General features: G+C 44.6%; 2 protein-coding genes across 3 annotated transcripts; both read left to right on the top strand.

Annotated features, from left to right (window-relative positions):
* The first annotated feature begins 474 nt into the window (after positions 1-474).
* On the top strand, positions 475-70565 carry F13A1 (coagulation factor XIII A chain). Of its 2 annotated transcripts, none has more exons than XM_035125298.2 (15): positions 475-562; positions 1141-1323; positions 11510-11698; positions 25339-25590; positions 31730-31848; positions 38817-38924; positions 45341-45515; positions 49049-49187; positions 54473-54576; positions 57227-57315; positions 58688-58841; positions 60125-60406; positions 65113-65273; positions 67884-68020; positions 70292-70565. In XM_035125298.2, exons 2-15 carry the CDS (start codon positions 1164-1166, stop codon positions 70437-70439), a joined length of 2217 nt encoding a protein of 738 aa, XP_034981189.1. In that variant the 5' UTR covers positions 475-562; positions 1141-1163; the 3' UTR covers positions 70440-70565. The 2 variants fall into 2 exon arrangements, with proteins under 2 accessions (XP_034981189.1, XP_034981190.1); XM_035125299.2 differs by lacking the exon at positions 475-562 and adding an exon at positions 620-748.
* Positions 70566-119009: 48444 nt separating this feature from the next.
* NRN1 (neuritin 1) lies at positions 119010-133583 on the top strand. The gene is made up of 3 exons (XM_035125738.2): positions 119010-119229; positions 124142-124286; positions 132598-133583. The coding sequence occupies exons 1-3, from the start codon at positions 119175-119177 to the stop codon at positions 132827-132829; spliced, it is 432 nt and encodes a 143-aa protein (XP_034981629.1). The 5' UTR covers positions 119010-119174; the 3' UTR covers positions 132830-133583.
* The last annotated feature ends 10596 nt before the right edge of the window (positions 133584-144179 follow it).

Genomic DNA, 144179 nt, shown 5'->3' on the forward strand with positions numbered 1-144179 from the left:
TGGGTAGCTGCTATTAAAGTACACGAAACTATCCTTGAAGGCGCAGGGCATTCATGCCAGATTCATGAGCAGACACTTCCAGCTCTGACTTAACTGGAAAATGTTTTGGTACTTGCATATCCAAGATTTGGGACGGTCCCATCCCAAATACTGTGCATCATCCGACAGGGACATGCAGATTGTTTTAATGGTTCAGGACAGCGGCTAACTCCCATTGTTCTTTGTATTTTAGCACGGCCACACTCCTTATTTCCCAGGCACACCCCTGAGGTTTGGGACTAATTTTCCCACTTGGGAGAAGTACCAAGGGATTTCCCAGCAATTAATCTGAACATTCCTTTTCTGTGAAGGCAGGACAGACTAGCAAGGAGCGAGAGCAAAGCAAGTCTCAGCTGCAGTGGCTGGTATCAGATGGGAGCTGTCCTGTTGCAGGCGTGAAGGGGAGGGAGTGGAGGGGGTGGGTGGGGGAGGGTTGAGGCCATATATAGCAATTGCTCAAGGATATCTTACGTCAGAGTTTGCTGTACTTGTGAAACAGAGGAGAAACTACACCGAACACAAGGTATCTCTCTTCTAGCTGACTGTATGCCTCCCGTTATTTAATTAATACTTGGTTAAAAATCGCTTGACTTGGGGCTTGAAAGTAGTTAAGCTGCTCTAACCCAAAGCATTTTGTGAGCAAGATTTTCCAGGTTCTTTCTAGGAAGTGTGCTCTACACATGCTGTTCCATTAAGAGGGTCATTTCTAGTGAGTTGTACTATATGGTGTGTGTGTGTTTCTTTTGGTTGTTGGGGAGGATTATATGTCTAGGTAGACGAATTTCTCATTTCACCTTCCAAATGTGTATGTGTGTGTGTGTAATCTGTTGCATGGGATTTTTTCCAAAAGTTTGGAATTTTGATTTCCTCCATTTGCTCCTTGAGTTTTAAAAATGTAGATACCCTTTCCAACTTTGCACCTATCGCCAGAGGAACTTGGGGGGGGGGGAGTAATATTATGATATTGCTCTGAAGCTGCTCTGTTTTTTGATATATGTTTGACATCCACAAAAAAAACCTATCTTGGTGGCATCGCACAGTCGGTACACTGCTGATTCGCTCACATTTCCCCTTTTATCTCCCCGCTTCCTCCCTTTCAAGAGGATATCAGAGACCAAGTTGCAATGATGGAGCCAACGGCCGCAGAGAGGCAAAAGAAGAAAGGGCTTCCCACAGGTCCGAGTGGGCGAAGAGCTCTCCCACCCAATGTCTCCAACGCAGAAGAAGATGAAGTTCCTGAAATGGAGACGATTGGCTTGGTGCCGAGAGGATATAAGCCACAAGGTATGCCAAGGAGCCTCACAGTTTAGAAAGAGCAAAACGTGCTTCAGGGTTTCCCTGGGACCTGCATCAGGGGTTGGGCATGTTGTCAAATGTTGAGGTTCAGAGGTAATCCATTATTTTCCCAGAATGCATCTGAAAGAGGCTGTGGCTCGGTGGTAGAGCAACTGTTTTGCATGCAGAAGGTCCCAGTTTCATCCCTGGCATCTCAAGGGCTGGGAGAGACCCTGTCTAGATCAACCTGGAGAGCCATTGCTGATCAACGTAGACAATACTGAGCTATGGCCTGGCTCAGTATATGGCCTCTTCTTAAATTCCTAAAATGTGATCTTGTGGGTTTTTGGTTTATTTTGAATGAGTCATGGCTTAATGCAGATGGGAAGATAAAGGATCCTACACCCCAGGGCTTCTCCATCATTATATACCTTTAGGCACCAGGAAAAAAAATGTTCCTTTTTAACCAGGCGTTTGGTAGATTTGATTGACATCATGTGCAATTTTAAAATGTGGGGTGTTTTTTTTGGGGGGGGAGAGATTGTTGGGTTGTTGTTTTTATTTTGATTGTGTAATTTGTGGTTTTATATTTTGATTTTTTTTGAGACCTCTGGGTATAGGGTATGTAAATTAAATAGAAAGAAAGAAAGAAAGAAAGAAAGAAAGAAAGAAAGAAAGAAAGAAAGAAAGAAAGAAAGAAAGTGTGTGCCCCTTGGAGGAGCAGAACTAAAGGGATGGAGGATATTGATTTATTTTCATAATATTTCTTATATACACAGATTGGGCCCTGTGGCTTGGCACAAGGGACAAAGCTTATAAGCAAGTGGCAAAAATTAACATTTCTTCCACTGATGTGAGATGGAGGGTACAGGTTGCCCACCTGATTTTAATGAACGGGTGGGAATTTGCCAACCTCTTGTAATCTTATTACCAGATGAATTTAGTGAAGGATGGCTGTGCTATACCTCTGCTGTTGGCGGCAATGCCAGTTCCTAGGAATCACAAGAGGGGAAAGGATTGTTATGCTCATGTCCTGCATGCAGGCTTCCTCGAGGCAGAGGGATGGGTTGATGACCCTTGGGCTCTCTTCCAGCTCTACAATTCTATGATGCCGTGTGTTTGGCCACTGTGAGATCAAGCTGCTGGACTAGATGGGCCTTAGGCCTGGTCTAACAGGACTCTTCTGGTGGTCTTACAATTCGGGCAGATTTGAATGGGTTCAGAGAAATATAATCCATAAACCTTCTTAAAGACACATTTATTCTGCTAGCACATCACATGAAACCAAACCATGGTTTAGTCTTCTTCTTCTTTGGCGATCACTCGTAGACGAGTAAGATAAACACGGTTTTAACAATAAGTCCGTAGGCGACTGTGGAGGCCAATTCTGGATCCACACGTCCTTCCACAGTGGGGACATTGGTTTCCAGGCGGGAGTTGATCACGGTGTGGATTTGCCAAGCGTGCCTTCCTCTTAGCACGTTTCTCCCTTGCGTCCTGAGTTTGAGTGTCTTCAAAGCCCATGACACCTTTGGTAAAGGCTGTTCTCCAATTGGAGCACTCGCAGTCAAGTGTTTCCCAATTGTTGGGTGTTTATACTACATTTTTAAAGATTTGCTTTGAGAGAGTCTTTAAACCTCTAATGTGGAGGTTGCTTTGCCTTCGGTTCAGGGCAGGTTTGGCTTAGTGTGTTGTCTGAACGTGATCCACCTTAACCATGATCTGTAGCCAATGTTTGTTATATGGTTACAGTGAAGGAGGAGACACTTGATCCGCAACCCCAGGTTCGGATGATCTGGACGTGCCAGGGAATTGGACCTGAGGCCACTCCACTGGGACAGCAATGGTGTTTTAGTGGACTGTAGACTATGAAAGTCTATAGGCACCCACAAGAAAATAAAAGGGTTGGGGTGAGGTGGAGTTTCAGTATGGTGAAACTTGAGATCTCACCTCATATGAAACAGCCAGGCTGGATAGCTCAGTTGGCTAGAGCACGGTGCTGATAATGCCAAGTTTGCAGGTTTGATCCCCATATGAGACAACTGCATTACTCTGTATTGCATGGGGTTGGACTAGATGATTTTCAGTGTCCCTTCCAACTCTACAATTTTATGATTCTATGATTTTGCAGAAACCTGAAGTCCAGGGTTAGGTACTAAAGGACAACACATAACCCTCTGCTCGTACCACAGTGGGAGGAGGGGATTAGGGGTCCTCACCTCTTGCTGCAGGCCTTTCATGCTCCTGCAAAGGTATTATTGAAGGTCAGGGGACTCTTCCAAGTGGCATCCAAAACAGAGGAAGGTCCAAACTACCTGCTTTCAAACAAGTGTCACAGTCTCTCCTTTTTAATGAAGAAAAAGGCTGATCTGCTGAGGGTCAGGGTCCATGGCTGTTTTTTCTTCACAATAAAAGTCTTTAATTAAAAAGTGTGAGTCGTGTTTCGCGTGGCCTTGGCCCGGAGAGACTGCAGCAGGGGAAGGCAATGGGCAGAGCCTTCAAGTGTGCAAACAAACTCTTAAGTGCTCCACAAGCTGATCCAAGTTTCTCCTTCATTGCTAGTCCATTAAAAATTGCAGGGTGTTGTAATAGTCTTATGAAGTCAGAAGCCTGTCCCCATGGTGTACTGTATCTAAACTACGCCAGAACAGCTGCACATTGTGTCCCTGTATCTCCTTGCTTCCACTTCCTTCCTCTCCTTCTGCTTCACCCTTTTCCAATTTTAGGGACTGTTCGTCTGCTATACTGCAATGCATACTGCTCATGGGCTGCAAATATCTATCTATCTATCTATCTATCTATCTATCTATCTATCTATCTATCTATATCTATCTATCATCTATCTATCATCTATCTATCATCTATCTATCATCTATCTATCATCTATAATAAACAACAAATAATATGCATATCATGATGATGACCTTCTTCCTCTTTTACTTCTTCATTTCATCACCACCACATTAATAACCAGTGTTTAAAAAATTAATTTTATTGATATTTTTTTTTTAAAAAAACATTCCAAAGCATAAGCAGTACAAAGAGAGAGAAAAAGAGAGACACTTAATCCCACCCCCCTGTCCTGCAACTTTGGTTCACACACATAGTAGAAAAAGCCACCACAATTTTACATATCTGTGTACAGTGGAACCTCGGTTTATGAACACCTCGGTTTACGAATTTTCGGTTGACGAACGCCGCGGACCCATCTGGAATGGATTAATTCACTTTCCATTACTTTCAATGGGAAAGTTCACTTCAGTTTATGAACACTTCAGTTTATGAACAGACTTCCGGAACCAATTACACCCATGCTTCAGGTTAAGTACGCTTCAGGTTGAGTACTCCGCGGACCCGTCTGGAATGGATTAATCCACTTTCCATTACTTTCAATGGGAAAGTTCGCTTCAGTTTATGAACGCTTCAGTTTAAGTACTCTGCGGACTGTCTGGAACAGATTAATCCACTTTCCATTACTTTCAATGGGAAAGTTCGCTTCAGTTTATGAAAGCTTCAGTTTATGAACAGACTCCCGGAACCAATTGTGTTCATAAACCGAGGTACCACTGTATATCAGCATACGGAGAATTAAGGTAAGTTGTCGCTAAATGAAAAGCAGGTGCCCAGAGAAGTGAAAATACATTGATAATCATTAGAAGGGTGCGACCTGCGTTTGAAAACTATTCTCAGTTTTGCTTATGGGACTGAAGTATTGACGCCCCCACCCCACCCCCACAAATACACGTCACCCTGATCAGCTCTGTGTAAGCGTACTCCATTCAAATAAGATCTTCTGCTTTGGGGTTTCTGCATTTGCCCTTGGCATTTTGCCTGAGCTGGCATCGAGGATGCAGGAGGGAATTACGCCAGGCACTGCCATCATCCTGGTAGAAATCCCCCATGGGGGTTTCCTCCTCGCATAAATTATCAACACTCTTGATGTGGCGCGCGCGGGGGGGGGGGGCGTTGTTGTAAATAGGCTGCTGGCATGCGTACAAGGGAGCAAGGGGAGCAGATGGTCCTGGCGTGAAGAATCGGTGGGGGTGTGATTGCGAGGAGAATCAGCTACCATGGAGATGGGGAATATCACGGAGGGCTGAGCCACTGGGGACTCGGAGCTGAACACATCCCTGACTTGCTCTGTGACCTCCTGGCTTCCCTCCCTGGCCCCCTCCCGTCAGGAGGGAGGTAACATTTCAAGGTGAGGTGGCTCATGGACTCCCAAGGTCACATACTTGGAGCTGTTATGAATTTATTAGACAGCGTTGCGGATTGATTCCATGCCTTGCAAGAACTTTGGCTGGTGTTTCTCTTTGAGGCAGGTTGAGGTGTTAACATGAGACATGGGGCTGCTGCCAGAGCTGGAGCCCGCCCCCCCCACTCCGTAGCACACAGTACTTAGGAAGTTTCTAAATAATAATAATAATAATAATAATAATAATAATAATAATAATAATAAATTTATTATTTATACCCCGCCCATCTGGCTGGGTTTACCCAGCCACTCTGGGTGGTCCCAACAGATTAAAAAAACAGAATAAAACTTCAAACCTTAAAAACTTCCCTAAACAGCAGAGGCGTCTTTCCCATAGGGTCTAGTGGTGCGTTGCGCCAGGGCGCCGGCCTCTCAGGGGTGCTGGCGGGGCGCAACCAGCCACTAAGCCCTATGACGCCCGCGGCTGCCTCCTCCTCTGCTCATGGCACGGCACTGCTCCGAGAAGTCCGCCGGAGGGAAGAAGCCGCCCACCACAGAGGGAGAGAGAGGAAGAGAGAGCGCTCTTCTCCGGGCGGCGGGACTGGCATCTGCAGTGAGACCCTCCAGCTAGGGCAATTCACAAGCGCCGAGACCACGTGGGAGAGCGGGGGGGAGCACACCGACCCAGTCCACCACCCAGTGTGGCTTTCTGCTTAAAGCGTGATGCCCCCAGAAAAGGGGAGTGGCTGCCCATTGGGAGCTTCTGCAAGGAGAGGGGGCGCCTCCTGAGCCACTCTGACCCTGGGAGTGGGCTTTGTTTCCCCCCTGGTTAGCTTCTTAGCCACGATCGGGGGCATTTCTCTGACGGAGTGCCCTGGGCTGCGGGCCGCCTCTGCCCACACCTCCCTCCTCCCACCCAGGTTGGGACGCACAAAGGAAGAAAAGATGGGAACCGAGCTGAGCGCTGGTTTCAAAGAGCCTTCCTTCTGCTGGAGTGGGAGGGCCAGAGGAGCATGGGACAGAGCAGGAGAACGAGGCTGGCTACCAACGTGCATGCACAGCACCCAAGCGACTCTTGCTGGTCCCTCCGTGGCGACTCCTCCTTTTCCCCATGCCATGTGCATGCTGGTGGTGAAGCTCTAAATTTTGGGAAAGGGAGGGGGCGCTGGAGGGATCTTTGCGCTACGGCGCTGGCTGTGCTTAAGACGGCCCTGCTAAACAGGGCTGCCTTCAGATGTCTTCTAAAAGTCACTCACTGTGAGAAGTGAGGTTACAGGGAACCAGGCAGAGGGCCTTCTCGGTAGTGGGACCCGCCCTGTGGAAAGCCCTCCCATCAGATGTCAAGGAAATAAACAACTATCTGATTTTTAGAAGACATCTGAAGGCAGCCCTGGTTTGAGAAGCTTTTGATGTTTTATCGTGTTTTAAATATTCTGTTGGGGGCCGCCCAGAGTAGCTGTGGAAACCCAGCCAGATGGGTGGGGTATAAATAATAATTTTTTATTATATCCTTCTAGGCTCACTTTGAGTCTTTCGTTGCAGACTTGATCCTTAACCCCCCCCCCCCCCAGCACAGTGGCATGGTGGAGAAGAGCAGGATAAGTGTGTGTTCAAGGTCTATATATATAGCTACACCAGGACACAAATGGGAGTGATCTCACAGAGTCCTCTCTAGCAAGTTCACAGGAAAGCTCTTGTGAGCCCCTCAGCCCCTTCTGGCAAAACATGAATTGTTGATTTGACTGCATTTGACATCCTACAGATACTTGGCTCGCCAAACAAATAGTGTGACCTGGCATGAGAAACTGCAGTTTCTGTGACCCCACTGAAATCATTGGGACTTTCCCTCAAGTACTTGTGCATAGTCGTGCAGCCCTAGTATAATAAACTGAGGTGTGTTTTTTTAAGCCCAGAGAGCTTAAAATTCAATTCATACCCTGATCTAGGCAGCAGAATGAAGTTCAAATCATACTTTTAATGGCATGGAAATAGTCAGCCGGGAATAGGTGTTATGAAGCTGGAACCAGCTTTCAAACGTGGTTTTATGATGATGATACCGTGTGATTAATCCTCCGGGAACCTATCGGCGTGGCTTTCTCTAGTCTGCCCAAGGACAAGCCTTATTAGAGTGTTCCTGTAATGAGAAGCAGCATACAGGGCAGTATATTTTCTCAGGGCAGCCACAGGGCTCTTTTGTTTGACATTACAATAAGGGCGCTCAGCTGTTGCATTAAAATTTGATTCGAAGGTAGTGGGGATTGCCTCCAGTATGCATTACGGGCCTTCAAAGAGGCTGCATCATTCATGAGGCCTCATTCACGTCCCGTAAGGTCAGGAGTCAGATGTTCAGAAGTCGAGAATGGGAAATTCAAATGACTTGACTGGAGAGGGACTGCCGTTAATAAGGGCCGTATAATTGCCGGCACGGTGAGGATGTTTACTGGTATTCCCCTTCGCTATTAAGTACCTCCCCTCCCCACCAACGTACTCAGATAATAGCTAGCTGTTCATGCGGAGAACGGTCCCTGCCTACCATAAATACTGACAGGAAACTTGCTTCTCCAAGAACCAAGATGGCACCAGCCACACAGAAGAGGGAGTGAGCAGTAGGCTCAAAGTTTTGCAAATTGTTAGAAAAATCCCTTAGGCTGCATGTGTGTGTGTGTGTGTGTGTGTGTGTGTGTGAAATCCAGGGCAACTCAAAGAGAAATGAGTCTCTTCAGTGGGCGCAAACTGCTGACGGAGGGCTTGTCCGCACTTTTGCTTGTGTTTGCTACTTTACCCGGGGGGGGGGGAACCTGCAATTTACCGCTGACTCAGAACAAACGCCAGTGGGTTTTTCCTGCAGATTTAAGTTTCTTCTGGTTCAATGGTAAACAGTGGATTTTCCCGGGTAATAATAATTTTGTAATAATAATTTTATCATTTATACCCCACCCATCTGGCTTGGTTGCCCGAGCCACTCTGGGCAGCTAGGACCAAAAAGCAAAAACATATTAGACCCATGCCAGAAAGAATGGGACAAGCAGAAAAGCTCTTGGACCCATGCTTGGGAAAATAGAACCCCGTGGGGAGGGGGGATGGAGCAAGGTATCTTGAGGAAGGCAGGACTGGCTAGAACTCTGAAGCGGAGCGCTCTGTTCACAGCTGAAGCTTCTAAATCCAATTCATCGTCCTGAGATCCATCCAGCTTTGGGAATCTAGACCAGCAATAGGGCTGGGTTCGTAAGCAAAACTGAGCTCATTGATGTGAAATAGTGGCTTTTACGCTTATAGCGTTGACGCTAATGTTGAGCAGGCTTCATGTCTCTCAAGAGCCTTTTTCCAGTTTTCTAACAGAAATCTCTTAACTGAAGATAATAATAAAAAGCAAACCTGCCCTGAGTTGAACAGACAGTGGTGATAGCTAGAAAAAATCACACAATCAAAGCAAGGAGCATTGAAAGAATAATGCAGTCAGGCTTCTAAAACCAAGTCAGTCTGTAAACAGCGGAAGTTTCGAAATTTGGTAATCTGAAAACTCTTTCATTAAGGAATCTCTCCCCCCCCCCCCGTCACCATTTCACAGACCCCAAAATCACCAAAATAAAAACTTAGTTGGTCTTTAAGGTGCTACTGAAGGAATTTTTTTATTTCCCAAAATCACCCTTAGTTTATGTGGCAACTCTCTTGCTTCCTACCCAATCATAAAGCAAAATGTAAAAAATACATTTTTGGGGGGGCTCAATCCTAACAGAAAGGAGCCTGGTTCTCTGCTGACAAGTCTCGACTGCCCTTTAATGAAACCTCACCCAAACACTTGTATTCCATGGGAATTTCAAATACTGTTTATATGGCTTTAGTACCCACCCCCCCCAATCATGAGGTCTAGAAACATGCTGGATGGCTCAGCATCCCTTAGCAGCTACTAGATTTTGCCTCAAAAACCACAGGACAATCCTTTGGGCGAACATTTCTGGACTCCTTATCTAAATAAAAGTTGCTAAAATAGATTGTTCAAGACTGAACTGGTTACATTATAGGAGGACGTTAATCCTAAATTAAAAGCCATCTCTTAGCATCCATTAAGCAAAAGGGTCACTTTAACCAGCATTGTGTCTAGAGCCAATATCATAAAAACAGCAATGTGTTGTTGATTTCATCTTCATTCCAGTGCCAGATTTGTTGTGAAATTAAAAACAGATACCAAAAAAAGCAGCCAATTTGCATCATGTGCTAAACTTGAAGCACCCTTTGAGTGGACTCCAAAATGAAAAGCAACCCCTATTCTGCCACACAACAGATATTGATGCAATATCCTTTTGAGCAGGGATTTGGGAGGTAATGACAAATATGATAATACAATCTATTGAGTCCTGTTTCTGAATGCTAATCGCTGTAGAGCAGCTGGGGGGGGGGGAGAGACACCTCCTTCCCCAGTACATAGAATCTCTACATTACACAGCCTGTAGGGAATTGAGCTTGTCTGGAGTTTCCAAGTCGTACTGGTAATCCCAATTCATTATCTGATGAAGCACAGCTCTGCCCAATGCATAATGAATGGCAGGCAGTAGAGAACTGGTGAGAAAGCTCCAGCCCATAGGCAAAAATAGACCTGGTAGGGGCTTAAACAAAAAACCAAAAAAAGCTGTGTGCCTAATAATTGAATAGCTCCTGCACCATGAGCTGGCATTCAATAGCACTTGCAAACATCACAAGGACCTGGAAGACCTGAATTGGTCGTCAGAGGCCTGAATTCAAGCTGCCACTTTGCTTGTGCATGAGCCATGCCCCCCCCCCCATTCTCATCTGACTTCTGATCTTTGGAAATGAATGAGGGAAACTTTGAACCTATATAGCTCAGGACTGCTGCCATTTCATATCAACATGCAGAATTATGAACTCTACCTTTTGAACTCCTTCTCAGGAGCCACATCCATGTTGGTGTAAGACGGGGCCTTTTTGGTTGTGGCACTCCATCCCTGGAGCATTTCCCCAGGCAAGTGTGCCTGAGGCCAATACTGAAGAACATAAGAAATGTCTTGTTGGATCAAGCCAAATGTCTTATCTAGTCCAACATTCTGTTTGCTCATCAGCTAACCAGATGCCTCAGAGAAGCCCATGTGTAGAACATGAGAACCCCCAACAGCTGGTTTTCAGAGGCACACTGCCTCTGATACCAGAGATACTAGACAGCTGATAGCCATTGATATGATAGCCAGATCTTATATGAAAAAAGCCTTATCCTCCTTGTGCCTTTGAGGGACCAGGTGAATATTTACCCAGGCTCTTTAGATCATTTGCATGCTAACGCTGAATGCCTGCTGCTCAATGAGCTTAATCTTTATGTTGCTGTTGTTATTGTTGTTGTTGTTGTTAGAATTTATTTACCACCCTTTGCCTGTGGGTTTCAGGGTGGTTCACAGAATAAAATCAAGATAGAAAACCACAAAATACATAATAATAATAATAATAATAATAATAATAATAATAATAATAACAACAACAACAACCCAATAGCCTCCGCCCTCCCAAAAAAAACCCACACATTTTAAAAGGGCGTAGGATGTAAATCAGATCAACCCAAGGCCTGGTTAAAAAGGAATGTTTTTGCCTGGCGCTTAAACGTGTACAATGAAGGCGTGCCAGGCGAACTTCCCTGGGGAGAGCATTCCACAGAAAGGGAGCCACTGCAGAGAAGGCCTTTTCTCGTGTTGCCACCCTCTGGAATTCTCAAGGAGGAGGCATATAAAGGAGGGCCTCAGAAGATGATCTCAGGGTCCAGGTAGGTTCATATGGAAAGAGCTGGTCCTTGAGGTATTGCGGTCCTTGAGTTTGATTTAATTTATGGTTGATTGTCCTGCAAGTGGGTTTCTTTAAAAAAATAAAAAATTAAGAATTAAAGGGCAGGGTCTGAAATTTGTGAGATAAAATGGTAAAGGGAAAGGAATTAATTCTGGGATCCAAGTGACAAGAAGGAGCTAAAGATGCCGTGTTGGTCATCCCTTTGTGCACCTGCAGATGTTCTGGAAGTGCAGGGCGTCCATTTGTTCAACCGTGAAGATGACATTAATAAGAGAGAACACCACACGGAGCGATACTACAACCTCAAGCTGATTGTGCGCCGAGGGCAGCCCTTCCACATCCAACTCTCATTCAACCGTCCGTACAATCCAGAAAAGGACCAATTCTGGATTGAGTACATTATAGGTAAGTGTCAAACGGTGATGTTCACCAAACCACCCTTGTCTTCACGAGATTCTTATACTAGACGGGGTGGGGGGGTGGGGTGGATAAGGTGGGAGTGGAGGAGGGTGTCCTTACAGATGGCAAAGACTGCTGGGTATGCAGAACATATTGGTCTTTGCTTTGAAAAGCAAAAAATAAAGCAAAAACAAATTATTTCTCAGTGCTTCAAACTGGGGTGGGTGGAACCGGAAATGGCAGGCTGTGCATCTACATTTGAAATGAGCCAGGGCAGGAGACAGAGAAGGTTGAGCAATTTGCTTATTTATTAAATTTGTATACCGCCCTTCGTCCGTAGATCTCAGGGTAGTTCACAGCATAATAATACGAGATAAAAAACACAAAATACATAAAGGTTTGTCCAGGCAGAAAGTGAGTGGAGTTATTTCCAACACAAATGAACTTCATCCCCCGTGAATCAGTTGTTAATGCCTCACCTTTCCTAAACACTGGGGAGGAAGGGGACAAAATGGCTTGGTTTTAGACATAGCCATAGTTTAGCGTTACAAGAACCAACACCCTACATTTCATGTGAGGAGGATACCAGAAGCTTCCACTTTCTGTTTAGAGCTAACCACAGTTCCTTGTGCCATCCAGGAAGAGGAAAGTTCACATGAAGAACCCTTTCGATAGCCAGAGAGGAGTCAGATTGGGATAATAAGGAAGGTTAAAAGAAGGTCAGGGGATTCAGACATGGAAATGACTTGGGAGGAACAGAAAGAAAATGCTAGATCATCTCTTGAATTTTCACAATTAGTTGAGGGCCACAGCTAGCCTTGGATGTTCCAAAAAGGCTTTTGCCGTTTCAGATCATCCTTCCACCTATCAAAGTAGTGGTCCCATCCTAAGCAGGCAGCTGGCGGCGGAGAGCAGGGGGTGATGCTTGGGCTAATCATATTGATTCTAGGGTCAGATTTCAAACCTTCCTGATCCTGTTATAAGATAGAAAAACCTTCTCTTTGGAAAGTGCCTCCCCACGGGGGGAGCCCTGCTGACTAATCTCAAAGAAAATAGCAAATCGCATTCCCTGCCCATCAAATCTCATTTTAATAAGGTGCCCTGAAAGAGGATGAGCTTGGACCTCTTCAGAAAATGCAAATGGACAAGATATGCAAGATATGCTTGCCAGCTGGCACCTGTTTGCTCACAGGGAATGATGAATGGCCAAATCCTAGGTGATACTTGCACTAGATCTGGCACTGGGTTCAGGGGATTCAATTATGCATATGCAGCCAGTTTCTGGCTGGCTGGCATGTATTTGGATCAGCTCTGGCCTCAACAAAGGGTCTCTCTCTCTCTCTCTCTCTCACCACAATTGTTGTTTAGTCGTTTAGTCGTGTCCGACTCTTCGTGACCCCATGGACCATAGCATGCCAGGCACTCCTGTCTTCCACTGCCTCCTGCAGTTTGGTCAAACTCATGTTCGTAGCTTCGAGAACACTGTCCAACCATCTCATCCTCTGTCGTCCCCTTCTCCTTGTGCCCTCAATCTTTCCCAACATCAGGGTCTTTTCCAGGGAGTCTTCTCTTCTCATGAGGTGGCCAAAGTATTGGAGCCTCAGCTTCACGATCTGTCCTTCCAGTGAGCGCTCAGGGCTGATTTCCTTCAGAATGGATAGGTTTGATCTTCTTGCAGTCCATGGGACTCTCAAGAGTCTCCTCCAGCACCATAATTCAAAAGCATCAATTCTTCGGTGATCAGCCTTCTTTATGGTCCAGCTCTCACTTCCATACATCGCTACTGGGAAAACCACAATGGCACACAGCAAAGCTAAGTCACACAGAGCCTTGGGGCATGTACAGAGTTCCAGCCAGACCGCGAGCATCTCAGTAACATGAGCACCTGGTAATCATTAGCATACTGATCTAAAGACTGAAGTTCCATTCAACTGCTATGGATTATTGCCATTTTTTAAAAAAATCTATCCTCCATGAACTGTCACAATTTTTAAAGCCATCCAAGCTAGTGGCTATTGCTACATCTTTTTGGTAACGAGTTATGTGAGTTTTTATTGTACAAAAGAAATAGTCCTTTTCTTCTTTGGTCGGCTCAGAACATGCTGCATGTTGCATCGATTACTTGCTGATTACTCAATGCTTGATTCGTAATGGAAGAACAGTCTGCTTATGAAAAACATTTGTGCTGTGTTAAAGTTGTTGTTGACTAATCAGTTAATTCTGTGTGCTGCAGTTATATATGTAGGGCAGTATTCAACCACATCTTACCTAGAGTAAACCCACTGAAATTAACGTTACATTTGCGTTCTCTTCCTGCATCTGAATGCCTGCAAACTACTGAGTCCATGACATTTGTGGCAAATTTACTATTCAGTCTACATGACTTACTGATGCAAATCTTTCTCCACAGCCATCTCCCCTACTGTTATAAACTCTTTGAGAATTATTTTTGATTTGGCATTTAATTTGTCTTCCTAGGAACTAGCTGTATTTTTGCATTTGTATTATTGTCTGCCCAACCCCAACCCCCTTTCTGTTGCTGCACAATAATCGTGTAGCCATTTATTAAATCTGATAGTTAGGAAATAGCATGCATTTAGCTTTTTCATTTCTATATGGCGAAAAGGTGTGCCTTTTCAGGTTTTCCTTACAGGTTCTTTTACAGTTGGAGGGAAGGATAGTCCATGTATGTTTGGATGAAATTGTTTGCAATGTCAATTAAATAATACAGGCGGAGTCCAGAGAGAAAAGAAACTCCGATAAGACTTTACTGAGGAAGGCTGAATAAAAACAGCGTATAACTTGAGGAGAACGAAACAGAGAGGTTTTGTCTTTCTTACTTGTACATACCAGGGAGACATTCAACTAAACATACAGAGGGAAACTCCCTCAGAAGTATCTAGCCAATCAGAGCACATGCCACACGAAAGATCATGCTATGGCCCAGGTGCTAAGCAACACCTCCATCCCGCCTCCTGGCTAGCTGACTTTCTGATAACAGAAGTAACCGTTAAACTAGAAACTGGAATGATCCCCGCTGTTGCACTTTCAACAAAAGGAGGTTGAATCTTGGGTAGTGTTAGAGACTGATGTCTCCATCTATCCCTGTGTTCACAATACATAACTGGGTTTTCACCGTGAATTCCTTGGTGAACTACCCACCACATTCCATTCCATTGTTCCCTATTCCTGTTCAGGGCTCAGATCTGGTAACTTGGTGGTGACCAAACAGCTGCTAAATACAGGTGGGAGGCATGATGTGCACCCCCCACTCTGCTGCTTTGCAGGAATGGAGAGAAGTTGGAGGCATGGAGATGCTGGGCCCACCTGCCATGTTCTCCCTGCAATCTGCAGGACTCACAGCAGAGATGGGGAAAACTATGGCCCTCGAGATGTAGTTGAACCACAACTCCCCTCATCCCTGACCATTGGCTGTGCTGGGTGAGGCTGAAGGGAGTGGAAGACCAACAACATCTGGAGGACCGGAATTCCCCCATCTCTGACCTGCAATTTAGCCTCATCCCTTGGACACTCAGCCTCCAGTGCATACCTTACCCTCCCACTCTTGGGCACAGAGCATACAAAACCCTGTCTGTTGAGTATATCCATAGTAGGCGATGTTGTGTCAGTTCCATGTTGAAAATATGAGTCCTCCTAATAATGGCTTGTTCAAAAGGCATCTAAAAGATCACATCTGCTAATGAGGCCTTCAATCTCCCCTTTTATTGCGTCTTCCTGGGTCCGACATTAAAATCTGTTGATAAATTTATATGCCACCTCCTTGCATTAATGATCTCTTTCTGTGCACGGCTGTAAATCTTAGGATCCATTTGACCTCTGCCAAACTGGCTTCGTAAAATCCATACATATTGGTCTAAACGCCCTAAACACTTTTGTTATTAGCCAATTGACTGATATACATAACAGCATCCATAAAAGAGCTCTTAGGTTAAAGTTGGCGTTTTCTTGGCTCCTGTATTCCTGTAAATCCATGGATTCTTGGACAAAGATAACTTTTTCTTTCTCTTCTTCACTGTGGTACTCGGTCTTGTTGCTCTTGATAACTGTGTAGCCAGAGCTGTAAAGAAAAGGTGAGGACAGACCTATATGGGCTGGCTGGAATAAGAATTCTCTACCACTGCGGTGGGCTGAAGGTAGGGATGTTGGAGGGCAGCATTTTTATTTCCTCATTAATATTTGTCATAGAACTGAAGAGTTGGAAGGTACCCTAAGGATCATCTAGTCCAACCCCCTGCAATTCAGGAATATGCAGCTCTCCCATATGGGGATTGAACCTGCAAACTTGGTGTTATCAACAACTGACTGATCTACCCATGACTCACATGAATCACTGTTTCAGTTCCACCCACTCATCTTTTGACCAGTGTGTCAAAATTGCATGACTTACGTAATTTACATTGTAATTATGATACTCCACCCCCTGCAAAAGGCCATCCGTTTCACTGCAAAGGAATTCCCGTGCAAGTGGAGAGGAATAGCAATCCATTGCATATTGTTTGTGGACTGAAAGTGACAAAATCCAATAGGATTTTCTGAATTGATATCTGCTCAGGACATGGGATGAATAAGAGAACATGGGCAATTTCCACTTCTGTTTCTGTTGGCAATTTCCAGCATCCCTAGCTGAAGGTAAATTAAAATCTACTGGGAGAGCTCTGGGCCTTTTGTAGTCTATCAGCAAGGGCGTTTGACTCCCAGGCGTTGCAATAGCAAAACTACCTTCCCCCCCTAAATGAGGCTGTAGAAACGAAGAAAAATAACCAGGGCTGAGTGGACTTTTGTGTGAAAGGACTATGAGCTCAGGTCAGTTCTGGTACCGAAAACAAATCCCTAGGTTTAGAATGTGCTCAGGGGCATCCCGCTCCTTAATTCTGAATTTGGGTGCTTCCAGGCAGTGACTGCTTTGGGGTTGGGAGTCAGTCAAATACCGACAAATTCGGATTGTGTTCTTATAGTCAATTGGGAGGTTTTGCACAACAAATCCACTTCCCCCAACGACTGGACTTCCTGTGATATGGAAAGTGATGGGAAAATGCACTGGAAAGTGTGGGTTAATTACACTTGCTGGATCAGGATGAGTATCAGAATTGCACACAGTGGTCACATATTTGTCTCTCCTAGCTTAGCAGCTGGCGGGTGGTACTGTGGTCTAAACCACAGAGCCTAGGGCTTGCCAATCAGAAGGTCGGCAGTTTGAATCCCCTCGACGGGGTGAGCTCCCGTTGCTCAGTCTCTGCTCTTGCCAACCTAGCAGTTTGAAAGCACGCCAAAAGTGCAAGTAGATAAATAGGTACCACTTTGGCGGGAAGGTAAACATCATTTCTGTGCGCTGCTCTGGTTCGCCAGAAGCAGCTTAGTCATGCTGGCCACATGACCCGGAAGCTGTATGCCGGCTCCCTTGGCCAATAAAGCGAGATGAGCACTGCAACCCCAGAGTCGTCCGCAACTGGACCTAATGGTCAGGGGTCCCTTTAGCAGCTGGCATGCAACATTTTTCCTCTTTTTTTTGAGTGAGAGTGTGTGGCTCACAATTTTTAAGAAACAATGATTCAACAGTAATAAATGACATCTTCTTCAAAGGGTGGAGTCTTTTGCAGAGTATGAGAACAATATGGTGCATGGTCAAGTCACGAAGACCATTATTGAACTAATGAGTCTCTTCTTCTTCTTCTATTCATTTAACAGAAACTTGGCATTTGATTAATTAGCCATGCAACAGGGACTTAGCTGCAAATGGCAAGATGTGAAAAGCACATTTTTTCTTTTTTTTTAAAAAAATGTCATAATGAGTAAGATGTGTGCTGGCTGGGGCTGAAGGGACTTCTGGTTCAAAACATCTGGAGAGCACCACTGGTGGAGGAAGGGGGTGCAGTGGGGGCGGCCCACCTCCGGTGTCATCCTTGGGGGTGGGGGTGACATCACCGCCCCACCCCCCTGGGACGCTCGCCCCGCCGCCGGCTGCACAGCATGTGCGCTCCTCCGGGTGCCGGAGCAGCTAGCTCCACCTCTGGAGACCCCTAGAATGGCAAATACTAATAGCTGTTTGACACCATGATTCAGAGCAATTATGACAGTGATTTCTGTACACTTTGACAAAATAGAGAGAGCTGTGATTGTGGTAGGGGAGGATCAGTCTCAGGTCTTCAACACAGCTGAGACTTATAGGTATAGCTGCTACAGCATTGTTTATACTGTACTTTGGTTTACTGTCTGGTTTTATTTGTGGAATTAACTGGGTCCTTTCTCTTAAGAGAAGGGTAGGAAACTGCAGACACCCCCAAGTGTTCCTGTTTTCCAGGGACAATCCCAGATTTACAGAAGCCGTCCCAGTTTCTGATTTGATCCCTGAATGTCCCGGTTTTCCTTAGGATGTCCCAATTTTCTTCAGAGAAATGTTGAAGGGTATGGAGTTATGTGACCCCATAAGCCAAGGAGATAAGTAGCTATACAACCTTCAGAAGACATAAGAAGGCACATGGAAGTTTTTAAATGTTTAATATTTTATTATGTTTTTATATATGTTGGAAGCTGCCCAGGGTGGCTAGGGCAACCCAGTCAGATTGGTGGGGTATAAATAAAATAAAAGGATAGTGGATGGAGATGGTGATGGAATAGGACGTCTTTATTTTCATCAGAGAAATGTTGGAGGATATGGAACTGGACCTGACTGGTGGGCCAGATCCTTCTCTCCCTTACCCACCCTCTGCCCCCGTGGGCCACATTTCACAAGTGAGTGGGTGGCCCAAGTGTCACACACACCTGACATCATAAGGACATCAGATGACATGGCACTTTTGCCAGGACTTCAAAGCAGGACTTCAAAGCAACAATCAGCTGGTTGCCTCGACTTCAGAGCATCATGAAGGGTTCTTTGAAAGGAATCATAGAATCCTAGAGTTGGTACTACCGGTATGAGGATCATCTAGTCCAAACCGCTGCAGTGCAGGAATCTTTTGCCCAACATGGGGCTCAAACTCAAAACCCTGAGATTAAGAAGGTTGCAAAAAGCATTGTGCTGTGCTTTGAAGGCCTGCTGGCCAGCTGATACATATAGTGCTTCAGAGAACCCTTTTGATCCAGCCCAGAATATTTCATGTTAGGTGCTTGGCAAGTGGGTGTGGCTTGGCAGAAATGGCCTATTAGGTTCAATAGGGAGGCCCAGCATGCCCCATGGGTCAGAGGTTCTCCACCCCTGTATTCCTAGTACCACCAGAGGGTGGCAACGTGAGAACTGGCCTTCTCTGCAGTGGCTCCCCGTCTATGGAATGCTCTCCCCGGGGAAGTTCACCGGGCACTTTCATTATATACCTTTAGGCGCCAGGCAAAAACGTTCCTTTTTAAACCAGGCCTTTGGTTGATCTTATTGACATCCAACACCCTTTTAGAATGTGGCTCGGGAGGGGGGTGTTACTGGGTTGCTGCTTTTGGTTTGATTTTGTATGTTGTGGTCTTGTTGTGAACCGCCGAGAGACCTCCGGGTATAGGGCAGTGTATAAGTTGAATAAATAAATAATAATAAATAATATTCAAAATGAATTTTGGTGATACTCCCTACTCTTGTCCTCCTCGTAACATACCCTCCAACATTTTTCCTGATGAAAACATGGATGTGCTATTCAACAACAACAACATCAACAACTATTTTACAACTTATACCCTACTAATTAGACTGGGTTGCCCCAGCCTCTCTGGGGAGCTTCTAACATATATATAAAAACATAATAAAACATTTTAAAAAACACCCTTCTTTATACGGGGCTGCCTTCAGATGGCTCGGGGGTCAGATAACTCCATACCTTCCAACATTGATGGAAATAGGGACGTCCTCCCCCTGCCTCCCATCTAAGAAAGCTTTCTTGGCTATTTATAAACCTGTCACAATTATTATATTTCCTGGACGTGCCTGGAAGCCAGTGATATGGATGAAGGGCCAAATAAATAGTTAAATAAAGAGAGGGAGAGAGTCCTGTCCTATCTATCTATCTATCTATCTATCTATCTATCTATCTATCTATCTATCTATCTATCTATCTATCTATCTATCTATCTCAGTGTTTCCCAAAACAGTGCCTCCAGCTGTTTTCGGACTACAATTCCCATAATTCCTGACCACTGGTCTTGCTAGCTAGGGATGATGGGAATTGTAGTCTCAAAAGATCTATCTGATCTGTGGTGGTGGCTGGGGCGGGCGGGGTGAGCACCTTCTGCATTCAAAAATACTGCTTGAAGGGATGGAGAGGAATAGCTGAAAAGGGAAGCAGCAACCAGGAAGCCCGTTTACAGCTGTTGTTTTGAGGCTTGCTGCTCCCTCTGCTGGTTGCATGGAGCCAGGCACCCTGGTTGCTGAGCTGGCTGTGGACAAAGGCTGGATTTGAGATGGATGAGATTGAGGATGATGTAATCGAAACCTTGTTGCCTGCAGATGGTAGCAGCACCACTATCCCTTTCCTTCATACGGTAGGTTCTGAAGGATTTTTTGTTTCGTTTTTTGTACTGCTTCATAAGCCCGCAAGCTTCACCAGCAGGGATGTAAGAAATATGTGTGTATCTGCCCTGTTCAGGAAGTGATTACTCTGCTGTACCAATGCTCAGCCAAGTATTTGTTATTTTTTTTATTTCTTTATTTCTTTATCCTTCATCCGTAGATCTCATGGCAGTTTGCAATACAAAAATACAAGATAAAAACGCAAAATGCATAATAAAAACAATGGCAACAACAAAAGCCACAAGCCAAAAACGCCCCTCCTCCTCCCACCCCCACAAACACATTTAAAGGGATATAAAATGTTAACCAGCCAAAGGCCTGGTTGAAGAGGAACGGTTTTGCCTGGCACCTAAAGGTGTATAATGAAGGTGCCATGCAAGCCTGCCTGGGGAGAGCATTCAACAAATGGGGAGCCACTGCAGAAAAGGCCCATTCTCGTGTTGCCACCCTCCGGACCTCTCACGGAGGAGTAACATGAAGAAGGGCCTCAGAAGATGATCTCAGGGTCCAGGCAGGTTCATATGGGAAGAGGCAGTCCTTGAGGTATTGCGGTCCTAAGCTGTTTAAAGCTTTATAGGTCAAAACCAGCACTCTGAATTGGACTCAGAAGCTAATCAGCAGTCAGTGCAGTTGGGTCAGGATCCGTGTAAAGAAGAAGAAGAAGAAGAGTTTGGATTTGATATCCCGCTTTATCACTACCCTAAGGAGTCTCAAAGCGGCTAACAATCTCCTTTCCCTTCCTCCCCCCACAACAAACACTCTGTGAGGTGAGTGAGGCTGAGAGACTTCAGAGAGAAGTGTGACCAGCCCAAGGTCACCCAGCAGCTGCATGTGGCGGAGCGGAGACACGAACCCGGTTCCCCAGATTACGAGTCTACCGCTCCTAACCACTACACCACACTGGCTCTCAAGCCATCTTCTTTTGGTGATCAATCTGACTCCTGAATTCTGCACCAGCTGAAGTTTCTGAACCACCTTCAGAGACAGCCCTACATAGAACACATTGCATTAATCTAGCCTACCTAACTAGATGGCAAAAGTTAGGCTATCCCTGTTTAGATAGGGGTGCAGCTGGGCCACCAGCCAAAGGTGATGGAAGGCACTCTGAGCCACTGAGGCCACTTGAGCCTCAAGCGACAGCAAAGGATCCAGAAGTACCCCCAAGACATGTACTCTCTCCTTCAGAAGGAGTGTAACCCCTTCAAGAGCAGGCAATCTCCCAGCCATCTGGGCTCAGGAACTGCCCACTAACAATGCCTCAGTCTTATCTGAATTGAGCTTCAATTTGTTGGCTCTCAAGCAGCCCACGACATAGCTGCCAAGTTATCCCTTTTTTAAAGGGATTTTCCATTATGCTGAATAGGCTTCCTCGCGAGAAAAGGGAAAACTTGGCAGCTATGGCCCACGATCAAGGATAAAGACTCGTCTCTGCTGCCCCCAGAGGGCAGGAGGACTAGATCTAATGGTCTTCACTTGCAGGCAAGTAGATTCTGGTTAAACATGAGGAGAAACGTGTTGATGATAAGAGTGGAGGCAATTACCTAGGAATTGTGGGGGTCTTTGTTGGAGATCTCTGAGCAGCCATCTCTGTGGGATGGGACGGCTCTGGATTTTCTGCCTCAAGCAGGGGAGGTGGCCTGGAATACTTCCAAGGTTCTTTCCAACTCTAGGATTCATTAGTAGTTGCAGTAGAAGGATCGTTCTGTTGCACGATGTGATCATGCTTTGTGTTGAACAGGTTCCAAAGTAGCACCAGAATTGTATTTATGCAAGGTGCCTTGGAGATCCATCTGGTTCAAAAGTTAAGATAGATATAAAATTCTTGATGGAAACTAGGGATGGAAGAGAATTTTGTCCAGTCTGTGTTGTAAAGCAAACCGACCCAATTCACACCTTCCAGGCTACTACATCAATACGAAAACAATTCTCCTTTTGATTTTGCACTTCTCCAAATTTGGTGAAATATTTCTCAGCTCAGTGCACCAAAATGCATTCCTCTTTTAGAAGAAAACGTCTTTAGGAATGTGTATATTAAGATACTCTATGTGTTTAGATGGCCATCAATGCTGGGAGGATGGAGTCAATCTATGGTTTTAAAGATCGTTGCTTGTTTAATGGGGTTTTATCTGTGACAGTACATTGAGTACATTGAGATACAGAAATTACGGTTTTAAATCGAGTACTTTCTTATGCTGTATCCAACAAGGTATTTGTTTTTTGAGGAAGGCTGTGTTAGAAATGTTTTAAGTGAATAAATATGCACAAAACTGTTATCTTGATCTACATATGTAGTTTGAGTTCAGAATTCACTGGATGCAAACAGTAGCCTAAAGATCAATGAACAAATGATGATGAAAAGCTTGAATCAAGAAGCCCTAATTATGCAAGGCTCTCTTTTTTTACGTTCAGCTTGATTCGCCTTCAAATTACCCCGTTTCTAAATATAAATGTCAAAGATTAAAGCAACCAAAAGGTGCTGTGATAACAAGCTGCATAAACAAACTTTTCAGATGTGCTTCTGCTTTAAATCTGTATCATTTTTGTGGCACTGAATACTGAGCAGGCACTTTGCAGTTTTAAATTGTTCCCACAACCCTCAACTACAAGATATTTATCTGTCTATTTGCTCAACGCCATCAAGGCGCATGGCGTCTTACAGAGTGGATGAGGAGAGTTGTCTACCCCAAGGAGCTTCCAGTAATCTCAAATTTGACCGGTGGAAATAGTGGAAGGGGAGCGGAAGGAGACAGGAGTAAGCACAGGAAAAAAAAGGTGTGATCCAATTACAAGTGTTTGGGCCTTGTTACAGTCTTTGCTGCAGCAAGAAGGTGGGAGTTAGGAGGTTGAGCAAAAGTCTTCATGAGACAGGTGGGACCTGAGAGGTGTGGCATCATGCAGGGAAGGAGGCAGGTCCTCCACTGCAGGTGGTTGGACTAGATGAGCCTTGGGACCCTTCCAACTCTACAGCTCTATGATACAGGGCAACAGGAGAGAATGGGCAGAGGTTGGTTTTTTCTGGACTACAGTTCCCATCATCCTTGGCCATGTTGGGTGGGGCTGATGGGAGTTGTAGTCCAGAAGCATGTGGAGGAGGCCATGCTGATTATCCCTAGACCACATAGCAGTGCTGCATCTCATATTGATGGCCCTGTTGCCCCTGAATGCATGCATGCTTCCTACAAGTGAGTAAGTTAAAAGTATGAACTATGAAAGAGAAATCAAATACATTCCTCACCCACAAAAGGAGGACATTAGAGGGGCCTCCTCCTCCTCCTCCTCCTTCCAAATATGCAGGTTCAGCAAGCTGATTTTTCTCTTGGCATTTCACTTTCTTTAGCAGTTGGGTTTTCTTCTGGGCTTGGCTTGCCATTAAACTGAAGAGCAGAGCTGAAGCTGAGCCCCTACTGTAGAGAGAGGAAAGGTCAGGCCCAGCCACCATTCAAAGAACGAGTCGGCATTCAACTTGCTGATCCCATTGTTAGCTGCCACCGGCCTCTCATCTTGGTTGCCTCTTTAGCATCTCCCCCTCCACCTGATTCCCTTTGAAGCCCCCTTTTAAAGCATCCTTTGCTATATCTTCCCAAATGTGCTATTGATTTGGCTTTTCTTTCTTGTGTTGCTTCTTTTGAAGGTCTCTTTCTTCTTCCATATGGCCCAAATATTCTGGGTTAGATGGAAGGTTTCCTGAGTTGTGTCAACCAAGGCCACAGGAACCAAAATATAAACTAGAATTGCACTGGAGATTAAAGTAGAAGAACCCTGTCAATAGAGATAAATCCAGGGCTTTATAGGGGCTGTATCTAATCTCTAGATATACCACGTTCAGTGCCAAAGTTCAGGTCCCAAAAATGTGTTTCTGCAATTATATCTCCTGCTAAACCAGGAAAATATCCCTGTCTTTGCTCTGTGCACCTTTCCTGAGCACAGCAGTTCCTACTCTACAGGAATATGCTGAGAGGGACAATTCTGGGGTATTGGAACCTGCATTATACCAAGTTAGGTCCATGTAGCTCAGCATAATCCAAGGATGGTGAACCTTTGGCCCTTCGGATGTTGCTAGACTACAACTCCCATAATCCCTGCACCTGCTTTGCCCCACCCCCAAGTGAAGGGCACATGAGCAGCTAACTACACTGCTGCCATTGGCCAGGCTGCCTGGGACTGATTGGAGCTAGTGTCCATCAACATCTGGAATACCACATGTCCTCCACCCTTGATATACAAGTTGGTAATCATGAGAGGACAACATGTTCACCAGCTCAATTGATATGGGCAGGTGATGTTTGTAGCTAATCTTAGGGAAGAGCCCAATTTGCTGGCTATTTTCAGATAGTGCCCATTGGTAGCAAATCCTAACATTTGTAGAATTTAATATTGAGGTCTGCAACCTTTCTGTGACTAGGGCAGGGTGGCAAATTCTCTCTCTTTTTCCCTACTGAGGGCTGCATATGCTTGGGGGCAATCTGTGTGCCAGAGCAAAACATTGGTCAGATCCACCCCTTTCCTTCCTTCCTTCCTTCCTTCCTTCCTTCCTTCCTTCCTTCCTTCCTTCCTTCCTTCCTTCCTTCCTTCCTTCCTTCCTTCCTTCCTTCCTTCCTTCCTTCCTTCCCTCCCTCCCTCCCCCTTTTGGCTTTCCCCCATTTTTAACCCCTAGTTCGTCTTCTCTCTCTCTCTCTCTCTCTCTCTCTCTCTCTCTCTCTCTCTCTCTCTCTCTCTCTCTCTCTCTCTCTCCAGGCTTCCCTCCCTACATGAATTTAGGGGGAGGGCCACAGATTCTCAACTCCAATATAGGGAGACTTGCAAGGATATTGGTGGTAGAAGATCCTTCAGTGTACTTGATGAAGGAATTTGTTACTTCCAAATCTTGGGTTCCTTTGACCCTGTTTTATGTAAACAATACAAAGTTCTGCATGGCTGCAAGTTGGTTTTAAGGAGCACACAGATGTTAAAGATAAAAACGTTGACAAGAAAGCTAAATTATGCAGACAGTAAAAAGTAAATCTACTGTAATCCTACTGACTTCCGTTGGACAGTTCCCAGCCCAGATTTTGCTGCACCGTCAAAATGTAAGACAACGATTCATCCGCTGCCACTCATACACAGAACCATATTTCTGCCTTTTCTCTTCCCATCTCCGCAGGGCGATATCCACAACAAAGCAAAGGCACATATATCATCGTCCCTTTGGTTCAAGAGCTGGAAAGCGGCAAATGGGGTGCTAAGATCACTCACAGGGACGGAAGTTCTGTTGGCCTGAATATCATGCCAGCTGCTGACTGCATTGTGGGGAAATTCCGCATGTATGTCGCCGTCTTGACTCCGATTGGCATTCTCAGGACAAGGAGAAACCCAGACACAGATACGTACATCCTGTTCAACCCCTGGTGTTCAGGTAAGGCATGTGCAGGGTGTAGATACCTGGGGAAGAGGACTGTCCTGTCAACATATTTGGTATTCGATAGCATGAGCAAAAACCCTGCCTCAATGACTGTAGGATGTGTACACTGGACACTGAGGTCCAGCGCCGGTTCCCTCACTGCGAGAAGCGATGTTACATGGAACCAGGCAGAGGGCCTTCTCGGTAGTGGCGCCCGCCCTGTGGAACGCCCTCCCATCAGATGTCAAGGAAATAAACAACTATCTGACTTTTAGAAGACATCTGAAGGTAGCCTTGTTTAGGGAAGTTTTTAATGTTTGATGTTTTATTATGTTTTTAATATTCTGTTGGGAGCTGCCCAGAGAGGCTGGAGAAACCTAGCCAGATGAGTGTGGTATAAATAATAAGTTGTTGTTGTTGTTGTTGTTGTTGTTGTTGTTGTTGTTGTTGTTGAATGACTCCCCTATGACTGCAGCATTTGCTGGGGAAACCTAGCCAGATGGGCGGGGTATAAAAAAATTATTATTATTATTATTAGTAGTAGTATATACACATTTCCATTTCTTTTGGCTCTAGTGCACTTCTGCCACTGGGGTTTGAAGCCGTGGAAAATTAGCCACAATCTATATCTACCCTGTAGTTTCTTGAGAAATACTCCTGTTCGATGCATTCCCCCTCAAACCAGCTTCCATCAGATTTGAAAATGCAAGCCACATTTACTTTGCATTTAAGCTGAAGTGCGTACATTTGTGTGTACAGCCATTGCACATCCTCAGGCGATAGCTTCATGAATAGGAGTTGTGGTTTGTTTTTGTGTGTGTGTGTGTGTGTGCATGGGAAACCAAACAGGTAAGGGTGCATCAGACGAAGACATCCTCACCCCTTCTCTGGTGTGTACAGCAATGTGCAAACGTCACTTGAAACACAATGCAGCGGGGGGTGGGGGTGGGAACCTCACTGTATTTTAAGCTACTAATGCATACACAGTTGTGGAGAACCATCCTCTATATACATAAAGAATACGAAGATGAAGAGCCATATACATTTTTAAGCGTCATGCCAAACAGATTTCAACAGATTCTTTTTCATGTGTTCACTGGTTGGATGCAGGCAAACCATAAAACAACCCAAAAAATCATGGGGCAAAATAAATCCTCTGATTTTTACCTCGTGCTTACCCTTACAAGATGGCCAAGGGTTTTCAGATTTCCCCCCCCTTGCCTTAAAAAAAAAACCTTTTTAAAAAAGAGGCTTTCCCCATAGCTTCCCGCCAGCCAAGAATGACTTGGAAGTGATATTGTTTCGTGTTGTAGCACATCACTCCCAAGGCATTTGGGGACATGTGATTGGCAGGATGTGGCATGAGGCTCTCTCCACAGGTTTCCATGGACTGAACTTCCCACTAAGTCCTAGGAAAGGAAGTGGCAACCACCTCCTAAAATTCTCCTCCAAGCCAACACACACATGACTTAACAGAATCAACCAACAAGCTGATTTAATTTTTGATAAGGTTGTGTTGTTGTTGTTTTTAAAAAAGAAAGAAATGTGAGTAGAACCCAAAATTATTTCTCCCTTTGTATCACACATTAATTATCTGGTGTGCCTCACAAACACCACTGTGCAGTTGGGTCGATATTTTCCTACATTTTATAGATTGAGGAAAAGGCTGTCTGTTGAGCCCGTAATGTGTCAAATGGATCGTACTAGCACTCAGATAGGCTAACTCTCTCACACACAATCTTATAAAAATTTCCATTGATTTAAGAAAAGCATGGAAGGGTCTCTTCTCATTAGCATCCATATGCATCCATTACTTTGGCCACCTCATGAGAAGAGAAGAATCCTTGGAAAAGACCCTGATGTTGGGAAAGATTGAGGGCACTAGGAGAAGGGGACGTCAGAGGACAAGATGGTTGGACAGTGTTCTCGAAGCTACGAACATGAGTTTGACCAAACTGCGGGAGGCAGTGCAAGACAGGAGTGCCTGGCGTGCTATGGTCCATGGGGTCACGAAGAGTCGGACACGACTAAACAACAACAAACAAAAATGCATCCATTTGGTAGATCTAGAGACAATTCCACGTTTAGCCATGAAAATCACTTGGATGACTTTGCACAGGTCATTATGGGGAACGGACTATAGCTTGGTAGTAGGGACCATTCCTTCCATGCATAAGGCTTCATTTGATAAGGCCATGTATCCGTGAAATAGTTCCCCTACATCAGTAGCAGGGCTCCATCAGTGCACAGCAGTTACCTGGAGGGAACTCGCATCAGATTTCTGGATTTCTTGCTCAAACCAATCTCAGTTGTCGTAATAGCTGTCAAAAATCAAAGGCCTTGTTTTCTGGAGCAGTCTTCCCTTCTTGCTGAGAATTCAAAGACCTGTCTCTCTCAGTCTCGGTCTCTTTCAACCACACTTCACTGAATACTGAAAAACTGAGCACCTTTGACAAAGCAAGGGAAATTCATTAATCTCTACCTCATTTCACAAATATTTGTGAAGCGGGGGTTAGCAATGAAAAGCAAACTTGATTGAAAACCTCTAATATTTCTTGAGTAGAAGAGAAATATGGACAAAACAAAAAATGCGCCACAGCGGTAGAAGGATCGTGGATATCGAGCAAATAATGTATTTGCCCACAGACCTTCCCAGCTCACTCGGCCTCTGCTGTCTGCTGAATTTACCACCATACCAGATATGTGGACTGGCTCTTGCAGTTTCCTTTTTTGAAATTCTGCTTCTGTGAGCCCAGATATAGCAACTAGAAGGGGGAAAACCCATCTGCTGAACTCTGTGGAATTGTGCGTGCAAACGAAGATAAGACATTACAGTGGTACCTCAGTTTAAGTACTCAGTTGGTACTTTCTATAAAAGTATGAAAAGAGTTTACTTACATTACACATCTGTTCACAATAGGATCCCAGAAGACAGACTTAAGCTTAGAAAAGTTACATACACCTGGAAACTATCCCATAAGGAGACAGCTCCTTTGTCCTCTCTTGGCTGGAAGCCAAGAGGGCATCTCAGGCTAAGCATATGTTGCTTCCCCCACGAAATGTAGTCACACAGAGAGAGAGATGGCGGCCAGCCCTGTGCTTTTGTTACCTGCACAGGTGAGGCCACGCCCACCTCTAGTTACATGCAGAGGAAGTTTGTCCCAGCCCAGGAGAAATAGGAAGTTCCGACTGGCTGGTCCAGACATCCCCTTCTATGTCTGCTCTAGGGATGTTGTACATGACTGCTCTTGTGTTTCACATCCCACAGTCTGTGCAAGTCTGGGGGTGGTATGATGTGGGCAACCAATGGCGACTTATCTTTCCCATTTGAACAATCTGAATCAACGCAGGCCATACATGCTAGTGGGACTGAATGTGCTACTGGGGACATTCCAGAAAATACCCCTCGCAGAGTCGCTATCCCTCTGTGGACAGAGACAAATGGAATCAGTAGTGCATGTTCCCCCCCCCCCTGTCCCTTGTATCATTAAGTTCATTAAGCAGTTAGCAGGGAATGGCGTTCAGATGAATGTAAAGTTTGTTTACTCAGGATGCAGCGAGGATGGTATAGTAGCCAGGTTTCTGCAGAGGATTTGTGAATATTATCCAACATTAACTTAAATGTTAGATCCAGGTTTTGCTGAGTCATTTTATTGTACTGAACCTTACTGGACCCTTGTCTATAGCCCAATAAAAGGTTTGCGAATTTGAGTTCTTGTGCAAAGGATTACAGCCTTGCTAGCCTGTCTGCTCACAGCTGCCTTTATCGGGGTATATTCACACAGCCTTTTATTATATCTTGCAAGTATTGGCATGCTGCGTGTGGCACAGTCTGGTGTAGTTGCTGATCGGCGCTTCACTTCAGGGTTAGTTGGGGAGGAGGGTATGTAAAAAAGGAGCTTTCTCCATGACGATCTACATGGTGTCTGAACAGAGACAGTGCACGGGGGAAACTTAGATCTGCTGGCTGGGAGAGCTTCAACCACCTGCTTGAAACGGAGCCCTTGGCTGCTGACAGCTCTATTGCAGCCATGCAAATCAAAAAGAGCCCGAGGCTTGAAACAGATTCTTATCACCCACCCCCCTCGGCAGCTGGAAGGAAGCCTCCATTTCAAAAGAGAAGACGGAGCTTTCCATAGGGACGCTTGAGGAGCTTGGTTTCTGTGAATTCCGTGGCAAACTGGGGAAGTGCCATAGCTCAGCAGCAAAGCATTTACCTGCATGCAGAGGATTCTGGGTTCAATCCCCAATTTCTCCAGGGAGGGCTGGGATTGTCCCCCATCTATAACCCGGAGAGCTGCTGCAAAACAAAAAGCTTGAGTGCTTTCTAGGTTCCTGACCTTTACTAACCTGTGGCTCAGAATGTATCTTATATTTCTGTTTTCCTGCTTTCTTGAATTTTGCAATGCATTTTTCAGCTTGAAAAAAAATGGATCAGGATGCATTGAAAATATATATATATTACAATAATGTGCTTTAGAAGTGCAAAGAGACCAAACACATATTAAAAGTACGTGTTTCAAAATTAACATTTCTGTGCAGATTCCGTCCGTCCCCCCGCCATCCCAAATTGCAGATTAATCTGGAGATGGGGCAGAATGGCCTTATGAATAAGCACATGTGAAACTGACACAGATCATAAACAGACTGATTTGATTAAGCAAACTGAGGCTTTTGGCTTCTTACTCAATTAGATTTTGCTGCTCTTGTCTGCAGGCAAAAATTACACAGTAGCAGGAAAATGTTTTGGGATGAGGAGGGATAGCTTGCCTCTCCTCCTCCCTGAATGGGGGAGGGATGGGGGTTGGAGGGGGTTGGTGTGCAGGCTCATTCCCATTTGTTGCCACAGTCATAAAACTGCCTTGCCTAGTCTCCTGGAATCAATCCTTAGTCATCACGTCAAGTCAGGTTCCATTAGGGGGAAAGGGAACTTCAGGCCTGGGGCCCTCTCAGGATGCAACCCAAGCCACACCCCTTCTCTCCAAGCCACACCCCTCACTCACCTGGTTTCATAGCTGTCAAGTTCTCCCTTTTTAAAAGGGAAATTCCCTTATGCTGAATAGGCTTCCTCGCGAGAAAAGGGAAAACTTGACAGCTATGCCTGGTTTCACAATTTCATTGGGTGTTTTTGCCTGACTGGAAGGTGTGTCTTAGACAGGGGTAGAGGACAGAGAGCAATGTGTGTAGAGACCATACCTGCCAAGTTCCTGCCGGAAAAATAAAGGATCGGCAGACTGGAAGTAGCGCTGCCGCCATTTTGGAACTGGGCGGAGCATGCTCAGAAGCGACTTTCGATGCTGCTCTGCCCAGTTCCAAAATGGCTGCCATGCCAGAAATCGCTTCTACGCATGTCCAGAGACTCCAGACATGCGCAGAAGGAGCCGCCCCTGGCCGGTAAGTAAACCAGGAAAAAACAAAAAAATCCGTTTTTCCAGCTGGAAACGGCTGGAAAAACGGGGTTTCCCCAGGGAATACGGGAGACTTGGCAGCTATGGTAGAGACCAGCCTAGTGTACAAAGGTAACGTTTACAGCTGTTGCTCCACCCACGTTTGCCTCTGGCCCCACCCACCACTAGCATGCGCCTACCCTTGAAGGGGATGTGACTTAGTCTGAAAAAAGTTCCCCGTCCCTGTGCTGTTATTTACATAGATCAGTGGACCACACCCTCAGCCTCCTCCAGCATCTTTCAACTCCAGGGCAGGGTTTTCCCTTTAAATCTTTTGACATTGACTCGCTCTCTGTCACCGATTAAGAAGTTTCAAAATTGTTCTTTGATCTGCTATGCAGATGCCTAATTGCATCATGGCACTCTGGACTCCTCAACTTAGCAATGCAAAATCATAAAATGCTTGATGAGAGGTGACATTTTAATCACGCTTTACAGATCCTGCTCAAAGCAGGGCAGATTTGCCTTCTTCCCCCCTCCCCTTTTCTCCTTTTAAGTTAAAGAATACCTGGCTCCCAATTACAAGGAATTGTGCGAGGAAGGAAGGATATCCTACTGCTCTGCTTGATGAACAAAAACAAAAAACAAACAAAAAAACCCCCAGCCTTTTCATTAGCGTCATATCATTCTGCAGTACTAAATGCTGGCATCTATTATAAGCAAAACAACTGTATTGACGAGCTTTCGCACACAACGTTTTGTTGCAGAGGATGCTGTGTTTCTGGATGAAGAAAAGCAAAGGCAAGAGTATGTCCTGAATGACCTTGGGGTTATTTTCTATGGAGATCCTGATAGCATAAGATCCAGGAGTTGGAATTATGGCCAGGTGAGTTTTTTTGAATGGACATGTTGGAACTTCTGCCACTCATGCTGCTGTCTTAAGATCTTGCGCGCCAGCAAATGAACACTTAAGGTTGAAGGCGGGGTCGTGTCTGCTGGGCCAGGGTGATACCACAGACCACAGTGTGTTGTGTGACATAACTGGAACCTTGATCTCTCTCAGGCTTCAGGCAGATACACTGGTGCAATTTTTTTTTAACACTGAAGTATTAAGACTGCTATGTTTAACTGAATTACTCCACACGTGAGGACTTGCAAAACCTGAGCTGCACCTGGGTCCTAAACATTTGCACCAATGTTCTCCGTAGATATTTTCAGAAACCGTTTTTGACATGTGCGCATCTGATGCATAAGGATAGGACAGGCAGGTGGATAACATACGTTGATTCTTCCATATGCGCTTCTGTACGCTTTGATCCACATATGAGTGCTTTCAGTTTTATGCTTCCCAAATCTAGCTGATGTTTTGCATCCACCCTAGTGGGCAGTGTGTGTTCTGTCCCCTCAAAGACTACTTCCCACTCTCCAAAAGTTCCAGAAACTGAGGTATCAGTTTGTGTGTGCACACCTCTTTTTTTTAAAAAAGGGGGGGGGATTGCCCACCGGTCAATCACTCAATGTTATTATCACATCAGGCGACAACTTCATTATGCCAGTTTCCATCCCGCTCAGTGGGTTAGAGCATGGTGTTGACAACGCCAAGGTTGCAGGTTCAATATGGGACAGCTGCATATTCCTGCATTGCAGCTAATTGGACTAGATGATCGTCAGGGTCCCTTCCAACTCTACACTTCTGTGATTCTATGATTCAGCTCGTTGGTAGGCAAATGACATCAAAAGGCCTCTTCAAAGTCCATTAGCAGGTGCAGGTGCGTTCCAACCATTTGAATGCAAACCACACCCCCAATGGACATTCCCCCTCTCCATTTGCAGACGTGGTTTGAGTCAGAGCACATGTGCTCTTTGCTCTCACTCATTCTTCTCATTCACAAACACACAGCTCCCTTTCTTTCTTCCCCTTCTGCTGCTCGGCGAATGGGTACCCTCTTACCTGGAGTGAACAAACAGGAGAGCCAAATCAGGACACAGAGTCTTACTCTTGCCTCAATCTTTGTATTCCTCTTTCTTCCCACTGGTGCTTCTCTCAAGCCAATAGGAGATGGGAGAGGAGTAGGTAGCCTTAATTTTCAGCGATGGAGACAGGCAAAGGGGCTGGAAAGGCAGATGTTGTAAGAGTGGGTCATCTGGCTGGATAAGGCAAGGGGAGGATTGACCTCAAGAAGCCCTGTGACCTACTGGCCAATTGCAGGTAGCATTCTGCCAACCCTACTCAGGATTTCCTACCAGCAGTATCTCCACCACATCCAGATTCAATTTCATCCTGTTTTAAGAGCTCATCTATTTAACCACAGCCTCAAGACAGTGGTTTAATACTGAGAAAACTGACATTGGATGCTTCATTAATGAAATATGGAACTCGAGGGAAAGTGTATTGTCTAATTTATGACACCCACCAGCAAAGCTCTGGATGATTTTTGTCAGAAGCTTCCTATGGATGATAGATGTTAAAAGGCACCAGTGATAAATATCAAACCGTGTGGGACACAATAAGTCAACTGCTAGAGGGCTGAGCTGGGATCAGCAGTGATGACCACTGAGTTCATTCTGGGGGGAAAGGAATCATTCGACAGTTAGATTTGATATCCCCGCAAGCTGTTCAAGCCAGGCCAACAAAATTTAGTGAACTGCTGCCACTGAGACATCCAAAATCATTGAGAAGGGAGAATGCCTTGTCAACTTCCAGATGTAAGTAATCTGTGAAAGTTGGCAAAGGTGGAAGTCAGACTGAAATAGACCCAGAAGTGATGTGTTATATGGTTTTTTTATTAATCATTCTCCCTATTCTGTGTTTCCTCAAAAGTGAAGACCTGAAAGAAGTCTAGGAATGGTTTTGTCAGGTGGGCCCCCTTCCAAAGTGAGATGTTCGCTATTTTAACCAGCAAGTCTCAAACTCCTCTCAGTTGGTCTTAACTGGCCAAGATAGACTATTTGAAATGGGCATCGCCTTCACAACCCTAGTCAACCAGTCAGCATTCTTGAGAGAAAGCACCTAGGCTGAAGCAATCCTAGTGATTGCAAAAAGTGGCTGCTTCTGACTGTTCTGGTCTATGATCTGTCACAAACAAATCAGACTGGATCTGAACAACTTCACCATCTTCAAAAGTTATCTCAACAAGCAACTGATGTCTCACTCACCAGCAAATGCCCATTTTCAGTGGAAGACTGAAAATTACAGTACTTGGAACAGCCTCTGGAGCACAACCCTACAGATGCAGTTGTGGCAGAGAAGAATGTTTTCCCGCTTACCATCATTGCTGTCGCCTCCTAGGCTTCAAAATGGGCTCTTGACATACATGGGCAGATTTGCCTTATGCCCCAAGTGAGCTCTTATCTCCTCTCCATACTGGGTGGCTAAGGTCATTTGAAACGGCAGCAGGGAAAGCGGACAAGCAGGGGTTAACAATGTTTCTTGCTCCAGTCGATCATTCATTCAAAAATGTCACTGAAGCATCAACATATTTGCTGCTGGTATCTCCTCTATATGCCCAACAACCATTAGTTTCTGTAAGTCCCCATGGGCAGAACATTTTAGTGGGCCAGGCAGCCTTTTCCTAATAGACCTTGACCAGGTAACAATCTATAATACGTAATAGTAATAGTAATATAATAATAATAATAATAATAATAATAATAATAATAATTTATTAATTATACCCCGCACATCTGGCTGGGTTTCCCCAGCCACTCTGGGCAGCTTCCAACAGAAAAATGAAACAAAATAATCTATTAAACATTAAAAGCCTCCCTGAACAGGGCTGCCTTCAGATGTCTTCTAAAAATCTGGTAGCTGTTTTTCTCTTTGACATCTGATGGGAGGGCGTTCCGCAGGGCGGGCGCCACCACCGAGAAGGCCCTAACAATGACAATGACGAAGGTCTAATCTTAGTGCTTCCTATTGCCAGGGGATTGCTATACCTGCTGAGGGTACACTCAGAGACAAACTCAGGCATGGTACTGCATAATGTGTGGAATTATATTTTGGGTATAATTTCTTATGGTTATCATCCTTGGAGTTTGGCCAATGCTGCAGAGTTCTGATAGATAGTCAATGGAATATGGGGAGGAATAACCAGGAGAAGTTGTGGCTCGAGGAATGGAAAGGGCACCTGCCATCTCAATACTGGGCACTGCCAGATATTGATGTCGTTATGATGGATCGTTTGTTGCTTGAAATGAAAAGTCCTTCTTAAACTAATGTGATCAAAATGAAGTTCTTCGTGTAGCAAGAGGAGAGCATTATAAGAAAGAAAGGTAAAGGAACCATGGACGGTTAAGTCCAGTCAAAGACTGGGGTTGCGGCGCTCATCTCGCTTTCAGGCCGAGGGAGCTGGCGTTTGTCCACAGGCAGCTTTCCGGGTCATGTGTCCAGTATGACTAAACTGCTTCAGGTGCAACAGAACTCTGTGACGGAAACTAGAGCACATGGAAACGCCATTTACCTTCCCGCCACAGTGGTACCTATTTATCTACTTGCTCTGGTGTGCTTTCAAACTGCTAGGTTGGCAGGAGCTGGGACATCGCGGGGATTCCAACCACCGACCTTCTGATCAGCAAGCCCAAGAGGCTCAGTGGTTTAGACCGCAGCACCACCCACGTCCCACTGGGAGAGCATTATAAACCCCTGGTGACAATAGTTTTGGGGCAAAGTCTGCACTTTATTCACCTACCCTGCATTACTGACACCAGGGATGGCTTGGTGTTAAGAAATCCGGCTCGCTTAGACTCTGATGAAAGTGGGGCAGACTAAGGACTGCCTCAACCAGCAGCACAGAGATAAACAAAAACTTTTATTTGATGAAGCATCTGGCAAATATGGTGAGCTCAAAAATGGATCCACGTCCCCAGTTGTGAAAGGGACCATTTTCCAAGACCAAAGCATTTTTCTTACTACAGGATTGTTTACACCAATGAACTCTTGTACACCATTGAGATTTATGGGCCAATTCCTAGAATAAACATTCGGCTTTTTGAAGATGATATTGTTGCTGGAAGCATCTCCTTTGGGAAAGTGTTGACCTCCACTACGAACCCTGTTTCACACTATAGGATTATAACTCATTATTTAGTAATGAGCTTCTGTTCCATTCCAAAAGAGGGAGAAAAAAGTAATGCAATTATAGGTAACAGAGCCAAGGAGATGAATGATGATAAATGTGTCATGTCCAACCTGGATGCAATTGCATTAGATAGTTCATCGCCATGTCGGTATGTTAACTAATCAGTGATGCAATCAATTTATTGTTGCTATTTTTAACCAACTAACTTTTTTTGTTAAAAAAAAGAAAAGAAACAGAGGCAAACCCGAACGCAAGTCAACAATTGTGATGGTCCAGCTTGCAACAGAAGTATAATCTGCTCATTTGTTTACCACCGCTTAGAGAGGCTCATAATTGAATTCATGTGCCTTTGCCACCATCTCGGCAATTGTTTTCCAAGAGACAGTGTCATTTTTTGGTTGCTATGCAATTTCTTCTGAGCAAATTGGACTGTATCACAGGGCAGGCTCTTTCATAATGAATTCCGCTCTATTTAGGCACTTCTGCCCCCTATTTATTCCTGTCCTTGTTGTCATTGGATCCCAGAATTTAGACTCCTTTATTAGAGTTCATTCTCAAAGAAGACAGTTTCAGGCCACATGCCAGGGCTGGTCTCTCTTTGCAAGGCTTGCTAGGCTCCTGCCCATCAATAATCAGAAGTGCAACTAGTGGCAAACTATCTATATTTGGCAAACTATCTATATTTGAAACTTTTGCCAGTGCAACAGTATTGAAAACAGGATTGTCTATAACTGCCCTGATAGTATCATGATAACAAATAATCACAAATGCACAATAGAAAGGGCATCTGGAAGGGCTCCTTAGAATCATAGAGTTGAGAGGGACCCTGAGGGTCATCTAGTCCTACCCCCTACAATGCAGGAATCTCAACTAAAGCATCCATGACAGATGGCCATCCAACCTCATCTTAAAAACTTCCAACGAAGGTTCACCTACCTTCTGAGAGAGTCTGTTTCACTGTTGAACAGTTCTTACTGTCAGAAAGGTTTTTCTAATGTTTAGTTGGAATCTTCTTTCTTGTAACTTGAAGCCATCGGTCCAAGTTCTACCCTTCAGAGGAGGAGAAAATAAGCTTGTTCCCTCTTCCATGTGACAGTCCTTGAGATAGTTGAAGATGGCTATCATATCACCCCTCAGCCTCCTCTTTCCCAGGCTAAACATACCCAACTCTCTCAACCGCTATTCAAAAGGCTTCGTTTCCAAACCCTTGATCATCTTGGTTGCCCTCCTCTGCACACATTCCAGCTTGTCAAAATCCATCTTAAACTGTGGTGCCCAGAACGGGACATGCGGCCCCAGGTGTGGTCTGACCTTATTCAACAGAACAACTACATATACGGAAGGGACCAAAAGTGCATTCTCCATGTGTGACTCTTGTGTAAAACAGCCAAAATCTGCCCTTGCGAGTTTGGATGGGTCTGATACGCAGCTAATTTGCCCAAGCCACTTTTGAACTGCGGCACCATGCCTTTCTTGTCATGCACCAGTAGCAACCATAGTTTAAAACAGTGGCGTACAGCCTTTCAGGGCTCTGGAGCCACCTTTAGGTCTAAGCTGCAGAATCCCAGCCACTTTAATTTTATATATATTTTCACCTTTATAATACATGACTCTCCCCATATGAACTCTACCACTTGTGAGCTGCAAATTGAGCTCTGCTCCCTGTTATGTACAACACAGGAAGTGACAGTGAACTGGTATTCAAAGGCAGCTTGCTTCTAATCGTGGAGGTAGTACGTAGACATGATGATGACTAGCTGTTATCTTCATCTTTCTAGTTTTTGGAGAGCTTGCACCCTCTCTCTTTCAGAAAGGCCTTTGGCTGCTGAAATTTTTAATTAAAGCTTTGTACTACTGCTGCTGAGATATGTTGGTTTTGTAGTATATTAATGGGGGTGCTTAATGATAATTTTTATTGCAGTTTTATGGTTTTATATTATCATTTTAAGGTGCCTCAAGCCATAGAGGGGCGGGGTTTAAATGGCTAAGGATTGTTTGTTGTTTGTGTAAAGATTTATATCAAACATCTTCTAATAATAATAAAAAAAATTATTTATACCCTGCCCTCCCCAGTCAGAGCCGGGCTCAGGGCGGCTCACACCAATAAAATTACAATAAAACATAAAAAGCAATTAATTAAAATACAGATTAAAATACAATATTAAAATTTAAAATGCAGTCCATAAATCCAGCCATGAGGGAGGAAAACACAGGGGTCAACCCAAAGGCCAGGCAGAACAGCTCTGTCTTGCAGGCCCTGCAGAAAGATGACAAATCCCGCAGGGCCCTGGTCTCCTGTGAAAGAGTGTTCCACCAAGTTGGGGCCAATACTGAAAAGGCCCTGGCCCTAGTAGAGGCCAATCTAGCCACCTTATGGCTCGGGATCTCCAGAGTATTGTTGTTTGTGGACCTTACGGTCCTTCGCGGGGCATACCAGGAAAGGCGGTCCCGCAGGTACGGGGGTCCCAAGCCGCATAGGGCTTTAAAGGTCAAAACCAGCACCTTAAACCTGACCCTGTACTCCACCGGGAGCCAGTGCAGCTGGTAAAGCACTGGATGAATGTGATCCCGCGGCCAGGACCCTTCTGGTGTTTTGATCTGAAGTGGCACAGCTGAAGTTATAGTTCGTGTATAGGAAAATTGGTCTTTCCTACATGGAATTGAAAAATAATTGTACTCCCTCTTTGGGAGGAAAAAGCATTTGTTTCCCGTTTGTGTTCTAGAATGAGCCCTGAATCCATTCTCTGTTTCTTTCTTTTCCCTCCCTTTTATTTAGTTTGAAGAAGGTGTTTTGGATGCATGCCTATACCTGATGGACAGAGCACAGTTGGATCTCTCAGGCCGAGGGAATCCAGTCAAAATCAGCCGCGTTGGCTCTGCAGTGGTACGTAATGAACATATGGCGGATGCAATGTGTGGAGTTAATGAACCACTTGCTTGTTATTTGGCTTAGGACGGTCAATATGCCCCCACCTCTCTCTCTCTCTCTCTCTCTCTCTCTCTCTCTCTCTCTCTCTCTCTCTCACACACACACACACACACACACACTTCAGTTTTAAAGCCCCAGGGCTGGCTCTACAGCTGAGTAGAGCAACAGATCATGCAGTACCCACTGAAAGGCAGTGCTGGATTTACATATAAGCTAAACAAGCTATAGCTTAGGGTCCCACTCTCTTGGGGGCTCCGAAAATATTTAAAGGGGAAAAAAATGGATGTACATATTTCCAAAATATAAGATAAAAAAAACCAAATAAAATAAAAGCCTACATACAGCAACAGTGTTTTGTGTTGCGTAGGCTCCTATTTGTTATGTGCAAATGGCTTTAGATACCTATTAGGTCCATAAATTACCTTAAGGCATATATTCAACACAAAAAACCAGCGACAATTTGTTGTTGACAAAGGACAGCTGGACATATAAAGGGCCCCATTACCTTCAGTCGCTTAGGGCCTCCTCAAACCTAAATCCGGCCCTGCTGAAAGGCAGCAAACTGACACATGAGAGTATTTCATCCCCCCAGTATTTCATTTTTGGTGGTTATACTCAGTAGTGTAGTGGCAAATATAGGTGGCTTGCAAAATAACAACAACAACAACAACAACAACAACAACAACAACAACAACAACAACAACAATCAGTGCAGATCTCCATGCATTCCAGCTAGATTTTATATGCATGTATCTGACCAAATGCTTGGGAGTGCTCCGATATCGTAGTCCATGTAGCAGAAGTTGCACACCATTCTCTTGAAACTGAAGCCCCTTGTGTTTTGAGTGTTCCTCAGTACTTAGCTTTGGAACATACAGAACAATTTCTCCTTGGCATCTTTCTCTGGAGTCAACCTAGGAGCCAGGGGTGCCAACTCCCTGTGGCCCAACGGATTCAAAAGAATCAGGGCCAAGCATGGAGCTGAATGTGGTGCGTCTTCAGTGACCGGCTCCTTCTCCTTCTCCTTCTCCTTCTCCTTCTCCTTCTCCTTCTCCTTCTCCTTCTCCTTCTCCTTCTCCTTCTCCTTCTCCTTCTCCTTCCATGGAGAAGAGGGGGAAGCAGCCCTCAACCCGTGGCAGGAGGAGAAGGAGCCACTGGCCATTGAAAGTATGGTGCCACCATGTTCAGCTCTGCTAACTGGCTCCTCCCGATGTCCTGATGCCACATTGGGACTTCGTGTGCATGACGTCACACACTATGCCACAGGCACAACATTGTCCCATCCCCGTCCCCTGCAACCTCAGACCACTACGCCTCTGACTATGCTGCACATTTTGATACAGGCTAGAGAGAAGTGCATTCCATAAATTCAAGTCACCAGGATCGTGACAGCAGTGCAGTTTTGGACTGCAACACAGTGGTTTCCCCCTTTCATTAATGAAAGTGTTTTGGCCTAGAGGAAATTTATCAACTTTTCTTTAAAATTAGGACTACAGTGATAATTAGACTTTAAAAAAAAGAAGAAGAGGGGAAGGGAGTGGGGAGGGAGTGTGTCCTGGTAAAAATCAGAAATAGCCTGAAATGCTTCAGAGCTTGAGGCAGACAATTCAAATAGCATCCCCGCTGAAAATAAAATATATATAATAAAAAAACCAAATTTTTCTCACCCACAGCTTTGGACTGTCTCCTAGCTCATTTTAGATAAATTAGGTAATTGATATTGTAATGCCTTTTATTAGCACTTCTCAAATCTACACCCTGAGGCAAGCTGCGTCACCCTGGCTCATTGTAGATCCAGTTCTGTCTAAAATAATAGGGTCTCAAAAAATAAAATAAAAGCGGGTTAGGTTCCCCAAAAAGTCTAGTGACAGAGACTACAACCCCAATCATGTCTACTCAGAAGTAAGTCTCATTCCATTCAATGGTGTTTACTTCCAAGTAAGTGTGGTTATAGTGTAAGAGACTGAGCTATCAATCAAGAGGTCCTTGGGTTGACTCTTGCCTATATGTAGGCCACTTGTGCATCACCAAAAGAAAGGATGAAAGAAGACAGATTTGCATACAATTTGCATATGATAATTTGTATGTATATATGCAGATTTGGGGGTGAAATCTCTGTAATTTAAGTAGAAATACAATACGTCTCGCTGTTGTGGGGAAGGCTGTGACCAGATGACCTGTGTCAAAGTCCCTGCTCTCTTCTTCTGCTTCTTTATCACTCTCCTTCCTCGGAGGTTTTTAATCAGAGGTTGGATGGCCATCTCTCATAGAAGCTTTAGCTGAGATTGCTGCATTGCAGGGGGTTGGACTAAATGACCCTTGGGTCCATTCCAACTCTATGATTCTATGAACATCCCTTCAACTAGAGGATTTTTAATCTGTAAATAACATGGCCATTCTACCTCTGCCATGAGCACACTTTAAGCAAGCCATTCTCTCACTCAGTTTGCAATATAATAAGTGGATTCTAAGGGGATAAAAGGGACACGGGTGGCACTGTGGGTTAAACCACAGAGCCTAGGGCTTGCCAATCAGAAGGTCAGCGGTTCGAATCCCCGCGACGGGTTGAGCTCCCGTTGCTCGGTCCCAGCTCCTGTCAACCTAGCAGTTCGAAAGCATGTCAAAGTGCAAGTAGATGAATAGGTACCGCTCTGGCGGGAAGGTAAACGGCATTTCCGTGCGCTGCTCTGGTTTTGCCAGAAGCGGCTTAGTCATGCTGGCCATATGACCTGGAAGCTGTATGCCGGCTCCCTCGGCCAGTAAAGCGAGATGAGTGCCGCAACCCCAGAGTCTTCTGCGACTGGGCCTAACGGTCAGGGGTCCCTTTACCTTTACCTTTAAGGGGATAATAATGCAGACTTAACCTTACAGGCTTGTTTTAAGGATGGGCTAGGAACTGTTGTGACTTGTCTGCCCCAGTGTTCCATCCCACAGCAGGAATATGCAGCTGTTCCTTAAGGGGGTTGAACCTGCAACCTTGGTGTTATCAGCACCATGCTCTAACCAACAGAGATATCCATTTGCTTATTGTGCTTTTATGTTTGTTCAAAGCCACCCAGAGTGGCAGGGGCAACCCAGTCAGATGGGCAGGATACAATTGTTGTTGTTTCTGTAGCCCCTTTCTAGTCCAAGGATGGGGAGCCCCAACTCCCACCAGCCCCAGCCAGGGTGGCCAACAGTGAGGGATGATGGGAGTTGCAGTCCAGCTACATCTGCAGGGCCACAAATTTGCCTTTCGGCAGGCACAGTGTGTTGGTTTTCCAGTGGTTTGGAAAGTGGAATGAAACTGCCATCCTGCCTGCCGAGTGCCTTTTTATTTCCTGGCGACGGCCACTCAGGGTCTCGCCCTGAAACCCCTTTAGGTCTGCTGCTGAATGCTTATCTCAGGGTTCACAGGAAGTCGATTTTCTAATTAGAAACCAGTACTTAATCCAGCCAAAAGCTTTTCAATGAGAGTCGTGATTTATTTGGCAAGAATGTAGCAACTCGGTATTAACATAATTACAAGGTACAGAGCAAAAGGAGCTTTTCCGCATAGCCTCCACTGATTTGGTTCAAATTGCTGGAAGGAAATGTATTGCTCACTAATAGCTATCCATTTAGTCATTAGTCAGCAAAACTCTCACTCCATACAGCCTTACCCCGAGCAAAGTTAGACAAGCAAAATCTTTCTTGTTCTCATGATGGGCACACAGTAGACAGCCTATTTCCAGAGAGAGAGAGAGAGAGAGAGAGAGAGAGAGAGAGAGAGAGAGAGAGAGAGAGAGAGAGAGAGAGAGAGAGACCGCTTACTCAGGATAAATTATATCAAAACCATTGGAATTGCAAGGGGGTCAAACTGGAGCAAACAGCAGAAGTTTTCTATTCTTTTCCTTGCAAAGCAGGTCAAATGTTTTCTGTGACATGTTTCGTTTCCCACTAAATGCTGACAAGTTTGAAGCTGAATCACACAACCATTTTGGTGTTGCTGAGGGGTTTGGGGTGTGTTTGAAAGCTCGCACTTTGAAGGCACACTAACTTCATACTCTCCAATTTTTCAGGAGCGTGTATCTTCCCAAAGAATGGTCACTACTAGATCCCTACTAGCTTCCCCACATCAGCTCACTCAAATCAGACCATTCCTTCAAATTTGCCATTAGTGACCAGAAGAAAGTCCTTTTGTAGCTTTCCTCATTAATACAGATCTTAGAACAACTTGTACGTGTGTAAATATAGCCTGATGTAGGCCCACAAGCCTGTAGGAACAAGTGCAGCTCAATTTGTGGTGGTGACCTGGCATTCACCCAATGAGCAGTGGAGGTTATCTGAGGATAGAATCACATTACGTATCTTCCTCCTCTTTCGCAATCACTTGTAGCCAAGTAAGATTGTCTTCCATGGACACGGTCTGTTTCAGTGTTTCAGTGTATCTGAAGAAGTGTGCATGCACACGAAAGCTCATACCAATGACAAACTTAGTTGGTCTCTAAGGTGCTACTGGAAGGAATTTTTAAATTTTGTTTCGACTACGTCAGACCAACACGGCTACCTGTAACGGTCTTAACAGTGAGTCCGTAAGTGACTGTGGAGGCCAATTCTGGATCCACACGTCCTTCCGCAGTGGGGACACAGGAGTTGATCATAGTAAGGGTTTACCAAACATGCCTTCCTCTTATAACGTTTCTCCCTCCCGTCTTGAGTTCCAGCGTCTTCAAAGTCCATGACACCTTTGTGTAAAGGCTGTTTATGAACAATGTATTGCGCGGTCAGGCGGAGTCACCCAAAGCCCCAGGCAGCCCCTGAGTGGAATGATGACACAAGACCACGTTCTATGGGATTAAAATTGGCCACAACTTTCCACCACACCCAACTCCCCATCCCACCCACCTCTTTCCCCCCTTCCTCATAATGTCTCAATAAGTAAAATTGATGTGTTAAAATGTTGCATGAGCCACTGCACTACCTTTGTAACCCACGAAAATCCTTAATAAAATAGTTAACAAAAAAAGAAGAATTCAGATGTAGGGAGACCTTGGCTCAGGCATTGGGCATATATCCTTCCCATCCCCCAGCTGGGAATCTGGGTAATTTCAGGGTTATCCAGCATGTGTGGGGTTGGGCTAGCTCTGGAGAACATATGTTCAAGCAGATAGCCCTCCCCCACCTCGATCGCAGCTGCTGGAGATGGAGGACAATGACAGCCTATTGCGTATGGTCAATGCCCCCCCCTTAGCCCCATTTACAGGAACCCTGTTATCGCCGCCACAATGGGGGCGGGGGCTCACTGCTCCACGCCCCCCATTTATGTAAAGGATTCCGCCCAAAGCCTGCACCCACCAAAGTTGTGACAAATTGCTATGGGAAAGGCGAAACCTGCCAATGCAGGGGAAATTCCTTTCCGGCCCTTCAACAGCAGCCTTGTCGTAGCAGCGCCTGCGGAAGAAAATAAGCTGTAATGCAATCATTAATTTCTTGGGAGTGGAGGGTGGGAAAGCTCTGGAGCTGTCAACTGCTTCCCAGGAATGATTCTGCTTCAGCCGTGTGCAAGGTAAGGTTACCTCCTCCTACCTCGCCAACTCCCCCCCCCCCCAGCAACGCCTCCCCGAGCTGGATTTGACAGGTAACTGCGTGGGCGGAGACCACCAGTATCCAGCCCAGGAAGGCAGCGCCGGCCTCCGAACTTCCAGGGCTGCCCCATGGGTTCCAGGGGGCTGCGCGCGACCGTGCAAAATGCGCCTCCCCTTTTATGTGGGGAACGGTCATTATGGATCATTCCATTATGTGAGAATGCATTCCTGCCTGTAAGAATGCATTCTTAACGGGCACCCTCCTCCCACCCCCACAACACAGACTCCCCACCTCCAGAACTGTTATTTGTGTGAGGAATTGCAGTCAAACATAACTATGCATCAGTCGTAGTTAATGCATAAACTAGGGTTCTTCTGTGTAGATTGTGACTCAGGTTCAAATCCTAAACTATGTTTTTTCTGTGTGAATTTAGGGCCCCTCCAGATATCCCTTTTGTAGATGATAGTGCTCATGATGCTATCAAGGCAGTCAGACACGATCCTTTCTTCAATACTGTTTGTGCCTGCAGTAGTTCTGCCCACTGCTTCGTTTCCAAGCAGTACATACCTCCTGAAATATCCAAACTTGTCATACCACAAATGTGCTGGTTCATTTATTTGTTTTATCCTGCTTTTGTTGCACTGTAGCTCTTCCAGACAGCAATATTGTGGTAGGGCTAGGGAAGCATTGCAGAACAACTAATAGAGCAGAATAAATCACCACTGATGCCCCTTTTCCTGTGTCAGGAACATGTTGCAGAATGCATTCTCAATAAAGCACCCGTCTGGCGGGGCTCTCGGTTCACTAGCCTGTTCTCCCTTCAGATCAATTCTAAAGATGATGACGGCGTGGTGTATGGCTCCTGGAACAGCGTTTATGAATACGGAGTGCCCCCCTCCTCTTGGACTGGAAGTGTAGAAATTCTGTTGGAATATCATAGTTCTAAAGAACCGGTGCGGTATGGTCAGTGCTGGGTCTTTGCTGGAGTCTTCAACACTTGTAAGTATGAGATAAAATAGGCAATGAATCTTTTGTGGCATGGGCACGGTTTCTTTTTCATGTTGGAATGAATCCAAGCCCTCCCAGTACCCTTCTGAGATTGAATTGATGTTTGCACCGAATAAAAACAATCTTGTTGCACGCCACCCCAATCTCCAAGGGCTCCAGGTTTCCTCGGAATGGGGAACAGTGGACACTGTGGTGTCTTTATAATTTATGGCTTGTTTACACATGCATACAACTTCCTCCATGTCATAAATAATTTTATAAACTTCTATCATAGCACCTCTTATGTGCTTTTTCTGTAAACTAAAAATTGCAAATGCTGCAGTCATAGGGGAGTCATTCAACAACAACAACAACTTATTATTTATACCACGCTCATCTGGCTAGGTACAACAACAACAACAACAACAACAACAACAACAACAACAACTTATTATTTATACCACGCTCATCTGGCTAGGTTTCTCCAGCCTCTCTGGACAGCTCCCAACAGAATATTAAAAACACAATAAAACATCAAACATTAAAAACTTCCCTAAACAGGGCTACCTTCAGATGTCTTCTAAAAGTCAGATAGTTGTTTATTTCCTTGACATCTGATGGGAGGGCATTCCACAGGGCAGGCACCACTACCGAGAAGGCCCTCTGCCTGGTTCCCTGTAACCTCACTTCTCGGAATGAGGGAACCGCCAGAAGTCCCTTGGAGCTGGACCTCAGTGTCCGGGCTGAACGATGGGGGTGGAGACGCTCCTTCAGGACCGAGGCCATCCCCTTTAACATTTTGGTTGCCCTTTTCCAAACCTTTTCCAACTCTACAATGTCATTTTTGAGGTGACCCTGCCTTACAAGGAGTGATGACCTGCAACACTGTGATGAACGGTGGGATATACATGCTGAAAGCAAATAAACCAATATTACCACTCACTGACTCTCTCAAATGAAAGGAAACCTTATGTTGCTGAAATGCTGACAGCAGAAGCTGGGCGCTTTTGGTACTGTTGTTGCAAAGCGACTTGGCCAAGTGATTAATAGCCAAGACATTAGCCTGTTGTGTGTGTTTTGTTTTGTTTTGAAAATGGAAGATGTTGGAATGTACATCTTGGTTTAAACATATATTGCCATATGTGGAAGTGACACAAACTGTAACAAACATCCTGTTTCTGTCACAGCTGGCAGAACTCCAGAGCAAAACCTATCTTTCACTTCATAGTCATGCCAATATAAGTAGGTATTGCCAGATCTAAAGAACAGTCACTCATTAAGAAACGGATGCACATGCACTTTCATTCCATGGGAGACGCCTTTCTGAAACTTTATTCAGAATGTGGTGAGAGTGGATTTACACAAATGCTGTAAGGACATATTAAAGTAAACCTTGAGCCATGTTCTGAAATAACACCACATGTCTGCAAGGAAATTAACATTTGAATGCTCTGAACTCGGTACATCTCTAACACAATTTACAGAAAGCATGCTCTACTTGCTACTCCCAGGCTCCCTTGCTACAGGGGCTTAGAAAGTCAAGAAAGGATAAGTAAAATACTTAGATATATAACCCAAAGAAGAACTGTATTAAGGCAGTTGATTCTGATCCATTATTAGGACAAATGGGGCACTGGCCCGACCAGTCTCAATCTGCCCTCAACCAACCCTATGCCTGCCTGCCTGCCTACCTTCTTACTTACGAATAGTTCAGGGGGTAGCACTATCTGCAAACTTCTTCCTCCTTAGCCTATGTAGAACTCAGTGGGAGCAGCTGGGTAAACATTGTTGCCTCCATGACCCTGGCTCCACCTATTGTTGGCCTCCTGCTTTCTGTCCTGCTGGTTTCAGTGGGCACCAGCAGCCACCACTGTTTGTGAGAATCAATAATCGTGAATGATCACACATAAAGCCCATCAAAAAATCTCTGAGAAGCCCATGAATGTTAGATGAAACCTTTGCATTTATTTCAGGCATTTGCTTTTCCAAAGCTCTAAATGGTTTGCATTTTTTTAAAAAAAAAACCCATCCCAACAGCATTTACAATCACATATAAAATAAAATAAAAATCACAATAATTAATTACAATTCCATTTTAACAGAACTCCAGGAAAAGTTTCCACCAATAAAACCACATCCTATGGCAATCACGTTCGTCTTTTAAAACACACGCTCCATGTTTAATATGCACAGCAATTTAATTTTCGGCTATTTGGGGTTTCTAATGCTGTATGGGTGCAACGATCCAGCTTCCCAAGGTTACCATATTGAATATTTTGGGACAGTCATCTGTTAAAAATGCTAAAACATTCTGAAAAAGAAGGAGCGGAGCCATTAATCTTGAAATTGTCAGCTGAATTATTTCCAATGAGCCTTGATGGCTTGCACACTAGAAGTCTGGGAGGGCATTCGAATTAAGCTTAATCAATAGGTGCATATGGCATTGGAGGAATCCAGGCAATTTGTCATCAAACCATTAAAATGAACGCGCAAGAAACATTACTCTCCTGCATGGAACTCTGTAGCCACCTTAGAGCTACAGAATATGAACTACGTACTGCAGGAGTGTCAAAAATGAGACCTCGGGTCTTGTTAGGTCCTTAGGGGGCCCCAGTGTGGCTTCTTCTATGCAAGAAGCTTCATTATACTGGTCTACCTAGCTCAGTATTGTCAACTGGCAGTGGCTCTTCAGTTGAATAATAAATTGATATCAAGATGAACATGTAATGAAAAAATTCAACCTATAATAATGTACCATACAAATGTGTGTAACAAGCAATAAGAGACCTGTGTGTTAATAAAAATGCAAAAAAGATCTAAGTCTCAGCAAGATTGAACTACCAATATCAATATACATATCAATGAAATGAGTACCACACACACACACACACACTCCATGCATCTGTAGAGATAATGTACAAACTAAAGTCGTTATGTACAGATAAAAACTCTGTTTCTGTACTTCCTTAGCTTTTTTGAAGGCGACAGGTGAAGTCCAATACATTGGCTGTAGCCATTTTTCCGCTCAGGAAATGCAAAAAGGTGTGAAATTGAAAAGGTGGCAACTTTGGGCTACAAAGGAAGGAAGCACACGCTCAAGTCTTCCTCCTGAGGATGCGAAGGAAGAAAGGAAGAACTGGGGGTGAAATTAGAGTTTTTCTTTTGGATGATTCTTTCCATTGGAGTAGAGTCACCAGGTGACTCTGGGGGTGCCAGGTGATTGACAGTTGGGTCGTGATGTCCACCTGTCAAAGTGGCCCATGGGGGGGGGGTGATCATGGGAAGGTTATGCATGCAGGTCAGTGGCCCGTTCTAGTTTGTCAGCATTCACTATTCTGACAATCAATTTGCCAGGTATGTTTCTTGGATCTTTTATGACCACCCTAGAAAACAAAAAAAAACTTAGTTGCCATAGTTTATTGATGTGTTGTCCTTCCTAGAATACTCTCAGTAACCCTCATAGATTTATATCTGTTTAGTCTCATGCAAAAGCCACTGCATTGACTTGAACATTTTTCTTTTTAAAAAATCTCCTCTTCTAACAGTTTTGAGGTGCATAGGAATTCCTGCCAGGGTTGTCACCAACTATTCTTCAGCCCACGATAACGATGCCAATTTGCAGCTGGATGTCTTTGTTGATGAAGATGGAAAGGTGGATTCGAGACTCACAAAAGACTCAATCTGGTAAGGTATCTGGAGCAATGGAGGTTGTGTTGACTCTGAAATGTTAAAAATGTAATGAGAATAACCAATACTTCCCTTCTCTCCTGAATCAAACGCTACTATTTTATAGGAACACAGGGAGGATGCAGTATTAAAGACCAGTGCTTTCCCCCCCCCGGGGGTACGCAGGGGTACACATACCCCTAAACATTTTGTGAATCTAAGTTTGGCCTCATTGATGGGCCGTATTTCAATACAGTGGTGCCTCGCTTAACGAATGCCCTGCTTAACGAAATTTCCGCTTAATGAAAGGAATTTTCTAGTGGAGGTTGCCTCGCTAGATGAATTCGTTTTACGAAAAATTTGTCTAGCGAATTGCGGTTTCCCATAGGAATGCATTGAAATTCAATTAATGCGTTCCTATGGGCAAAAAAAAATTCAATGCATTCCTATGGGATTCGCTAGATGAATTTTTCGTTATAAGAAAAGACCCGTGGAACGAATTAAATTCGTCTAGCGAGGCACCACTGTATGAGTAGGGAAATGAGAGTACCCCTAAAATTTTCTAAGAAAAAAAAGCACTGTTAAAGGCCATAGTATTAGCAACATATAGGTCACTGAGGGTGTGATTCTGTCATTGCTTCCCAGAGAATACACCACATTGAACTCAGTAGGACTTACTTCTGGGTAGATATGTATAGAATTGTGCAGGGAGAGCCCAACCCTCTGCGTATAAAAATGTAAGATGCTTCCCTAGATCATTGTTGCACGATTGCAATGTTGCATGCAATCTCTGGTTAGTTGGCATCTGCCTGTTTCAAGAGACAATGGAGGAGTACACCTTTGGGGGTGAGGTCAAGCTGTTGGAAGGTTGCAGCGCCTGCTGTGGCTGTAGAGACTGATACAGGAGAGACAGGTTTTGTTGCAGCTGGGGCAGATGAAGGTGTTCAGTTTTGCTTCTACAGGTGCACCATGGTGTTCGTTCTCTCTGCACTACTCCCAGTAGTCATTCCATCTCTGGTCCCTGCTTTGGTTACAATACTTGGCTGGCTGTCTCCAGGCACTGCAGTCCAGGCACATGGTGAGGTTGAAGCTGCCAGACTTGCAGATATCTTGGTAACACAGAGTTGGTCTGCCAATGGGCCTGGTGCCGAAAGCCATCTCCCCTTAGAATACGTTCTTGGGGATCCCTGCCATCCCCATGGAAATCCCTAGGGAAACAGTGCAAAAATGCTCAGATAATTCATATCACTATTTGACAAAGGCTCTGTTCTTATATTGTTGCTTATAACTTCCATGAAATTGAGACAGTTCCACATTTTGTATTTCAAACCCCAATCGAGGGCCTTGTACACTTTCCATTTTTATTATTCTTTGTGTGTGTGTGTGTGTGTGTGTGTGTGTGTGTGTGTGTGTGTATGAAGCTTCGTTACGGAGGATGTACCAACTGACCCTTTAGCTATACTGTAACCGGAGTGGTGGAAAATGGGCACAACCTGCAGGGAGCATAAAGTCGATATCAAAAATAATGTAGTATACTATTGATCGATCTTATAACTCAAAACTAATTCTACTTCCCAAGAGGGTGGGATAGAAGTATGTGCATACAAGTGAGCATAGAAATATAGTGCAGTTACTTACCCACCCCTAGTTGTAACAGAAATTAACTTTTCTTTATGATTTATGTGTATTGATATACTGTCCTATAACCACATTGCAACAGAGCAGATCAATCACAAAATATACGAAAGAAGCATAAAAACAACTGGAAAGGAGAAAATGAGAACAGATTAAAAGAACTAGGAAAACTAGAAGTGGCCTTTACCTAGCGTTGAAATAAAATCAAGTCTGGGGTGCCACCACCAAAAAGGACATTTTGCAGTAAACATCTGCTGCACTATGCTTTCCAGGGCACCTATTTTTACAATTATTTTATTTATTTACTTAGGATTATGCCTATAACCCAGTCTTCCTCCAAGGTGCAACTTACACTTAGTTCCTTTTCTGGTAGTCCTCCCCACCCCCATGTAGGCAAGTTGCAGGGCCAGACCTTCTTAGCTTCAGCAGTGGAACTGTCCCATGTAGCATCAAGCAAGCCTCCCGCACCCTTGGGCCCCAAATTTTGTTAGACTACAACACACTCAACCCAGTATCCCCAGCCAACGCGGTCCATGTTCAGGAATGATGGGAGTTAAATTCCAACAACATCTGGGAACCAGATCTTGGGGCAGGCTGTTCTAAGGTGTAAGGGAATGCTTTGATCTTGCTTCTCCCCTATATATATATATATATATATATATATATATATATATATATATATCTAATGCTTTCATATACTTTTCATTTCATGGAGCCATTCATTGCCCAGTGCTTCTCTTAAACCTAATTCAAAATTAAAGTAAATGGAGCTTCGCAGATCTATAACAATTGCGGTTAAGCTCCACAGTGGTTTAAATCTTGCTTTCTCTATGCTTCCTTTTGGGAACTTGATTACATTTTTGAACTCCCCCTTTAATCTTCTCTCTCCATGGTATATTTATTGCTACTTGATGTGCACAGCCTCTTGGGCCATACATTAATTTAACCTATAGTTCTTTCTATTCCTCCTCTGTGTCTTTTCTCTTCATTTGTACCACTCAGTGGAAGCTGTTCCCTAAAAATTTTTGTATCCTAATTTTGATGTGATATTAATGTGGTCCGTTTTTCATTCAAAGCCAAATTTAGACTATTTAAAAACATTTTAAACATCTCTGCTTCAGGAAAATGTATGGTACTATAGGTGGCATCTAATGAAGTTTTACTCAGAGTAGACACATTGAAATGAATAGACCTAACTTCCTCATGTTCATGAATTTCAATAGGTATACTCTGAGTAGGACTCATACTGGATATAACCCAGCATGTTTTTGTTGTTTCTGAATTATGCATTTTTCCAAAAATTTAAAATTCGTATTAAATGATGTTTGTTCTATGAATAGAGAAGATTTCATGCAGATCCAGTTTCAGGAATGCTCTCATCTTGGATCTCTCTCCCTGACTATAGCAAAGATCTAGCGCAGGGAAGGGGAACCTCTGCCCTCCAGATGATGTCAGTAATTATTGTTAATAAAAGATTTTATTATTTATAACCCGCCCATCTGAATGGGTTGCCTTAGCCACTCTGGGCAGCTCCCATCATAATAAAAAGACAGCAATTGTCAAACATTAAAAGCTTCCTGATACAAGACTGCCTTCAGACATCTTTGAAAAGTTGTGTAGTTGTTTACCTACAGGCATCGGATGGAAGCACATTCCTCCCTTCTAACATCAGCCCCAGCCAGCATGGCCAATGGTCAGAGATGATGGGAGTTGTAGTCCAGCAACATCTGAAGACCATCAGGTTCCCTACTCTTGATCAGGATTATTAAGCACACTGGGTTGAATTCATCAGTAGTTTTACGCCAGCTAAAATCGCTTCCATTTGTGTGGATTCTGCTATGGCTTTAGATCAGTCTTCCGGCAACCAATCTAGTGCCCCCCCAAATGTTTTTGACTGTAAAACTGTGCTAACTGGGACTGATGGGGATTGTAGAGGGCCTTCTCAGTAGTTACACCCACACTGTGGAATGCCCTCCTGCCAGGAGTCAAAGAAATAAATAGATTTCTGACTTGATAGAAGACATGTGTATGGGGAAGCCTTTTATCTTTGATGTTTTACTGTGTTTGATATTTTAATTTGCCAGAAGCTGCCCATAGTGGCTGGGACAACCCAGTCAGATGGGTGGCATATAAATATGTTGTTGTTGTTGTTCTAACCCAGACATCTGGAGAGCGCCAGGTTGGCAAGAAAGATAGTTTAGACTACGGCACAGCCTCTGGGAACCTCTTGGTGGCCTGTCTGTCTGTTTATGCCCCATTCCATTTTTACATTTATCTCTGAGTAGCCACAAAGCAGATAGTCATTCAGTTTGCGCCAGTTGGGCCTTCATGGTGCCTTAGGAAAGGAGACAGTTGCTGTCTTGCATGACAGCGAAAGTGCTATATCTCTCTGTCTCCCTCCTTCGCTGTTAGACGTCCAAATTCACCCACTCCAAAATGCCTCCTTCCCATCTGCTAGCCACCACCGGCGAGAATGATCCAACATCACAGCATTCCCAGCAGTATCAAAAATTCAGGCAGTGTGCATCACTTTCCTGGAATAATTCCCACAGACACACACACACCCATCCCGTCCTGCTTCATTAACTCACCTAACTGACAAGTTTCCCCCTCGTCCCGCCTTTCATTTCCACTTTGAAATGTCTCATTAAGGCAAGCCTCAGATTCACACCAATGCAAACTACTCGTCCGTCTTTCCCTCGGCCATTATGAATGAAACTGGCTGAGCTTAACGATCCTTATATTTTCCTAAGACATTATTGCTAATATTATTGCATTGGGTATCTGAGACAATTGGCCAGGGTTATGTAATTAGCTTTTCATCTACTGGGAGGGAGCGGGTAATTTTTTAAATATTTTTTTTTAAGGAAATTGCTGTATTCCCCTCCCTCCTCAAATTTCCTGAAGCTTGTCTGAAAAGTGTCTTCTGAGAGGCCTGTTCTCCCTTATTTGCACTCTTTCTGGAGCCTTATTGAACCAGTGGAATGAAAATGGCAAGGCTATTATTTTGTTTTTTGTTTTTTTTAAATATCCTGGACAGATTGCATGTGTGATGGTGACCCTGTGGTGTTTCTGTCAAGGCCGAGCTGAGAAGCCAGAATGTGAGGAGGCCAGGGCCAAGGGATGAGCCTGTTCCTTGGGCACAATCCCAGCCAAAGTCCTTGGCAGCCCTTCCTGTCCAGGAGGCCCTAGGAACCTGACTAGATTTGTGCAGCCAGACAGGAGACTTGAGTATATATCACTGCTGAGAAGGTATTCTGAGCTAGCTCACCACACAGAGCAGCCACCCTCAGCTCTGGAAGTTCCTAGCCCCAGCTGCTCCAAAGAAAGGCTTTCAATACTCAATTTATAGGGTCTATTTTTATTAGCAGTTGCATGGAGGTCAGCTCCAGAATCTCATTCAAGTAGCGGATTACCAACTGGTGCCACTCCCTCTAGCAGCTGCAGAATGTGCAAGCAATACGTAGCTGTGCCTGTCAGAGAAAGAGACTGTCTGCAGGGTGCTTTAAGTCTGGCCACTGAGTTTATGCATGATTTAGAACTAGCCAGCCAGTTCTAGGATTCAATTATTTCCATTAAATGTCCATTAACGGAACAGCCATAATAAAGATGCCCCTTTAGGTTTGGTACTGTTTAATATGTGAACGTTCTTCTTTTCCTCTCTAAAGGAACTATCATTGCTGGAATGAGGCCTGGATGACCAGACCTGACCTCCCTGTAGGTTTCGGAGGCTGGCAAGCTGTGGATAGCACCCCTCAAGAAAACAGTGATGGTAGGCATATTTCCTCCTTGCCCACACTGCAAGGTACAGCGGCACCTCGCAAGACGAAATTAATTCGTTCCACGAGTCATTTCATATTGCGAAAAGTTTGTCTTGCGAAGCGTGGTTTCCCAAAGGAATGCATTGAAATTTAATTAATGTGTCCCCATGGGCAAAAAAAGGAGCTCTCCTTTCAATGAAATGGCACCATAGCAAAGCAGCTTAAGGCGCAATCCAGCGCTCACAAACCCCAAATCACCTGTCGAGCCCAGGAGCAGCCGCAGCAGCCACATTGCCCCCAAGCGCCACGGCTGCTCCAGAAGTTTTAAGGCTCTGGGGAGGGGGAAGCAGGAGGGGGGTCATGGAGAGGCTCCCTCCCTTCTTCCCCAGCAGCCGGACCCTCATGCCCAACCAGACAGACAGCCCGTTCGCACGCAGGCAGGCAGACTGTCTGGTTGGCCTCTCCCGTTCGCGTGCAGGTGGCTTAAGGTGAGAGTGAGGGGGGATCCAGCTGTTGCTCAGCTGCCGCCGGCCGTTTCACCAATGTCCCTGCAGAAGCCAGGCGATGGCGGCGGCGGAAGCGCGAGGCAGACAGGCTCCCCGTAGAAAGCTCGGTCTGACTTTCTCCTCTTCACGGTGCCCCTGCCCTGCTTCGTCTTGCGAGTCTGCCAAAAAATCGCAAAATGTTTTTGTCTTGCGATTTTTTCGTGCCACGAGGCATTCGTCTAGCGAGGTATCACTGTAAAGGTAAAGGACCCCTGGATGGTTAAGTCAAAGGCGACTATGGGGTTGTGGCGCTGATCTCGCTTTCGGGCTGAGGGAGCCAGCGTTTGTCCACAGACAGCTTTCCGGGTCAGGCGACCAGCATGACTAAACTGCTTCTAGCACAACGGAACACCGTGATGGAAGCCAGAGCGCACGGAAATGCCATTTACCTTCCCACTACAGCAGTACCTATTTATCTACTTGCACTGGCATGCTTTAGAACTGCTAGGTTGGCCGGAGCTGGGACAGAGAAATGGGAGCTCACCCCGTCGCGGGGATTTGAACTGCCGACCTTCTGATCGGCAAGCCCTAGAGGCTCAGTGGTTTAGACCACAGCGCTGCCCGCGTCCCTTAGCTACACTGCATGATGGTAGGGTCACATCAGACAGAAGGAATGAAAAAAACCCAACCGATATCTGATTCAAACGTAGAAATATAATGGGACGTTTCAATTTCATGTGCTAAGGAAAATATGCTTGGAAGGGATAGAGTTTCTCTTTTTTGCCTTTCACAAAAGTTGTTAAGAGTTCTTAAAGGGTGAGGGAATGACCCTTAGCTAGGCAGGGTGAAAGGCATACCCTCCAACACCCTAACAATAAAATTCCATGGAACAGAATAGCAATTGTGTCTTATATAACTCTCTATGAAGGTATAAAAGAGGAATTACTGAATGACCTTTTTGAAGAGATTTCATCGCTAGTATGACAGCAGCAGACTGAGTAGCATCTATATTCAAGAAAGCCAGAAGAGCCAACTTCAGAGATGAGACAGAGGACTAGACCAGGCATCCCCAAACTCCAAACCCCAAACTACAACTCCCATCATCCCTAGCTAACAGGACCAGTGGTCAGGGATGATGGGAATTGTAATCCCAAAACATCTGGAGGGCCGAGTTTGGGGGTGCCTGGACTAGACTATCTGGATTATAATGGAATCAAATATTTTGAATCTCAGGAGCATTTTGGTCGAAGAATCAAGACAAAACAAGACTGGCTGGCCACTAATGGTTAGACAATTAGACCATTTAACTCCAAAATAACTCCTACCTTCACTGTCAGCAGGGATAATTGGTAATGCAGTTTCATCCATTTCAGAACAGGAGATTTGTCAAGTGAGTTCATAAGAAAAGCAGCCTAAGACAAATGGTTCTGAATTAGACCAAAGGTCCCCTGAGTCCAGCATTCTTTAAGAGTGACCACTCAAATGCCTCTGGGGAGGCCACAAGAAAGACAAAAACATTATAGCCTTCCTATATTGTTTGTCCCCAGTATCCAGTATTCAGAGGTACACTCCTGAAATGGAAAGTCCTAATCTGTTTTCATGACTTAGTAGTGGAATACTGGTTGCACTGTAAAGATTTGGTCCAGGCAGTTCAGAGATCAGAGCCACAGTTTCTGAGCACCCAGTGCTTGCCATCAAAACATACGGGATCTGCTTCAACCTGTCCCCAGTCTGACAGCATTTGTTAGGGAGCATATGTGAAAGCCATAAATGATACGCTTGATCCTGGGAAACATCCCCAGCTCCTTCTGTGCTGGTAATCATAAAGGGCACAGCAAATTCTGTGGCAATGTATTTATTGTTAACTATTGTTATCTTTTTATTATTATTATTTAATGCTTTGGGCTTCTGTGCATTTTGGGATGACCAGTTTGAGATTAGTCCAAGAGGCCTTGGAGGGTTTTATTTTATTTTTGTTGGCTAGGAGAGGCAAAGTTGCATTATATAATCTTTTGGTAACTTGGCTTTCATAACGGTCTCTGGCTGACAGCTGACCAGGGCAGAAAGTATGGAAAGATCTGACATCAGAAGTAATTTTGCAAGCAGGAGTGGAAGGGTTCAGGTGGCACAGCAGGAGACTCAATACATGTTTCCCCTTTTGGTTCTCCACATTCAGGCATGTATCGGTGTGGTCCAGCTTCCATCCAAGCCATTAAGCATGGCCATGTCTGCTTCCAGTTTGATACACCTTTCGTTTTTGCAGAGGTATGCATCCGTATTCTACTTTACATGGTCTCAGTGAGAAATATGATGGAGACTCCAAGATGTAAAGTCAAGTTAAGCCATCCACTTATTTTTTGTTTGTTGGTTATTTATAGACCACTTCATGCCAAAGTAGGCTTCTAAGCAGTTTACAAAGTATAAAAGCCTACTACACTAACACTAAGATGATAATATAAACATCTGCAATAAAACAATCCCATTACAGTGGTACCTCGGGTTACAAACACTTCGGGTTACAATCTTTGCTAACCCGGAAGTAGTACCTCGGGTTGAGAACTTTGCCCCAGGATGAGAACAGAAATCGCACGCCACCGCCGGCGCGGCGACAGCAGGAGGCCCCATTAGCAAAAGCGCGCCTCAGGTTAAGAACGGACCTCCGAAACTAATTAAGTTTGTAACCCGAGGTACCACTGTAAAACAACACCACAGTTAACATAGGCAACTCACATTGAGAAATCAAGGGGATGTCTGTGTAAGCAGATGAATCTATAAAAGACGGCAGAATGCCAATACAGATGAAACCTCTCGGATTTCACCAGGGAGTATGTTCCATAACACTCATGCCACCAATGAAAATGTCTGCCTCTGCATCATCACCAGCTGATGATCATTAGGCCATGGAAAGACTAACCATCTTGATCTTAATGCTCGTACCGGGCAATGGCAATTAATAGTCTTTATCAAGATAGTCAGCACAAAAAACAGAGACCTGGAGAAGACCTCATATAGGACAAGCGAAGCTTGGCAGCAGAAAATGAAAGGCTATAATTGGTTAGCCAGAGCTTAGTAAAAGAAGGGTTATTGAAAAGGATTTGAAGGATGAGAAAAGACTGAATTAACTCACATGGAATAGGAAGTTTCCTTGTGCACGCTGGATGAGCAGAAGGCATGATGGCTGGAGTGGGAAAAGGGTAATGAAGTGGCACAGCATGAGAAAGTGAAAATGTGAATGGAAATAAGGGAAGAAAGCAAGATGGAGGCAAGATCATAGAAGTGATTCATGAAGTGACCCATCAGGCAGCCTCCCCTGTAAATTCATGCTTTGGGCTCATGGAAGTCTTTATACATTTGTAATTAATCTAATTCTTGTGGCACAGGTTACAGGTAGGTAGCCGTGTTGGTCTGGATCGAAGTAAAATAAAAAAAATTCCTTCAGTAGCACCTTAAAGACCAACTAAGTTTTTATTTTGGTATGAGCTTTCGTGTGCATGCACACTTCTTCAGATACTTCTTCAGATGTGTCTTGTGGCACAGTTGTTGTTCTTTAATGGCCCACCGTTTGGGAATTAATGATCAACTGACTCATGAGATAGCCAGCAGATGGCTTCACGCTCTGCCTTTGCTTCATTTTTAGGTGAACAGTGATGTTGTATACTCAAAAGCAATGAAAAATGGAACTAAGGTGGTTCAACATGTTGACAAGACCCAGATTGGCAAATTAATCGTGACCAAAGAAGAGGGCGGGGATAAAGTGAGGGACATTACTGAGCTCTACAAATTCAAAGAAGGTAATTTCATGGCAAAACTCAATAATTACCTGAATGAAGTTTCATTTATATCAGTCCACAGATCCACAAAGCAACTCCACCCCTCTCCACCTATTGTCCATTCAAAGCAACTTTCCCCAATGATTACATTCGGACAATAGCACCACAGCTTAATAAGCTGGGATATGAGCAAGTCTTATGGGTGTTCATGCAGCCCTTGAGTTCCTCTTTTGACAAGAGCAAATAAACAAGGAACTCTTCAACTAGCGAGTTCATCTGATTAATCTGAACCATAAAGCTGTGATTCAGAAGCTGCCTTGATATTCCAAAGCTGTCAACTACAGGTTTCCAGGTTCAATGAAACAGGAAACTATTGCTAATTGGAGAGTTCCAGGTTGGTTTGTTTGTTTGTTTGTTTGTTTGCATGCACACCCTTGTTGTTTGCAAGAAAAGAACAGAGGGGTGGCATGCACACCCACAAGGCTAGTTCATATCTTAGCAGGCTTATAATTTTCTGAACCTGCTGAGACACCATGACTGGCCCAAACAGACCTACCGGTAGTGATTTGAACCTGGAACTCCCAATATTTAGTCTGAAATGCTAAGACGTTGCTCACTCTGATGAGGCACCTGAACAAATGTCAGGTATGTTTCTTCCAGCAAGGGCCAGATTTATCCTACGACCCACCAACTGCTGGGTTTGCTGCCCCTTTCTGCTTAAAACCCCTTCTAACTCACTTGCATGGTGCCTAGCTCTTCTGTGAATCTTCACTTTAACTCTTTGATTCTAACTAATATATATATGTATATATATATATTTATATCACTGTACTTCAACATATCTACCTCCTGTTACACTCATGTCTCTCCCTCTTCTTTCTCCATTGCCTCTGACATTTTTCTTCCTTAGATTTTCTAGACCATATACCGTAAATATGCTTTGAGTAATAAGGGGAGCTTGAGAATGTTGGCTGCCACTTTTAGTTAACCAAAGTTTGCCACGTCGTCTGGATATGTAACTGTAGCTAAACTGAACTAAGTTTCGTTTCAACAAGCCAGCTTCAGAAACTATAATTTGAAGTTGGGCTTGCTTATAATTAACTTGAGTTTAGTGCTAACCACAGTTTATCATAGCAAATCACACAACAAACTGTGGTTAAAGGGAAAGAGAGACACTTCTCCCAGGGAGAAGGAGAGTACATGAGTTCACTGTGGTTCTTTCTTGCTCACGGTTGAGCATGATGTGGGAACACAACCATGGTTCACATGTTTTTTAAAAAACCTATTTTCCATTTGTTTTGCAGGCACAGATGAAGAACGACTGGCCCTGGAGACTGCCCTGATGTATGGTGTTAAAAAATCTCACACCCAGGATGTTGTGTCTACTGCAGAGGTTGACATGGACTTTTCAGTGGAAGACTTAACACTTGGCAGTGATATCAATGTTAACATTACTTTTCGAAACAACACCCCAAATCTGTACACTGCCACATCTTACCTTTCTGGCAACATTGTGTTCTATACTGGAGTCCCAAAGGCTGAATTCAAGAACCACAGTTTTGATGTGAAACTGGAACCCATGAAAGGTAAGGCAAGAATATGTTTCTGCATTTTAATGATCACAGTAGAATATGATGCAAGAAACCAAAGGGAATGTTTTATGTATTTAAAATGTTCAAAGCATCTTACAGCAACTGTAATATAATATGAAATACTTAATCTATTGACAACACGAAAAAATTCATATTAATTAAAGGGTTTTAAAAAGCTCAGGATTAGCAGCAACAGAAGGGAAGCAGCAGCAAACAGTAGAGACAGAATTACACAAAAGCCAGCTAGAACAGTAGTCTTCATCTGGTATAAGATTGAGACAGAGCCATGAGACCACTTCTCCTGGATCATGGCAGCTGAGGGAGCTGGGTTGCCACTCTGTGTTCTCTCCTCCATGCCACAATTCCAAGTTTTTTATTACATTAAAAAAAAACCTGATGCACGTCAATGCTAACCTGCTTCTAAGTTTGCCTTCTGATGTAGTGGAGTGCCTCTGTGGTGACCTATGGGGGACTTGCTGCATGATGATGATAGCTGTCAAGTTTTCCCTTTTCTCACGAGGAAGCCTATTCAGCATAAGGGAATTTCCCTTTAAAAAGGGAGAACTTGACAGCTATGCTGATGCTGATGATGAAAAGCAGCAAAGACACTGGGGATTGCAGGCTATTGTGGGGATGTCCCCAGAGTTGTGCACCTTTGAATGGGTTGAGGGAGTGAGCCTTAAAATCATGATGTAATCACATGGGTTGGACGGACTCACATCCACAAGGCCTTGCATAGGTGTCAGACTTCAGGGAATCAGCTTCCTCCTCTGTGGCAGTAAATAAGCAGATCAAACAAAAGGAAAGTCTTACCAGTTAGTTTCTTTAATAATCACAGTGAGAGACAAAAGAGAGGATCTCCCTAGAATGGCGGTGCTCCCAATTAACCCCCTGTCCCTATTAATCTGTGTCACTCCTACATCTTGTAATCTGAGTTTGTAGCTTCTGCACTTTCTGTTCTGACACTCTCTGAACTCTCCATGTCCTTGGGGATTGTGGTGGTGGGGAATGCTGTCCAGAGACTGTGAATCTGTTAACCCTCTTTCTTCCCATGTTTCTTCTCCTAGCTGTTCCCCGTCCAGTATTTCCCAGCTTCTGCCTTCTGAACTACGCCCCTCTGCAAACCACTGTTCTAAATCTATACTGTCCTCCTGCTCCTGGGAAGACTCAGGGTCAGGGGGAAGGGGCGGCTCCCACCATTCCTCCTCAGTGCAATTCCTCCTCAGCATGGTCCCTGACAATAGGTATCAGTTCACACAAAATGTTTCTTTGCATGGAGGCAGAGGGTCCTGAAAGCCAATGGCTTGGATTGCTCCTACAACTTACCCACATGCATACCCTATGCATGGAAGGCAGAGTTGAACAACCCATCTTGTTACATGTTGGCCAGACTTTTTGATAGGTACAAATGAAAAAGAACCCTACAGTGATCTATGTGCATTTGTGTTATGGAAAGAAAGGAGCAAAGCACGTTTTCAAACAGAAACCGAGCACATGGTCTTCCAAATCATGATTAAAGGCATTGTGTAGGTGGAAGTTTAAGAATCTGAATACTTCAAATGTCTTCAAAGGGGCTATCAGTTCTGTTCAGTTAAATTTAGCTTTTTAAAGGACAGTAGGCACACAGGCACTGCTCAGGAGAGGGGGCGGGGGTCATCCACTTTCTTTCCCCACAAGGGAGTCTTTGTCAGGAATGCCTATCTTTTTTTCTGGCAACTCTCAGACTGTATGTTATAAAATGACCTTATGGAGTTTGAGGTTTCCCTGAGGTTAAAAGTGACTCTTTGACCAGTATCAATATGATTGTTAGCTATCGTGAGATAAATAAAACACAGAAGAAAACCTAACAATTATTCGTAAAAATATATGGCTGTTAAAAATTTTTTATCACTCATAGCAGCCCTTTAAAAGTTGCTAAGAATCTTGCCCCTCACTCAATGGAATCTCTTTGGCCCCTCTCAGACGGACATCTGAAATGGCACTGCATTTGAGGACACTTGTTGCCTCTCTTGGCTTTCCCAGGCCTAAGCAGAACTAGAAACTTCCTGGTCACAATTCTAGTCTCCTCTACATGTGCAGTCCTACGTGGCCTGTATTGCGTTTGCTGCTACTTCAGTATGGCATACTTCTGTTGCAGAAATTAATATTGCGCAGTTTGAAGCAACTGGAAGCATAAGAACTGACTCCTTTTGGGATTGAATCGTTGTCCAGGTCCATAAAAATATTTGTTGTTGTTTAGTCATTTAGTCATGTCCGACTCTTCGTGACCTCATGGACCAGAGCACGCCAGGCACTCCTGTCTTCCACTGCTTCCTGCAGTTTGGTCAAACTCATGTTAGTAGCTTCGGGAACACTGTCCAACCATCTCATCCTCTGTCGTCCCCTTCTCCTGGTGCCCTCAATCTTTCCCAACATCAGGGTCTTTTCCAGGGAGTCTTCTCTTCTCATGAGGTGGCCAAAGTATTGGAGCCTCAGGACCTGTCCTTCCAGTGAGCACTCAGTGCTGATTTCCTTAAGAATGGATAGGTTTGATCTTCTTGCACTCCATGGGACTCTCAAGAGTCTCCTCCAGCACCATAATTCAAAAGCATCAATTCTTCGGCAATCAGCCTTCTTTATGGTCCAGCTCTCACTTCCATAAAAATATTATTCAAACTTTTACTGGCAGAACTCTTCAAAAAGAAAACATAAGCATCAAAAGATACATCACAAAATATCCATACTATGTCTTGTGCTGTCCAGCACAGGCTCGGCATCTTAGAAAATATGAAATAATCCAAACAGACCTATAAGCAAAGGCCTCTCTCTCTCTTTCTTGACTTAGGCTGCTTATTCTCCCTTCATGAGAGCTTCATTTGCATCCTTTTATTCTCAGTTGCCAGAGAAAGACTACCAGCTACCACCCTTTCAAGATGGTGAATTTGCAACTCAATATCTTTGTCACCTGATCTAAGGTCACAACAGTTTAGAGTAATAGAGAACTATCAACAGTTATTCATTAACCCATTAAGGAGATCAGAATCCTTTAGAAAACAAGCTTGGAAGAAAACCCAATGTTAGCAATACACATTTAGCCATTTTTCATTTTAAACCTTCATTAATACACATACCTTTTCTTTCTGTGTGAATTAAATCAATTATACTTAACAACTTCTTAGGATGGTTAGGTTTGCAATCTTCTTCTCAGACTTCCAGAGGGCTATTCTTCCGAGTCTGTTGTGCCAAAAAAACAGCAAAAGAGGCTAGTAGCCACCTTAAAAATTGACAGATTCGTTTTGGCATAATATGTAGCCTACAAAATCTTATGCCACAATAACTTTGTTAATCTTCAAGGTTTCACGAGACTCCTTGTTGGTTTTATCTTGAAATGTTTCTCCCACTCACTCTTTTCTAAAGTGTGAAAAAATAAGATTTGCTCATCCCATAGCAAATCTCCTTTCTATTTTTTCACCTTTTTTGGGTAGAGGCAGGGTGTGTTAGACATGACTATTTCTAAGTTTCATCTAAGGTTAAGACTTAGAGGGGTATTGTGTAATTCCTTTGCAGCAGAGGGGCCACATCAAACAGCTCCTGACAGGTCTTGGAAATCTAGGTCAGATGGTTGCCTGGGAATAGTCATAAGAATGAAAGCAGGGGCTCCATTTTGATGTGGGTGGAACAAAGAGGGAGAATCAGCACATCTTTTTCACATGGCAGCCTGAGTGTGAAGGGTTGGGATTTTTTGTTACATCTGGAAATGTAGCTAGAGGTCAGAAGCATACAGTAGTTCTGCTCTTTGTGGCTGCTGACCAGCTCTGCAACTCTGAAAAAAATCCTATCCTATTATCATCCTAGGAGACGCATGTCTAAAAAAAAAACACCTCTGTTATAGGGATTCAAAACCTCACAAGAGTATGGATAGGGGAGAAAGCTGATTAAGTTCACATTTAAGGGAGAAACTATTTAATTTACACTTTATGAAACAATACACAAACCAAAATCATGGCCGTCCTTCGGAAGTTGCGATTCTCAGAATTTTGCAGTGCAGTCCTCTGGTCAAGCAGTGCGTGCAAAATTCGCGTACTGGGATAAATTGTGCACATTAATGCATGGATAATGCAAATAGCAAAAAACCCCACACATTAGTAGAAGCTGCTTTTCAAAAATGTGCAGACTAGGCAAAATTGCATAGAAAAATGTTTCCATTAGAAGAAACTCACACTAAAATGCTGGTGGATTTTCACGATGACCTTTTTTTAAAAAAAGAAAAGGGAAGGAAATCGCAAACTGGTGTGGAAATGTGGAAAACTGAACTGGAGAACAGAACCGAAATTGCCAGTTTGACCCATCCTTACACAAGGGGAAAGTGCCTCTCCAATGAAATGCCTTCTGCGTCAGGGGCTAACTTCCTATTACCGGCACTCCTAGCTGCAGAAATGGCTTTTATTTCCATGGGTTAAAAACGATCGGAATCTCCATTCTAGTCCTCCACCCCCAATGTCACTGCTGTGTTTAGTTCACAGCAAAGAATCCAGCAGTTCTACAACTGGAAAGCTTCATTGTGCCTTTGAAAGCTTTGACCCTCCCTGTGAGCTGCATCTTTATTGCATCTGATGGCCTATGGGTAATACGGCATCAGCAGGACTGGAAGTAATAACTGGCAACTATATTGCTTTCAGGCTTCAGTTGTGTTTTCTCTGTTTGTTTGTTCCTCTTGTCAGCTCAAACTGTCGAGGTGCTAATCAAGTCGAGCGAGTACATGAGCCAGTTGCTGGAGCAAGCCTCCCTACATTTCTTTGTCACAGCCCGTGTCAAAGAAACCGAGAAGATCCTGGCCAGGCAGAAGAGCACTGTGTTGAAAATACCCCAGTTGCTCCTTAAGGTCAGTTTCAGGGGTGGCAACAAGTTGAGGAGGGTGGGCATCGATTTGATTCAGGCCACATTTTAGCTAATTTGCACTTTCTGAAGCAATACATGAACCCGGAACACAGCCCTCCTTCAAAAGGCTCCAGATTTTGCAATGCAGTCCTCCAGCCAACTAACCTGTATAAAAATGCATATCCTGCGGGGAAAGTCTACATGAAAATTCATATACTGGTGAAAATAGCGTACAGAAATGCATTATGTTTGGGAGAATATGTGTCTATCTGGAGAGGTTTGCACGAAAATGCCAGTGGATTTTCATGAGGACTTATTTATTAAAATACGGTAATAATAATCAGAAAATGATGTGGAAATGTGAAGAACTGAACTTAAGAATGAAAAAAATTAGAAACTTAGGAGAAATCAGAATTGACAGATTCACCCATCCCCAGCAAAGAGTGCTGCTGCTCTGATTCCAGTTGTATTCTGAGTCTTGGCTCATCTGTCCATTGGGACTTGGTATACTAGAAGATGAAGTGAGATGGATAAGGAAGCTCCAGAATCTGATAGGGGAGGGAATATATTATTCATTTTTTTTTTGTTGCACATCCTGTCTTGCTTGCATAGAGGAACCCAAGATGGTGTCCATGTGGTTACCAGATGATCACCCATCCAGGCACTGAACAGACCTGGATCCACTTCAGCAAGGTGGTGGCCTCATACATGGCAATACTTTGGTTTGGTAACCTATGGGCCCTCCAGATGTTGTTGACTCCCTTTAGTCCCAGCCAGCATGGCCAACAGTCAGGAATAATGGGAGGGGTCATCCAGCAACATCTGGAAAAACACACAGGTTCCTCAACCGTAGCTTGAGTGGGCACGCCAGAGTGACTATAGCACTTTTTTCAGGCAACAGCCGTACAGGATATGAGAAGCATGTGTGCACCAAAAGAAGCACAATATGTTCCACAAATACAAGTTCAGAAAATCTTGGAAGTTTGATGGGGAAATGGCTTCTTCTCACCAAACACCAAGGGTGGTTCAAAACTCTCCTCCAGCTGCAGCCTTTGTGTATCTAATTAGCCTGGGCAAATGTTGATCGGCAGTGTCCTCAAACCGATAGTGTGCCTTTTCCGAGCATTCCGCAGAGGAAGCCAATAAGTCAAATGAACTTTGCTTTCGAGCTTGTATCTTCAGTAACCACATTTTAAAAAATGTATAATCCATTTATTTATTTATTTATTTATTTATTTATTTATTTATGGCCAAAGCTGAGCAGCATATATCAGCTTCCCTGGGTTAAACCTCCTAGATTGCTCAGGTCTCCCCATCTGCTGTGAAGCAGTGGTGGGGCTTCATGCTCTGGCACCAGAGGTGGAGAGCAGGCGGGGGGGGCAGGGCTGGCATGTGCCCCGGGGGCATGGCACACCACCTGCGGGGGCATGGTGCCCAGCGTGGGCGGGGGGGGTAGCCACGATGGCACCCCACCGGTGCGCTCCCCCCACATTCCTCTTTCTCCACCAGTGCTGTGAAGTAGGAATAGTAAATTTGGTGAATGGAAAGCAAAATCCAAATAAACACACCATTGGACTTACCTGGCCAGCTTTGTTACCCATCATTACCGCACTTCCTTTGCTTTTTGGAAGTCTTCTTCAAGCAAAAGGGCAAGGAACCAATGGTTAGGGGAGAAAAGAAGCCTGGCACCCCTGGTTTCTGTCAAAAGAGTATCATGTGTGTCTGAGTATGAGGGGAGGGGAGGTAAGGTATTCTGAATACAAACTCAAATTGGTTCCTTCTGTGGAGCAGCTTGCCGTCTGATTCAACTGAGAAAGCATGATCCCTCTCTTTAAAAAAGAAAAAAGAAAGAGAAAAAAGACCAGGGAGGAAGAAATGAAGGTTTAATATAATTCATAAAGCCGTAACAAGCATAGGCTGAACTGACTGATTCTCATGTGTTAAGATAAATGTGACATACCACAGATGTTGCCATGAATTATGCATTGTGCACCGTGGCAGCATTTTTCTTTCTTCCCTTTTTGTTTCAAAAGTGCTAATTCCTTCTGTCCTTGTCAGACGAAAGACTCGCCAAATCACAGGAGGTATTGCCAGGGCGAGGTCTAAGGGTTATCATCACACTACGCCTGGAAGTCCAATAGCAATCTTCCTCCTCCTCCTCCTCTACCACATAGGCATTTTTGTGAAAGCCAAAATGAGCCATTAGGTTGGATCAATCACTGACAGCCAAATGCAACATCTACTACCATTCATGCCAAATATACAGTGGTGCCTCGCTTAATGACTGCCCTGCTTAATGAAATTTCCGCTTAACGAAAGAATTTTTCGAGCGGAGGTTGCCTCGCTAGATGAATTCGTTTTATGAAAAATTCGTCTAGCGAATCACGGTTTCCCATAGGAATGCATTGCAATTCAATTAATGCGTTCCTATGGGCAAAAAAAAATTCAAAAAAAATTCAATGCATCCCTATGGGATTCGCTAGACGAATTTTTCGTTATAAGAAAAGACCCGTGGAACGAATTAAATTTGTCTAGCGAGGCACCACTGTACATTAATATAGACTTGTTTACATATTTAAGTTCATCTGATTTTTGATTTGCATCCTTTCCACAGGTTCCTGGGGAAAAGGTAGTTGGCAAGGAAATGGCAGTGATAGTGGAATTTGCCAACCCACTGAAACAGAAACTTACTGACGTCTGGGTCCGACTTGATGGGCCTGGTCTACTGAAACCAACCACAAAGCTGTTTAGGTAAGAAATCTGTGGTTATAGCATTGACTGCCCAACCTGCGTTGGGGTGTCCAAACTTTTTTCAAAGAGTGCCAGATTTGATGAAGTGAACATGCGTGAGGGCCGACCAAAGAATTGTTGACCTTTTTTTTAGGATTGAAGTTGTTGAGCTTTTTTTTTTAAGGATTTTACCACAGGAAATAAACTGCAATGGGCTGGATTAAACTGACTGGCGGGCCAGATTAGGCCCCCGAAACGGACTTTGGACATGCCTGACTTACAGTGACACAATGCATGCTGGTGCAATATAAAACATAACACTGTCATAGTATCTCCCTGAGATAATCTAAGGTTGCAATCCTAACTGCATTTATCTGGGAGTAAACACAATTGAATTCAACAGATCTTACTTCTGTGTAGATGTGGTTAGGCTTGCAGACTAAAAGTGTGGACTGTGATCCAGGAAGTGCACTGTTAATATATCACCTAACAGCACAATCCTGATCATGTCAATTCAAAAGTAAATCCTATTGAATTCAATAGGGCTTAGTTCCAGGTTAGTGGGGGTTAGGATTGCAACCTAACTTATGAACCCGCTAGGAAAACTAGTATCTCTTGGTCTCTCCCCCACCATCTTTAGTATGAAGATAGTCATACTAATTTACCTTGCAAGGTTGCAGCGAAGGCTGCTAACAATGTTTATAAAGTGATCTGACTGCTATAAAGGCTGCTATATAAATGCTACGATGGTTTTCTTTCATAGTGATTTGACGGACTTGATGGACAGGTCTTGTTTTTACACTCACCAGATTTTTATTTTAACAATGAATAAATAGTTCCGGTGGGTTTCTGGATTTGCGCAATTTCAAGATCTTCTCCAAAACCATGAAGACTAGAAGCTGCCTTTTAGAAAAAGAAGTACCACTCCAAAATCTGGGGTTCTTGGGCTTGCATAATAACACATAGTGCTGATTGAGTTCTCATTTGCCTTGGATAGAAGCTGCAAATTATACTTAGATAAAACAAATCATAGCAGATTATTTAAATAATAATCCCATTTGTTTCTGTGGATGGAAGATGATAAATGTTGATGGCTTAACACATTACTGAGAATCATCCATCACTAAGGTTACTCCAGGCAAATGAAATTAGTGAAGTTTTATTCTATTAGCAAAAAAAATTAAAATTAAAATAATCCTTTGGGATATATTGCAGAGTTTTTAAAAAATTATCTCCGGACAAGGTCCTGTTGGAAGTGTACCCTCCATTCTTCTGTAACATATTATTATTATTATTATTGCTGCAAAATGATATTCTGGGGGGACACCTTTATGCGATACTGACCAGGTTATTTCTTGTCATCTGGCTAGGGTTGAGATATTTGAAGGGTGGTTTCCCCCCTCCCAAAGCAGAGAGTCAATGTTAGAGAGAACACATTTTCAGAATGGCTTATAATTAAGTGATATAACATGGGACGCGGGTGGCGCTGTGGGTTAAACCACAGAGCCTGGGGCTTGCCGATCAGAAGGTCAGCGGTTCGAATCCCCGTGACGAGGTGAGCTCCCGTTGCTCGGTCCCTGCTCCTGCCAACCTAGCAGTTCGAAAGCATGTCAAAGTGCAAGTAAATAAATAGGTACTGCTCTGGCGGGAAGCTAAACTTTGTTTCCGTGCACTGCTCTGGTTCGCCAGAAGCGGCTTAGTCTTGCTTGCCACATGACCCGGAAGCTGTATGCCAGCTCCCTCGGCCAATAAAGCGAGATGAATGCCGCAACCCCAGAGTCGTCCGCGACTGGACCTAATGGTCAGGGGTCCCTTTACCTTTACCTTTAAGTGATATAACAGATAGCACACTCTTCTTCAAGGAATGGATTTGCCCCATCCTCATTTATCCACAAAACAACCCTGAGATGTAGGTTTAGCTAAGTTACAGTGACTGGTCCAAAGTCACCCTACAAGCTTGATGGCTGAGTGGGGATTTGAACCCTGGTGTCAACACTCTCACCACCATACCACACTGCCTCTCAGTTAACTTTAAACAATTCTGTTCTGCTTTGGGTTGTCTACTTTGCCTCTGAATGACAGCTGTGAATTCTCTATGGGTATTCTGATGTATCTACTGTAGATTCCCCCCCCCTTTTAGGGCAAAAACAAAAAACAAAACACCCTCTTGGGATAGGTCATTTCTTTAAAACATAGGTTATCTTTTCCATCACCAAGTTACATACTCATGTATTACAGTTCAGATTTATAGCCTATCTACCACCATGTTTACACTATTCTTTCTCACTGCAGAGAAGTTCCAAGGAATTCTACCTTGACCTGGGAAGAAAAATGTGTTCCAAAGCGGGCCGGCCCCCGAAAGCTGATTGCAAGTTTGAATTGCGATGCTCTCCGGCATGTCTATGGCGAGCTGGATGTTAATATTGAAAGTGCTGTGTGAAAGGTTTCCTCCTTCTTCTTTCATCCCTATCCCCACCCCACCCCGTGCCACACATTGTATTTCAGAAATTTCATTACCGGGAAACATAAAGTAGAAGTATCTACCCTAATCCGAATTAATTCATAATCCAAATGTTGTATGTATACATTGTGTGTGGCTGCTTGTATGGTTACTCTTATTTTGCAGTTTCCTTTGAAAAGCTATCCTACAGAAACCCTGAAACCACACTCTTTAAACACCCAGACTTTCAAAAGGGTGGGTGGCAGCAACATGTACTGAGAAATTATCTTGCACCGACGTAACTTAAGATGCCGGAAAAGAGCAGCACAATAGCAAAATAGGTCTCTTCCACACCAGTGCCCATGCTTTTCAGGCAAGAAATGTGGTGGTTAATTTCATTTGCATCCTGCCGGTACTCCAAGGAGTTCAGGGTTAGAAATATGGTCCCTGTTATGTCGTGGGTGTGATTTCAGCTCTTGGTGAAGTCAGCTCTAGCAAGGAACTGCTAGGAGTCAAGTATAACAAGAACAATCTTCTTTATTGCAGTAGGAATCTTGACTGACCGGAGGGAAAGGGTGAGCTCCTTTTATACTCTCAGGAGCAGGGGTTGGGGAAAGGATACGTTTAGATTTTGGCGGGACCCTATCAGAGTGAGGATCCAAATTGTGCTAACAAGTTAACCAATAGCAACTGTCACCGCACCCATTTGAATCGCCCTGGAGTGGGAAAGGTAGTTACAGGGCTAGCAGAGGAACTCATGTACACAAATTAAACCAATACATAACAGTCCCCTCCCACATTTTATTTAGGTTAGACTGAGGGGTCATGATGGGCCAAGGTCACCCAGTGAGCTTCATGGCCTAGCCTAGTAAAAGGCCTCCTGCATTTTAGTCCAACTCTCTAGCCACTATACAGTGGTACGTCTACTTATGAATAACTCTACTTACGAATGGAGCTCCGTCCGCCATCTTGGATGCAGTTTAGATAGGATTTTTTTCTACTTACGAATTTTTAGATAGGATTTTTTCTACTTACGAATTTTTTCTCCCAATGCATACCTTTGGGTTTCGACTTACAATTTTTTCTACTTACAAATGTGTGTTTGGAACGCATTAAATTTGTAAGTAGAGGTACCACTGTACTACAATTGTAACTGTCATAGCTTCATGCACACTGTTCTTTTATGCCCAGATCTGGCACTGAATTGCCTATGCATATCCAGTGATGGAAGGTAACTAAACATCGCCACCAGAGGTGTCAGCTTGTGAGGGCTATTGAGGGGCCAACATCATGCACGTGTCATCAGGACATCAGGAGGAGATGGGGCGGAGCCAAATGCAGTGGCCATGTGGCTCAATGGCCGGGGGCTCTACCTCCTTGGTGCCACCACCAGCGGCAGGCTGCTTTGACCCACAGCAGGAGGAGGAGGCGAAGGAGAAGGAGCCGCCCACTGGAGCCACTGCACTTTGGGGATGGGGGAGGGCTGACCCCTACCCCCAAAATATAGGGGACCCCAAAAGGACACAGGCCCCAGGATCCAGCACCCCCGATCTACACCCACAAAAAATGTATTTCAAAGTGCAGAAAATTATTCAAGATTAGATTAATTTAGGCCAATGAAGCTGTAGGCCATATTCTTCCTGCTTGTTCATATGTAATTATGGCCTCTTACATTAAAGCCAGGACAATTTTAAGAGGTTCCAGTCTCTGGGGTACTTTGAACTTTAATTTTAATTAAGGCTTGATATTTTATATTTTTAAAAATTCTGCCAAGAGTAATAAAATGGCCTAAGTAGATATGAACCCGGAACAAACTTGCCCATGCATAAATTTGGAGTTGATGCCACAAACAAATTTCGAACACTTCTTGGCACCTTCATGTCCAATACGTTTCTTCTGGACGTTTTGAAAATGGTGGTCAATGTAAGGACATCACAAACTGAAGGGGGTGGGGTCAGGGAAGTCATGTGGCCTGTCATGCAAATACTTTAACACCTCACTGGACCATAGTTTTTCTAGATAGCCAGTTTGAGAAATGACGGAGTGTAGCAGGTCAGAGCTGAAAGGTGCATCCCTTATGCTGGCCTGCTAGGATGTTCCCTTGCAACGACCACTTGGGCCATCCTCCTGTCCCTAACACGGCTGCCATTCCATGGACCGGCATATATGGCTACATTGACAGAGAGTCTGGGGTTGAATTAAAACATTGTGTGGGTGCACTGAGGCCCCCCATATTCAATCCTGCAAGTGAGTTAGGAGATAAGATTGAAGTTGTTATTAAGCCACGTCAGACATTATCTTTGACAAGCCCATGAGTCTCTTTCCTGAAATATAATCTAACTAAAATGTGTGCTGTTGATGAACTGCATTTGCTTAGAAGCTCTGATTCATGTTGCTATAATGAGCTGTATCACCTGCTTTCCATTTGTCTGAAGGACAGCCTTCTGAGGCTCGAAAGCTCACATTCCTTCCAAGTTTATCAACCCAAATGTATGCAATAAAAGAATGAATTTTCCTGGATGCATCTCTCGTCTGCTGCACAGGTTCCTGCCTGACTTTTTCCTTGCAACCCCTACAAGCGAGGTACAGTATGACAACTTCAGGATTGATGCACAGCGATGTTTTCCTCAAGGTTCACATAGTGTGCTCAAAACCACACTGAGTGACAGTAAGGTCACAGAGGTTCCCGTCTGACAATCATGTTTGTTTCAAAGGTTATGGTAATTTGTAAAGCCTTTTGTTCTGGGACGCTCAAATTTCACTCCTACAGATGCTTCCCCTCCTCCCTTTACAACTGCAGCGAGATTTCATCATTTCATGTTGTAATATTCTAAAAGGGTTGTGTCTTCCATCTTCCAGTTTCAACAAAATGTCTTCGCATATTTCCCTGTTAAGAAACTGCTTGCATGCAATATTTAGAAGAAGGTGAAAGCAGCTGGGCATATATTTGAAGTTAGTATTCTTATGGATAGAATGCCAAATGGTCTATCCATTCCGTAGGAGCAGAGTGCAGATTTCAGCACTAACGTTTTTATGCTTTTCAGTTAAAATTCCCAGCTTTTATTATCTAATTATTTTAAATTAGGTGTGCGTTTACTGCATAGTGTATTAAAGCTGTATTAGTTTTGCCTGGTACTTAAACTGAAGACAGGAAAGGGGGGAAATATGCATGTATGCATTTACATATATATAAGGCAATAAGAATATGGACTACCAGCTTTGGGGAGAAAATGTTCAGAAGTTTCACTCTCAACCATTAGATTAATTATTGTCTAGACTCAATCTGGTTTGCCTGCTCTTCCTTTTCCAGAATTCAAATCCACAGAGATTTGAACCTTGTTTCTTGTTAGTAACATAACAGAGCACTCCTCTTTCTTCTGTGCATTCTTTCTGAGAATAAACTCTGAGATTGTGCATCAAAAAAAGTCATATATTTTACTTCACAGTAAATATATTTCACACCACAAAGATCACTGGGTGCTTGCTTTCCTATTGCTTAGATACCAAGTTTCTGCAAAGTGGAAAAGGACTTGCAGCTAACATTTTAAAACAGGCTTCCTCAACCTCGTCCCTCCAGATGTTCTTGGCCTACAACTCCCATGATTCCTAGCTAGCAGGACCAGTGGTCAGGGATGCTGGGAATTGTAGTCTCAAAACATCTGGAGGGCCGAGGTTAAGGAAGCCTGTTTTAAAAGTATTTTGGCATCCTTTGTTTTGCCGATCAGCAAAATTGTACTACTGAGTCTTTAAAATTGGGGATGCCGTAGCCAAACACTGAAACATTCTGCTTTTTCACCAATAGCCTATGGCGCCGAAGACCCCTCCAGTGCACTTGATACCCTTCTGTATCTGAAGCTAAGCATCTATAGGTCTGACCAATACCTGAAGGAAAGACCCCTGGGAATCCTGTATAATGGGGACATCTGGCCCTCCAGATGTTGTTGGACTCCAACTCCCATCATCCCTGTTCAATGTCCTTGTTGGCTGAGGCTGATGGGAGTTGTAGACCAACAACATCTGGAGGGCCACAGGTTGGCTGTTCGAATCCTCGCGACAGGGTGAGCTCCCATTGCTCGGTCCCAGCTCCTGCCAACCTAGCAGTTTGAAAGCAAGTCAAAGTGCAAGTAGATAAATAGGCACCGCTCTGGCGGGAAGGTAAATGGCATTTCTATGCACTGCTCTGGTTCACCAGAAGTGGCTTAGTCATGCTGGCCACATGACTGTACGCCAGCTCCCTCAGCCAATAAAGCGAGATGAGTGCCACAACCCCAGAGTCCTCTGTGACTGGACCTAATGGTCCCGTTACCTTTACCTAGCACAATGGAAATGCCAAGCCTGGTTAATGCAGAACACCGGCTCTCTTCTTGTCTAAGCTGATGCAAGACCTTTCTAAGTGCTTCCCCCTGACCACAACACAGATTGCTGATATACATACAAACAAACCTTAAAACAGAGACTCTCAAGCAGCAAACCTGCACATTTTTCAACATGCATCTTACTCTTTGTCCTTTGCATCCGTATCTTCCTCCCAGACCTACAGTCTGGGACATGGCATACAATGCAACCTGAAGCGCTTTGCTGAGAAATAAATCCCACTGAGTCCAATGGGTGTATTCCCTAGTACGTGGTGTGCAGCTACAGCCTTCGACTGCATCTAGAATTTGGAGAACTAGGCTGATGTCATTGAAAACAGCAGCTCTCCATCTACTCCTCCTCGCAGCAAATCAAAACATGTGATGCGATGTCACCTCTGAAATCCCCCGCCTCCTCCACTTTGTTGGTTTCTGCTGGGGGGGTGCTGCTGAAAATAAAAGCACAGTAAATCCTCACCACATATTTCTCTTTACAACACATTATCAGGGAGAGACAGACAGCCTCATGCCTCCTCCAGTAACATCCAGTCTTACTGAAGCACTTAAAGGGGGAAAGGAAGCTATTTCACATCATTGCGAATAAGCAAAAGCAAGCAAACAAACACGACAGAATAAAACATCCCCATAAATAAATCCTAATAAAACATCCAAACAAAACGTTGGTGCCTGGAACAGAAAACCTGTCCTGTTTCAAAAAGAAATCTCCCGGCCTTGAATTTCCATCTTTCTTTTGGCAAGCAGATTTTCGGTGCATTCAGCTGGAAGTGAGGATGATGGCTCTGGGGAACAGGGACAGTGGAAGAGCCATACATTTGACATCATCGCAGGATGATCATAGGAACGTAAGAACTAGCTCAGTATTGTCCACACTGACAGGCAGCAGCTCTCCAGGGTGTCCGAGGGGGGTCGGTCCCACTCTGACCTGGAAATGCCAGGGATTGAACCCAGAGCCTTCTGCATGCAAAGCTGGATGTTCTGCCACTGGGCTGGGGCCAGATCATTCCCCTGCAACCCAAAAATATGTGGCTTGATCTTCAAATGAAGGCTCCCAACGTAAGCCTCAATAAGAGTTACCCACGAGGTCATATGTTTTATGTCACAGCTAGAATGTAGGCTGAGCTATCTAATTATGGGCTCACCTACACTTCTGTTTGTCCCATAATTTCTAGGCCTGGGTCTGAGAGGGATTGTTTTTTCCTGCACCTCCGCTTTTCCTGGGAAGACCTGCATTTTACTGCTGAATCAGAACAAACATCAATCAGGTTTTCTGCGGGTTAACATTTGCCCTGATCCTGCGGTAAACGGCAGGTTTTCCTAGGGAAAAGTGGTGGGACAAAAGGAAAAAAACTTCTCAGACACATGCCTAGAAATTGAAGGGCAAAGTGAAGAAATTGTGGGACAAACAGAAGGGTGGATGAGCCCCAACTGAAGTTCACAGCTTTCTTTTGGGATTTACTTCTCTGGAAATTCAGCGGAAAGGTGCTTAATTATGGCAGGTTGCTGGATGTGCGCAGGAGCAAAGCACATGGCGCACAGGATGGGCCCAGTGAAAAGGTTCACAAGGAGTATGGATAGATGAATCCAGGGCTTTTTTTAGCCATAACTCTCCAGAACCGCTCAGGTGGGCACCATTGCCATTATAAGAGAACAAGAGAGGCGTTCATGGTGAGTTCTGGCATGTCCTTTTCCTAGAAAAATAGCACTGTTTCTCAAATGGAATCAATTGTTGGACAAAGGGAAATGTGAATGAGCCTCTTCAATGGCAAGCCTGCTGGGACTGTCCTACTGTTCATTTTTGTAGGCCACCCTAGGAGCCTTTTCAGCTAAGGAACCCCTCTTTCTGGGTGGGCGTTGTGCTGACTACTGCCAGGAGAGATACCATTAATTAAGTGGCAGTTTCCACCTAACCCAACATTTGGGCACGTGCATTGGGATGCTTCTTGGCAGCTGGATCCAGGGTCGCCATATTTTGAAGAACAAAATAGAGGACCCATTTGCCGACTTCTACTTTTAACTATGGATTGCTGCGACGACACTTGTTTCACATACCCATGAAAAAGAGACCTTGCCCAGTGGAATAAGGCAGGGCTGGGCAGGGCAGGGCTGGGCTTCATTCTAATCCTCCAGCAGAGCAAACAGAGCTTTGGGATTGCTAGTCAACAAATAGCTGTGGTGTTTCTGGTCCACAGAGGTAATTCAATTAAAATGGAAGCATGGGGTACTTTTCCTGAAATTAATGAACATTGATAAATTAGGTCCATTAATTTCAAGGGGTCTACTCTGTGTAAAAACAAAATACTGCCCATGAGCTGGAGGAAGGGGTGGGTGAGAGATGCAATTTCCTAGGAGGAAATTATTATTATTTAACTAAGTGCTAGGAAAGGTCTGCGATTGTTTTGCCTTTGACATGTCACAAGTGCACAAGGGACCGGTGGAAGCTATGGAATCCAGTCCCAATTACACAATTACCTCAGTCACAGAATGTTTCACGTTGGCCACAGAGCCAATTTGACTCCTCTGATATTTTCCCATCCTGACCCTTTGCACTGGAGGCCTCCTCAAAGTCGCAGAGGGGATGCCATTGATTTTCACAAAGGAAGGGTTTTGCATTAGGTGATTTTATGTGAAACTTACAGGAAAGGCAAAAGCTTAGTCTAATGAGCTCAGTTCCTACCAACCTACCAAAGCACACAGGCACCAGCAATCTTCTCCTGCACAGGAGCTCTGGAGCCAAAGGAAGGCAGTGTGTTTGCTCTGAAATGTTCACTCTGCAGCCAATTATCCCAGACTTCTTTCGAAAACACTTGCTTTGTATAATTGTTCTTCCCTTCCTCTCTAATCTCCCTAATTGCGGGTGCAAAATGAGGCTGTGTTGAGAAGCAATTTTATTAGATGAATATCATAGGCATCTCTTTTGACCTCTTCACACGCAAGAGTTTCCTCTACATGGAAATCATCTCCTTGTCAGAAACACCTTGTTATTCTAAGGTGGCTCATTCTAGGCTTGAGGCAGCTAAGCAATCAAATAATAGCCAAGTTACAGAACAAAAAGGAAATGACAGACCTAACAGGCAAAACTAATAGTTGCAAAGCAACTAACTTCCCCTGATACAATGCATCTCTATATGCTACTTTCACAAAAATATGTATCTTTGTAAGCATTACTTGACTGGAGAAATGCTCTGCAAAATTTCAAAAGTTGGCAGTGTTTTGGTTCAAGTAACGTTTTCGAAAGCACGAATCAGAAAGGTTCACTTGTAAATGTGAACTGAATCACATTTCTGCCCCATCCCCATCTTAGAGTAGGGCCGCCCCTTGCAATTCATTTTATGGCTTGGGAGGCCATTGCACTAAGCAGAGGCATAGCAAGCCCGGGTGGTACCCGGCTCGAAATTTTTTTTGTCACCCCCCCCCCCCCCCACGCGGCTCTGGCTCTGGCTCTGGTGAAAAGTGAAAAACATGAATTGCAAAAAAAACTAGAGCTTACAGAACAAAACCGACTTCAGATATGAAATCAGCATTGAAAGAACAGATAAGAACAGTTGAAAAATGCAACAACAAAAAATAAAAAAAATTGTTCCCCACTAGGGGGCGCCGAGTTTCACCCCCCTCCAGGGTGGCACCCAGGGCAATCCGCCCCCATCGCCCCCCTTGCTACGCCACTGGCACTAAGCAACTTCCCCATCTGCATGCTTTTGACAGATATTATACATCAGCCAGACCTACTGTTTTCTGAATTGAGAGGAGTGAGCTTCTACTTACTCTCCAGTTGTTCGGAGAAAGGCTGTGCCTGAGTGGAAGAACACATGGCTTCCATGCAAAAGATCATAGGTTGGGTATGAGATAGAACTCCTATCTGAAACTCTGCAGAACAGCTGCCAGTTAACAAAGAGAAAACCAAGCTAGAAAGAATTGTAGAAATGTAGGGTTGGAAGGAACCAATGAGAGCCATCTACTCCAACCTACTGCAATGCAGGAAACTTTTGCCCAATGTGGGGCTCAAATCCACGACTCTGAGATTAAGAGTCTCATGCTCTACCAACTGAGTTGGACCTATGGGTTGGCTTGGTCTAAGGCAGCTCTCCCCAACCCGTTCTCCTAGTATTTTGGACTATAGCTCCTATCACACTTGCCTATTGGCCATCCTGGCTGGGCAACATGTTGGGGAAGGCTGGTGTATGGCAGCTTGCACAGGGCATCAGGATCCTGGTACCCAGGTGTTCAGAGATGCAAGAAAAGGATGCAGCCTGATTCTTACTCTCTGGGGAAGCTGGGAAGTCTCAAACCCAGAGCCATAGAGGGTGTGCACAAAGAATTTGGATCAACATTTCTATAGAGGGGTATGCTTTGCATGCCGAATGCCCTAAATTCAATCTCTGGCATTTCAGATTTAAGAGGATCAAGCAGCAGGTGATGGGAAAGACCTTTACCTGGAGGAGAGCTGCTCCAGTTAGAAGAAACAAGATTAGGCTAGGTGGTCAAATCACTTGACCTGGTTTGAGGCAGCTTTTTACGATGCTAAGTGCTGCTTGGTGTGAGCTAAGGCAGTTTCACTGAGCCCGACCTTTATATTACAATTATGTAGCACAACAACCATGCCCCTAACATTGCAATCCTAACCACCTCATTGAAGGTTACTTGAAACCAAGAGTCCTTAAGAGGGTTAGGATGCGATCCTGGTGTTTGTTAACAGACAGGTATGCTTACTTGCTTGCAAATCAAATTTCCCATTATTGCAAAGAATCCCAAAACTTCTGTAATGCTTAAAAACACTTAAGGGATATTTTTGTGCTTGTTTCTGGAAAATGTTGACTCCCTTTCAGCTGATAAAGACATTCAGCCCTTTCCCTGGTCCTCTGTGCTACAAGATCAATAGATACAGAGAAGGTCTTTTTGTTTTTAAAGAAAGCATGGACAGAGTTTGTGTCTGCAAGGGCCTCCCATATAGCAGGCCCTTGGTTCCAAGATGGGAGTCAGTTGGGGAGCTTGATCTGTATATCGGCATATAGGTCACACCGGGTGACTGCGGAGATGCTTCCTTGGCCTCTTGCCTCTAGATGGGGCTAAAGAGTCTCTGGTCAAATGACAGTAGCTAACAGGCCAGGCTGTGCACAGGAAACCTCATTTTGCCAGAGATCAGGAAATGCTGGTTGCAGGAGGTCTTCACTCCTTGTTGTAAACCCTGTTGCTGGATAAACTAGTTCTGCCAGCGTGTGCCCTGCAAATAACAGCTGACGGCAAAACCCAACTCTACCCCCTCTTTGGGTTACAGCTAATCTTGTTTAATTGGACGGGGCTCGAGGTGTCACAGCTGAGCTGAGACACAATTCATTTATGTCTCTTCTGCGCAGTGCTCAAATAACCAGGTGGGGCCTGCCCCCACTTATCTTTTGTGATGTGCCCCAAAGCTGTTGTTTTCAGATGGCTACTGGGGTGGGCACGACTCAATTAGAATTGGGCAGAATGATGGGTTAGGGCTTGTGGGTTGCATCAAGAGTGCCCCGTACCTTTCCTTCTAAAATTCAAGCACTGGTAGTGTGCTGCAATTTAAAATGTTGCCTTTTTCATCTTGCTTTCTTGCTACAGACTAGTTTCTCGTGTAACTTCATGGTACCGATTCTAAGAAAACCACAGAACTCCGGGAGAAATTGCTGCTGCTGCTGCTGCTGCTCAATGGCCTTCATTCTCTATCCCTTGGCTGGTTTCACAGACATAGCTGCCAATACAGGGAGATACAGCTATAGATAGAACAGAAAATTGGATGGACCTTAATGAGGGAGCTGCTGAACTCATATGGCTTAAGCATAATAGCATGCAAGAAATGCCACATGCAAGGGCGAACCAATCCTTGGTTTCCTTTGTGCTCTTGCAAAGCTACAGTGCCTGCTGGCCCAGATGCATATTTAGCAGCCCTGCTCTCAAAAACCTGTTCTTTTTATCCCAGACCAGCTTAGAAATAGCCCATGAAAGTCTGCCCAGAGAGAGATATGAGCAAGCCCAAACATACATCAGATCAAGAGTTAAAATTCAGAAGGAACAACCAAGAGTTTGGGGGACCTTAAAGACTAACAAAATTTATTATGGCGTAAGTGTTCATGGCCCACAATCCACAGGTAAGTGTGTATACTATATAGGACTGCAGGTGTAAGGGGCAATCCTGTACTCGCTTACCTGGGGGAAGGACCCACTAAACTCTATGTATTTACTTCTGAGTAAACTGGCTAATCCAGGTGTGGGTCTCAAACTCTCGGCGAGTTAGGGACTTCCCCTGCATGCAAAGGCAGGCTCTGGTGGATTCAGCAGATGAGACCAAATAGTGGGTCCAACTGTCAAGAAGGTGGTTTCTGCATGTGTTGTAGAGGGAAGTGAGGGGCAGATGGGGCTCATCCACCTGGGAAGCGAGCCCATCTAGGAGAAGGAAAACTCTGGTTCCAAACCTCTGCTGCCATGTGGGATATCTTCAGGAGAAGAAAAGGCTAAGGAGTAAATCCTATACAAATCTGGAGTGGAGTCCTAAGATGGCTGGATGGCACCTCGTACGCCTCCTGCTGTCAACTCCTGCGGTCAAGTGGGGAGGGGTGTTTCAGATGCATTACTCTGCTCTCCTTTGTACCACATCAGCAAGTTTTTTTTGGGGGGGTCTTGTTGTCTGGGCAGCCCAGGACCTCCATACAAGTGACCCAGGCTTGCACCCTGGGGAGGTCACTTCGGTGCTGCTAGTATAGTGGCTTGACTTACCCCCTGGGAGGGCACTCCTTTTTCTCTTGAGACTGATGGATGACAACAACAAAAAAAGATTTGTATAATATTGCACTCCTAGATTGCACTCATAGACTGCATTTGGAGAGGAATAGAGGGATGAGGTAGGCTGGGAAATGAGAATATGAGGGGGAAACTAAGATGTGGTGCAGACCTATTTAATATTTATCCCCCGCCCAATTATATTTTCATCCTGCTTTTCTTCTTTCATTGATTCCAAGGCTCCTACCTGGTCACCCATCTAGGCCTCCAACCAGTTTCAATAAGGGTGTACCGGGGGATGGGTGAAGAGGTTGCTGTTGGTTTCACTCCCTTTCTCATTTTTCCAAGCTTAACTTCAGCATCACCCCTTTCTACATTACTTTGAATTCATCAGTTTTAGTGCGCATTTCTCCTAATAGGCAATTTTTTGCAAGCATGTTTTCCCCCCAAATGTGATGCATTTTGTCTGTTGCTTTCACTAATATTTGTGTCCTAATGCCCACTTTTCCCTAATATGCCTGCTTGTGAGACACATTTTTTGGTTGTAGGCTGAACACTGCAAAATTCAGAAAAGTGTAGTTCCGTATTATAATGCAAAGAGGACCATCTCCCCGCCCCCTCCATTCCCACCCAGAGCAAGAGGGATGGGAAGCAATGAAATGGATAGTGAACATTCTGTTGTTTTGAACGAATAGAAATGTAAAAGTGATTTGAGTTCTGCACCTCTGGCTGAAAAAGCCAGATTGCTTTTAAACGCCCTTGGCTCACGTGAAGGATAAAGCTGCCTCTCTCCTCTTTTCCCCTTTTCCAAGTCATCCGTAGCTCTACAGTGCTCTCGCCTCTCCCCTTTCATTCATCTTATTTTGCAAGAGATGCTCTGCTGAGTCAAAGCACTGAGCTTGCCTTTCCTCCTTTACGTAGCAGTTGCATTTTTCACAAATGTCAATGATCTTGTATTTCTGCTCTTCTTCTCTTCTTCCTTTCCTAGCCCTTTCTTGAAAAAGCCCTAAGGGGGACAAATGAAAATTGAACCAGAGAAGGCTAGGGAACAAAAAGGTTCTTTAAAAAACAACTCTAATCTATTTATTTTTTAAGAAAAAAATGGCAAAATGTTGCTGTTTAGGACGTGGTATTGCCATGAGATTATCATCACAATCCTATACCTCTTCCCAAGATGTAGGATTTCTGCTAATGACACATTGTGATATAATGAGCATTTCTAGAGAAGGGACTGTACTTCATTGCTAGAATGAAAGGCTTCATAGCCTTGGCATTGCTACTTTGATGGATCAAGTATTTGTCAATGTGGAAGACCTCTGTACATGAGGCTACGCTCTGGCTGTGCAAAATCCAGAAGCTTGGACACACACACACACACACACACACACACACACACACACTTCTCTGTATCAAGGTGAGCAAGAGGCATTGTCAAGGTTCAAGAAGACATTCTAGCCAGGCAAAAGCACCACTCAAGGAGGATGAAGATCAGGGCTGGTGAGGAGTGTGTCTTGCAGAGGGGAAATGGCCTAGAATGAGTTCTGAGGATGTAAAGAAAAGGAAGGAACTTTTTACCACATGTGGTGGACGTGCCCCAAAGTAAGAGACTTCTGGGAAAAGATTTATAATGAATTGAAAAAGGTGTTGAAAAACACATTTGTTAAAAATCCAGAAGCCTTTTTACTTGGAAAAGTAGGGGGAGAAATCCCCCCCAAAAGATAAAACATTCTTTTTGTATGCTACAACAGCTGCCAGGGTACTGCTGGCCAGGAATTGGAAGACACAAGAGTTACCTACAATAGACGACTGGCAGATGAAGATGATGGACTATATGGAACTTGCAGAACTGACGGGGAGACTACGTGACCAGGAAGAAGATACGGTGGAGGAAGATTGGAAGAAGTTTAAAGTTTATTTGAAAAAATATTGTAATATATAGAAATTTGAAATTCTAAGAGGAGAAGAATAGGCTTTCAGCATAAATGTAGAATCTAGTTTAGAAATTAGGTGGTGTGGGTTTTTTTTGGTAATATGGTAAAGTATAAGAAATGTGGTAAATTTTATATGAAGGATGAAAGAAATGCGAGAAATTAAATTGCTAAAGATGAGTTAAAGTGAAACATAGAAAGAAGGAAGGGACCAAGGGAAGTCATTTAACACTGTTAAAGAAAGTTAGAAGAGAAATAAGAATATTTTTATGTTTTCAGTTTTTTGTGTGTTTATGTATTTTTATTTGTGTATGTTGTATTTTTGTTTGTCTGAAAAGGAATAAAAATTAATTTAAAAATTTAAAAAAAGAATGAGTTCTGAGGGGCCTAGGTAAAGGTAAAGGTAAAGGGACCCCTGACCATTAGGTCCAGTCATGACTGACTCTGGGGTTGCGCGCTCATCTCGCATTATTGGCCGAGGGAGCCGGCGTATAGCTTCCAGGTCATGTGGCCAGGATGACAAAGCCGCTTCTGGCAAACCAGAGCAGCACATGGAACTGCCGTTTACCTTCCCGCTGTAGCGGTTCCTATTTATCTACTTGCATTTTGACGTGCTTTCGAACTGCTAGGTTGGCAGGAGCTGGGACCAAGCAACGGGAGCTCACCCCATCACAGGGATTCGAACCGCCGACCTTCTGATCAGCAAGCCCTAGGCTCAGTGGTTTAACCACAGCGCCACCTGGGTCCCACTAGAGGGACCCACAATTGGCCGCTGGGACTGTGGTTCCCCAGTCCTGCTCCAAAGGGCCAATCAGGTCTGCACCCACTTAGCAGCACTGCAGGATGAGGTGCTATCAGGGAGCTGTGATTGGCTCCAGGTTCTTGCAGAACTTTATTAACCACAAACCATGAAATTTGGGATCCCCTCCCAAGTTCCGTACCCATTTTGTACCATGAACATCATGTTTCGTACCAACCTGCAAAAATGGAGTAATATCACCATCATATCAGGATTTGTAGTTAACACCCCAAAATCCAACATTGTCTGATTCACACCAAACTTTTGCAATAGTTTTGTATTGCAAAACCCCACATTTTGAGCATCAATCACTCTGCTGGGGAGGTGATACAGAACGTGGGGTTTGCGGTACAAAACTATTGCAAAATGTTTGGCACTTGTTTGGAGTGAATTGGAAAATGTTGGGGTTTGGGGGCGGGATACCTGTGACCCCATTGTTTGAGTATCAATTACTCCGTTTTGGGGGAGGGTACAAAACATGGGGTTTGCAGAACAACTCATTTTGCACAAAATGGTACAAAACAAATGCAAAAATTTTGGCATCAGTTTGGAGGGGATTCCAAATTTTGTAGTTTGTAGTTAATAAAGCTTTCTTGTGGCACCCCTGATGGCAACCCCAAATTTGCATCTGAGTAATGTGCAAAGTGGCCTTGAAACCCAGCCAGCATCTAATGCCAGAAATCCCCTTGCCTCCCATGGTTTCGAAGTCCTCTGGATTCCCATGCTACCCCTTTGTTAGTTTTGGCTCAAAATGCAAAGCACAATCCTTTAAAAGCTTCAATGCTGGAACATATTGAAGACCTTGATGCACCAACCTGCATTCCCAAGGACGCCTGAGAGTATCTCAACAAGTTCATGCCACATCTTATTTACTGACCCAAAGCAGCTAAATGCCAGAAAACACATCTTTGCTTTTGATTTGTCTGCAATCAATAACTGGATGCCTAAACTGTAGCTTTGATACAGCTAATCTGATTCCAAGTTGCAGGAGCCCAGCTCAGACACTATTGGGTTAGAGCGGACTCAGAAAGTTTCTCTTCCCCGGCTTGGCAATTTATCATCAAGACGCCTAAAGAATATTGAAGAATTTGGCATCTGTCCCTCTTCCCCCCCCCTCCCCTCATGGTCTCCTATTAATAATTAGTGAAAATGAAACAAACTTTTAAAAATTAATCATTCTGCCTGCTCATCAATTACACTCAAATATGTTTGCCGGTTCCCAAAAATCTTAATATGGGTACTTTTTCAGCAGGGGTGCCAACTTGAATAAAATATTGTGGGAGCCCAGGTAGGCCCTGCCCCACATAATTGATCACATGGCTCCTATGCTTTTCAGAGTTAGTGAAGGAAATGTGAAATAGCTTGCAATGAAAGAAGTGAAAATTTACAGTGCATTTTTAAAAGGCATGGCCAACTTTTTTCTTTTCTTTTATAATATTATACCAACATAGCTTCCAAACAAAGTTTCCAAACATACCTATCAATAAATAATAATAATAATAATAATAATAATAATAATAATAATAATAATAATAATAAAAAATAACAAAGTAGAGCATATGTGTGGGAAGACGAATTAGATCTCCCTCATTTTCTGCTTAGCATTTTATGTGCCCTGAGAGACTGCTTTATTTTGGTGGAAACTACACACACATAAAAAAACATTTTGAAAAGAACATTGAATTTGGCATAGCTCCCTGTCACCATCTAGTGTCACATTTGTATATTGCACTTTACAACATATTTAAAATGTTTTATTTGCAGCTGTATGGGTGAATCCTTTATTTATGGTATTTAGCTACTGATTTCTGAAGTTTTTAAGCAATTATCTAAACTTGATCCTGCTCTCTGGACACAGGCGATAGCAGGGTCTCTTTGGAGAAGATAAAAAGAATAACACGAAGTGAGGCGAGTTCCTGCTGATCTAAGATGGTAAAATCCACTTTACCACTTCACCATGTAGAGAGGAGGTTCACATTTCTGAAAGTTTCCCTATGCAAAATAGACAACACCTCCTTGCAAGGAGAAAACCAGCACAGTAGAGAAATTATCCCCTGATGTGCTACCTTTCCTCTTGCAGGGAAGTGTTTAAACACATGTGCCCCTCTCCCACCTTCAGTCTGAAGTGGCACAAACCACACTTCACCCTCAGGATTCTTCCACCTGTGGACCAGGATCAGGGCAAGGTGGCAGGGGCAGAGTTTGAATTCTCATGGCACACAAAATGCCTGGCACAAAAGAAGAAGTTATGTGGGAGAAGAAATCTCTTCAGGGGCGCTTTCTTTGTTTGGTTTTAAAGCAGCTATGGTGGTGGGGAGCTGATTTGGTTGAGGGCCAAACTCTTTGCCCTTTTGTCTGATTCCCCAGCTTAAATCGAATATAATCACACACATACATCCTTGAAACTGCCATAGGATGGCCATGTGATAACTGATGGTTATCACTTTGAAGTGTGGTCAGAGGATAGTCCTCTGTTTGAAAGACTGTCCAGTCCAATTTTTAACATAAAGAAACAACAGAAAGGAGAGCAGACAAGACTTTGAAGATGCCCATCAACATTTAGAGATAAACTCAGCAAGCACAAAAGTCACACAATCTGCTTAAACAGTATACCTTTACTCTTCAAGGCACATTTCCACCCTCAAAGAATTCTGGGCACTGTAGCTCACTATTCACAGAGTTACAAGTCCCAGAGGCCTTAACAAACTTATTATCATTATTATTTTATTTTACCCCGCCCATCTGAATGGGTTTGCGTCAGCCACTCTGGGTGGCTTCCAGCCAGTGCAGGATTTATGTATAAGCTAAACAAGCTATAGCTTAGGGCCCCACTCTCTGGGGGGGGGGGCAAAAAATTATGAGTCTTTGTAAATTGTGTTTCTAAAGGAACTTTTGTTATTGCCAAATGCCAATGTGTTTGCATTATTAAGTTTGTTATGAATAAAAAATCATTTTAAGTTAGGGCTTAATAATTATTTCACTATTACTATACTTCTTCTTAATTGTATTTCACTATTAATATACTTCTTCTTAATTGTATTTCAGTTCAACAATTACTTGGATAAAATACATATTTTGTTATGTGAAATGGCTTTAGATACCTATTAGGTCCATAAATTACCATATAGCATATATTCCAAAAAAACAGTGACAATTTGTTGTTGACAAAGGACAGCTGGAGATATAAAGGGCCCCATTACCTTCAGTAGCTTAGGGCCTCATCAAACCTAAATCCAGTCCTGCTTCCAGCATATACAAAAACATAATAAAACATTAAACATTAAAGGGCTGCCTTCAGATGTCCTCTAAAAGTCTGGTAGTTGTTTTTCTTTTTGACATCTGGTGGGAGGGCGTTCCACAGGGCGGGTGCCACTACTGAGAAGGCCCTCTGCCTGGTTCCCTGTAACCTCACTTCTCACAGTGAGGGAACCGCCAGAAGTCCCTCAGCGCTGGACCTCAGTGTCTGGGCTGAGCAATGGGGTGGAGACACTCCTTCAAGCTCAGTACATAACAGAAGATCAGCACCCACACTTTGAATTGTGCTTGGAAACATACTGGGAGCCAATGTAGGCTGTTCAGGACTGGTATTATATGGCTCGGTGGCTGCTCTCAGTCACCAGTCTAGCTGCCACATGCTGGATTAGTTGTAGTTTCTGAGTCACCTTCAAAGGTAACCCCTCACAGAGTGCATTCCAGTAGTCCAAGCAGGAGATAACCACTGTCTGGCGAGACAGTGCGCAGGCAGGTAGGGTCTCAGCCGGCGTACAAAATGGAGCTGGTAGACAGCAGAACTGACCTGCGCCTCCATGGACAGCTGTGAGTCCAAAATGACTCCCAGGCTGTGCTTTATAGTGTGTATGCTGACTTGTCTCAGACCTACTGTGGTGAGATGTGTTGTAAATTAGTCTATGCACATTTCACACAAAGCTGTGTGGTCTTTTTTAGTGATGTGTAGGTGGGCAAGCTGAGCTGCTATTAGCCTTGGAAGGGAAAAAAAACTTACAGGCAGTTCCTTCCCATCATATACACACTTTAGATGGGGAGCAGGGGCAGTCTTTGTCCCGTTTCACCCCCTGAGGCAAAGGAGGAAAGTGCCGTCCTGCCCAACCGTGTCGCTGCCCTGCCCCTGTTGAAGTCTCCCTTACCTGGGTTGCACATCGGCTCCTGAAAAATAGTGTACAAGATCTCCCTGGGAACTGACCACTGCCCAAGGTGGCTCCCTCAACCTACCTCACAGGCAGACCAACCGTGGGAGGGAGAGATTTGGTCTTGGGCTTTGACAGGAGGAACATGGATCAGATCTCCTGGGCTGTGGCTACAATCCAAACCTCGCCTCTGCCGCCACTCGCCACATCAATCAGGTCTGATTTGATCCTTTTCCAGGTTTCTCCTGCAAAGTGAGATTGACAGCACTGTTGACGCAGTGGGCTGTTTGCTTATCTCTATGCTCCAACACATGCATGACCTTGTTGAGAGGTTTGGCACTGGCCAGATTTAGTGGCAGTTCCAAACTCCGGAACAAACTCCCCACTGAAGCAAATCTCTCCTCAACGTTATGCTCTCTCGGGAAGGAGGTGAAGACATGCCTCTTCCTCTAAGCCCTTGGAGATCAGGAGGTGCAATTCACTGAAATCCATTTGCATGGTACCCATTGCTGTTTTATTCTCTTTTTTCTGTTGTTTTAGTTTCTGCTGACAAACATTTTGCATCGATGTTTAAATTTGTTTTAGAAATATCTGTTTGGTGTGCTTTGCTATGTTGTACACTGCCCTGTGACTGTATGGTGGTGAGTGGTATAGAAATGACTGAAAATCAATCGATCAATATTGGTTCTCATCCATGAGTTGTCTAAAGTTTTGATTAAGTGATTGATTGATCTACTGAATGATTGATCTGCTTAATAAAGCAGGGGTCATCAACTTTGGGGGGCTGCTGGGCACATTAGGAATTTTGAGAAAGTGCTGTGGGCGCCAGTAACGAAAAGGGCTGCCATGGAGGGATGGCATAACACAAAATAGTTTCTATGGGGTTGTGGCATAATGGCTGCCACATCTGAAATGGTATGGGAATGTCCCCATCAGCTGCCCCATGCAAGGAGAGGCTCCTACATCAGTCACCAGCACACTCACTGACAGAGAGAAGCTCCTTGTGCTTCTCATCTATTCCAAATGGATGGAAGAGTCCAATCCAGGCACCCAAGGAAATGTGAGCATGTTATTGATGTTCAGTGTAGTCTGAGCTAGTGCAAACGAACTGAACAGGAAAAGCAAAAGACTCTTGTGCACTGTGGATTTTAGAGAGGATGTCATGGGTACCATTGGACAGTAGTCTTCGACTTTTTCAGGCACAGGACTCACCTTTGACCCAAACATAAATATGGGGAAGCACTTCTCAATCTTTTACCATATATTTGCATGGTGGTAGTGCTGCTGTTGCAACTCAGCTTGGATCAGGCCATGACCTACCCAACCCATCAACTGAAGACCATTGCTATAGGAGATGCTGGCAAGTCAATTGAAGCTTGCAGGGTCAATCCCAGTTTATTTTTAACCCACCCAAGTTATTGGGGTAGAGTGAGTTTAGCTAAACATTTAGCTAAACTCATGAAACTCATTTAGCTAAGCTCATGAAATCTGCGACTAGAGCATGGAATAAGGTTGAGTTTAGCTAAACATTTAGCTAAACATATGATCCTTAGGTTCTGCATGATGGATAACTAATGGTCATTTTAACTAAAGTCCTTTTCGGAATCTTCGTAAAGAAATGCTACAACTTAGCATCATACCAAATTGCCTTTCATTAGAAACTTTCTCCAAGTATTGGCAGTTCTCTAATGGGTCTGGCCCATCAGCGTGTTCATGTAAAGGTCTTGCCAATTGCTTTGTTTTTCTTTTAAAAAGGAAACTTGTTATTGATTTGGAAATATTAATTCATGCCGATAATATTTTTCCCAGCATAGAAGCAATTTCTTTCAGTACATTATGTATCATATACGCAGAGCATTAACCGTTGGCCTGCCAAAGATGCAGCCAGTTGGGAACTCTCTAAATTCAAAGCCTAAGTTTGTAAAGGAAAATATGGTTGATAAAGATAACATTTCCTAAAACAGGCACTCATGAAATCTGCGACTAGAGCAGGGAATAAGGTTGAGTTGCACTAAGTGCATGCCACATTTTTCATCAACTGATGGATTCCTTAAATAAATAAAAAGCATAGTTTAAAGAAAGCTTAAAAAAACACCCAGACAACTTTGTTCTGGAAGGCAAATGGCAGGCCTACAAAACTTGCCATTTAGCCAGCCAGTAGGTTACTGGTTTAACCACTTGACAGTAGTTATAGACCAGGGTTCAGGAACTTTCTCAGCCTGGTAGACTGAGATCTTTATCTTCACAAGCCCTGCAGGCCAAGTTTGGCAGATGGGTGCCAAACTCCTGACTTCATAAGGATGTCAGGTGGGCAACCGTGGCTTTGAAGTGTGTTCCCAAGTGATTTCTCTGGGAACTGCTTAGAAATGCACTGCACAGTGAAGCCACACCTTTACCTGTCTCCCACACAATGACACATATGATGTGAGGGGTGGAGCCAGGTGAGTGTGGTTTGGGGGAAATGGCCTCATGGGCACCCTTCTTATGGGCTTTTTAATTTTATTTTTAAGGTTAAAAAATAAAATAAAAGCAGACATGCCCCACACATGCAAAGTTCTTTCCAATCTAATCTGCCCACTCCGCTGATTCCAATGAATAGTAAACGAAGACTATTATCTGCCAGATCCATTAGTCAACAAGAGCCAGTTCTTCTACAAAGATCCTTTTTAAGAGCTTCACAGCTCTGCCTTTTTGGAGCTTCATAGCTTGGAGAATTTTAGCAGTTTTCCTCAAGTGTTGAAGGAATGGATATCCAGTAATTCCACAGAGGCCCAAGACTGTAACAACAAGGACATAATTTAATTTAGTTATTAGATGCCTCTTTTCTTCCTGGTAAGTTATGTGCTACCCAAAGGGATAATATAACTGTTTCCCTGCTTCCCCCCCCCAAAAAAAACCCTTCAAATTTAAAAAAGATTCTCTAAATATAGTTCCAGTTCCTCTCTTTTGTTTCGATTATTATTTATTGTTTCCAGATAATGGCTTGAGACAGGGGGGGGATTACGGATTTAAAATGAAACATCTTTTTGGAGATCTGTATCTCTCCAAGTGCATTTAGAAGCACTGCTAAGTACAGAAAGCATGACTTTACAAGGAGCAGAGCTCAGGTACGTACACACACAGGGGAGGGAGGGATGGTCTCAGTGCTGGACAGAGGGGGGGGCTTTTGGACTGATTTGTTATGAGATTCCCTGAGCAGGCAAGACACACAAATGAGTTCTCCAGTGTGGCACTGCCATGGGCGAATCTGTCTCTTTCTCTGGCTGTGATCACATCTTGATGCGAGGAGGCTTCCTCTTCCTCTAGCCTACACAGAAAAGAACACTTGCACTACATTGTATTTAGAATAGAATCCACATGGGAGCGACCTGCTTTTGGAGGAGAGATTATATTTTGCTCGCTATTATTTCAGCTAACAGCTCACTCCTGTGCTATTCTGGCCCAGCCACCTGCTCAGAAAAACCCAGCATGCTGCTAAGTGTCACAGTACCCTAAATCAGGAAGCCGAAACTCAGCCAAGTAGAATGCAGCAGCAAAGCACTAATGAGCTTGCCACATAAGTTTATTTATTTGTGTGCAGAAATCTCAGCTACTGGTATTAGCGTAACAGCGCACAGTGAATCCACAAAGCTGGCTAAATGCAGAACAGGGTTTCATGTTTTGTTTTGTTTTGTTTTTTCCAAATCTATGAATATTTTTTGACATTTGGAAAGGAAACCACGCTCTATTTCTATATCCATTCCGGTGAATTACCATTTGCTAGCATGTACAAAAGGTCTGGTCTCAATATAGGCTGAAAATGCCTCCTAGAAACCATGGATCAGACCAATTATTTGGGTGACGAAACATGTAACATTTTAAGTGTGTGTGGTGGTGGGGAGTTGAAAGTGACCCTGAAAACATGTTCCTTTTTCTGCCCTGTTTCAAATTTTGTGGGGAAGCCCCAGGTTTTGTGTGTGTGTGTGTGTGTGTGTGTGTGTGTGTAAGTTTTCAGCTTGACTAAGTAAAGTCAAATGTGGTGGCTGCCTATTGGCCCATTTATGTCACATCACTAACATCCCACCCACCCCAAATCCAAATTATTTACAAATATTCGTGATCCTGGCAAAAAGGAAAGCTTTTTAAAAAATACATTCCCATCACACAGGTACTGTACCATAAAATGAACATTGGAAACTAGGACAGAAGTACTAGCATTGTAACCAGGAAAATTAGCAAAACAATCCTTAGATCTAAATGCACCCGAACAGGCATCTTTTCTCAGCTCTACCTGGAAATACCATTTGCATTTGGGATCTTTTGTACAAAAGGCATGTGCTCTGCCACTGACCTGTCTCAGCACCTTTTGTGAGTGCAGGGCTGGTCTATATGAGGGATGCACCCTGATTACACATGAAGATAACTAGGCTTCGGCTAATAGGATTTGTGTGGATGCATTTCCCAAAGCACTGAAAGGCAGATTGAAAGGCTGGTCTAGAGAACAGAATACCTGCTACTCCAATCTTTTTGAAAGCGGATCATCTTGCCCTGGAACTGCAGGCCCTCTTGGCACCCGTTTCAAAAAGACATCAGAGTGGGACAACCAGGAGGAGGAGGAGGAAAACATAAATGCAGCTTGTACAAAATGTCTTACTGGAAAGCACAGGTGGCTCTCTGAAAATAATCTCATTTCAGTTTTCTAGCACGTCCAGAACCTATATTGTAATAGCATTTGCACTTGCTGTAATTGAATCTAATATGATTTTGGAAGATTCAAAAGGGCATAATTACAATAATCAATACATCATAAAGTGGAATAAAAGCGTAAAGTAGAATTCTGATTCTCCAAAGCGGGGAGAGGTCTCATGAAACCTCAGCTCCATTTCCAAGCCTCTTTCCCCTTCCTCCCTGCAGTGTTTCAAACTGGGATCACTTTACCCACTTACAGAGCAATCCTAAATCCTGGCTGGGAGCAGAAGGTGGAGTGGAATGGGGCATCTGCTGCCTGGGTGTGGAATGGGATGGGTTTGGGTTCGTTGTTCACAGGACCAGTCAATCCAAAACTACAAGCATTCCACCTCCACCCCATTTGGGGGGTTTTCTGCTGGCTACTACCAAGTGGAAGAACCACTGACAATTCCTTCCTGACTACCAGGCTGGCTTTTCATGATACCCCAAATCAGCTACCTGAAGTGACTACTCCAGCCTGCCTAATAGGGCCAGCTCTGACTTGCATCTTGATGAACCCTAATAATTTTGTCCACTTCTAAAAATGCGAATATAATCTGCATTTGGCAGCATTACACCTCCAGGATTTGCCCTCTCAGATTGTGTGTGTGTGTGTGAGATGAACAGGTGCACAATACAATCTATATAAGTCTTTAGAAACTAAGATTGAATATCTTAACTCCTGAAATGTTTTTTTCCCCTTCAGCAGTATTTTCGAATCTTTAAAGGCCACTCACTCTTTCCTGCTCCCCTGGTGCAAAGGTAACAGAAGCAGGTGAGCACTTTTGGAGAAGTCAGCTGTCTGAAAAGGCTACACATGCCAGAGACTGTTACCTGGATCGCTGTCTTCTTTGTCTTGTGGTCATAAATTAGACATGAGGGGAAGCCCAAAAGCAGACAGTAAAAGTGTATGCATGCAGGATATTGAGCACAGAAATGGCCGCATGTGTTAGATCAAGCAAACCTTCACTCTTCCCACGCTCCCAGCTGCATTTAACATAAGAACTGCATTTAGTAGAGGCTAAATACAAAACCTAAATACAAAACACTGTTGGAGAGTAGGGAGAGATGTTTGACCCTGAGAGGCCAAAGAGGTTCAGGTGGCTGTCTGAGCTCATCCAAATATATGGCATGATTTGGGGGGGATTTAATAATAATAATAATAATATCTTTATTATGGTCATAGACCAGCAAAAAAAAGAAAAAGAAAACCAATAATACATAAAATAGATAATTCTTGAATATCATCTTTGAACAATACTGTTTCATCATCCTATTTTAAATTAAAATTGGGTTAAAATTTAATGAGGGATAGTTCCCTTTAACTATTATCCGCTGAGAATTAATAGGCGGCTTTATCATTGTTACTGATTGATGTCATGGCGTGTCTTAGTCTTGACGCGTAGTAACAGAATTTAGCTACATTCTTAGTGCACTCTGGATTAAAATCCGCTAGTAGGTATCTAGTAAGCGTTGGGGGGGATTTGGAAATCTGCATATGGGGGAGAGCGGGGGATCCTCCTCTAGCAGCCCATTTTATTTCAATGCTCCACCCATCCTCTACCAGCCTGAACACTGGTTTGTAAGTGGTTTCTGGTCACCGATGACTACCAGGCTAATGATTAAATACAAGGCTGTAGTAAGAACTAACTTGATCAGAATCCCAGCAGCCTGTGAAGACGTTTTCAAGGGAAAGCACTACAGCAGCGGAGGAAAAGCAATGCATTCTGCTTTATGGTGTCCTTATTGATCCTGCCTGAAGATAATTTCCATCTGATCCCCGTGCTCATATTTCGCCATAAAGGCCTCATGTTGATAGGGAAATGAAGCTGTACTACTAATTGGAAATGGGGCATTGGTTACCTGGGCAAAATAAAACCCAGCCATGGCTTTCATTCATAACAAAGGCTGCTCAACTAGCTGTGCTCTGCCTCTTTTGTCTCCTGAGAGAGTATTTAAGTGCCACTGCCTTAACTCATTTACAATCCTGAAAGCTAAGCCAAGGGTAAAGCTTAAGGTAAGTTTTAAAAACCAACTATAGATTTAGCTCCCTGTAGGTTAGCTATAAATTTAATTCTTCGTGGTAGGATTTTTTGTTCCTTCAAAAAGCAGGTAATAAGACTCTGAGGGCCAAAGCTGACGTGACAGGAAAGATCCATGAGCAGGATTTCCTGTGGGCCATTTTGTTAAAGTGAAAAGCAGCCATGGGGAGACCCAGAATCAGACTGAAGCCATGATTGGTGCTGAGGGTGGGGAGGGCCTAACCCTTTCCAATCACACAGTTTCCTCAGCCAACTATGTGTTTCCAGGATACTAAGTTCTCCCCTTGCAGGCCAGTTAGCAGCTTGAGGAACTCATTTTGCAAATGGAAATGAAGGGGCGGGGGCGGGGGCGGGGGCTTAAAACTCCTCCCCTAGAGCCATAGCCACAATCTTACCCACCCCTGCTTTTCACTTTAAAGGGAGGAAAGTCTACTTTGTTCCTGAAACAATTTTCAAGTGCTGAAAACTTAATAATAATAATACCACTGTAAGATTTGGGCTGCATATTATATACAATACATTTAAAGCACATCCACCCCTCAAGAATCATGGGAGCTGTAGTTTATCTCCCATACATACCTGCCTAGTCTCCCGCTGAAAAATGCGGGACGCGGCACCGGAAATTGCATAGAAGCAACTTCCGGACCACTCTTCCCATGTGTGGGAAATAGGGCAAAGCAGCACCGGAAGTCGCTTTTGCACATGCCCAGTGGCCATCTTGGTGGTGGCTGCATGGCAGCGGCCATCTTGGTGGTGGCCACATGGTGGCGGGCATCTTGATGATGGCAGCTGCCTTGCAGCCACCGCCAAGATGGCCACCGGGCATGCGTAGAAGCGACTTCCAGTGCCGCTCTGCCCTATTTTTGGTGCCCACACATGGGAAGAGCGGCACCCAAAATGGAGGCTCCTGGGCAGGTAGGAAATCCGGGGGATTTCCGGGATTTTTCTCCATTTGGGAGAACAGCGGGAAACGGATTAAAAATCTGGGGGTTTCCCACGAAAAATGGGATACTTGGCAGCTAAGCTCCCCTAGAGCTTCAGTTCCCAGCACCCTTAAACTACAGTTCCCAGGATTCTTTAGGGTGTATGATGTGCTTCAAATGTGTGTGTTTATGTGTGTGTTTTCTAGAAAAAGAGGTGCTGGAACTTACCACGAAGAACTCGCTCTTAGAATGGCAATGCCGCCTACCTGAGAGGTGCCAGAACTGAGTTCCAGTGAGTTCCATCTGAAAAAAGCCCTGTGTAGCAGTAGTGGTGTGGTTCAGGGGTCACCAACCTAAGGCCCATGGGCTGGAAGCGGCCCGTGGAGGTAGTTTGACCTGCCCACAAGCCGCCCCCGAACTGAGCCTCCCGCTCCTGCACTGTGCTAAACCGGCACAGCGTGGCGCGGGGACTCGCTTCTGCGGCACCGGAAATAGCATCTACGCATGCACAGATGCCAAAAATCGCAGGTGTGCTCACGCGTGATCTGGCCCATGGAGGGATCTCTGCGGGACCGATCCAGCCCAGGCAAGATTAACCTTGTCGACCCCTGATGTAGTTAGTTTCAAACTCTGACTTTAATGGGTTTACAGAAGGGGTGAGGAACCTTTTGTCCTACTGAGGGCTGCTTTCTTTTCTAGGCAATTTTTGAAGAGCCACATACCAGTAACGGGTGGGGTCTGAGGTAAAAGCAGGCAGAACACAAATGTACATTTTACCTTACTGCCGGCAGGCTGGTTTTGACACACGCAAACCCTCTCTATTCCTGCAAGCAAGGGTTATTATCAGAGTTCAAGGAGACATGCCAGTGAGGCAAAAATACTTGGGGTGAGGAGTGTGGCCTGAGGAGTATCCCATGAGCCAAATAGTGAGTTTCTCCACTCCTATTTTATGGGAGCCTGCTTGATGTGCAATGGTGCCAGATGGAAAGAAGATAAAGTCCCTACCAGAGACGAATGGCAAATTAAACTGTTGGACTATGCCAAAATGGCAAAATTGACCAGAAAGCTCAGGAACCAAGAAGACCAAAACTTTAATAAGGAATGGGAAATTTTTTATAATTTCTCTTGGAGACCACTGTAAACAGGTGAAAACATTAGCAGGATTGCAATAACACTTGAAATGTAATGGGTATTATGGAGATAGTGTGTGTGTGTGTGTGTGTGTGTGTGTGTGTGTGTGTGTGTATCCTGTTTCTCCAAAAATAAGACGTAGCCATAAAATAAGCCATAGCAGGATTTTTAAGCATTCAAGGAATATAAGCCATACCCCGAAAAAAAGACATAGTGAAAGGCACAGCAGCAATGCCAGCTGCGGCAGGAGGAGGAGGGGGGGAAAAAAGACATCCCCTGAAAATAAGCCGCCGTGTTTTTTTTTTTTTTTTAGGAAAAATAAATATAAGAGGGTGTCTTATTTTTGGAGAAACACGACACACACACACACACACACACACACACACACACACATATATATACAAACACATATACACACACATATACAGAAAAAGATGCAGTAGAAATGATTTAACCCATGAAGGGGAAGGTGCGAAGTCCAGAGATTCGGAGGAATCTCTTAATTGTGGGTATGTGTTATGTTATTTTTATAATTTTATACTTGTAAAATCAAATAAAAACTATGTTCATGCAAAATACAAAAAATAAATAAAAATAGAACTATAAAAAATAATAATGTGCAATGGGGCCCCCCCTGCTCTTTCGGTTGAGTGGGGCCCTGGGTTTTGTCCCCAGTGCCCTGCCCTGACACCACCACTCTGTGGAGGAGCACTTAGTTCTCCATTTCGTCCTTCAAAGTAGCTTTCTCTAGTCAGAAGTAGTTTGCCAGGTGGGACTGAGCCACTAGTAAGTCCCTGCTGGTTACAGAGAGGGAGGAGAGAGGAGACAGGGAGGTTGATGCAGGGCAAACACACCGTGATACATCTTGGCTTAATTACTTCGCCATTAAACCACTATCACAGGGTCTTAGGCATGGTTCTTCCACGACATTTTCTGAATTGTGTGTAAGTGGCAACTCCAGGCACTTTATTCTGGTGCCTTATAACCAGGCGGCCATGATGGTTGCAATCGAGACGTGAAAAATACGCCGCGTGATTCTTAAGCAATGAATTCTCAACCGCACTGGACTGCTTCCCTCTGCTCAGTTTTCTGTGTATTTCCCCTCCTTTTCTCATTACCTCTTAACATTGTTTGCTTTTATATTGCATGCCTTAATATATAGTATTTGTATCTTGATTATTAATTTTATGAGGTGACTGGCAGGGGAGTTTGTATTATTGTTTGCATGCTGAAAAATTAATAACAATTTTTAAATAATTAAAAACTAACTTTTCAACAGCCTGTTCATTTCATACGGGCTATTTGCTTACTTCCCCCTGCACAACATCGCCCACCACCCGAAAAACAACAACCCACTGGCTATGTTTCCAGAATAAAGAGCTCTAATTGGCTTGAAAGTTATAGCAATGGGCCTCAGGATTACTGTTCATGTAATTTCAATTATTAGCCCGGGATGGTGACACAGATGGAAATGACCGCTCCACACATCAAATGGTGGGCGAGCTTTGCGTGGTCGTGCGCAGCCCCCTGATCCCATAAGGCGACTCCCTGGTAGTTCGGGGTTGGCACCAGGGGTCTCCGCCTACCCCAGCCTAGCGTCCAATCCTGCCTGGGGAGGTGTTGCAAGGGGATGGCCAGGTAAGGGGAGGGACTTTCCAGCTCACACAATAGAATTTTAATCTTACCTCCAAGCACCAGTTGGCTCCAGAGCTTCTCCCACCCTCCACACCCTCATTCAAGTTTCTTTTTCAGGTTAACCTTTTTTCACAGGTACATAGGCACTGCTACATGAAGGGCCGGAAAGGAATTTTCCTGCATTGGCAGGTTTTGCCTTTCCTGTAGTAATACATCACAACTTTGGCGGGTTCAGGCATTGGGCGGAATTCTTTGGCGATTTTCCTAGAGGGAGGGGCATGAGGCGGAGACCTCACCCCCTTGCAGCGACAAGATCGGGGTATTGGGGGAAGCGTTGACCATACCAATAGGTGTCATCGCTTCCCCCTTCCAGCGGCGGCCAACAGGGGGCGGGCTCTCTCTGCTTGAACATATGTTCTCCAGAGCCTGCCCCAACCCCCATACATGTGGATAACCCCGAAGCCTCCCAGAACCCCGGCTGGGGACTGGGGAGGATAACGCCCAATGCCTGAGCCAAGGTCTCCCTACATCTGAATCTTAATAAAGTTGTGGCCAATTTGAATCCCATAGCACGTTGTCTTGCGTCATTATTCCACTTGGGGGGTTGCCTGGGGGTTTGGGGGACTCCGCCTGTCCATGCAAAACAAAGTCTGTAACCATGTCCTATGGTTGCAGGTTCTGGTTAAGAAGAAGAGACCTTAACCACAATCCCAGCTTCAGATGACATGCTAAGCCGAAATCCGGTTCTCATTTTGCGAATGGCCATCAAGCCATTATCACTTGCACTAATAAGGACTGCTTTCAATCCATTTTTTTTATTGCAACTGCCCCCTAGGAGGATCTAGAAAGTAGAGTCTTTCTCTTCCACTTTCCTTGCAAAGTGGCCTTAGCATACCCTCCAACATTTCTCAAATGGAAATAGGGATGCCCTAAGGAAAAGCAGGACATTCCAGGATCGAATCAAAAACTGGGACGGCTTCTGTAAATCTGGGGCTGTCCCTGGAAAATAGGGACACTTGGAGGGTCTGCACTAGTCAATGACTGTAGAATTCAGGGCTTGAAGGATATCTGCTCTGTTCACTTTCTAGCTTCAGTTTGGTTAGCTTCACTGTGTGAATTTTGTGCATTGGTGCACTGCAGAGGTGTCTGAGTGGTGAGGCTCTGCAAGATAAACTTGGCATTAAGAATACCAATCCCTCACATCAGTTGTGCCTGCTATAGTTTGTTAAGCAAATATTTCCATAAAGCTTTCACTCTGGGTACATGCTGTATCGTTTCCAACAGCAAATGTATGTTTAACTGGTAAAGAGCACTGAATAGTAGCTGCTCAAGGTTCTCAGTATACTAATTGGATCAATTGGAAAGGAGAACACACGGACTTTTTTTTAAAGGCCAGATCCAGCTCAGGTTACGATTTATTGCATGCAGCTAGTAGTCCCAGAAAGCGGGGGTTACCTCAGCCTCTGTATCTGTGGCCTGATTCACAGGTGCATCACATTCCGCAGACGAACTCTCACATCCCTTCGATGCAAGTTTAACTAATTGAACATGGTACTTTCCAACAGAAGTAGCTCACCCATTTGGCCGCGAGCTTCCGAGTGACATCAAGTGATGAGATCCCAGGTGATGCATGAGTGTGTGTGAATCCATTCAGACACATCCATCCGATTCAAAGGGAGATGTCAGCATGTCTGTATCAACTATGCAATTAGATCAGGGGTGGAAAAACCTATGGGTCTTCCAAAGTTCCTGGACTACAACTCCCATCATACATGACCATGGGCCACACTGGCTGGGGCTGATGAGAGTTGGAGTCCAACAATATCTGGAGGGCCACAGCACGGAGTTAGATCACATGATTAAGGGGTCGCAGTATTTTCCCAGAAGTGTCCTTCTCCAGTGTTGCTTTCAAGCCTTGCCCATCCTCTTCTGCATCCTCTTAGACATCCATTCAGGTCAACCCAACCATTTCCCACTAATGTCCAGCCAGCAGCTTGCACAAATGTCATTTAAAAGACATAAGACATCTGTGGTTTGTTGAGGCCCTCAGCAGGTCACCGCTGTGACTGAAGTTTATTAGCCAGGCTGACAAGGTTTTCCCTTCCTGCCCGAGCCAACAGCCCATTTTCTAATTCAAATAGTATTTTTCTTTATTATCAACAAGCCATTCTTTGTGCTTTTATTTGTTGGTTTGGTGGAGGGCACTGGTGATCTTACACTGAACAACTCACGGGCACTTAATTGCATCCAATTTCTCGGCTCAGGACCACTGGAGAACTGCTGTACATGTATGTGCTGAGGGGAGAGAAAGAGAGAAAGAGAGCGCAATGGGGAAGGCTGGCATGGGAGAAGTTGGGTGTCCCTGATCACTTTTGACTGGCTCCACTCACTTCTAGCTTTGGTCCAGCATGCACTGTCCCTTCCATTATCCACAAACGGAATGTGGCATAAGAAATATTGGCCACCCTATTCAGGAAGAAACAATGGCTGCTTTTATGGGCCCCCAGCACATAACTAGTTGACTGTGAGGGCCCCAAGCCAACAGCATGAGGAGAGGCCCTCACATTACTTATGTGACAGAACCCCTGAATGCCCAATTGTGCACCTTTTCTGTGTAAATAAAAGGTTATAGAAAGGAGGAAGGAAAGGTTATTTGGGAAGAATGTGGTGACAAGGACCCGTGGGACAGGTGTTTTCCTGGTGACAAGAGCACAGGGTCTCCTTCAAGCAGCACAAGAAATTGGAGAGGAATGACACAAGCAGATGCTGGCTCTTGGCATTGGCGGTGATAGGCAACGTTACACAATGTCAGGTGGGAAAAAGAGGGGGGAAACAGCTACACTTTATAGCTTTTAGTGTTTGATTAGCCCACAGCTTCATCTGTTATACGGGAGAGAATAAATGTGTACAGAATATATAAATTCTGCATAAATGAAGGACTTCCAAACGGAAGTCACCTTTGAAGTTTTCCTGACTGTGGAAGCGAAGGGGGAAATTGCAAAACTGTAATAGCAGCCATGGGGGTCAGGAAGAGAGTTTCCCCAAAGCTGATATGCAGATTACAGTCGCACACCATGATCTTGTCATTTGCCATACAAACATCAAGGTACCCATACCTGCTCTTACTTGCTTGTAAACCACCACCCCCAATACACTTTCTTATGACAATGAGGGATGTGGGTGGCACTGTGGTCTAAACCCCTGAGCCTCTTGGGCTTGCAGATCATAAGGTCAGTGGTTCAAATCCCTGCGACGGGGTGAGCTCCTGTTTCTCTGTCCTGGCTCCTCCCAACCTAGCAGTTCAAAAGCATACCAGTGCAAGTAGATAAATAGGTACTGCTGTTGCGGGAAGGTAAATGACGTTTCCGTGCGCTCTGGTTTCCGTCACAGTGTCCCGTTGCACCAGAAGCAGTTTAGTTAGGCTGGCCACATGACCCAGAAAGCTGCCTGTGGACAAACATCGGATCCCTTGGCCTGAAAGCGAGATGAGCGCCACAACCCCATATTCACCTTTGACTGGACTTAACCGTCCAGGGGGTCCTTTTTCCTATGACAAAACTTCCACTGAATATTGACAACAACAACAACAACAACAACAACAACAACAACAACAACAACAACAACAACAGAGATACATTTCAGCCATCATTTGAATTTCTCACTTTTAAAAAAAAATGAGTTCCTCCTCCACCTAACTGGTTTTCCAATCAGTTTTTACTATCATAATAAATTATACTGTTCGTATCTGATATTCTTTTGACTGTGATACAAAGAGTTATAATCCATATCATTCTGGCTGTTTCACTGAAATGAGTACATTTTTTCTGTCACATTTTATCTGAAGATGTCACAATGTATTTATTGGTTATTTTTATTTCTAAGCTCTGAGACACTTTATTGTTTTTGTGAAGTCTGTCAAACTGTCATCTTTACTAGGGGTAGGGATTTGAGCAGAAAGTGTTGATTATTAATCAGCATATATAGTGTGTGTATGTTTATACTAAATCGCATATATATATGTGTGTGTGTGTGTGTGTGTGTGTGTGTACACATGCACACATGTGTGTGAATAGATAGAAATGTTTTTTGGCATTGGAAATATGCATCGTGACACATACAGTCATGATCAATGCAAAAACCATTACAACTTTCACCAAGAGTGACCCTTATTAGGAAGTAGGTTTCTGTGTATGCAATTTATGTAGATTATTTATATGTATGCATGCATTTTATTGCATTTAACAAATAAAAGCAATTTAAAACCAGGAAAAATTAAAACAATGAGAAATACATGCTACATAAAATGCTCATCTAGTAAATATTAATAAGGAAATATCCTGTTGTTGTTTAGTCGTTTAGTCGTGTCCGACTCTTTGTGACCCCATGGACCATAGCACGCCAAGCACTCCTGTCTTCCACTGCCTCCCACAGTTTGGTCAAACTCATGTTCGTAGCTCCGAGAACACTGTCCAACCATCTCGTCCTCTGTCGTCCCCTTCTCCTAGTGCCCTCAATCTTTCCCAACATCAGGGTATTTTCCAGGGAGTCTTCTCTTCCCATGAGGTGGCCAAAGTATTGGAGCCTCAGCTTCACGATCTGTCCTTCCAGTGAGCACTCAGGGCTGATTTCCTTCAGAATGAATAGGTTTGATCTTCTTGCAGTCCATGGGACTCTCAATAGTCTCCTCCAGCACCATAATTCAAAAGCATCAATTCTTTGGCAATCAGCCTTCTTTATGGTCCAGCTCTCACTTCCATACATCCCTACTGGGAAATATCCTACCCATCCCAATAAAATACGGGCACCACTTCTCTGCCTCTAACCTCTGTCTCTGCTTGCCATAATTAAAATAATGAGCTTTAACAAACTTTAAAGAATGGAGGGAGAAGTTAGACTCTTTGAGTGCAAGTAGCAATAAAGGAGAAATTTTAATGATGAACCCACCAAATTCACACTTCCTGGAATAATACACAAACCAAAACATGCCTATTCTTCACACATACAGATTTAATAAAGAAATAAAATGAATAAATAAAACACTTCTAATTTTGCACTGCGGTTTTTCAGTCAACTAATGTGTACAAAAATGCATAGATTGGGGAAACGTGCATTAAAATGTATATATTAGTGAAAATAATATACAGGAACATGTTATGTTAAGGGGGAAATGTGACTGTTAGGCAAAAATGCAAGCAAAACTCTATTAGTAGAAATCTGCAGTGCTGATAAATTTTCATGAGGTGGTATGTTTTTTTTGCAAATTGATTTGGAGATGAGGGGAATGGAACTCAAGACTGGACAAGAGAGAAATGGAGAGAAACTGAAACTGACCGATGAGCCCTTCCCTAAGTGCGAGTATAAAGATGCTGACCTGTGACTGGATTTCAGAAGATCCTTTTTGGTCTCCCAGTGCAGCACCTCCAATGCATCTCCCCATGACCTCCATGGCACCTGCCCCACTCCTTGTCTTCTGTGGAGACCTGCTTACTGTAGCAGCCAGGTAAGGAGAAGACAGGTGACAGGACTAGGGTTAGGGAAGACAGTACTAGGGTTAGGGAAGAAGCCACAGTATGGAGCCTGTCTCCCACTGCAGTGGCCGGTTTAGAGGCTTGGGCATCCCTAATTACCAATTGTTGGCAACTGGTAAAGTGACTTTGTAGTGTCCTTCAAGCAAGGCTTTTGGTTGATGGAGAATACCCAGGCTCCCATTACTGCCTTAGCTGTGTGCTCAGGGATGCAACTTGAACCCACTTTTCTGACAGAAGGCTGTAGCTTCCAGCGTCCATGCAAAAGGTCCCAGATTCGGTTCCTGGCATTTCTAGGTAAGGCTGGGGGAAAGACCTGGTTGGTTAGAATGTGGTGCTGATAGCACCAAGGTTGCAGGTTCAATCCCCATATGGAACAACTGCATATTCCTTCTGCAATGCAGAAGGTTGGACTAGCTGGTCCCATATGGTTTTGTGATTCTATGAAACTCTAGAGTGCTGCTGCCAGTCAGTGGGGACATCACTGAACCAGATGGACCAATGCCCTGACTCAGCAGAAGGCCATTTCCTATATTCTTTCCATTCCAAGGGAGAATCTCCTGGGGTCAGTTCAACTTGTTTTATGGCCATTTTACACTGAGAATCACAGCCCATACTTAGCAGATCTCTAAACTTGTGCTTAATAAGAGCCTGCAGGTTCCCAGGAGGCAATGCCTCTTCCAAAGATTTGCCTTAGGAGCAGAAAGAAAGAAAACCAGTGTTTTTTTCAGAGAATCTATTACTAGGCTGAGACTGTAATCCCCCCCTTTTTTTTCCTTTTGCAAAGGTTTGGAGCGCAGCACTGCTAACATTTTTACATCCCTGTCTTTTTCAGAAGGCTGGCAAAACTATCGTTCTATTATTTTGTGTTTTTTAATTGGATTATTTTTTTAAAAAAAATTGTCTCCGATCCAACGGCTTGAGGCGGTGCACAAAAAAGCAGAACAATGCAGCTACATATCAAACCATACAAAAAAAAAAAAGCAGATCACAATAAAATCTGAAATCCAACACAGACTCAGAGACAGAGACTCAGGACAGACATAAATATCCACAAAATACTGGTGTAAGGTATACTGTCCTCTTCTGCAAAACCCTGCAAATTTAACCTGTTCGAAACCTGTTTGAAAGAGTTGGAAGGGACCCTGAGGATCATCTAGTCCCACCCCTTGCAATGCAGGAATATGCAATTGTTCTATACAGGGATTGAACCTGCAACCTTGTTGTTATCAGCACCACACTCTAATCAGCATGAATGACATTGGGCGTAGGAGTGCAACAAACTATACAGAGAATCCCAAAGGGAATTCCCAAAGGGGGGGGGGGTAATTCAATTCAGTTCACATTTAAAGTCAAATCTCCCTAATTTGCACTTTCTGAAACAATATGCAACCTGTAACACAGCCATCCATTCTTCAAAATTTGCCCCTTTTCTGAATTTTGCAATGCAATTCCCTAGCTGAGGAATGTGTGCAAAAATGCACAAACTGTGGTTAAATGTGGATAGAAAAGCATAGATTTGTGAAAAGAGCATACAAAATAAAAACATAATAGTAATAGTAATAATAATACATTCTAGGGGAGACTGCTATGTGTACACAACGTTGTATACAAAAATGTGTGTGCTAGGAGAAATTTGACTAAAATGCTCATGATTTTTCATGAGGACTTTTTTTAAAAATCTGCAAAATCACGTGGAAATGTTGAGAACTGAATTTACAATTGGAAAAATGAGAAACTGAGTGTAACCATAACTGACAGATTTACCCAACCCCAAACAGAATCCGCAAATGTGTCAAACATTCTGTGTTTGACAGGAAATTGAATAGAAAATACTCACCAGTGTTTTGCAAGGTTGGAGATCTCCCCAAATGGCTTTTGATTCTTTTAAAGCCAGTCTAAGCCAAACCTTTGCAATCGAGACCAATACAGTACTCAAGCTCATTACACTTCAGATTTACACTTCAGAGGGTTCCTTGGGGTCACTTCACACATTAGACTTTTGAGAAGAATACGCTGAAGTGATTATAAGCATAACGCTAAAAGTAAAACTATAAACTGTGAATGTGGAGTGGGGGGAAAGTTTGAAAACACATATAATCAAGGAGTCCCAACTGACTGCAGCTCTGTGTTGAGGGTACGCTTGGTGGCAAAACCAGATCCACCTTTTGTAATGTGTGAAATGGCCCTGATGAGGCTCCCCAAATTGTGTTGTTGCAAGGTGTCAGAGGCCAGTGACTCCAAGATGGGGAACTTAGATATGTTTAAACACGCTTGCTCTCGCAAATCTTTGCTGCCTTGATTCTGCATGCCAAGATGGGCAACAGGTTCTGAGCACATTGTCTGGGAATGGAAGGAATGGAGAGCAAATCCAGGCCATTTTTCATTCAGTTTGCTGTGATTCAGAACCACTTGTGAGAGGTTAGGGTTGTGATCACTCATTTGCGAGCATGGCTCATTCATTCTAACCCACACAGTCGACCTCTCTGACAAAAGGATGGGACTTTGCTGCCACGTGTACACAGGGAAGGACATTTTTCCTTATAAAAACCAATGAGCCGGGCTCTAATAAATCTGTCGTTGACTGGGCTGTCGTTGAGTGGGTGGAAGGCAGCATGAAGGGCAGCTCTTAGAATGAGTCAGTTTATTTAGATGTCAAGGACCTACTACTGCCATTTTACCCATCATTAATTCTTTTCACCCCTTGAAAGAAATCCCAAGGTCCAATGGATTCTGTACTTTGCACACACACACACACACACACACACACACACACACACACACACACACACTTTTGGGGAGGGTCGCTGTCCAGAGTGCTGATTGGGAAATCTAGACTTGTGGCTTTGCTATGAAGCCTTTCACAAGCTGCATCTTCACAATGGCAGCCCGATCCTACGCCCATTTACTGGGTGCAAAGTCCTACCGAGTCCATGTGGATTTCATCCTAAGTAGGACTGCAGCCCTGGTTGAGGATGATATGGACTGGGGCACACGGGTTCGAATGTAAGCTCACACATGGATCCTCCCTGGGTGGTGATTCATCATGATGCCTTTTTATGGAATCTCTATGTACAGAAGCAGATTGCCACTGGATGCCAATTGGCACCGAGCAAGAGTGGAAGAGGGCTATTACCTTGAGGGTCCTGGGAGGCATCTGGCTGGGCTGTCAGACATGGGGAACCTTGGGTCTGTGAGTGAAATGTGGCCCTCTCAGTCTCTCTGTCTGGCCCTTGGGACTCTCTCCAGGCCACCACCTCTCTCCCAAGACCTATGCCTTGCTTTGCTGCAGAGGAAGGGCACAACAGGCCCCATAGATGGCACACCTGGTGTATTGTGATGCTGCTGAAATACTGCACATTCTGCTCCTATTTCAGGAAGCACACATTCTCTTGCCATCAATATCCATCCATGAGGCTCTGATCTAGATATGATTGGTTATGGATTATCAAACAGCTGCCCTCAATAAGGGAGCAGTGGTCCCTGTTCTATGGAACACCCATTAGAGTACATTCCATTAGGATACGTTCTCCTCTCTTTGCGTCCGTGTGTCCGTGTGATCATACCTTTTCACTTCATCTCCAGCAATTAGATTAAGCAAGTTGTTTTTGCTCTTGTTTTGCTTCTTCTGATGCTATTTTGATTGCCCTGCTGTTGATGCTATTTGCCTACTGTAGGCTTTTTGTCTATTTAGATTTCAAAAAGAAAAAAGAAGAAGAAGAATCACCACCTAATTGTTGTAATTATACATTGTCTTAGCTTCTTTTTATCGTAAACCACCTTGGGAGCCATTGTAGAGGAAAGGCAGTGTATAAATAAATAAACATAATGGGAAAGCGAGTTCCTTAATGAGAAGTCCTTTCCTGGTGGTAGAGCACTCATCAATGAGTTGACCTGGGATGCAGTGCGGATTCCACCAGCCTTTCCCAGGTGATATCCCAGGAACATGCTTTAAGAAAAGCCTCCGAGGGATATGCCGCCCATGTCTGGGTCCCTCCTCTTACACCATTATCCTACTGATTCACTCCGCAAAGCGAAAAATTCAGACACGAACCTTGGAGGCTGCCAGACGATTTAGATAGATGACAGGTTGCTGAGTGACTCTTGAAATTTCTGCCTGCCACCTCCTGAGCAGCAGCTGTCGTATTTTAACCATGGCATTTCCGTTAGCCACGTTTTATCCTGAAACAATGGTATTAATAGGATGTGCCTAAAACAGATTAAGAATGTGACAAGCATGAGCAGAATAGATATCTGTATGTATACACTCACACCCACACGTATAGACATATATCTCTTTATTGGCTGCCGCTGTAACAGAGAATTGTTCGTTATACGCTGCAGTGGCCAGGATGACATCGCAGCACACCTTACTGTGGGAGCGCAGATCCATGCTACAGCAACTAAACATCGCTATAGTCACATGCAAGGCTAGCCCAAGTCCTTTCTGGGCCTGAGATACAAAACCCAAATGGCATCCCTTCCGAAAGGTGAATCATAGGCCACATTTCTCTGGGACTTTCTTCAGTGAAAGCACCTCATTGAAATGAACAAGAGCTTTGGGTGAACACTGCTGTCCTTTTATGAAACTCCTGTCCATTTCAATGAGGCTTCTGCAGAAACTGTGCTCCGTGGAGCAGCCCTCAGTTCTTTGTGTCTCCCACACTGTTTTCCTTAACAATATGCCAAATCCATCACCCGAGACTACCACTTCCTTTTGGCTTGTGGCAGAATGTGGCTTGGGGTAACCAGAGAGAGACAAAACATTAACAACATAGTTTCCACTTCAGGATGACACCCTGAAGTCAACCACAGGCAAATCTGTGGCATATTGCTGTAGGCCACCATGGACCTTGCATGGAATTCAGCAGGGTGTATGTCAGTGAAACACCCTGTAAACCAGAGATGGGGAACCGAAAACTCCAAATAGGGCAAGGTGATGGAATGCAGATCAGCTACTAGTGTTTCTTTGTCCTAGCAGACCCCTACACATCCCAAAATCTGTTGGCACCTAGACTGGCAAATTTTGCATTTGTTTGTTTGTGTAAAGCACTCCTAGGACTTGGTTGAATGGGTGGTAGATATGTTTAATAAGTAAATAAATGCTATAAACAAAAACAATCTATGCTTGCAATCCTATACCCAATTACCTGGAAGCCCCATTGAACCCAACAGAACTTACACCTGTGCAGCCATGTATAAGATGGTCCTGCAAGCCTGCAAAACTCCTCCAAGACTCTGTCTTACACTAAAAAATAGAGGTAAAGGTAAAGGACCCCTGGACGGTTAAGTCCAGTCAAAGGTGAATCGGGTTGCGGCACTTTTCTCCACTTTCAGGCCAAGGGACCTGGCGTTTGTCCACAGACAGCTTTCCAGGTCTTGAGGCCAGCATGACTAAAATGCCACTGGCGCAACGGGACACCATGATGGAAACCAGAGTGCACAGAAATGCCATTTACCTTCCCGCCATATTTATCTATTTATCTATTTGCACTGGCGTGCTTTTGAACTGCAAGGTTGGCAGGAGCTGGGCTGGGACAAAGCAACGTGAGCTCACCCCGTCGCAGGGATTTGAACTGCTGACCTTCCGATTTGAAAGCCCAAGAAGCTCAGTGGTTTAGACAACAGCACCACCCGCGTTGAGTATAAGACTCTGTCTCACACTACTATATCTGCAGACTTGATGCCTTTAACACTATGCCTGCTTTTTCTCCCCTGCTCTCCATACTTGACATCCAGCATGATTACGGTAAGAATTCCAAACAACTCGAAAGCTTGATCACCTTCTTGTGACATTTGGTATTCCCTGACTGTAGGTCTTTCCAGTTTTAACTAGACTGAGAAGTTCATGTGTGGATGCACCGCTGAAGAATGAGGAAGTGGCAAACAAACATTTTTAAAGGGAAATAAAGCTCTCTCTGTCTTCGAAGTTCACCTCCTAGACAAAAACAATACTGACCCCTACAAGAAAACTCAGGTTGAAGTTTTCAAATATTCATTTTTGGCTTTTACTAGAGTTCAATAGTGGCTCTGGCAATATGAGCTCAATAAATCTATCAAATAAATGGACAGTTCGGTTTACTGATTACTGTTAAAGGCCTTGCCCCTTTTCAAACTGCAGTCAATAGATATTTTATTGCCACAAGTCAAGCAGCTGCAAAGTGACATGTATTCTAGGAGCTGTTATTAAGAAAGCAAAATTGGTTAGCTATGGAATATCTGGTATGCTTGTCCCAGACCCTCTTAGTCTTCCCCTCCTCCGCACCCCCACCACACACACAAAATTGGTATCAATTTAGTTTATCCCTCATTGTCTCTCTATTCCACCTGTCCCTTCAACTGGTACTCAAAAGCACTCTGCCTCAGACAGTGGAAGTAAATGGCTGGTAGCTATTGATCACTTTATCCTCCATCCATTTGTCAAATTCTGTTTTTCGCAAGCCCTAGCTACCTCTTGTGGGAATGAATTCCATAGTTTAACTGGACACTGTACTGGGCAACACTCCCAATGATGTTTTTGCTCCCTGCTAAGCTCCCTGCTGCTTGTCCCTCCCCCTCTTGGTAACTGGCAGCAACACATGGTGCTGAGAAGACAGAAAAGCGACACAGCCCCACCTGCACCCCTGCACTGAGCCACTTGGGCTTGCCAATCGTAAGGTCGGAAGTTCAAATCCGCTCAGCAGAGTGAGCTCCCGTTGCTCTGTCCCAGCTCCTGCCAACTAATAATAATAACAACAACAATAATAATAATAACAATAGTAATAATTTCTTATTTATACCCCGCCCATCTGGCTGGGTTTCCCCAGCCACTCTGGGTGGCTTCCAACAGAATATTAAAAAACAATATTAAACATTAAAAGCTTCCCTAAACAGGGAACCTAGCAGTTTGAAACCTAGCAGTTCGGACCTAGCAGTTTGAAAGCATACCAGTGCAAATAGATAAACAGGTACAGCTGCAGCAGGAAGGTAAATGGCATTTCCACGTGCTCTGGCACTCATCACAGTCCTCTGTGCACCAGATGCTGTTTAGTCATGCTAGCCACATGACCCAGAAAGCTGTCTGTGGATAAACGCCGTCGCCCTCGGCCTGAAAGCAGAGAAGAATGCAGCATCCCGAAGACGATTGGACTTAACTGTCCAGGAGTCCTTTAACTTTACCTTTCTATGCTAGCCATACTGGTGTGTGGTTGTGGGTGTTGGAGCTGTATGAACTTGTTTTTGTTTTGTTTGAATTTGTTAGTGGCACAATCTATTAATGTTTTGGTCTTCAAATGTGAAGACCTTTGCTTGGAGACCTTTGCGGAACAAGCAACTAACCAGTCTAATAAATAAGCAAATAAACGAGGACTTGCAATACTCCTAGTCCCCACTTCTTCCCACCTCTCTTGATGCAATGTCTGTGCAAGCTACAAGCTGCCCCCCCCTCCACTAAAAAAAAGAAATCACAAGGGTGCTATGGACATGTCTCTTTGTCAGCCGATACCTACGAAGAATTATCTCACATATGCCGGCAAGGCAAAAATCTATGTGGCCAAGGTCCCAGAAAGGTCACGTTGCACTGCACCAAAATAGGTAAATTTTAGTAACTGTTCTCTGCCCAAATATACAGGAAGAATGCCTTGTAAGCCGTAATACGACATTTGCTAATCCTGCTATCACAGCAACAAAAGTGGGGGTTTTAACGTGAACGTGCATTCTAGCCACAGTCAACGTTACACTCAACTTTTGCATGCAGAAAATGGATGGTTTGATAAAATGGTATTACACAGTGCTATTTTTCTAGAAAAAGGGGTGCTGGAACTCACCATGAACACCTCCCTTGTTCTCTTATAATGGCAATGGCGCCCACCTGAGAGGTGCCAGAACTGAGTTCCCATGAGTTCCCCCTGGGGGGGAAAGCCCTGGCATCTTATGTATGTTTCTTCTGAAGTAAGTCCTATTGTTTCCTATGAGGCTTTAGACATGTTTGGGATAGTAGCCTTATAGTGTAATCATAGACCTGTCAGCTGGATAGCTTAGTTGGTATAGCATGGTGCTGACAATGCCAAGACTGCAGGTTCGATCCCCGTATGGGGCAGCTTCGATCTGCTATTTGTTTTCCCTGTCATTCAAAAGTCTCCCTTCTTAAAATAAAAGAAACAGAACAAAACAAGCTCCAGCCCCCCTTTTTTGGTGCATCTAGTGCAGGACTGTGTTGTTTGGCACTCTCTCTTTCTAGAGTACAACCACTTCATTGTATTTATTCATCAGAAGTGCAGGGGCTGGCAAACAGCAGCAGCCTCATATTACTCTCAAAACCTACGACCTGCTGCTTAAGCCATGGGATTTGAGTGAAGGGCAGTAATTATCTGTGCTGTGTTATGCAGCAAAGGGAGGAGCTGACCACACAGGTGGTAATTTGGTGGTAGGGAAATAGAAGGAAAGGGGGTAATTTGGTACCGTGAACCCGGAGGGAGAGCAGTTGTGCTGTGGCGGTGATAACTAGGTAATTGCTGGTAACAACAGCTGAGGAAATGTGTGCAGCCGGGCTATGCTGCTGTAAAAAATGTCTGGATGCAGCAGAAAGTGGGAAGCAGTGACATGTGAAGATGTCTTAGACCAAATCAGACTATTGGACCATTTAACACAGTCATGTCTACACAACTGGCTGTGGCTCTCCAGGGTTTCAGACCTACCTGGAGATGCCAGGGATTGAACCTGGGGCCCTTTGGCATGCAGAGCACATGCTCTAAGACAGAGCACAGGATTTTGTAGTGTACAGTTCTCCATAGCAAAGTGAGCTGAAGAAATCTCCTGAGACATTTGGATGCCAGCCTGCTGCAGAAAGCATCTACCGTATAGAAGCACTGTTCAAAATGAAACTAAGCACCGTCACCGAGATGCTCACTTTTTTCCTCCTCAGTCGTGCCACACCTTTTATTACCTGCCCTACCTGTTTTATGGGATGTTAGGTAGTACCTCTGATGGGGGACACATCATGCTCCTTACCCCACCCTGCACTCAGTTCTCTCCTGTGGTGCCGAGAAGCTGTCAGCATGGGACAGTGGCCGCACCCTGAGAAGATGTTTGACTGGCTGGCTAAACCAGGCGAGGGGAGCCAATCGGTCTCAAACCCTCAGTGAGTTAGGAAGTTCCTCGGCACGTGAATGCAGGTTACAGTGGATTGAGTGGAGAAGACTAATGGTGGGTTTGAAGGTCAAGAGAGCAGTGTCTGCATGTGCTGTAGAGGGAAGTGAGGAGCAGATGGGGCTCGTCACCTGGGAAGCTAGCCCATCTAGAGGGAAAACTCTGATCCTAAACCTCCACTGCCCTGTGGGATATGTTCAGGAGGAGAAAAGGTGAAGGAGTAAACCCTACACAAATCCAGAGTGGAGTCCCTAAGGTGGTTGGATGGCGCCTTGTACGCCTCCTTCTGGCAACTCCTGCAGCCAAGCTGGTGCCAAGCCTATTGCTCAGCTTTCCTTTGGAGCACATCAGTGAGGCTGAGAGGGGGCATCTTGACATCTGGGCAGCCCAGGACCTCCATGCACACTGCCCAGGCTTGCACACCATGGAAGGTCACTTCGGTGCTGCTAATACAGCGGTTTGACTTCTCCCTTGGAGGCACACTCCATGGTCTCTCGATGCAGAGGGATGCCCACAACCTGTTTCAGGTGACATCTTGTTGTTGTTGTTGTTGTTGTTGTTGTTGTTGTTGTTTAGTCATTTAGTCGTGTCCGACTCTTCGTGACCCCATGGACCATAGCACGCCAGGCACTCCTGTCTTGCACTGCCTCCCACAGTTTGGTCAAACTCATGTTCGTAGCTTCAAGAACACTGTCCAACCATCTTGTCCCCTGTCATCCCCTTCTCCTAGTGCCCTCAATCTTTCCCAACATCAGGGTCTTTTCCAGGGAGTCTTCTCTTCTCATGAGGTGGCCCAAGAATTGGAGCCTCAGCTTCATGATCTGTCCTTCCAGTGAGCACTCAGGGCTGATTTCCTTAAGAATGGATAGGTTTGGTCTTCTTGCAGTCCATGGGACTCTCAAGTCTCCTCCAGCACCATAATTCAAAAGCATCAATTGAATTATGACAGCTTACAACCCAATAAAGTTGAAAACAGGCATGAGGGGGGCAGGGTGGATTGCTCACTTCCTATTGATAGATGAGCAGCATTCCTAACAGAGCTGAAAAAATGCCTGGGACCTCAGTTCCCAAATTATGTGCAATCCCTTTCCTGGTCATCAGACAAGTTCTTGCAAAGGCAAAACCAATCCTGGATGTTTGGCCACCCTGCTGGGTACATAATCAGCAGCTGTCTATCTCCAGGACCTCTTAGCTGGATTCCTGGGCAATCACAGTGTGTATTGCCTATGATCTGTACTGGGTAATAAAGGATTCTACCTGAGTAAGCAGCAGAGAAGCCAAAGCAAAGAATTCTAGTGGGCAGGAGAGACAATGACTTTTTGACCATTGTTACAGCTAGCAGCCCTTGGTTTCTTTTCATACTTTTAATTCATCTAAAATCTGAAAGGAGTTTTAGAAGCAGATCCAGTTATGGGGCAGTGAGCAAATCCACAGTCTTTTTTTAAAAACAAAAGCATTGGTGCAACTGGTTTGTCATGAGAACATTTGGATCTCAAATGGCTTTAAAAAAAAAGTGATGTCTCTTTTAAAGTAAAGAGTAGGTGCAAGTGGCTCCCTGACCTGAATTAGGGCCCTCAATGGGGTTTTTGATGGATTTAACCCTTTCTTCCCCCTGTTCTGATCCTTTTGCAGGGGGGGGGGGAGCACGCTGCTATTTGCAATGAAATAAAAGCTCCCATTTGCAATGGAAGCTTCCAATGTAGTTGCTGGTTGAGTAAATGGATTTATGGCTGAGCTGGGGGGGTTCCTGCCACAGCTGGGCTTTGCCAGCTTAACTCATCCTCAGCTCAGCCAGAGATATGTCAGCCTATCTCCCCTAGCCTGACTGAGCCAGGACTCAGCTGGCTGTGCCAGAGGATCTTAAAAGCCGTCCAAAAGGGGAATTCTGGGTGGGAGCAGAAGGGCAACAGAAGCCCTTTCTGTTCCTTCATGTGATCTGCCAACCTGGTGTAATTTAAGCCAGCAAACATTGCATATATTTTTGTAAATCAAGAAAATCTTTAATAATAATAATAATAATAATAATAATAATAATAATAATAATAAATGATGGTGTACCTCGAAACACCATTTTAGAGGCATGTTTTGCTTTTGCTAGGCTTGGGCCAGTTCACCCAGCTGCAGCCTCACAGCTGAACTGAGTTTGAATCTGGTATAACTTTACGCCAGCGTAACTTACACCGGATTGCTTTACAACAGCTTATTGTATTTAAGATTGTGTCTTAAGTTACCGTCCTCTATTGCAAAACTGACAATGTACAATGGGTGAAAAAGAATATGACACACACACACACACACACACCGACTAGCCTCTGGGATCCTCTTTCTGTAATTCTGTGAGGGTGAAGGACCATTTGCATGTGTGCTAGACCCCCCTATGCAAAGGATCATAAGGTGGCTTGCAGGACAGATGCGGGAGGAGGACTATTCGCCACGAGTCAGACCTGTTGGGATTTGCTGTTGCCCCATGAAATGGAAATGGCTGCCCTGAATATGCAACTAGGCATTGCAGAGAGAGAGAGCTGTTCTAGAGTAGACAAGCTGTTTATTAAGCATTTAGCCTGCATGATATCCACCCCATTCATGTGGAAATTAAATGACATCACTGTTGAGTGCGTATTCAGTCCAATTTCTTTGAGTGGTTAGATGATGTCGTCCAACATCACCATTAATGATCCCACACTTTCCAGTGCATTTTTCCTGTCATTTTCCTTACCATGAACAGTCCACAAGCGTGCCAATTTAACAGTGCAACCTATATGACTGAATCGCACTTGCTAGTCAGCAAGATGCTGGAAGCGGCCAAACTCATGGCGGGCAAACTCTTCTTCAGAGACCCCTGCTCCGGACCATTGCTGGTTGTTGTTGTTGTTGTTGTTGCTGCTGCTGCTGTTGCTGTTTTGTTGTTGTTTGAGCACCAAGAGAGGTCTAGACTCTCACTCAAATGCTCACAACCCAAAAACGAACCTCTGACAGAAACAAGATGGCTGCATCCTCTTTCTGCTCCTGAGAGAACTTCCTGTTGCTGCCCTGCACCCAGGGCTGGCTCTAAGGCAAGCCTGGGTGGCGCACCGCGGTGAGAAACAGGGGGGGGCACCGGAGCGATCATCGCACCACGGGGCCCAGGCGCCCGATATGCTTACGATGGCCCTGCCTACACCACTTCCTTGCCAGGCAATTGCTCCAGCCCTTTGGGGAAGGAAGGGACAGGATGGATCCCGCTCCTTCACCCACCTGCCCACCTCTGTGGTTCACCTAGGCCGCATCATGCAAGAAGACAAGGGACCTCCTGAGCCAAACCTCAGAACGGCAGAGCTACGGTAGAGAGGGAGAAGCAGGCCCCTATACTGATGTAAGGAGAGGCCTATTAAAATTCTGAGCAGGCACCAGATCCGGGACAAACCAGCTCTCCCCTCCTGCCACTTGCAGGTGACGTCATAGCTGAAAGAGTGTGGGGGAGGGGAAACTCCAGAATCCTCCTCCTCCTCCTCCTCCTCACTGCAGGGGATGGACTTGGACAGATTCACCAAACGGCAGGCACCAGCCGCCCCCGCAGCTGCTGCGGAGAAGTGGGTGGGGGAGGGAGGGGAGGCGGGGAGGGGGATTCTACCGTGCTATCCCCACCTAGGCGAGGGAGGGAAGGACGGGCGGTTGCTCACGCTCGTGTTCCCCACCCCACCACCCCCTCCCCTGTAGCTCCTCTCCATCTTTCTCTGCAAAGCTCCCCCCTCCCCTCCGTGATCCCCCTCCCCGAGGCGCCTCTAGAAGCCTCACCTGATTATAAAACTCCGGCTACAGCTCTCACATTCTGCAGTGGTGCCATGAGAGAGAGAGAGAGAGAGAGAGAGAGAGAGAGAGAGAGAGAGAGAGAGAGAGAGAGAGAGAGAGAGAGAGAGAGAGAGAGCTCATCACCAAGCACGTCTTGTCCACCTCAACACATTATCGCTAGCTTGCAACGCGATCAGACAGATAAGCACTCGAAATCCCCCCTTTGATTTGTACACACGGGTGTGGATGGGTGCGAGGCGAGCACACAATTTTTTTTGCGTCTCCAAGCAGAAGCCTTTTGGGGAGACCCTAACCCTTAAAAAATGAAGTTTTGCGCATCCTCCCACCCAATCCAGCGCGCAGGTTTACTCGGAACCGACTGAGACTGCAGTCCACTCCCATCCCCTGCCGACCCCGAGAGTAAACCACACTGCGCTCAAACAGGCACATTACTCCTGCATTGGCAGGCGCTGTGGGTTTGCTCTCGCTCAAGTGAACTGCCCTGACTGCAGCCACCTGACCCCCAGCTGCCCCCCAGCAGGAACGCAGCCAAGAGCGTGGGCGCTACGACTGGTATTTCCCCACCTGGGCGCTGCTTTCCCGCATTACATAACCGGGCGGCGGCAGATGCAGCCTTTCAGAGTTAGCCAGAGACACACGGACATGGATGAGAATCGGGAGATGTGTGGCATAGCTGCCAAGTTATCCCTTTTTTACAGGGATTTTCCCTTATGCTGAATAGGCTTCCTCGCGAGAAAAGGGAAAACTTGGCAGCTATGATGTGTGGTGAGGCACGTTTGCGCGTGTGGACACAAATAAACTTAGCTGGAGATGGCGTTTTGCTTTACGTACGGTGTGGTTCATCCCTAAGCGGGCTATCCGCCGCTTTCCTCTCTCCTTCCTCACGTATGCAAACGTTGCTCCATCTTTCCACTGATCCCCACTGCACAATCAGGGCAATCGCTTGCCTGGAAGAAATCTTCAGGGGGCGCCGATCCCATCCCATCCCGTCACCCACTGCGTTGCGCCTTTCTTGCGCCTGTTGCTCTCCTCCTGGGACCACCTTTCTCTCCATGCGCGCCTAGCCCCTGGCCTGTTTGCTCTCCAGGAGACAGGCTGGCCGGCGGTGATCGAGAGAGAGAGCGCCCCCTGCAGGCCTGTCTGGAGCCTTGCCCAGCCAAGGGGAAAGCAAAGGTGGGACTACACTAAGATGGGGAGAGCGCAGGGCCAAAGGGGGCTGGACGAGGCTAGAGGAGGGGGGGCGGGTGCTGCTGCGCTTTGGCGCCCGCCAAGGTGCGCCCCGAGGCCAACGCGCTCCCTAGAGGTCTTTCGGGGTCACTCGGAGCGCGGCGACTGCAAAAGTGGAAACCGTAATAGTGGAAAGGAGAGGGGAGAGCTGGCTAAATCCAGTTTGCAATGTCTATAAATGGCGTTTCTCTCTTCCAAGGTGCACATTTTTTATTTTTGAAAAAAAAATATATCACTCAGTGTCATCCCTCGCGTCAGGGCTGTTTGTGGGCGTGAGGTTGTACTTCCTCCGCCCCCTCCTAACGGAGTGAACCATTCCCTGCTCTCCCTTCCCTCTCTCCTTATCGGTCTGTTTCTGCCCCCTTTCCCTCGATCTCTCTTCTTCTTCTTCTCCAGCTCGGTGTGCGTGTCGGTGTGTTGTAAGAGGAGGGAAGAAAAAAAAGGGGGGGAATAAAAATAAATAAAAAGAACAGGGCAGGGCAGAAAGGAAAGGAAAAGTCTCTCCGCTGCTCGGAACTTGTTGGCAATGCCTAGGGTGCAACGGCCCCCCACATTTCCCCAAGTCACACTTTAAGGAAAGAAAGACAGGGAAGAGAAAGAGATACGAAAGATCTGCAGTCGCAAATGGTTGTACTCAATATAGGATGGGACTTAAGTTGAACGGCAGATACATTTCTCTGGTCCTCGCTGTGCAGCTAGGTAAGTGGACTCACACTTTCTTATGGAAGCAAGGGATTGGGGGGAGGATTTTGAAAGGGGGGTTGTCTTCAAATGCACCAAAGTATGCATGGAGAAAGTAAACAAAAAAATATGCAAAGCAACCCGTAATAGGCAAATTATTGCTGGCCAAAGATTGCCATTAATTTGTGACAACAAGACTCTGCAATACGAGGTCTGCAGCGCGGAATGTCTCCTCGTTTTTGTTTGAAAAAACACAGTTTGCCGGTTGCTTCAAAATCTCGGTGTGTTTCCCCCCCCTTTAGTTCCCTTCCCCCTGCCCAAAAAGACCCCTTCCTCAATTGCATTGCTGTGTTGCTTATTTCTTGCCCCAAATATATTCGCGCGCGCACACACACAAAAAGCTTGCATCTCTGGAGGGCTGCATCCTACTTGTCCAAAGCTAAATTCAACCTCCGGGCCGAAAAATAGTGAGGAAATAAATGGATAGGGAAGAGAAATTAAGAGAGATTGGTACAAAACAATGTAATTCCTCTACTTGGGAATCCGAATTGCAAAAGGGGAGAAAGAAAGAAATAAAATCAAAAGGCAGTTTGAAGTTTCTGTCCCAACTGCAATCGTTTTACTAAAGTATACAGGAGAGGAGGAAGAGGGAGAATCTTGTAGCAAAAGGTGAAGAAAGAAGGAGAAACCAAGGCGATCTTTGGCTAAGGTGGCTCGGGTTTTCTGAGCCTCTCTCCCTAAAAGATTTGTTTTAAAATACTTATATTTGGACGGGGGTTTACTAAAAATAGCACGGACTTCATTCCACGTTGGGGAGGGGAACCTGGGGCTCGGTTTGCCCCTGGTTTTGTTTGATGTGCTATTCAAGGGTCCTCGTTTGAATGTTGTTGGGAGTTTATGCCTCGGAGGTTCCTTGGAAGTTAGCATCACTTCGGGTTCTCATTGAGCAACATTTGGAGGTGAAACCTTCTTGTTTTGCTGCGGTGGCAGGAAAGGTAAATTCGACTGGCAGCTTAACTGGGAAGCGTGCCCTTCTACGTTTGTCATGGATGTAGATTTAAAGAACTGCAACCCTCCCCTCCTTCGGAAACGCTCCCCTCCCCTCCAGCTCCCTGTCCCAAATCTGCAGATCTCGGGTTTATTTCACTTTCTTTCGCTCTGTCGCCTGTCTCTGCAGCTTTTGAAAAATAGAGGCGGCTGGGGAGCGGTGGGGAAAAGCGATCATTGGAGTAATATAATAATAATAATGATAATAATAATAAATACAGACGAATAAATAATACTATCGTAAAAATAGAACCAAGAATGGAATTAATTGCGTGCAGGGCCACCCTGGGAGTTTGTGTGTGTGTGTGTGTGTGTGTGTGTGTGTGTGTGTGTGTGTGTGTGTGTGTAAAGCTCCCCTAAGGTTGTGTCTTGACAACGTTGGAATTTTACTTCTGTCTGCATTTCCATATTAAGAAATAGCCTCTACCTCTAGCTAAGGTTATTTTCCAGGAAGAGACACGGCATTGCCCTTGTCCTCGAAATGAATTTGTCAATTTGTTTCTTTCACCATTTGCAAGTCAAGATAGTCCTCATGCAGGAATTCGGAACGTTAGAATGGGGAGGGACACGCACACGCAAATATATGTATGTACTGTGTGTGTGTGTGTGTGTGTGTGTGTGTGTGTGTGTGTGTGTGTGTGTGTGTAGGAAAGGCAGCTATCGAGATGGACTGATTGAAAAACAAAGCAGTCTTTCTGGGATCACTTCCCCCCCCCCCTCACAACATGACCATTAGACAATCTTGCCTAGTGTTAGATAATAACATAACATTGGGTTTTGAACATCTGGATGGATATAGTTTCTATCGGCAGAGTGCTGGAATTTGGGTTTGGAAATGGGAAATACGATGAGTTAAGGATGTGTGTGTGCTTCAGAATATATGCCTTCCTTTGCGTGTTGACCCTGGTGCCTCAAATGTGCCTGACCTTTTGGGGCAAAAAAGCTTGCTGAATGAGAGAAGGCAGAAAAAAATAGGGACTCCGGGTGCTGGGGGGAGATGAAGACGTTCGGAAAAACAGAAACAGACCTGCGAGGTGCAAAAAGAGTGCCCGCACACACTCATACACACGCATCTACACACGTGCCTGTGTGTCTACCACACATTCTTCACATCTACCGTTCTTTTAGCTTCATTTTTTAAAAAAACAGCAAAAAGAGCCCGAATCACGTGTGCGATTTGTACGCTGTTGTGAATGAGGTTTTTGTCAACCTTTCATAAGAGCAAACGACCCTACGTGATGGACAGGAGAAGCGGGAATGCGCTCTCCGAGGTGCTGGCGGTTTTTCTAGCGGGACAGCAGGATGGTGGTCAGTTTCAGGAGCAAAATGTTGTTTGCTACACGATCCCTTCCCTTCCATTGGCAACCACGACCAGGTCAACTGAACAGGTGGGAGAGGAGAGGCGCTTATTCTTAGCACTCATCCGGTTAGCATCGTCATTGCCACCCTTCACACTTGGTTGCAAGGGGGGGGGTTCTGAGGAAGACCGTCAAATACGTGGGCCGAAGACTTTACTTTGGGAACATGACCTTTCAGGATGCCTCAGCAGAGGAGAGACAGTTTTAAAATGCGAGGTGTGTGTGTGTGTGTGTGTGTGTGTGTGTGTGTGTGTGTGTGTGTGTGTGTTTAATAGGACGCGCTATACTCTGGGAATGGTCTCCTATGTGTGCTATTTGTTTGTAGGTTCCAGAGTGTGTGGCAGCCAATGTCTGCAGCCTCTGCGTGTTTTGACGTGCTGGGGAGTGGGTTAGAGAAGGAGGGAGGTGGTTACTAAATCAGGTTAGCCATAAATCAGTGGGAGGGAGGGAGGGAAGAGGGGGGTTTCCACCGACACTCAGCTTTGTGGACAGGACCTCTTTTATTCCAGAACCGATTTCCCCTTAAACACACACACACACGCCTTTAAACCTTTATATGGTTCGCTTCGATCCTCTCTAAGGGAGTAAAAAATAAATAAAAACTCTCTCTTCCATTTGCAATCTCTAATCTACGCTGTAAATGTCCCCGAGGCTGGGCAAGCGCACTAAGCGCACGACGACGGAGGGGAAATGGACATTTTCCCTAACCCGCTTGCTTTTTGGAAGGCTGTGGCGTTGGGCAACGAGAGCCACGGACGGTTTGCTCGGGATCAAGCCAGTGATCAATTAAACCAACAAGACGCTAATTCCCTTTCATTTGCTGCAGGATTGGTAGGAATAAAGCCCCCGTATGCTCCTCGCTAGCCATCCACCTGCTCCTGCAAAGCCAGAGACATTGCTGCTGCGGCTGCTTTTGATATGTGTGATTGTGTGTGTGTGTGTGTGTGTGTGTGTGTGTGTGTGTGTGTGTGTGTGTGTGTATGTGTGTGTGTGTGAGAGAGAGAGCGCAATATAGTCAATTCACCAGCGTGCAAGCAAAAATGATTCAACTACTCCCCACCCTGCTCACTCACACACTGACAGAAAGAGAGAGCGTTGCAGTGATGAAGAGAGAGATTTCACCACCAGTGCAGCATCTAGAACCATTATGATCAAAGAGCCTTTTGCCTTGGGTTGAAGATAGCTTCCCTTTGGGAAAGCGTAGAATGAACAACGAAGTCCTTCAGATTAGTAGGTGCCCCCCCCTTGATTTGATGTCTGCTGCACCCAAAAGAGACGTCAGGAAGCCGTGTTTTCCCCACCCCACACCCCACCCCCAGGGAAGGGTGTCCAGGCTTCAGCCTTCCTGCACATCTTTCAGAGCGACTTGGGGATTTCACTGCTAGAGGCAGAAGATGGATAGTGGAGAATCAGTGTCGATGATGTGTGTGGTGGGTAGAGACAGCAGAGCAGACGCTCTTGGGGTGGCGGGGGAGAACTCAGCCAAGGCGAGTGGTGGAGAGATTAAATGAGACAGGGCGAGCCCAGAGGATGTTCTTCTGTCTCCACTTCAGTGGAAGAACCTGAATGGGGAAGTCGAGGAGGAGGAGGGACCAAGAGTAAGGGATTAAGCATGCACCCAACATGTCAACCTCCCTTTAGGTTCTCACTGATGCAAGTTACACATTAATAGGAATTCACATGCGACTCAGCAACTCACTGTTCTCCCCAGTGCATTGTATTACATCCACTATACTGTATCGCATTTCCAAAGGGGGCGGGTCTATGGGTGCCTGTTCTTGCCATAATTCTCACCATGCAACAGGGAAGGAAATAGGAGGAAAGGTTTTCTTGTAGGAAACAATTTGTAGAAGAGAAGACCTACATGTATGCCTGGTGATTTCTAAAATACCCACCAGTTTCAATTTTTGGAAGGTTCTGCAGATTGCTACAACCTACTTGAAGGTTAAGCATAACTACCGCTAAACTGCTGAAATAAATTTGACGTTTTTTGAAGTTGACTTTTGCTTTTAAAAAGTAAGCGAAATTTAGAGAAACTGGGGAGGGGAGAGAAAGATTTTAAACCCACTTCAAATAATTCAAAACAGTGTATATTTAAGAGTATATATATATATATATATATATATATATATATATATATATATATATATGGAACAACTTGACAGAAATGTGGTTGCTATTATTATAAGTGATGCAATTGCATTTTATTTGTTTATTTAAGGGACACTTTCAAAAGAAGTGTCAAAAGACGGTTTGATATGTGTGATCTCCATTTAAAATATATCGGGTCCAATTAAATGATCCTGAAAGGGAAAATTACTTTTGGGATGAGAACAAAACAAAGCAAATCCTCTTCCAGCTTTGAGACGTGTGTGCGCGCGCGCGTGTGTAGATGAGTGCGTAGATGAAGTGTGATGGATAGGATTGATCACAGTTCTCTGGAGTCGGAATTCAGGGTTGGGTATCGCGCGCTGTTTACCTTGCTAGGAGCTGTCCAGTTGACGTGGTGCTGATCTGTTCCCCAGCATACCTGGTGCAAGCAGTCAGAGCAGCGGGCAAGTGCGATGCGGTCTTTCAGGGCTTCTCGAACTGTGTGCTCAAGATGGGCAATAAGATTGCCACCTACCCTCAAGACCTGGACGACAAGAGAAATCTCGAAACAATATGCCGGTAGGTTCACCTCTTCTTGTTATGGCTCTTCACAGTGATTTCCGCTTCTTTACTTTATAATACTGTATACGTGTGTGCCTGTGTTTTGCGGGGTGTGGGGCTTGACTTTTTGTTGAGGTCTCTATGCTACTGTCATGGGAACCTAAAGCTCTGTAGCCAGACAAAAGGCTACCAGCTTGCCAAATGACTTGTTCTTTCATGTGTAGTTTGCTTCTCGCTGCACAGGCTTAATCCTCAACAGACTGAAATGCTAAGCTAAGTATAACCATGCAAAACACGCATGGATGTTGGGTGCAGCCTTCACCCTGTTAAAGTAAATGGCATCAACCTCGTCGTTTTAATACCCCGATGTTAAGTACCTAGAATTGAACGTAAAATCTGTCAGAATTCAACGGGATTCGCTTCCAAATATGTGTGCATTTCATATCTCGTTTAAAGTCAGCGGGAAAACTCTTGAGTATTTTAAAGGCTCTCACAAGGCCCTGTTACAATTAGGGGTTTTCAAATTATTGTTAATATTCTGTTACATTATGCGATGGTTCTTTTATTTTCCTTCTGATTTTTGTTTGCTAGTAACAATAACCAGCAGGACAGTATTCACATCCCTGCCTGCTCAATTAATAGCGTCATGTACATAAAATGCATAGGAACAACAACTTTGCTTCCACCCCCAAAAAATGGTATTGTCCCTCTGAGGTTTGAAACGGTAGTTTTCAATGCTTGAGACAAGGCTTGCAGCAGAGGTGTCCGGCTCTTTTGTCCCCTTAGTCCACTGTTGTTGTTGTTTAGTCGTTTAGTCGTGTCCGACTCTTCGTGACCCCATGGACCATAGCACGCCAGGCACTCCTGTCTTGCACTGCCTCCCGCAGTTTGGTCAAACTTAGTCCACTAGGAAGTGCTTTTAACAGAATTGGTTTATTCTATCTGAAGGTACGATGAGGAAGAGCTGCCCAAAATGAGCGAAAGGGGGTGGATAATGCTTTAAAATGCTCGCGAGGGCTGGTAAAGTTTTAGAATGTGATATAAAACTGCGATGTAATCTCACAGTGCATCGCACTATAATTTCAGTGCAAATGTCTGCTTTGTCATGCCATGTGGTCACTTACTGTAGTGTTGTTTTTTTGTGTGAAATGTAATACAGCCCATATTAAACTGAATCATGATAATGTGGTGTTGTGTTAGGATCCCCAACCCATCCGTTGCAAAAGTTGCTGCAGTTAAGGTTGCCATGTGTCCTCTTTTTCCAGGACACGTCCTCTATTTCAGGGGTAAGAACTGAGACAAACTGCATTCATTTGCTTTGAATACCCGTCATAGCGTCCTCTTTTTTTGCCCTTCAAAATATGACAACCCAACTATGCGGGGATTCAAACCTAGGTCTCGCTGTCCCAAGCCTCCTTATAGGACATCCCTTTAGAATTCATATTTTAAAACAGAGACTTTAAAAAGTTTTTAATTGCAACTGAACAGCCTGGTGTGGTTTTTGCAAACCACTTTTGGAGCCCCGAAGGCGCTATGGATGCAAGTGGTCTTGTTTCCCGTGAGGGAACGAGAGAGATCATATTTCTACAGGGCAACCGAATCTAAATCCTAAACCAGTGGACAGGCTGTGAGCGTAAATCAGCCTTCCACCTACTCGCTGCTACGCAAAATTCGAAAACAAGATTTCATTCTACCCAAATGTCTTGAGTTGGGTTGCCCCATTCCAGTCCATTATTTAGATGGGAAGTTGACATGCAGCCAAATCGTTTTCATGTTTCCTTGAGAGCAAGTCCCTCTCATTTTAACTGGACTTAACTTCCAAGTAAGACTGTAATGATCATGTTCTACAGACTCAAATGAAATTTGTTTCCAACCCCACGGCTGCAGCCTGAGACTTTAAACTGGTTTTTGCTGGGAATGATATGATTGGATTTACTCGGATTTACTTCTGAATAAGCCTGCCTATATAGAATCAGACTGTATGCGTGCTGAGGCTTTCAAGTCTTGATGTCTTTTGCAAGGCTTAATTGGACACCGAAACTTAACTTGCTCGAAATAAAATTTTAAAAAAATCTGCTGAAGGCAGTGAGACTAATTCCCTGTTAAATCCGCGTACCCATCGGCTTGAATCCAAAATTACTTCCTCTTGAATTGTGTGGGCGAGGATAAAAGCATCTCAGATCAAACTGGGCTGCGTATTTACCTCAAAGGTAAATCCAGTCATTTAGAAATTAGTGCTTTTGAAATCTCTGTTTAGAACTAGGTTGCATCTAGGCGGTTTTATTGGTTTTATTTTTGTAGGTAGGGGCGGAGGAACAGTGTAGTTTATTATAAAGATGGGAGCCGAAATTCCAAAGAGGATTGCCCATTCTTCCCCTCTCCCTGCAAAATCCAACGTCCCACCTCGCAAGGAATAGCGAGGAATTGCCTTTTGCTTTCTATTCCTTTCCTCAGGACATTTCGTTTGAATGACTGGCATTCCAGCTAGACCTCTATCTATATGAGACAACAACAAAATACTGTGGTGCTGGCAGCAACAAGGCGCGGTCCTGGTGGGGAGAAATAGAAAGATACCCCCTCTCTCCAATCCTGAGCAACGCCAGCCACCGCCCAGCCATCATAACGTACATTCAGCGGAGACATTCGCTGCCCCCGCGCGCAAGACAGCAACTCCCGCTTCCTAGCCGTGTAGCCGTGTTGGAAACCTCCGTTGTTTCCCAGAAAATGTCTGCCTTGGATCCTGCTTGACAGAACAACTAGTAGTTAGCTAGCTACAAAAATACAAAATAAGAGAGCTGCAGTATGCTTGGCGCGAGACAGAAAGGAAGTGGGGAGCAGGAGGAGGAGGTTGGAGGGAGAGGAGCCCCCACCAACGCACACGCGCGCACACACACACGCGCACACGGCCAAGATTCTGGAGTCAGAACCCCTCGTAGCTCCACGGAATGGATCATGCGCCTAGATTCTAGAGAGGTCGCCTCCTCTCCCTCTCCCTCTCTCTCTCCCACTCCCTCCCTTCTTCTCTGCGTGCGCTCTCTCCCTCCTCTCTCTCGCCCTTGTGTGTGTATTGAAAGAATCTCAGGGAAGATTTAGTTTTCCTTTGGGAGATGCAATTACGGCAGAAATACAGTAGAAGAGGCGCCCTCTCCAGCCTTCACGCCATCTCCATGCCTCATTATTTATTACAAATGCAGCCAGCGTTGGACTCCACGAGACCAGTTCCGAGTGCTCTGCTCATAAATTAGAGTTTGTGCCACGTTTCCACACACCGCCCGCCCCCGCCCCCCACCAAGCCATCCAGAGTAATAGCCAGCCTTAGCCAAAACGCCTACGGGGCGGGCTAGGGTGTTGCTGTTGGGTTTTGTTCGTTTTTAAATCCTTTGGAGCTGAGGAAAAGAACAAAAGAGCCCTTATGATAGGCTCTTACCTGTGGATGCCGACCTCGATTAGGACGCGTCCCTCTGCTCTAAAAGGCAACTCTGCGGCACAGCTGGGGGACAGGTTGCTATTGTTGTTTGTTCTGCAAAGAGGAATCGGTTCTAATCTTGGAACGGGGAGATGGTCAGCTTGCAAGTAGATTAGGTCAGGCGCGCAGGCGGTGTGTGCTCATTATGGCAAAGGAAAGGGGCATACATTACATAACACACACAGGCAGAGCTGAGGAAAGGAATAGGGCTGCCTAAAAGCAGAGAGTGGAAAGAGCTTGTGGGCCAGAACTGCATGCTCTGGAGTCTGGAGAGATCTCATAGCATTAGATTACACCGAAATGTTCCAGCAATTCTGCCAGTGGTGGCAGAAAGGCAATTCTGCCAGTGGTGGCACATGCTCCAAAGACACCCATCATTTTCGTGTCATAGAATTGTAGAGTTGGAAAGGGACCCCAAGGCTCTTCTAGTCCAACCCCTTGCAATGCAGGAATCTCAACTAAAACATCCATGACGGATGGCCATCCAACATCTGCTTAAAAACCTCCAAGGAAGGAGAGTCCACAACCCCCTATGGGAGTCCATTCTCCTGTCCAACAGCTCTTGCTGTCAGAAAGCTTTTCCTGGTCATGTTTGCAGCGAACCACCATGGCATTGAGAAAAAAATTGAGGACTAAGCTATGGTGACTTCTAGCTCAAGTGAAGCCTGCATTCGTGCCATTAATGACTGGTGGTAATTTAGCAGGTTCAGCCATTCACACATTCAAGTATTGGGCCCATGGGGGAGGCACACTCTGCCTCTATATGCACCAGCAGCCCCCAAAACAGGTCACACTGTTCACCCCAACCTCTTAAGAATAGTTGGTGTTATTAAACATCTCTAAAAGAAGAAACAGCAGCAAGCAATCCAGTTGTGATCCATCATCAATTTCACCAAAGCAGGCCAAAATGAAGGCCCCTACAGTGGTCTCTCTTCAGTTCATATAATCATAGAGTTGTAATGGACCCCAAAGGTCATCTGGTTCAACCCCTTCCAATGCAGAAATCTCTGCTAAAGCATCCATGAGAATCCCAAACAGAAATTAGGCACTGTACTACAATTCCCAGATTCTGCAGCCCCTTTAATCTCCCAGCAACCTGATCCTAAGGACAACTAGCTTGGAACTTGGAATGAACTTCTACTGAGTTAGCATTGGCACTCATTCGAAGGCGCTATGGTTGCTTGCACAATATATATATTCAGACAAAGGTGAAGGGTGGGATGGGAAAGAGAATTGCTGCCAGCATTCTTGTGAAATCATTAAAATAGTCCACCTAAATGTTCGTAAATATGCCAGAGTTTGCCATGTAGATAGTGCCATAAAATAGGTGGCCACATTTACACATCAAGATCCTTCCAAAGCATTGTTTATGCCCCTGACTTAGTGTTCTTGGAATGGGCCTACAGACCACCCTCCAATGAATGGAGCCATGCAACTGATAGCCACTGGGAGACTTTGTAGGAGCTTTGCCAAAGATTTGTGGCTCTCCAGTAATTACTTGCATGTTATGTTACATCATGTTTTTGTGCAGAAATTATCCCTGTACCTTAATCAACCCAGCAGCATTTTGCTGCACTTGGACTTTACATGTGAAATCTCCTTGCTGTAAATATATCTGTTTGTGCAACAAGCTTTAGAGACCATTGTATATACCTTTTTTGTGGTGAGGGGGGCACTTGTTATTGTTCTGTGCTTGCTTCCTTTGCCCCATTTTGCTAATGTAATTTGGACACTGACAGTGTGGATTTTTTTTGTTTAAAATGCCCCTTTTATGGGATATTTAGTTTTTATTTTACCAGCTTCTTTCTCACCACCATAAACTTTCCCCAGTTCTTTAGGTGTATTCAGTGCAATCCAGACCAAATGATGTAATGCAGGAATATGTGGTTTCTTATTCTTGTGTTTAGAATACTGAGGTTTAAGCACATTTCTACTCCTAGGGCTAATTAAACCCCAATTATATTCCTGTTAACCACACAAACAAACAAACAAACTCACACACACACACAGGCTCTCAGGTTATCACTCAAACTGGTTTCCCAATGTGTGGAAGGGTATCAAGCTTTAATGCTAAGAAGGCTCAGATTTAGCACCTGTTTTCAGTATCAGGACTTAGCCCCAGAATATGTGAAGCAATAAATTACCTATTTATTTATTTATTTGGATTCATCATTTACCATTGACACCCACCCTTTCCTCCAAGGAGATTAGGACAGCTAACACGGTTCCCTATCCTCCATTATATCCTCACAAGGACCCTGTGAGGTTGGTTAGGTTGAGCATTAGCTATTTTATTTTATTTTATTACTTATTTATTAATTAAATTTGTATACCACCCTTCATCCATAGATCTCAGGGCAGTTCAGAGCAGTGATAGCTCAAGGTTACCCAGGGGGCTTCATAATAACAGGCTCCCAAGAGAGGTGGTGGACTCTCCTTCCTTGGAGGTTTTTAAGCAGAGGTTGGATGGCCATCTGTCATGGATGCTTTAGCTGAGATTCCTGCTTTGCAGAGGGTTGGGCTAGAATGATCCTTGGGACCCTTAAAACTCTAAGACTCTACGATAATAATAAAATTATTATTAATGTGGAACGCCCTCCCAGCAGATGTCAAGGAGATAAATAACTATACAACTTGTAGAAGACATCTGAAGGCAGCCCTGTATAGGGAAGTTTTCAATGTTTGATGTTTTATTATGTTTTTATATCTGCTGGAAGCTGGCCAGAGTGGCTGGGACATCCCAGTCAGATGGGTGGGGTACAAATATCATCATCATCATCATCATCATCATCATTATTATTAGAACTTGAGTCCTCCAACCCTGAACCACAATTTCAATGCAATTGTATATTAGGGCACAGTTTGTGATATGCTCATGAGAACTACTTTTTTAAACTCTGGAATGCAGCTCTGCAACATTAGAAATTATAAAGAAGACTGTCCCTTGGAGCCTATGCTGAGTGCATTCCCATCGTAACTGGGAAATTACACCTCTTCCCCCCCCCCCCACACACACATCCTGTCCCACCGGACACGCTTTAAGGGAGAGAGACTATCAGAGGCAGTGATTCCAAAGCCCCTTTTATTTCCTAAACTAAACATTGGGAGAGAGAACCTCAAGACATCTGCAAAGTGATTTTCTATCAGACCTACATATCCACAGCACTCTGATTGGAAGGCGGGGGAGATTCCAGGTGAGGAGACACTCATAGTGCAGCAGTGCTCTGCATGAAGAAGGTCCTTAGCTCAAACCCTGCCATCCCCAATTAAAATAATCTATTTGGATACAGGGTAGTGGACTCGATGGACTCGTATTACGTTCTTAGCAGCATAGGACTCTGCTGAGAAACTGAAATGCGATCAAGTCAGAGTAGATCTTCCTGAGCTGGCCTATGTGTTGAAAATGGGCTGAAACCCAGTGAAACAGATTTTAACTGATAGATTAATTGATGGGTCCATTAATGCAGTGGTTCCCAACAGGTGGTCCGGGGACCCCCAGGGGTCCGCGAGCTATGCCAGAGGGGTCCTCAAGATCCTATTAGAATAAAAAATATATTAAATATATTTCGTATGATAACAGATTTTTTGTTTTGGCCGCTTCCTGCATGAGCAGAGTCTAGCGCAAAACTAGAATTAGATAGAGGCAGTAGTTCTGCTGTATGCCGCAAGGACTACAATCAACTTGGAGATAAGGCAATGAAAAAGATCCTTCCATTTGCAACCACATATCGGTGTGAGCAAGCATTTTCTTCCATGTGTTTCATGAAAAACAAATATAGGAATCGGCTCGACATGCGGTCGGATTTCAGAGTGAAAGTTTCAAGTTTGGAACCTAATATTTCAGAAATAATGGACTCAAAGGACAGATTTAACTCATCTCATTAAGAACTGAAAATTAAAACTAACTGTATACTGATGGAGTACTCTGTTGTAACTGTAAAAAAATGTATAAATATAAAATATAAAAAGACTCTTAATTTGGCTCTCACTTTTTAATTTTAAGATTAGGAATTAATGGGGGTCCTTGTTACAATAGCGGCTCGATGAGGGGTCCTCGAGAAAATTTTGTTGGGAACCCCTGCATTAATGGATGAGTCTATCAATAGTGAATCTGCATGAGAATGCAATGTTTTCTGAAGCAGGAAGCCTATTCCACTGTAGTTTGACACATGATCTCTACAAGACATTGTTTTGGCAGAGCCATTCCTCCTATGTGGGTGGGTAGGAATGTCTCTAGATGAGCTCTGCCATCTGCTCTTTGGGTAAGAACTTGTACCACAAATATTACTTTGCATTTTTGAAACTCTGCTGTCCAATTATGGGGATGATATTGATCTAACTTACTCATTGAGTAAACACCCAGCGCTGACAGGGAACTTGCCTTTCTCCTCCTGTTCTGTAGCCAAGAAAGGCACTAATCCAAAGGTCGGCAAAGTAACCTAGGGAGGGAGAGAAGCAGCTCAATGTAGACAGAGCATGCTCAGTAGCCATGGAATGTTGGCTGTTGCGAGTGGGAGGGAAAGAGTGGGTGGAATGGAGTATCCTGGGAAAGGGAGTGGCTGGCTGGCAGGAATCACACAGAAACATAGGAAGCTACCATATACTGAGTACATCCAGCTCAGTTACCTACGCTGGCAGCCAGCATCTCTCTTCACAGGGGTCCCTCCCAGCCCCACCTGCAGAGCAGATGCAGAATGGATGCTCTATCACTGAGCTAGGGCTCCTCCTTCATCAGGTCCCACATGTGCAAAGCTTAATGTTCAAGTCCTTATTTTGGGCCTGGAGGGAGGGAGGGCCTTGTGACTGCCAATCACTCCTGACCGACTTCTGTCCTGTGTCTTTTTTACCCCCTTCTGTGCTCAGGTACTGGGACGATTTCCATGCCTGCACCCTCACAGCCCTCACGGATTGCCAGGAAGGGGTGACAGACGTCTGGGAAAAACTGAAAGAGAAATCCAAAAAGCTTGACTACGAAGGCAACTTGTTTGTCCTGTGCAGCAAAACACAGCGGGCAGCTTCGTCGGTGGTGGCTTCTGCCTCCCCTTTGCTGCTGGTGGCTCTCTCGGTGGCCCTGGCGACGTACTTCTCCTTTTAGAAGGCCGCCCCCCTGCCCCACACTTCGTGTAGAGCACGCCTGTCCACATGACAACATGACAACAACAACGTTTCCTCCTCGCCCTGCCTCCTCTTCCTCCTGCCCAGACACCCCACTGCTTCTTCTCTCTTTCTCCAGGAACTGGATTTACAGAGGAAAAGTCTCCATCTCTTTTGCTTTGGGGGAACCAGGGGAGAGGGAGATCTGTTGCGAATTCTCCATGATGCCCGCCATGACACCCGCCTGAGAAAGGTTTGGGGAGGAAAGAGAGAGAAACGGCCGCCACCAAGAACTACCACCGCCACCACCGCTCTGACGACGACAAGCACTTTTCTCTCTCTCTCTCTTTTGGCCTCCCTGGTTTCTTTTGCATTCTGATGATTTGCCAAATGGTACCAAATGGCAGGCCTGCAAGCCGGCCAACAGCCAAAATCGGACCTCAGCTTTATGCCTCTCTTCTTCTTCTTCTTCTTCTTCTTCTTCTTCTTCTTCTTCTTCTTCTTCTTCTTCTTCTTCTTCAGACCAAGGTCAACTGGAGCCCTTCTTTCTTGTGTGCAAAAAGAAATCTCAGGAACGGCCTTCGAGCCACCACCGAATACTCCTAATAAAATAAAATAAAAAGCGTTAATAGGTAATAAGAGTAATAATAAAAATAGAATGCTACTAATGACACTGCTTGCAGCGACAAATGGAGGGGCTCTTCTGGGAAACATCTACGGGGAAGGATGAGTTGAGAGAGGAAATGTAAGAGGAAAAGAAGAAGGCGGGGAAACAAAGGAAAGGAAAGGGGGGGAGGGGGAGAAGGGAACCGGAAATGGATACATCTTCGCTTGGCCACGTGCGGGAAGAAGCACTTGATGGTGAATTAACCCACAGACGATCATCTTTCCTTGGGAACTCGTGTTTTGTTTTGTTTTCAAAGAATTTTTCCGGTCATTCCACTTTAAAGACGTAAGACTCCCCGCCCCCCTGCCCTTCCTGAAGGTGTGGCTTAGGGGGGCAGAGAGAAAGCGAAAGGACAACCGAACGAGGGAAAGCCAAGAGGGGCAAATTTTAAAAGGCGATTTCGCTGAAATGACCCAATGAATGCTGCTGAGTTTGCTGAGAGTTGAGCTTTACTTAAGAGTCAAGGCATTATTTTTTTCAATTGTCACTGCCTTTTCTTTTCTTTTCTTCTTTTCTTTTCAAAGTTTCCCCCTCTTCTTTTTTAGATGTTCCACCATTGCCGTACGATATCTTAACTATCCAACAGTGTAGATCACAGGGGGCGGGGGGAAGGGGAGGGGGAACGTTATACGTTAAGGTAAAAAAATTAAAATTAACACACAGCGTAATGGTTTTTTGGGGGGAAGTATTAAAAGAGCCTTGATTTTAAAAGAAAAAAAATGTAATTTAAGAAAGTTTATTATAAAGTCAATTCAGCAAAAAAAAGTTATAAAAGATTTGCTACAAAGTATAGAAAAAGGTATAAAATAAAATTATTGTTTGAAATGAGGATGCAGTTTTATTTTTTAAGAAAAGGTGAATGTATATTATTATATATAATTTTATTATTATAATAATAGTATATATAATATAGAAGGATTATATTATATATAGTTATTGAAATGTGCTTTCTTCAAGTACATGGAGTAATAGTTTACTGGAGCCTAGCAAGACGCGGGGCAGGTTTTAAGAGGTGCATGTGGGGAACATGGGAATGCCGGGTTCTCACATGCGACAAGAATTATTGGTGTTAAGGGAATAAGAGTCACCCTGAAATCGATGAGATTAAAATGAAGGCTTAACTCCTGGGTTCTTGCTGAGCTGTGTTGAGAGTGAAGCTGATGGTACTTTTTGTGTGTGGAAATAAATGCAGAGCTTTGTTTATGTTTATGTTTAATATTTATCACTATAAGGTACAGTAGTTTGCTCTCCCTTTCCCGGAGTTCCGGGGGAGGGGTCAAAATGTCCCTTGGCCCGTGGTTTATAAAGATGCTAAAAGAATGATGAAAAGCTACCTTCAAAAAAATGCCTTCTTTTTTGGGATTTCTACAGCGAATCCTAAGCAGGTTTCTTTGGAAGCGCACCTCATTGAAAACAAAGGCTCCCATTTCCGGGGGTGTGTGTTAACCATCGGAGTGCCATGCTATCAGAACCATAAGAGACAATGATCCCCAAATGGTGTCACCCGATTTCCCTTCTCTAGACCTTTGAGACTCTATATCGCTTTGAGCCACCAATCCTTAACATGCTGAGATGAAATGGGGGGCGTGACGTGAAGTTATGTCGCCGCCCTAGACTCAGTTACCTGGAAGTAGGCTAAGTCTCACTGAACTCATGAAGGCTTACTTCTGTGTCGGATGGCCTTGTAATTCCCATTGATTTCAGCGCGACTTTCTTGGGTGTGGTTTACTAGCATTGTACTGCCCTTACGAGTTGTTGTTTGGGGTTTTGGGGGGTTTCTTATGGGGGGGTAGAGCCCAGACATATGCTAACTGAAACGAGATTGTCCACCCACCCGGGGTGCCACTTAACAGTCTTCAATAGCACTTATCATCTTTGTTATACACAATAACTAGAGCTGTTATCTTATATACAGTGCGTGTGTGTGTGTGTGTGTGTGTATTACAATCTAATATAATATTATACAATTATAATATATAAGAAAAATCTAACATACAATAGTATATTTTTTTCATTTTATGGCCTTAAAGGGCCCCCCAGAATAAACCTTCTCAAAATACAAGGCTGCTTGGATGTGTGCGCTTAATATATCCATGAGCAGAGCTCACTGTGGTCCGTTTTGCTTTTCCTAATCCTGGAAACGACGTCGACAACACTAACAAATGGGGGGTGGGGTGCGTACATATATTGATTTATTGTGGTCCCCTTTTAAAGGCCATAAAATGGAAAATATATTATTGCATATTATGTTTTTATTATATATTATAATGGTATAGTATCATATTACATTGTATCATATTACATATATCTCATATATGTAATCTCATATTACATATATGAGATATATGAGAGATATCTTTATTATACATAATAACTAGAGCTGTTAAGTGCTATTGAAGACTGTTAAGTGGCGCCCCGGGTGGATGGACAATCCAGTTTCAGTTTGCATATGTCTGTCTATCTGCTTGAGGTTTTGCAATAAGCTCTTCTCAATACCTTCTACTTACATTGTAAGGGGAAAGTAAGGGCGTCTTTTCCCGAGACCTTTTCCAAAGGAGTAACTTCTCCCACAAAGGCTCAAAGCGGACTCCTGCACATGTCTACTCAGAAGTGAGTCCCATTAATTTCTATGGGACTTGATCCCAGACAGTTAAGTGGGTATATAGGATTGCGCTTTTATTTATTTATTTATTATGGAATTTGTATACCGCCCTTCACCCGTAGATCTCAGGGCGGTTCACAACATAACGTTACAATATTAAAAACCCAACATACAAAACAAAAATAAGAACAAAACAAAACCAATACCCCCCCCCAAAAAAGGCTGCTAAGCGGTTTACAAAACATAAAAAACAAGCTGGACTCAAACTTTATACATAAATATCCATATTTAGGATACATAGTAACAATCCGCTTGAAACAGGAAACTTAAATTCAGAGATTAAGGGGATGCCCGCGCTTATTTAGTTGTTTCATTTAGCCCCGCTGGTGTCCTGAGTTCGAATCCTTTGGTGAAGGAATGTGGCTCAGTGTTCGATCCCCGGACCTCCAGGTGGGAACCCTGGAAAGCCGCTGCCAGTCAGAGCCGACAAAACTAACGTGGGTGTAGACCAATGACCTGCCTCGGTATAGCTGCTTTCCATGTCTTCCCCTTTCCCCAACACCCCTCCTGTCGTTTTGATCCAACCCCTCCCTCCATTTATTCTCTGCTTTGTGGTGGAGGGCAGCGGGGGCCCCATTTTTATAAAACGAAAATCCTGGAGCTGGGAAGCTGATCTTGAGAATTCTTCCGGAATTAATTGAGCTCCAGCTGCAATTGGGGTTCGGGAAGGCCTTATTGATCCGGCAGCAAAAAGAAAAAAGAAAAGTCTCGCCTGCTTATTGCATCCCGGAGCCTCTATGCAGAATCAAACTTAAATATGGTGGTTTCGTTTGTTATTTTGAAGAGAGGCGAATGTCTGGGCAGGGAAAGGAGGCGTGCAGGGAAAGGAGGCGTGTTGTCTTTGTAAAGATCTTGCTCTTTCCCTCTCCTGCTTTTAATCTGCTGTGCACGACGACGTCTCGCGGTTGCGGGGGGTGGGGTGGAGAGGCGCGCGTGCCATAAAAGCAAGGATGGTCGTCTCGTCTTGGCGCAAGGAGCCCTTTCCTTGCTGAACGCGGCGCATTGCATGCGCCGCGGCGCGAAGTGTAAGCAACGGCTACGCGTAACAACCCATAAATCAGGCATTGGGGGGGGGGGGAGTCAATCTGCATTTCCCCAATGGCTTGAATCCCAGCAACAAATGTGCCCAGGAAGTGGAGCCAGGCTGCAGGCAGCGCCAGGCTTGCAAACGTTGTGCATTCTTCTCCACCGCCTTCCCCCCACCTCCTTTTTGGTAATGATCAAATAACAGACCGTCTGGCCGAGCTTCGCAGCCAAGAACACGCGACAAGAGTCTGGGCTCTTCAGAATTTCTTCTTCTTCTTTTCTTCCTACACCCACGGCCCGCCCACCTTGCGGGTGGCAACGTGGCCTTGTCTCCCCCCCCCCCACTACACTAGATGTTGCCTGAGATCCTACGACGCACAGCTCAATCCTAAGCATGCCCGCCGTGGTGGGGTTGGTTGCTAACAACCAGATTTCGCCTTTGCAAATGTTGGCGATCCCATCCTATGAATGGATTCCTTAGAGTCGGGGCGGCACTACCGGTAGGAAGGTTTTGCAAAACCAAGATGCATTGTTAAAAGTGCCAAAGAGGTCGAGAAACTGCTGTAACGTGACCGTATCACCTTTCTATGCACAATAATTGTATCTTAGTAATAATGATGCCAAGAATGGTTGGATGGGGAGCGCAAGTCAGTAGACGCGACTCTACCAAAGCTGATGCCATAATAAATTGGTTCGTCTTTCAGAGGCCACGAGACTCGTTGTCGTTTTCATATGGGTGCAGTTATTCTTTAATAATGACAATAACTGTTGCTGTTAAGATTTTAATTTTAATTTTAACTCTAGCTAATAAAACACACACAGAGGGAGAGAGAACAGGGGAAACTGATCTTCCCAATCTCCAAACAAATTTTTCTTTGTAAAAATAACCTTCGCTGGTGAAAGTAAAGGGACACTTTGGGGGGCTTTATGATGCTTTTATATGTGTTGGAAGCTGCTCAGAGTGGGCGGGGTACAATTATTATTATCATCATCAAACTAGTCTTGTGCCTAATAATAACAATAATTTCTCAAGACTAGTCAAGATTCAACAGGGTTGGGACCACGCAGAGTTTCCTCGTTAGTCCCCAGCCAGCCTCTCAGCAGAAAAAGGAATGCGGGGTGGGTTAGGGTTAATTTGGATGGATAGAGAGATGGATGGATTAAAAGATGCTGTGGGAAGAATGATGGATGGGCAGAACTTGATGATGGAGTGTAGAACGAGAGAAGAGGGACAGAATTAGATCAGACTGATGACAGAAACAGATAGGCGCCTCTTCAGAGCGGAGGTACATTTCAACGTGACCCCGCCCATGTCTACTCAGAAGTAAGTCCCTCTCAGGTCAAGGGGACTAACCCCCATATTTGTTGTTCAAAGGACTGCAACCACAATAGCCTTATTGGAGATTTCATTTTAAGGAATAAAAAGGAAATAGGCGCAAGCTCTTCCAGACTCTCACTCTCTCTCCCCCCGGGATCTTTCCTGCCATACAAATCCAAAGAATCAGCAGTAGGGAAGGCCTTCAATAAAGGGTCGATCTGCATCTCCTCGGTGTATTTCCGAGCGCGCATGAATTATGAATAACCCACCTTCTCTTGCTCTATAATTAGAAACCACCCGATTGCCAGCGAAGATTCGTGTCTACGGATGTGCGAGATATATATAGATGATGTAGATATAGATAGATATACAGATGTGTGTGTGTGTGTCAAAAAGATATATAATATTTGTTATATATAAATGTGTGTGTGTGTGCGCGCGCGCGCGCGCGTGTGTAATTTGACAAAGCCGTTGGCCAAAACCAATAATTTCCCATGTAATTTTGGAGGAAATTTGGTGGAGGATTTCTGTTTTATTTCTTACTAGCCGATTTCTCTTGTGTACAGTACAGCGTCTTGCGTTTTGTGTGTGTGTGTGTGTGTGTGTGTGTGTGTGAGAGAGAGAGAGAGAGAGAGAGAGAGAGAGAGAGAGAGAGAGAGAGAACATTGCAGGAGACGTTTGGTGGTGGGCGGAATGTCTGGATTCCGAACGTGCAATCGTTATTCATGCAATATATTTTTTTAACCGGGAGATTGTAAATTGCTTCGATTTTCGTAACAGTCTTCCTGGAAGGTGTTTTTCAAAGGGGGATGGGGAAGGCAAACAAGGATTTGTTCAATACAAGGGGGTGGGGTGGGGGTAGCGGCGCTCCCCCGGGGAAATCTCTCTTTCTCCCCCCCCCCATCCACCCCATTTCTCTGCTGCTTCCATCTGCACCACCAGCACGCAGATGCGGCTTGTGCAAACGACGACAAGCTCTTGCTTGCCTGCCCCCAAATCCTTGCGCTTATTTATTTATTTATTTATTATGAGAGAGAGAGAGAGAGAGAGAGAGAGAATAAAGCACACAAAGCCATTTTAAAAAAGGATCAAGGAATAACGGGGAAGGTATCTGCATGGGTCTCGATCCTGAGCTTATATTTATGTCCTATGGTTTTTGGGGGGGGGGCGGAAGAGGAGGAGGGAAAGGGGACAGGGTGGTGCAGAGAGAGAAGAAAAACAGACAGGCAGGTTATAAATAAGGCATTTCTACGTTGCCTGCTTGTTACCTTTCCATAAATAGCGAGGACGACGCCCACGCCAGCCTCTGATGAGAGGGGGCGGGAAGACGAAACGTCCAAATTAGGAGATCAAAGCTGGAACCGAGCCAGGAAGGAACCACCGCAGGCACGATCTACTAGCAGGGAAATTTAAATGGGATCCTGTAGTTCTTTCACTCTCCCGCCCGCCCCCCAAATTCTTTTTCTGTAAAAATAAATAAATACTGTTTTTCTCCTTCAGAGAGCAAACCGTTCCTATTAGCAACCACCAAAACAGCTATAAACATGTGTAGCGGGTGGATTTAATAGAAACGAAGCCTTTCAGGATCGGATCACGATCCCCCCTCAGAATCACCACCTATAAAAGGATGGTTCTCACTTAAGAATAAATACAAGACTATAATCTGTTTCAACTAAGATCTGGCAGCCTACTCAGTGTATTTATTTTAAGCATCTCTATCACCTCCCTATCCTATCACATTTGTTTCAAACAATTATATTTAAATTGTCAAGGAGGGGGAGGATACATGAAGATTTAGAGAGTGTGGCTAAAAACTAACAGCTTGGGTGTCAACTTCAACAGCAGAAGGATAGGCAGAAATTAACAGCGTAACCCGGTGCTGGTTTACTTGGAAGTAAGTCTCAGGGGTTTTTAGGATTGCGGGCTAAACAGCTGAAACTCACCCCCCCCCCCGAGACACATCACTGGACTCATCCATGGAGGGGGAAGGAATTTCTTACTTACAGTAATTTATTCACGTCAAGCACTTCTTGACTAAGGCCAGTTAAAAATTCGACAGTCCTTCTACCCGGTGGTTTACGAGCAGATTACGTGGTCTTCTTCCACTGGAGGAGTCCCAGTATTCATCCATTCATTTCTTCATATTCATTCATTCATTCAGCAATTAAGCAAGTTAGCCGCAATTTATGTGCTAAGTAAATTATAATATTCAGCGTGAGTAATAGCAAATCACAACAACCCCTTTCAAAATCAAAATAAAGCCCCAACACATACAATGTTAACATCATAAATCTGAAGTTTAGAATAGAACAGAGTTGTAGAGTTGGATGGGACCCCAAGGACCATCTAGTCCAGCCCCCTACAATGCAGGAAAATGGAGGGATTGATCCCACAACCATGTTGTTATCAGGACCACACTCTAACCTGTGGGATGTATCATCACTGAAGCAGTCAACTACCGGTACAACATTTCCTGTTGCCTAGAGTGGACACACAGGGGAATGTGGCTCCAGACAGGGAGGACTTCCTGTCATACCTGCTCTGGAGACTCTTCCCCTTGTGTATGACCAGGTAGATGGGCATGACCCTAGTTGACCATCTAAAAGGGCTAGCCATGCAGCCATCTTCCCTTTTTTCCATTTTCTCATTTCGGACTTCTCTCTTGGACCTCCTTTTCTGGCTTTTAGCCAGCACATGGTTCATCCTTACAGAGGATGGACTTCTCTTCTCTACAAATGTAACTGTGACCACAAGATAAAACCATCCTTCAGATTAATGCTGTGAACGGAATGTAAGTAAAACTTTACTCTTACTTTTAAAGAAGACTGTTGTGTTGTTGTTATTTTAAGAGGGAAATAAAGGGGAAACTTACCAGGAACAATCCAGACTGGACAAACCAGATTGGACTGCTTAAAGTATTCTAATGAATCTGCAAGGGAATGTGCTCTGCTGCTTGCTCACTAGCATGAGTGAGGAGGGATAATGTTTAATCAATATATCCTCTCCTACCTTCCTCAACATTCCCACATAACCAACTGAGCTAACCAGTCTGTTGTTATTGTGTTGTTTAGTCGTTTAGTCGTGTCCGACTCTTCGTGACCCCAAGGACCATAGCACACTGACATGGACCATAGCACGCAGACAACAGACCATGTTGTCTGTTGTTATATTTATAGGCAAATTTGGGGGAATAGATACTGCAGACATCCCTGGGATTTTCACCAATGTGAACAGACATTTTACAGCTATTCCACTGTGTGGTGCTGACCCAAGACATTTTCAGCCATTACAAAACCCCTTCACAGAAGTGCAGATTGTGTGAGAATGATCACACCGTTTATTCCTTCCATTTGGGATGGGGCTGGAGGATGCATATAAAAAGTGTGCAGCCATCAACACCTATGATGAGCCACAAACAGGTTGCATATCAATTCCTACACTGAAATGTGCAGAACAGCCAGCACCCAAGCCCTCTGCCCACCAAAGACACAGGTGGGTATTACATTGTTAGCCTATGAGGGATGAAGGCCCATCCCTCCTGCTTTCGGAAGCAAGCAGGACACACTAGTTGTTCCCCACAGCAGCTGGGAAACCAGAAGAGCATTGGAACAATGTTAAGAAGGCACCAGGGCTACATATTGACTTGCTTTCTTTAAGTGTTTTATGTGTCTGGCACTGTCTCTGAGTAACAATACACAAAGTTGCTAGTGATTTAGGGAAGGGATGTGTCTCCAGTGCTGCCTATAGGACTTCCACACCCATCTTCCCTAATTCACAGGGCCAGCGATTATGGGAGCTGCAGTACACCAAACGTTTGGAGGGCCACATTTTCCGCACAGCTTCTTTTGGGCCTTCAGAGCACTTTATGTATGTATTATCTCTGTAATTGTGCTACAAAGACCTGCATTACTCCTGTGTGAGGCTGAAAACCCGATTGACATTTGTTCCAATTCAGCAGTAAACAGCAGGACCAAACCGAAAACCAAAAAACCAAACTCCTCTTTTGGACCTGGGACTTGAAATTACTTGAACTCACAGAAGAACGAAACTGTGGATGGGCCCCTAGAGAGACAAATCGGCTGTGCAGTGCCACCTTTGCTTCAAGGGGGGGGGGGAAGTACATAGATTTCTGGCAGGACTACCTACTGAGTTCACAACAAACGTTTGTTTGTTTATTAGGGCATTTATACCCAGTGCATTTTTTCATCAGGAGTGCACTGAAGCCTAGTTCTGGCACCTCTCAGGTGGGCTCCATTGCAGGCCAGTGCTCCCCCTGTCCACTTCTTGCCTTTATGTACTTCTGAGCAGCCCAAAACCAACATTTCAAGTCAAAATGGAAGCTGGCCAGTGCCTACACTCCCCCCCACTTCTTCTTCTTATTTGCAGATCTATGACTCCACCTAGCTCCTAGCTGCGATTGGTCAAGCTACGGGGTAGGGCCAATTTGTATTTCCTTTTCTTCAACCCATCTCGTATGTAGCGGCAGCGGTCTTTAAGCTTTCCAGCCAGGCCTCTACCATTGTACACCCACGTGTTGGCACGAGGGGCTTTCCAAGCTGCCCTAGCTATCCACCAGAATCTAAGAGAACAAGGGAGGTGGGGGGACATTTATTTGACCTGCACCAAAACCAGGGGCAGAGCAGTGAGGGAGGAGGGCCAACCACACTTTGCAGTGCAAGGCATCCCATGATCTACATACAGCTATTTAGAAGGCCTTGAAAGGGGACATGGCATCCGCCATGATATGCTACCTCTTTTAACTAGCTAGGTACCTTACAATGCAACAGGGACTAGGGTGGACTTGGGTTAAACCACAGAGCCTAGGGCTTGCCGATCAGAAGGTCGGCGGTTCAAATCCCCGCGACGGGGTGAGCTCCCGTTGCTCGGTCCCAGCTCCTGCCAACCTAGCAGTTCGAAAGCATGAAGTGCAACTAGATAAATAGGTACTGCTCCAGTGGGGAAGGTAAATGGCGTTTCCGTGCGTTGCTCTGGTTTGCCAGAAACAGCTTAGTCATGCTGGTCACATAATCCGCAAGCTGTACGCTGGCTCCCTCGGCCAGTAAAGAGAGATGAGCGCCACAACCCCAGAGTCGTCCACGACTGGACCTAACGGTCAGGGTCCCTTTACCTTTACCTTACAATGCAATTCTGTTTGTATTCAGCGTTCAGTTATGGGTATCTCCATTCACTTAGCTCTGTGTACCTTGGGTTTTATTTTTCAAATAAGTGCTAATGACGGGAAAAACCAATTTCAGTTTAGTATTAAATTGCTGAATTGGGACACCAAGCAACACACTTTACCCTCTGCTCTGCTATGCAGTGAAGCCATTCCATGGCAAGGAATCATGTGAATGTTGCTGCTTGTATCATTCTCCCCACCCCACCCCTTACTCTTCCTTGAAAATATTTCATTTGGCTGCCTCTCTAATCAGAATATTGCTGACTTTCTCAGGTTTTTTTCCCCCTGAACCAGAGTTCAGAGTTTACATCAGGGTGTTGTTTCTGGTTGAAGCCACCACTGAGATTATCAGTCCCCCCCCCCCAAGGTTTTGGTTTTGTTTTGGTTCACAGAGGGGTAACAAACAGCCTCTCTGAATCGGTGTTTGGGCTCAGGGTTGGTTTCATCCCCTGGACAGAATGGAAGGGGAAGCAAAATTACAGCAGTATGGAACACACTA

This window comes from Zootoca vivipara, chromosome 8, assembly GCF_963506605.1.
Source record: "Zootoca vivipara chromosome 8, rZooViv1.1, whole genome shotgun sequence".
NCBI lineage: Eukaryota > Metazoa > Chordata > Lepidosauria > Squamata > Lacertidae > Zootoca > Zootoca vivipara.

Coding starts and splice junctions, on each gene's coding strand:
- F13A1 (XM_035125298.2), top strand. CDS start 1,164: ATGATGGAGCCAACGGCCGCAGAGAGGCAAAAGAAGAAAGGGCTTCCC. Junction 65,274..67,883: donor TACCCCAGTTGCTCCTTAAG/GTCAGTTTCAGG, acceptor TCCTTTCCACAG/GTTCCTGGGGAAAAGGTAGT. Junction 68,021..70,291: donor CCAACCACAAAGCTGTTTAG/GTAAGAAATCTG, acceptor TTCTCACTGCAG/AGAAGTTCCAAGGAATTCTA.
- NRN1 (XM_035125738.2), top strand. CDS start 119,175: ATGGGACTTAAGTTGAACGGCAGATACATTTCTCTGGTCCTCGCTGTG. Junction 119,230..124,141: donor GGTCCTCGCTGTGCAGCTAG/GTAAGTGGACTC, acceptor TCTGTTCCCCAG/CATACCTGGTGCAAGCAGTC. Junction 124,287..132,597: donor AATCTCGAAACAATATGCCG/GTAGGTTCACCT, acceptor TTCTGTGCTCAG/GTACTGGGACGATTTCCATG.